Source organism: Globicephala melas, chromosome 12 (assembly GCF_963455315.2).
Source record: "Globicephala melas chromosome 12, mGloMel1.2, whole genome shotgun sequence".
Taxonomy (NCBI): Eukaryota; Metazoa; Chordata; class Mammalia; order Artiodactyla; family Delphinidae; genus Globicephala; species Globicephala melas.
In genome coordinates, this window is record NC_083325.1 from 50,471,081 (window position 1) to 50,592,976 (window position 121,896).

Below are 121,896 nucleotides of genomic sequence, written 5' to 3' on the forward strand. Positions count from 1 at the left end.
AAGTTTTGTGGGCCTCTTAACTACTGAATTTCCATATCAAACACATATTCTATTTAAATCATTTATTTATAATACTTTTGTGTAAATCCAAACCAAGAGAAAATACTCTGAGGCAGAGATTTTAGCAGATGAATAAAATTTTTAACATTTATAACTTTCATACACTGGGTTTTATAACTCAGGGAAACAACCAGGGTAATTAATATTATCTGTGGACTCAGAATGAAGGAAAAAGAAAAGCCTTTATTCAAGCAGCCAGTGAAGGAACATTTCCTCAAACACATGATTTGTCCTTTTCCCAGAACAGAGCCTAAAAGACATGAATGGGATCTTTAAATCAGAGGAATCTCTGTGAAATGGTTGCAGAGACACTTATCTTTGGTTTCAGCTCTAAGAAGCCATGGACATTTCAATGATTAGCTGCAGATACTGAGGGAAAGCTTAATAACACATATGCCTGTGGGCTCTAAAATTATACAGTCCTGGAGTCGAATATCAACTTTGTCTGGTGTTATATGAAATGGACCCATTTAATGATAGCTGGATGGTCTGTGTGACTATTAGAAGGTTTCACAGCCTATCTGAGCTTCATCTGTACAAGGAAGACAAAAATACCAACCCCACAGTACTGAGGTGAGGATTAGACGAGATCATATGGAATCCCTGGTACAGTCTCTGGCTGTCTGGCATACAGTAGGAGCTCAATAAATGTTGGTTTTTCCTTCTTAGAGATGCATACCCTCCTCCCATCCTATGGGCCCCAACTGCTCAGAATTTAGGGACTCTATTCATGTACACCCTAAAATAGCATTTATTAAAAGCATCCTTGAACATGGCTCTTCACATCAGTTTCTCCATCTATAAAATGGAAATGTTACCTAACCTAAGCGTGCTGTGGCATCTTTGAAAAATACATAGGACCGAAAAGAATGTTAGTGAGAAAAGGGAAAGCTCTGGGCTGACCTTCAGAAGACTGGATTCCAGTCATGTGACCTTGGGCAAGCCTCTCAACACCAAGGTCCTCACTTTTCTTACGCTTAACATATAAATAACGATACATGCATTACTTGTCATAAGGTTGTAGTAAACCCTTTTTCTCCGTCATGTATCTTGATCTTCGCACCTGTGAAGCCAGAAAACATCTGGCTGATGGTCACCCAGCCTTACACCATGCCTGGAGTCCCAAAGTCTTGCCTTCCCCGATAACCAGGACATTGACAATGAGAAATAACATTATTTCAGAGGGTAAGTTCTTTGAAGGCAGCGACTATGCCTTTCTTCTTAAGAGCTGCACTCCTACCTCAGCAAGGATCTATACTGCACCTTATACAATTAAATGCCAATGTGTTTATCAAATTGATTTGAATGCATCCTCATTACATGTAAAAAATTTCATGTAGAATTATGAATGAATAGTTGTACAATTAAGTACACTGACACAATGCAGTGTACTGGTAAAAGCATGGACTTTAAAACCAGAGCAGCTAAATTCAAACCATAGTTCTGCGCCTTGTTATCTGTATGACTCTAGGCAAGAGACCACATCTCTCCAAGCGTTGATTTCTTCATCTATCACGTGGAAAAAACTAGACCTGCCTCATAAGGTAATACAGAAATTAGGTGAGATATCAAATGCAGGTAAAAAAGAAGACATTTTGTACTTTCAGATTCTGTGCAAGGAGGGGGCAGAAGTAGAGAGCACAGCATGGGAGGTAAGAATGAAGTAGAAGTTTGGGCAACCAGAGAACTCCAAGAAAGTCCAGAGTAACCCGGGGAAGGGCAGAGAGAGCTTAAAGGGCACTGGGGAGTGGAATGAAGTTGAACGTCACAGTTTTGCCTGTGTTCCACCTGCTCTCATGGTTTCTGGTTTAAAGAGATGAGCTGAAGGGCCAGGTTAAGAAAAAGAAGGAAATATTCCATCGAGGCAGAATATTACTCCAAAACTTGCAGGTCCCTCCTCCTCCCTGTTTTTCTCCCCATGTTTCTAATTCCTCACACTCACTACTCCAGGCCTACTTATAGTTCCTCGGCTAACACGCTTATTCTCATTATAACATACACACACAGAATCTCATACATTGCCTGACACATACACAAAGAGACACAAACATGCACACATGTACATATACCCTTTACACTTGACCCCTAATCCCTCCAAACAGTTCAAGGGACCCACAACTGAGTAGTAGGAATTGATAGTGTTAGTAAAATACAACTGATAGGGCTTCCGGTTAAACTTGACAGATTGAACATGTGCATTTTTCTCCACTTCTCCTCAAATCCCATGAAAATGGAGGGCAATGCTTAAATTGTGGATGCTAGAAAGTAGATGGACAGTGGTAAGTGACTTAACAGACCAGAAAGGCTGAAACCTAAACTAAAAGGCAAGTGGTTTGTGCTGCAGACCCCAGAGGAACTGACTTGGAGTCACTAGGAACCTCTGGAGACAGGGTAGAAGAAAGGAAGGGACTGCCCAACAGAGGAGGAGGTGAGTCACTGCACAAAATGCAAGGGGTTATGTCCATTATACTTCAGTAAATCTGTTAAATTTACTGAAAAATTTAACAAAAGAGAAAAGCAAACGACAACACACAACACACACACAACCCTACCAAAAAAGGGGAGATTAAGTAGAAACTAGCATCCTAAATGGTAAGACGCCACCCCACTCCCAATTCCTGGAACTCTGGCAGCCAAGCTTATACCTCCAGGCAGAAAATACAGAGAATTGCTCTACAGAAACTGACAGGCCCAAGAACAAAGAACTACAGATGGTGGTACTTAGGGGTCCTCCAATAAAATAGCTGAGTCCCTATGTGATTAGCCATCACTTAGTACAATCCCTGTTCCCTCATGTGCATCTTTCAATCATCTTTTTAGCACTTCCCTCTGAAATAAAATGGAAAGTCATTTGAGAGAATCTTTGAACATAAAGGAGAGCGATCAAAACAAAAGAAAAAGAACTCAAGAAAAGAGACAAAACAGGGAACAAAAGAAAAATTCAAACACTCAGAAAGCATTATTTTGAAGATACTGAGACAAGTGTTCCGGTAGTGCCAAGACAAAGCCTGGGACAGCAGTGGAAAAGGAGAATCAAAAGAGAGACTTATCCTTTATTTGCTTCATGTTTGTGTGTGTGCTAATGAATGCAAGTGCTAAGATTATGTGTTTTACATTGTCTTTATATGTGATGTTTTTTATCCTGTACTTAACTGTTAACTAATAAGGAAGATAATTAAAGCTAAAATAAGGATCCAAATAAGGTATCTGTGAATAAAGAACAAAATGCCATATAACGTAAAGACAGAATTTTAAAAATTCAATTGATTAGGAAACAAAGTTGGGAAAACATCTTACAGTGAAACAAAAAGACAAAGAGATGAAAAAAAAAAGAGAAATGAGAAAACAGAGAACCAGTCAAGAAGATACAACATCAGACTTATGTAAGTTCCAGAAATTGAGCACAGGAAGTTCAGTAGAGAGAAATGATCAAAGATATAATACACAGAATTTCCTGGAACTAAAAATACCCAGATTTCAAATTTTTCCAGATTAAAAGAATCTAGCAAGTATTCCATGCGATAAACAAAACAAAAAACACAAACCATCCTCATGAAATTTCAGAACAGTGGGAATTAGGGAAGATCCTAAAAGCACCCAGGAAGGAAAACAAAAAGCAAAACAAGGGCTTCCCTGGTGGCACAGTGGTTAAGAATCCGCCTGCCAATGCAGGGGACAGGGGTTCAAGCCCTACTCTGGGAAGATCCCACATGCCGCGGAGCAAATAAGCCCGTGAGCCACAACTACTGAGCCTGCGCTCTGGAGTCCGCGAGCCACAACTACTGAGCCCAAGTGCCACAGCTACTGAAGCCCATGCACCTAGAGCCCATGCTCCACAACAAGAGAAGCCACCCAATGAGAAGCCCGCGCACCGCAAGGAAGAGTAGCCCCCGCTTGCCACAACTAGAGAAAAGCCCACGTGCAGCAACAAAGACCCAAGGCAGCCAAAAATAAAAATAAATAAATAAATTTATTTTAAAAAAGCAAACAAAACAAAAAACAGGTAAGAAGAATCGTATCCGATTTCTCAAAAACAGAAGAAATTAGAAGACGATAAAGCAATGACTACAAAATTCTGAGGAAAAATCATCTCTAGCCAAGAATTCTAGGCCAGCCAAACTATGAATCAAGTGAGGAGGTCAAAAAGATATTTCCAGACATGGAGGATGTTAAAAAAAAGAAACCCAAAAATGTATTCTTTCTTAGAAAGCTTCAGGAAGATGTGTTGCAGCCAGACAACAGGGGATCCAGGAACAGAGACTCCAGCACAGGAAGGAGGCCAAAAGGATCCCAGGATAGCATCAGAGACAGCAAAGTGTGAAGCAATCAGAGATAACAACCAGTCCACATGGGGGAGTTGTATGGAAGGCTCCAGGAGAGATGGCTTCTAGAGGAAAAAGGAATTATTGGATTACTTCATGTGTTTAAATGGAACAAAAAGAGTTTTACAGCGCCAGTGGAATGTATGGGAATGAATTACTGATAGACACATAGAAAACTAAGCAAATGAAAAAGCAACTCAATTAACAATGACAAGAAAAGAAGTTGCAAAAGAAATGAAATTATAGAGCACTATATGACAGCTGTGAGTGATACTGACAAAGTCGTGATGAACAAAAATAGTGAGATAGCTAAATTGAGATGGAAGAAGAGACATTAGGGAAGTGTGTAAAAGGAGTGATTTAAGAAAGCAGAAACCTCATCTTTTTATTTTAGGTATTTAGTTGAATGGCAAAGGAAAAGAGCTAAGAGGTGAAAGTGGTTCCCTGTAAGAGGCAGAATAAGGATGAGCAGGCAGGAGGCAAAGAACTATTGCTTTTGCTTAAGCTAAATTAATGAAGATACTTTTGGCTACCAGTAGCAGGAAACTAAACTAACAGTGGCTTATCACATAAGGACATTTGTTGTTTACTTTAAAATATATATGTAGAAGTAGATGGCCCCAGGGTTGATTTGGAAGCTCAGTGACATCACTGAGGGCTCATTTCTTTCCACCCTTCTGTTGCACAATCCTCATCTTTGTCCACTCAGAATCACAAAATGGCTGCCACAGCTCCAAACATCATGTTTTCACAGATAGGACATGGAGAAGTGAGCAGCCAATGACCGAGGGAGAGTTGTCCTCATGTAACAGTTAGGATTAACTTGGTAATGAGAACAGAGATTCAAAGAAAGAGTGACTAGAATAGACAGAACACTGACACATGTAAGAGTTTAGAGGTAGGTAGTCCAGGGCTGCTATGGAGGGTCTCCTCGGAGAACAAGGCTCCTTCCCTCTTGCTGCTCCACTAGACACGGCTTCCATTCCCAAGGCCACGTCATGGTTCCAGATGTTACTCTCAGCCATCATGTCGACATTTCAGCCAGCAGGAAGGAGGAATAAAAGGGCAGCACAGGAGAGCTTGCTTTTAGGGAAATTTCCTGAAAGCTGCTACAAAACACTTCTGCTTTAGCCCGTTGGCCAGAATGTAGTCCCAAAGTCACAAGTAGATACCAGGGAGGCTGGAGAATGTAGTATTTATTCTTGGTAGCCACAGGCACAGAAAAAAACAATTAGAGGTTCTAAAAAGGGAAGAACAAAAGAGCAAATGCCTTGCAGTTTCTACCACAATTAAAAAGGGAAAATCTTTCCTGAAAGAGCCCTGGCAGAGTCCCTCTTACATCTCATTGGCCAGAACTGGGTCACATGGCCACCCTCAGCTGAGAGAGGCTAGTAAAGGGAAGGTCTGGGTTTTCATGTTCTGTGATGGGAAGTGAGCAAAGGAGAAAGGAGTATAACCAACTAACAGAGCCTCCTAAATCTTGTAGTACAATTTGACCTTAAAAAGCTGCAAACACATATTACGCTTTTTTTTCTTTCTTTTTTTTTTTCTTTGCGTTACGCGGGCCTCTCACTGTTGTGGCCTCTCCCATTGCGGAGCACAGTCTCTGGACGCGCAGGCTCAGCGGCCACGGCTCACGGGCCCAGCCGCTCCGCGGCATGTGGGATCTTCCCGGACCGGGGCACAAAACCGTGTCCCCTACATCAGCAGGCGGACTCTCAACCACTGCGCCACCAGGGAAGCCCTATTACTCTTATTTTTAATGTATATCAATAATATATAAATACATTTAAGTTTCTATGAGAAGATTATGGGAAAAGTTATTAAGAACAGCTGCCACCTCCCTCCACCTTCTTAGTCAATAAACACAAAGAGGGAAAAAGTTACAAGGTCAAAATACATACACATAAATGGCAGCAAAGGCTGCTCAAATAGTCTATTTTGTTCTTTTCCAGGTTGACTTTTGTCATTCATTCAACATTTATTGACGATACCTGCTGTGTACAAAAGGACTGTGGACATGACTGAGTCTTGGCCTTCAAAAGGTCACAGCTTATAGAAGGAAAGAGAGAGATGGAAACCATCTTCTGCAATACGAACTGATAAGCCCTATGATGGAAGAATGCACTGGGTGATACCTCAGCAACCTAAAGCAGGGCCGTCTTAGCCCAGGGACACTCTCCTATAGAGGTGATTTTTGAGATGTGGTTTGAAAGATAGGCAGAAATTTGCCAGGAGAAGAAAGAGGCATGGAAAGTAATCTAGCCCACAGATGAGTGAGGACCAAGGCATGGATCGTATTACAGCTTGGAAAAATAAGCCACATTCTTATCTTGACTATCACAGATATGAAAGGCTGCACACATAGTTGGCACTCAATAAACACCTGGTGGATTGAATCATGATGAGGAGGAACTCTCTTAATTTATGCCAATTTACCAATATTCTAGACAAGGGGTTGGCAAACTATGGCCCTCAGGCCAAATCCCACCCCCTGCCTGTTTTGTAGATAAAGTTTTATTAAAACATTACTACACCATTTCATTTACACATTGTCTATGGCTGCTTTTATGCTACAAGGGCAGAGCTGGGTTCACAGAGATAGAAACTATGTGATCTGCAAAGCCAAAAGCATTTACCACGTGGCCCTTTATAGAAAATATACAACACTCTGAGCTCAAAGCTAGTAAGTAATAGGTAATACGCTATTTCCTCCCACCAGTTGAGTTTTATACTTTCCAAGAGTAAATTGTTCCCAAATGTGTTTCGGCATTTGTTAATGTAAGTTTTGAACGTGTAACTTTTAAATGTAACGTTTATGTGTTAATTGTAAGTATCTAATTTAATGAAATATTGTATATATGGATAAAATATGAATCTCAAAAGGAAGAGTTGTTTCTATAAAGACTAAAGTGGGATGCTTAAAAAAATCTCAATCATCACATGCTAATAAAAACTGTTACTGAGCTAGATGGCAGTGAGACAACTACAAAAGATTGGGGGTGGGTAGGTATCGTAAAATTTTAAGATTCCACTTTGTAAGTGAATATAACTTTTCACTCCATTTTTTAAAAAAACCTAAAATTAGAAATCAGAGCTGATGCACTGGGGCGACTGGTTTATACAAGAAAGGCAACACAGAATTCTAATCAGCGACATGTCCTCTAAGAGGAGTCTTGGCCCTACATCCACAGACTGGTACTCACCTAAAAGTTGTGGTTAAAATAAGAACAACTATTTTAAGTAAGTGAGTGAGTAAGTAAATAAGTAGATAGATAAGTAAATATTAGTGTATATTTTCATCTTTTTTTATATATAATTCTCTAATTTAACTAACTTTTGACTGTGAGGCGAGAAAAGAATGAAGTAACTATAAGGTTTGTTTGGGCAAACAAAGACACAAGATTACAACGTCTTAAGTTTGATGAGGCCAACCTAGCTCTGCTAAACTCACCCCTCACTCAATCACTACCTTGGTGCTCCAGCCTATGGGCACCCATTTCAAAGCCCAGGGCTGGTCCCAGGAAGGTTAGACAACCAGGACTCAGACCTCACTCTCCTGGCTCTGGATCAGGAAGAAAGGACAAGACAAGCCCACACCATCCCAAGTAAGAGCAAAGATTAATTTAAAAGTTAGCCTGAAAATGCCACCTCATTAAATCCCCAAACTGTGACATCTAAGGTCTGATAAGCCAGCCTAGGAATAAAATGAATGAAATAAGACAGTCCCTCTCCCCCGCCAGTGGCACCAATTCAAAGTTCAGAAAGCCTTTAATTTGGTCTCTCTGCCCATCACCTCGGAGAACCCTAGATCTAACCCAGTTTGAATCTGAAGCTTCAAACTCCTGCTTCCTCGGGACCCTAAAAATAATTGTTCCTTGAGGTGCCTGAACTCTTTACAACAGATAGCCAGTTACATTTAATTAGTTTAAAACAGCTGGTTATTTCCTTGAGATCCTTGATTAAACATCATTTTTCCAAAGAAGAATCTATTTGTTTTGTAACTAGACAATTAGCCTGTTTGCCCCCAGAGATGATCCCTTCCAGGAAAAGGGCTTCCTTGTTCAAAAGTGGTTAAGGAAGGGCTGAATGGGTGCTCCAGACATCCTGGGCCCTGCAGGAGCCCCCTGAAGGAGGCCTGTGTTCTTCAAGGTCACTCCTGGCTCTTGGCTTCTCCACGGCCACCCATTACAGAGCTATGCAGGCAGGAGACACCCCCCCCCCAAAAAAAACACACTGAAGATGAGGAGCAGGACAATGATGAAAAAACCAGGGCCCAAACTCCACAGACACCCGCCCTTCAACCAAGCAAGATTCCAAATGCAGCACTGCCCTTCCCCTCTCAGAGCCTCCACCGGCGTTGTTTGCCCACCTCCACTCCGACAATTTCAGGTGCAGCAAGGTCTCTCCTCTTCTTCAGTGTCTTTCCCCAATACTAGGTAGGTCCTTCCAACATTGTGCTCTGCCCACTCCTGTGTCTACCAAGAGGTATAAAGAGCATTTGTGGGCTTCCCTGGTGGCGCAGTGGTTGAGAGTCCACCTGCCGATGCAGGGGACACGGGTTCATGCCCCGGTCCGGGAAGATCCCACATGCCGAGGAGCGGCTAGGCCCGTGAGCCATGGCCGCTGAGCCTGCGCGTCCGGAGCCTGTGCTCCGCAACAGGAGAGGCCACAACAGTGAAAGGTCCGTGTACCACAAAAAAAAAACCAAAACAACAACAAAAAAAACAAGTTAAATCTAATGTGGGTCTGCTCCTCCTCCTTCCCCTGCCAGACTGGCAGGAAATTATCTTGTTCAGTCCTATAAATCTCTACCCACATCTACTCCTCTAGGGTCTTATCAAAGTCCCAGGGCATTTAGGACAGAATATTTGGGAAAAGGCCTCTGGTTGTTGGTGTGTACTGGTCACCACTAATAGACTCATTGCCCAACTACACTTGGCCCTTGGAGTTAGTGGTCAGGGAGTTCCACACTTCCTCTGCTAAGCCTCAGCTTGGCCCTCACCGGGACTTTTGCTGAGGCTGGAGCCCAACATCCAGCACCCTGGGCCCAGCTTCCCTTCTGCAGTCTGATAAGCTCCCAGTCGGGCCCTCACACACCTTCATCACTTCCCAGGCTTCTGGGATTCTCCCTTCTCTTGCCACTTCCACTCTCCTCTTCACAGCCCTCCACGCCCAAACAGACACACACACATACTCTTAGCATAATTTCAGAGTTTCAGGTTTTAAAAAAAAACCCGGAAAATAGATTGTCTTCGAGAAACTACTACGAAAAGGAAACACAATGGCCTTCTCCAAATTCAGAAAAACATAAATAGTTCTCGTTCCTTCTAATGCTTCAATTGCCTCAAAAACAAAATATAAATTAATGCTTCAATAAATAATTCCACTACGATTTTCCCCCAAATATTTAAGAAAACATTCATACCCCAAGATGGATTGCCATGCTTACCCTAGGGATCTGAATACCTTATAGTAAACTGTAGCAAACCATCACCTACTGCTCCCTCCCTGCGACCCACACACAGCCCGCTATAAAGCAGCTCAGTGATGGGGCAACATGATGTTTTCTGGTCGGAACTGACTTTTTCCTAACTCTCTCCTCACCCTGTTACAGAACAGCCCAAGCAACCAGCCATGAGACAGGCATCATGCAGGCATAACTGAAATAAGCTTGTTGCTTCTGTGCATGATTTCAGTGGAGCCAAGGAGCTCTTTATTGACCCAAAATATCTTCTGAGGGTTCTGCAGCAGTGACTGAATTGGGTTGAAAGCGTTGTTACTCCAAAGTTGAATTACCCATTGACCTGTTTTTAGCCAGGAGCACCTTCTGACAGTTTAGCTTATCAGTTCTTTTCTAACAGGCAGCTTATTGAAAAAAGTGTTTGGGTTCATATGTGAGTGAAAGAATAAGAAGAAAGAGATTTTGAACAGCAGCAGTGAAGGCATCTTGAATGTAAAGCCCAAGGCGGCCAGTGAGAGAGAAAGGAATAGAAAAACGCCTCCCTTTACTGCAAATGTGACATGACTACTGGGGTTATGACAATATGTACTATTATGGTTACTCTATGAAGACCAGAAAAGATGAAGGCCACTCCTAGAACCCGATAGGGTCTCATGAAGGGTTAGTGTCCAATTCTAGGAGTACAGGCTAGTCCTTGAAGAAGAAAAACCAAGAGCTGAAAGGCCTAGACATCAAGGTCCAGATGCCTGGACCGGCATCACTAGGTAATGTGTATAAAGATGGTTTCCTCCCTGTGAGGGGAGACCAGGGGCTGGAAAGAAAAGATATCAGGCTGGGTCTCCAAGAATGGGATAGCAACAGCCTGAACTCAAGAGAAATATATTGTCTAGATTGACAGTGCTCTCTCTATGGTAGAAAGACTCTCAGCTTGACGCTCAGCTTGTGGTTGAGATCAAGTCAGTTGGGCAACTGCCTGGAGTGCCCCTCTAGAAGGGGCTACATCGCCACTGGAAATGCAGCAAAGAGGAGATTGTGTTTACTAAAGCTCTTCTCGAGGAAAAAGCATACTGATTAACAAATCACTTGGGAGGGAGGATGGGGAGAGATCCCTGAGGTCAGGTCTTCCATGCATGATGAAACCAGTCAATTGTTAAGCTTCTGGTTTGCTAGATGGGATATGAAAATTTGACTTAGTGGTTAAATTATTCAGGGATCATCAGTGTGAGGCTAAGCTCTACTACTGGAAGTCTTTCTGCTTCCCAAACACAAAAGGATATCAGATTAAAGGAGCACAGTGCTACTATCCTTCTTGTGAGGTTAGGTCTACTCTAGCTCTACTCATGAGAAGACCTACTTGAATGTCTACTCTTGGCTTGACCACTGAGAAACAAGGGAAAGGATACTTGTAACTCACTTGGGACAGAGGGCTAAGGGGCAGCATTCTCCTGGGGCCAGTTGTGTCGGTCTCATTTAAGAAACCTCAAAAGGGAGATGAATCTATGTACAGGCCAACACTCTCGTCGCTTCCTCCCTCCCCCAGGAGATTCTCCTCTACTTACGGCCAATCTCCAAAGAACTGGAGTTTGTCTGTTCGCTAGTAATTGAAAGGTATTATTTCCTTGTGGGGAGCACTGGCCATCCCTGATGAGAGGAGTCACAAGAGGGGAGAGAGACCTTTGAAAATAAAGATCATCTTGTTCCCAGATTTTCAGAGGACCTGCCTGGACATGGACTTACTGGTTAGAAAGTGCTGTCATAACAAGAATTCTTAAAAATAATAAAAGTCTAATATTCTGGGCTTCCCTGGTGGCGCAGTGGTTGGGAGTTCGCCTGCCAGTGCATGGGACACAGGTTCGAGCCCTGGTCCGGGAAGATCCCACATGCCGCAGAGTGGCTAAGCCCAGGCGCCACAACTACTGAGCCTGTGCTCTAGAGCCCACGAGCCACAACTACTGAAGCCCGCGTGCCTAGAGCCGGTGCTCCACAACAAGAGAAGCCACTGCAATGAGAAGCCCGCGCACTGCAACAAAGGGTGGCCCCCACTCGCTGCAACTAGAGAAAGCCCGTGCAGCAACAAAGACCCAACGCAGCCAAAAATAAAAAATTAAAAAAAGAATGTTATTGCCCTTTAAAAAAAAGTCTAATATTCTATGTATTGTACATATGTATACAATATATGTATAACTGAATCACTTTGCTGTACACCTGAAACTAACACATTATAAATCAACTATACTTCAATAAAAAAAATTTTAAAAAGAATTCTTAACAATAATAAAAGTCTAATATTCCAGCTAGTCTTCTCTCCTCTTAACAGGTGAGTTTACCTCTGTAGCAGCAATACAAGCAGGAAGAAAATTAAAGACTGGCTCACGGTGTCTGCTTTTCCTCACCAAATACATTGCACTTCCACTTTCTGCTTCCTCCGCTGGCCCTACCATCAAAAGGCACCAGATCTGAGACTCCCAGAGAGCTCTTCTCCTTTTGTCCCCAACATAGACAGTCCCCAGATAAGATTCCCAGGACACAACAGTGTACTTGAGCTTCCAAAGTAGCCTGAGCTCATACAAATTTTTCATTCTTTGGTGGCCACCTCTCCTAATCCTAACCTTATCCCTAGGCTAGAAATTGTACCACCATTAGAGCTTAAAGGATCTTTAAAGAACATCTAACTCACCTTCATCTTTTTTTTTTTTTTTTTTTTTTTTGCGGTACACAGGCCTCTCACTGTTGTGGCCTCTCCCGTTGCGGAGCACAGGCTCCGGACGCGCAGGCTCAGCGGCCATGGCTCACGGGCCCAGCCGCTCCGCGGCATGTGGGATCTTCCCGGACCGGGGCACGAACCCGTGTCCCCTGCATCGGCAGGCGGACTCTCAACCACTGCGCCACCAGGGAAGCCCCATCTTTTTATACATAAAAAAGTCAAGTCTACAAAGGAGCAGTGATTTGTCCAAGATTCCACAGCTGTTTGCAGCAAAACACAGACAAGTTCTGTGTAGTCAACTTACAAGAGTAACTGCTGCCTAAAGCCTAGTTTCCATCTGTCCTTAGGCTGATTTCACTCAGTGTCAATTTAGTTAGCTGTGTCCTCCAGCTACCTTGTCTGAAGAACTTTCTCAAGGTCACACTCTACAGGACCACCTCAAAATTCTGCTGAAGAGGGCCAGGGTGATTCGTGAATCACTTACTAACTTCCTTAATTCAAGGTTGCTAAGGGGCTCTCAAGTAACATCCTCTTACACAACTAGCAAAATTAGTTCTCCTTTTAAAGGTTAGCTCAAAGGGGAATAACTGCTCCTTCTCCCACATGAGGTCATCGCTGAAAGGCAGCATCTGGATGAGTGTCGTGGAAGTCTGCCTGGGGAGGAGACATCCACAGAGCTAGTTCTCAGGTCTCTGAATCTACAGCTTGACCTCAAATGAGGTATGAAATCCCACCCTTCATGTTTGATCTGGAGGTTTAAGACTTTTGTCCCTGTGAAAATGCAAATATCCCTGTCAACTGTGCTATCAAGATGTCAACAAATGGAGAATCAGAGTGTATGGGTGGTGGGGAGGGAAGGGAGAGCAAAGAGCTAAGAGGCCTGTTTTGGGGAAGGTAAGGATGAGAAGAATAAAAGGGGTGGAGGAGTTTCTCCAAAAGCTGACAGGGCAGAAGACAAAGCAGGGAACCCCAGGAAAGAAGCTTGCCCCACTCATCCCTCAGCGCCCCCCGTATCTCTTTTAATGAGCAGTTTGCCCTCTCTCCTTGGTCGTTCACAGTTACCTTGAAGAGGCTGACCCTGTGGTGCCCATGGCAGCTCCGTTTGCAGAAAAGAGAAGCCCAATTAGCTCCAAGGAGGACTTATTTCACAATCACCCCCACCTTCACCCACTCAGGATGCCCACATCTCTGACCCTAAATACCTAAAGGGTGTGGGCTACTTCCCTCTCCTAGAAAAACAAGGGCACTCTTTCAAAACTTCTAAGCTTTAAGATGCAACAGAGGAAACACAGAAGAAAAATACCTTCCTGTCTTCCCCCAACTTTGTTTTAGGAGAAATAGGATTTATAAAAAAAACTTTTTTTTCCGTCACTTGCACTTCATTGTTTGACATAAATATTTTTGCCTTCCTCTTTCTTCTTCCGGTTATCCCTTCATTTTTCTGTTTCTCGACAGACTACCACAATGAGTGAGACACACTGCACGGTCTGAGGATACATTCCTTGTAAGACTGCTCTCATTTCAGACATCAGTCACAAGTTTGGAGCCCCAAGGCCACTCTCACTTCACACCAGCTGACTAAGAGTTCAAGGATTTCCACAACCACTCTCAGGTTTGATAACCTGCTCCAATGACTCACAGAACTCAGGAAGGTGCTATACTTAGGATTATGGTTTTATTATATCAAATGGATGTAAATTAGAACCAGCTAAAGGAAGAGAATTGTGAGGTCTGGGAAGGTTCCAAACACAAAGCTTCTCTCATCCTCGGATGGGTTACCCTCCTTCCCAGCATTGATATGTGGCAATTCGCACAGAGTAATGCCAACCAGAGCAGCTCACCCAAGCTTCAGTATCCAGAGTTTTTAACTAAGGTTTCATTACGTAGACACAATTGATTGAATCATTGCCCTCCTGATTGAACTCAATTTCCAGCCCCCCTCCCCTCCCTGGAGGTCAAGCTGAAACTACCTGCCTCAAACCCCAACCCTCTAATCACATGCTTGGTCTTTTGGTGTGGCCAAAAGACTACCCTGAGTCATCCTGTTAGCACAAACTACCTGGTGGCCCACCATGAGTCACCTCATTCGCGTAAACTATGGTCAGGTGTGCTCTGAGGGGCCCCCTTGAATAGCAAAGACTCCCCTATCATTCTGGAGGTTCCAAGGGTTTAGAGGTTTTACCTCCCAGGAGCAGGGACAAACACCAGACTTCTCTTTGGGTAAGTTTAATTCTTCACTATATAATTACAAAAAAAAAAAAAAAAAAGTATCTGGAATGTGTTAAAAATGTACAAGTCACTGACAGCAGATGGGAAGTTCAACACAGTTGAACACATAGCACAGTTTAGGATTTTGAAAAATGTCAAACATCCATTGAAAAGTGGATGGTTGGATTGCTTAAGTAGTGCTTTGGGAGGGGAAGTGATCTGCTTTAGCTGACTGTACACTGGCCTATCTTTTTTTAAAGACAGCCAAACCTAATCCTTCAGCATTGACCTCCTAGATTAGTTGGGAGGGATGACGGTGGTAGAAGTATGTGCTATTACCTTGAAACCACATAGCTGGTCTCAGTTAAAAACTGATAAATCTCTCCTAAAATATTCAAGGATTTTCTCCTTTCTTCTGGCAAAAAAAAAAAAAAAAAAATAGTAGTGAAATATAAAAAAATCAAATCATGTGCCCTTGAGTTGATACTAAGGAGAGATTCAAAACGTGCTCTGCCAGGTCTTGGAAACTGCAAGTTCCCAGCCTTGCCCTGTGCCGGGGGGCCATCCATCACAACCTCTCCTCCACTGTCCTTTCCCTGTCTGATGATCTCACAGAAGGATATGAAAATTCTTGTCATGACAGATGCTCAAATTAGACTTAGAATGCTTTTGTGAGCAACTACAGCAGCACTTAGGAGCACTGCTCCAGCAATTTCAAAGAGCATATTCTTTCTTATTTGTGTGTTTTTAAAGAAGAGTAATGATCCCCAGCCCTGCCTTCCTAGACACAATTCCCTTCCTTGGATTTTGCAAAATTTCAATTCAACTAGAGGTATATGATGTCCCTAGCACTCTGCAAAGGTGAATAGGGAAACCCACAGGAAGAGAAAATATGGTCCCCACCCTCAAGGAGTTTCTAATCCAGTTCAAAGAAATAATACTAACATATATAAATCCTGTATCAAAAAAGTAGATGACATAATGAATATCTTAGGAATCCAAGATGCAGAAATGTTAGTGCTCAATTCAATCTAGAGAAAGGCTTCTGAAAGGATGTGAAATTTAAGTTAGGCTTTGAAAAATGATAGGAATCTTAGCCCATCAGGGTGTGTTGTGGGGAGACAGTCTAGAAAGACAGCTAGGACAAGGAAGGGTGTAGACATAGGAAAGAGGAAATTGTTTGATTATTTGGGAAGGTTTTTTGGGGTGTTAGAGAAGTATAAAGCATTGTCCCTGCCCTTGGAGACATTAAAGTCTTTTTTTTTTAATATTCAGATTAGAGATAGAGAAAAAGGATTTCTAACTAGTTGTCTTATTACTTAAATGGACCTGCAAGCGCTTATGTGGCAGAAAAAGAATGAGCAAATATTTGATAGGTATTTGAATAGGACTATATCCTGTCATTCTATCATGAAGGAAAATTACTTCTTAGAGAAACTATATTCCTTAATTATGTGTTAGCTCAGAAGATACTTTTCTGACCCCCAGTTCCTGCTGTGAAATACAATACTGGGTGAAATTCCAACACATAAACAGGTATTCACAAGACAAATGGCATCACAGGAAAAACCACTTACAAGGAGAATTCTAATTTAACAAATGTCCTTCAAAGTTCCAGTCACACTGGGTACAGGCCAACAACTCAAACGAACATTGTTTTGATGCCACAAGTCTGAGATGGCCAGAGAATACACAGGTGGCAGGACTGGAATCCATAGTAAAATATAAAATTATATGATGGCCTCAACATAACCATATATATTTCACTAGGAATAAACCCAAATTTCAAGTATAAGATGTAGAAGATATGGCTTAATAACTAAAGGTAAAAACTAGGAGTCACAAATACAATGCAGCTACCCCCAAAGAGAGCAAAAGCAAGCTCAGGCTATGTTAACAGCAAGTCAGTGTCTAGAGGCGGGGAGGGGAGTGTCCGATCCAGTCTACACAGGTAGCATTTCCCAGCATCACCACACACTTTAAATAGGGGTATAGAGATCCAGGGGTGAGTATAAGAACAGTCCATGAAACTCAGTCTGAAAAGTATCAGCCCAGGGAAAAGAGGGAGGTCATTGTTGACTTCAGAGATCTGAAGGGTTGCACCAAGCAAAGGCATTAGATTGTGCAGTTCCCAAACTTTCCAAACCGAAAACCAGGACACATTCCATGACGAAGAGTCTCTGTGTCACTTTCAAGTGTGAGAAACAACCTAGGGCATGTGGTTTGAATTCCGAAAGCTGAAAATTTCCAGGACCTTGAGATGTTTTATAAAGGCAGTAAATATTTGAAATCAGATATTGTGTTCTAGAAAATCTGGGGCTTGTGATTACATAATATAATTACAGTGAATGAGTCCAAATCGTAGGATGATAAATTCTAGCTCAGTACAAGGGAAAAGATGTTGCGGAAAAACCCGAACGAACTTTTTGGCCAACCCCTATATTTTAACAGAAAGAGTTATCCAAAGATCAAATATTCTAAATACCTCAGGAAGAAGAGACTTTTGTATTAAAAATTTATTGTGAGCCTGTTGTATAAAAGCCATTACCCTACCCTTAAGTCATTCAAGATCTAGAGTGGAAGCCAAGCAAGGGAATAGGCAACTATAACACCCAGAGTGAAAAGTTGTATGAGAGAGATAAGAAAAATGTAGGATGAAAGCCTGAGGAGTGGAGAGTCGGGGCAGCAACATTTGAGTTTAATCTCATGGTTTGGTTGAGGAATGGAAAATCTTAGATTGTGATCACCCAGAAATCAGAGATACAAGTGGAGAGGGCATTGCCACAGTGCAGGAAAGATATGGCAACAGCCAGAGCTAGGGCAGAAGTGATGGGGAAAAAGAGTAGTGGATAAATTTAATATTCACCAAAGAAGTAGAATAAATAGGACTTGGACTGGTGGATGAGGAAAAAGAGTGTCAATGAGAGCTGGATTTCCTTGAAATTTGGTAGCAGCATTCCCCAAGACAGAGAATAGATAGCAAGTAGTTTTGCTGAAGATGAATTCAGTCCTGAACTGGCTGAATTTGAGAGTAGATATAAAAAACCACATGCAGACATCAAGCACGCAGCTAGATATGTGGGTCTAGAGTTCAAATCAAGAAAAGAGCTGGAAAAGAAAGTTGAGAATATCTTGTCTTAGTCAGTTTGGGCTGTTCTAACAGACTAAGTGGTTTAAACAACAAATATTTATTTCTCACAGTTCTGGATTTCCAAGATCAAGGTTCCAGCAGATTGTGTCTGATGAGGGCCCACTTATTGGTTTACAGATGGCTGTCTTCTTGTTATGTCCTGACATGGCCTTTCCTTGGTGCACCCACGTAAAGAGAGAGAGTTCTCGTGTCTCTTCCTCCTTTTAAAAGGGCATTAATCCCAGCACGAGGGCCCACTTTCTGACCTAATTTAACCCTAATTACCTCCCCAAATCCCCACGTCTAAATGCCATCATATTGGGGGGTAGGATTTAAACATATGAATTTAGGAGAAAATATTCAGCCCATAGTATAATTCATAGAAAGTAAATCAAAAAGACAAATAAATGAAAACTAAGAGATCTAAGAAGTCCAACATCCCAAACAAGGAGTTCCAAATAGAGTAAACAGAGAAAATACAAGGGAGGAAATAGTCAAAGAAATAAATACAAAAATATATAATATGCGTTATATAAGGAAATGAGTTTCCAGATTGAAAAGCACAAAGGCCCAATATAATGCTGAAAAAGGTTCATGTCAAGGACATAACTGTGAAACTTCAGAATCCAAAGGATAAAGAAAAGATTCTAAGAAGAAAAGAACAAATGACATGAAGAATTGGGAATGGCATCAGACTTCTCAACAGCAACGTTGTAAATTAGAAGACAGTGAGGTTTGTCTTCAACATAATCATTAAAAATAATGTTGAGGGCTTCTCTGGTGGCGCAGTGGTTGAGAGTCCGCCTGCCAACGCAGGGGACACGGGTTCGTGCGCTGGTCTGGGAAGAATCCCACATGGGGTCCGTGCGCCATGGCCACTGAGCCTGCGCGTCCGGAGCCTGTGTTCCGCAACGGGAGAGGCCACAACAGGGAGAAGCCCGCATACCGCAAAAAAAAAAATAATAATAATAATAATAATGTTGAACTTAGAGCTCTATACCCAGCCAACCTAGGAATTGAAAATAAAGATAGGAGATATTCCCTTATATGCAAGGTCTTAAACATATACCTCCTAAGCTTGCTTTCTCAAAAAACTTCTAGAGGATAAGTTCCTGAAAACCAAAAAAGTTACTACAAAACAAGAAAGAGGAAGATGTGGGAGTCATGTAACTGGGGTCTCAGGGTAAGAGAGGCAAACAGAATCCCCAGTATGATAGGAAAGTCCCATGACAGCAGCTGAGCAGCCATTTTAGAGGCAACTAGTCCAGATTAAAGCAGAAGGGTAAAAGCTGCTGAGAGGGAGGTTTCCAGAAGAAAATAAAACGGACAGATCTCCTGACAGGTTTATGGTGGGGAAAACTGGATTGAGAGTCACTTTAAAAAACTATTGGAGGATGGGCTTCCCTGGTGGCGCAGTGGTTGAGAGTCCGCCTGCCGATGCAGGGGACGCGGGTTCGTGCCCCGGTCCGGGAAGATCCCACATGCCGCGGAGCGGCTGGGCCCGTGAGCCGTGGCCGCTGAGCCTGCGTGTCCGGAGCCTGTGCTCCGCAACGGGAGAGGCCACAACAGTGAGAGGCCCGCGTAACACACACACACACACACAAAAACTGCAATTTTATTTGCTTATGAGTTTGTAGATTAGCAATTTGGACCAGGCCCAAAGGTCAGTTCCTCACTCATATGACTGCTGTTATCTGGAGACTCAACTAAGACAGTGTCTAGGATGGCCTCACAATCATGTCTGGGGACTGGTACAGGCTCTCTTCTGATGGTAGGTCTAGGGGCCTCAGCTAGGACATCTGTCTGTGTTTCTTGTGGTCTATCACCCTCCAGTAGTCAGATCAGACTCATGTACTTAAGAGCCTCAGGGCAGTGTTCTCAGAGGGTGAGAGCAAAGGTGCCTCCTCTTGAGGCCTAGGTCTAAAAGTCCCACAGCATTACTGCCAGTACAACTATTGGTCAAAACAATTCACATGGCCATCCCAGATTTAAAGGGTTGGGAAACAGATCCTACCTCTTGATAGGAAGAGCTTCAAAGGCACATTGCAGGTATGCATACAAGATGAGAGAATTTGTTGCAGCAGTGTTTTCAAACACTTTTCTACAATGGCATATAAGAATTAAGTCTTTATCTTCTGTAGTGGGAAAACAATATAATGTCTACTGTGGAAAAATCAGCAAATCAGCATGTAATTTAGAAATATGGTAAACAGAACAAACAGCTGAAGAATTTAAAGGGGTTCGTTTTGAAGAAGGGATCAGGGATAGAGAAAGGCAGGACAGGCAACTGCTCTTCTTATTATAAGCTATAGCGTTTGACCTTTAAAACTGTGTATATGTGACTACTTAAAAAGCAAACAAAAGTAAAAAGTTTGGCTATACCAGCAATTCCACGTCTAGATATATACCAAAAGAATTGAGAACAGGGTCTCAAACAGATACGGCAATGTTCAGAGCAGCATTATTCACAATATCCGAAGGTGGAAACAACTCAAATGTCCATCAACAGATGAGTGGATAAAGAAAATATGATACATGCATCCAATGGAATATTACTCAACCTTAAAAAGGAATGAAATTCTGACACATGCTACAACATGCGTTAACTTTGAAGACATTATGCTAAGTAAAATAGCTAGATATAAAAGGAAAAATATTACTTGAGTCTACTTAGGAGGTACCTAGAGACAAAAAGTAGAATAACTGTTACCAGGAGCTGGGGTAGGGGTGAGAATAGTGAGTTACTGTCTAATAAGTACAGAGTTTCAGTTTGGGAAGACAAAAAAGTTCTAGAGGTAAATCATGGTGATAGTTGCACAACAATGGAAATGTACTGAATGCCACTAACTGTGCACTTAAAAATGGCTAAAATGGTAAATTTTATGTTAAGTATATTTTACCACAAATAAATACTGTTGGAAAAAGTTTGGCTAGGGAGGGAAGGAAAGATATTGAATGGTTGATAAAGGAAGACGATGTCTGGTTGATTTCCTTACTTCTTTCTTTTTTTCTTTCCTTTTTTTAAGACTAGGGAAGATTTGAGCACACTTATAAGCTGAATGAAAAGAATCTGTGTAGATTTGGGGTTTGACAAAGCTGAGAGGAGGATAACTGGCAGAGAGCCGAGTCTGCTAAAGGGGGAGGTATCTGAGGATGTGTTTAAGACAGTTGGGTAAGCCCTTGTGGAGATGACACAGACTAGAATGGGTGACTCCTTTCCTTACAAAATCATACCTGCCTCAAAAATTCCTACCGGGTAATGTATGTCAACTGACAAGAGCGTTCACCAGTCGCTTTGCCTTCATGCATTTATCAATTAGTGAATGAGTTGGAGGAAAGAGTATTTTTAAGTAGACTATATAGTCAAAATATTGGGAATCTGTTTTAATTGCAAACTTGACTGCATTTGTTGTTGCTGTTTTTCTAAAGGCTGGAATATAAATACCTCCTTCATCTTCTAAGAGCAAATTTTGAAGTATTTGAAGATTTGAAGAGCAAATTCTCTTGACATCACAGAAAAACAACCAGTTTTGAATGATTTGGACTCTGGGCTTCCAGGGTCATCAGAGTCTATTGTGAATGAATGGCAGGAGAACTGGTTTGCAGGTTTTGGAGGTAGAACAAGAAGAGGAAAGAGAAGTGTCTCTCAGAAAGATCGAAAGAAAGATGATTTTCCTCAAACTAATAGCGATCACAATTTAGTGAATTTTGTTCACTCTTCACCATTTAATTAGCCCATTACTTCTGCCCCCAACTAGAATGGTACACAACCTCCAAGAAAGGTGTGACCCTAATCACTGTACAGGACAGTGGACAGGAAGCCCCCATATTTGTGTTTACATTGAGGAGAGAGGAAAACTGAGCATTCTGGAAACTGGTCTGAGACAGGGATGATACCCCTGTTACCTAAGTTAAAATAGGGGATCAAAATGTAACAATCTCAAACAATTTGATATGCCTTGTAAAATGTGATGTTACTGATTTGGGGAAACAAAGGCAACTTTGACATCTAGAAAACCAAACTTTTTTATTCTACTGAAATAGCAACTCTTTGTGTCAGGTTTGATATGAGAGAATAGGCAAAAATTTCTTCAAACTGTCCTCAGAGACATGAACCATATCCTTTTATAAATAAGGAATCATCAGAAAAATACTGCAATTGTTCTTTATTTTTTCAGCCTCTTACACTCACAGCTACATTCACCTATATTGTTAACAGCAGATGTGATTACGGATAGTGTGAAACAGAAGAAATAACTATTTAGATGCCTTTCTCTGTGGACACTGACCTACACCTCAAATGACCTTGTGTCTCTTGGTTTTCCTTATCCAGAAATCTCAAGGACAGCCTTGGCCTCTGACCCAAGCAGGGTCTGACCCCAGATCACTCTGCCAGGACTCAAGGTCTTGGAGTCTGTGTGTTTCCATGACAAACGGCCAACATTACAGAGTCTGCCTCTTTGGAAGGCATTTTACAACTACTTTCTGGAGGAAAAGAAAAGAGGGCAAGGAGAGAAGAAGGGAGAAGGAGAAAGAGAAGCAGGTGGGGAAAGTAAGGGGGAGGGGAAGCAAGGAGAGGGCATGTAGCGCTGGGGAGGAGGTGAAAACCCATTAAATACAGAACCAACACACCAAACAGCTTTAAAAGTATATGAACATTATTCACAATCAGAAAGACTTTGGGGAACATTTCTATTATAATTTTTTTCTTTCTCTATTTCTCTCCTTTTTTACCCTGAATTTCCTAGCACCCTGGCTTTTCTCAACATATTTTATCTACAGGAAGGCTCTTGGAATTTCAATCAAGGAGCACCCTCAAGTTTTCTCTCTTTCCTTTTTAACATTTAATATATAAAAATGAGCAGGGGGGTCAAGTATAACTGGATGAAATCACTAATCATTACAGTACTCAAATCACAGCCCCCTGTGGTATGGAAAATTGCTTTTTACTGTGACTGAATGTGTGAGGGTACATCCACAGCCTTAGTATGAAAGGGAACACAGATATTGGTCATCCCACAAGCTCACCAGCAAGTTTAGAAAACTTATGCGACTGGAATGGATCTTCAAGATGCTGCAGAAACACACACACACACACACACACACACACACACACACACACACACACACACACGAGTTTGTTCTCTGAGCAGTTCCCCCTGTCACGTAACACCACCTACTCTCCCTCCTTTTTGATTGATTGAAAGTGACACCGTGTTGCTCCAAAGTTCTTTAGTTCTGCATTTCCACTTACAAGCAATTACTTCAAAAACTGTTAAAAAATTGCAATAAAATACTGCTCAATTCTTGAGAATCTGTTATATCTCTACTGAGGGAAGGTCGGAGAACAGGAGGATGGAAAGCCATACCAACCTCTTCAGAAAAATCTGCCTCTTTAGCATGAGGTGAGAAAGAGGCACCGCACGTTTCGTAACAGTTACTATTCTTTTCAATTGTGTCCCTTTAAATTTCCAAAGAAACGGTGAGGTATTGTTCAGCCTACTTTTGTTTGGTTTTTACGAAGAAATCCGAGGACATCTGATCTGGTGATAAAAGCAAACAATTTTGGACCAAATCAACTGGTTATGTTATACTCTAGCCCCCTGGACCCCGCAGTCACACAAAAGTGCTGAAAGAAATGTAAATGAGGAAGACAGAGAAGAGTGTCTGGTGAATCCACCTCCGCCCCTAGCCTGCACACAGCAGACGGGGAAGATTGCTGAATCCTCCAGGGAGAGTATGCAGTAGGAGATGAGGGTGAAGAAGAAGAGAAAGGCAAGTACACTGACAGAGTCTGAGGAGGGTGGGAAATATAAAAACAGGGAGAGAAGGTGCAGAAGAGCTGGTAAGGGCAGAGGTGGGTGGAGAAAGAAGAAAATGAACAGGGATGCTGGAGGGAAAGCAGGAGCAACAAAGGACAGAAGAGCAAGAAGCAGATGATAGGAATACAGAGACAGAAAGAAATGGTCCAAAGAGAAATGGTAGTATCCCGCAGGTGACATTAGATGTCTGACACAACCATGCCTGCCAGTAGGACACTGCTCCCATCTAAAGTGGTGGGCAAAGGAGCCTCCCTGCTCCGGGGTCCTTTGGATACTTGAGCCAGCGCCCCTGAGGATGATCCGATTAGTGACTTGTGGCAAGACCTCATTGCCTCTTAATGATTTCGGAATTTTCCTTTCACTTCCTGCGTGTGGTTATGGATCTTTTATCTGTTTTATCTGCGGAGCCTAATGAATTCCTGTTAAGTCTTTATAGCAGTTGTCCCTTCCACTTAAATCTCCCCCGATCCTATTTACCAGAGTTTACAGTTCAGGGTGTTGTGTGCTAAACTGTGTTTTTACAACCATCACTAAAGGCTGACTCTGGGAAGTGATTCAGTTGCCAGGAGAATCCACGGAAAAGGAATAAATGGAGCCGGATGGTTATGTAGTGCTTCCTTTCTTCTTCCACCTGCTCTGTGGTCCCGGGAGTAGAGATTCAGCATGCCCTGAGGAGGCTTCCTAGAACCTCTGCTTCCCTACATTTTGAAGGGCAGGGAGGTCAAGGAAATGGACTGTCAGTGTGGAGGCCTAAATTTGTCCCAACTGTGCCATGACTAAGCAGGTGAGCTCAGGCAAGTCATTTAAGCTTTCTGAGCTCCTGTTTTCTCACCTGTAAGATGGGATCAGTACACCGCTCTCCCCTACACCAGAGTTGGGAGGGGAACCTGGTATAACTGGGGAATGATTTTTTTAAAAAGTGGTGTGATGGCTGCAGAAGATGATACTAAGGTATTGAAGATAAAAAGGAATAGGTAAGCTGGAGCCAGGTAAGAGATGCCTTGAATCTCTCTGTGCTTCTCAGTTCCTCGCCTGTAAAGTGGGTAGAAATTATGCCAGTTCTTCTCTTCACAGGCAAGTTGAGAGGCTGCTTTAGCTCTCTGGATTAAAAAGTACTAAGAGGGCTTCCCTGGTGGCGCAGTGGTTGAGAGTCCGCCTGCCGATGCAGGGGACACGAGTTCGTGCCCCAGTCCAGGAAGATCCCACGTGCCGCGGAGCGGCTGGCCCCATGAGCCATGGCCGCTGAGCCTGCGCGTCCGGAGCTTGTGCTCCACAACGGGAGAGGCCACAGCAGTGAGAGGCCCGCGTACCGCAAAAAAAAAAAAAAAAAAAAAAGTACTAAGAAATACAGAAGGACTGTGTCCCTGCTCTAATCATCCATACCCTTCATACAGCCCCAGCCCTTCAATGTCTTGTCTCCCAAATTCCCCTAGTTCTGCATACGGTCCTATCTCTGTTATGGCTAAAGTGCCCCAAGGAAATCTCTGACTCATCGCAGCGCCTCTCACTACAGGATATTCTACATCATTTTATCATGAGGTCTAGGATCCTTAGAGAATGATGCCAAAGGCACCTCTGTCAGACAGGTCTGCTACAAAAACACAGGCTTCTTAAGACAAAACAGCAACATTTGGGAAGATTGGTGTTTGGTGTGCTGCCTTTCCTGTGTCTCTCTCTTTCTGCACTTGCCTTCAGAGGTGATAAAGTGCTCTCAACTCTGGTGACCATTTCTAGGCGTCCCACTGATAGTGACATTTTCAGAGAGGAAAGAGACCCTGATGATGTGAGCTTTAACATACTACTAAGATGACTCAAGTATCTTACCAGGTCTGTGTGTTTAGGTTCAAACCAACTAGGTAAAATTTCAAGAACAGACCCCTAATATTTTATTGCTTATTTTTTAACTGCTAACGTTAACATAGTTTCTGGAATATATACAGCACCCCCCCAAAAAAATATCCATTGATATGGAATAAAGGAGTAAATGATTGAGCTAATTATCTAGAATAAAGTGCAAATACCACAAAGAATGGTAACTCCTTAAAAACAGTCTTATTAGTCTTTAGTGCCTTGTTTTGAAAGCAAGTTTTTGAAGGGAGAAAAATAGGAAGGAAATAACAATTATTGAGTGTGTACTATATGTTTGGTGCTATGCTAGACATGTTATACATACATTTATGTAGGACTAATATATTTAATCCTCACAATTATCCAGGAGAACATTAATATAATGTTCATTATACAGTTGAGATGAGGCTGAGAATGTTTACATGACTTGCCTAGAGTCACAAAGTTGGTAGAAATGAGAAAAGAAAGAGGGTATTAGATGCTTGGAGTAAAGTATAGCAAGGAAACACTGAGAAGGATAATGGCCTGGAACCCTACTTACAGCACTCACAAAAATTAACTCCAAATAAATTAAAAACTTAAATCTAAGAGCGGAAACCATAAAACTCCTAGAAGATAACATAGGGAAAAGGCTCCTTGATATTGGTCTTGGCAATATTTGGATATGACACCGAAAGCACAAGCAACAAAAGCAAAAATAAACAAGTGGGACAACATCAAAGCACAAAGTTTCTGCACAGCAAAAGGAACAGTCAACAAAATGCAAAGGCAACCTACTGAATGGGAGAAAACCTTTGCAAATCATATATCTGATATGGGGTTAATATCCAAAATATACAAGGAACTCACATAACTTACAGCAAAAAAACCAAATAATCCAAATAAAATATGGGCAGAGGAACTGAGTAGACATTTTTCCCAAGAAGACATACAAAAGGCCAACAGGCACATGAAAAGGTGCTCAACATCACTAATCACCAGGGAAATGCAAATCAAACCAAAATGAGATATCATTTCATACCTGTTAAAATGGCTATGATCAAAAAGACAAGCGATAACAAATGCTGGCAAGGATGTGAAAAAAAGGGAACTCTTGTGCACTACTGGTGGGAATGTAAATTGATACAGCCATTAGGGAAAACAGCATGGAGGTTCCTCAAAAAATTAAAAAGAGAACTACGTTTGATCCAGCAATCCCACTTCTGAATATATCCAAAGGAAATGAAATCACTATCTCAAAGAGACATCTGCATCCCCACGTTCACTGCAGCATCATTTACAATAGGCAAGACATGGAAACAAGACATGGAAACATATATCTATGCATATATATATGGAATATTTTTCAGCCATAAAAAGAAGGAAATTCTGCCATTGTGACAATATGGTTGGACCTTGAGGGCTTTCTGCTAAATGAAATAAGTCAGACAGAGAAAGAGAAATACTATATGATAGCACTTATACATATATGGAATTTAAGAAAAACTGAACTCATAGAAACAGAGAGTTGATTGGTGGTTGCCAGGGGCTGAGAGGAAGGATTTGGGGATACTGGAGTCATCTGAGCACCTTCCCAGGCAGAAAAGAAGTAGGAGAAAGGGAACGACTGAAGGCATAAGAAGCAGAGGACACCTGACAGCTCTTTCTAAAAGATGCACCAAATAATTTAAGGGGAGAGCTACCCTGTAACACTTAAAATAGAATTTAACTTGCAAACATTTCATTTTCTGGAAAACACATCTTTCCTAAAGCAACATATGCCAGCACTAAATGGTTCAATGTCTTAGCAGGTGACTGAAGGGCAGCATGACCAAATATTAGGCAATATTCTCGTGTCAAGAGCCCCAGTATCCTGCCAGGATCTGCCATCTAATGTGTAAGTTGGTGCTGAGTGTTTAACCTCATGTAAATGTGTAAGTCGATAAAGAATGACTGATGGTGAGCTGATTCAAAAAAGTCTCCACTGAGGCACTTTCTATCAGGCCTTGTCAGAATTTGTAAAAGTCCATGTGACTGTCAGAGAAGGAACAGAAGTTGTTGAATGAAACTATTAATATCTGAATGAGAAAAATGAAAAGGTTTAATTAAAGCATCAGACCTGGAAATATCTACTCCTCATTTTTATTTAGAGAGGCAAAGAAAAAATACACATGTGTTCCTGTGCAAATATTGCCAATAACTTAGTCGCTTTAATCTTACTGTGGTACCACAGATTATGGTCTTAAATACTTGGGGCTCCAACTTTCATTAATTTAAATCCAGTGTGTTCACTTGGATATTCACTTTTAATCAGCCTCTACAAATGAGCCTGATTACCTTGAGTATTAATAATAATAATCAACTTGCTAATGACTTCTTCTCTCTCTTCAATTACAGGATTAAGCACAGCCATTTAATGATACTCATTATCATTTTTTCCACTGGAGAAACTAAATCAAATGCAAATGCAGGAGCTCATTTTTCCATGCATGTCCACACAAACTTGTCAAAAAATTTTTCTATTCTATTTTTGTTTTTCTACTTTTATCTCCAGGTTCAAAAGCCACTAACTATACCCTCCAAAATGCACTAGATGCTATGTCAGATAATCATTAGGGGGGAGTGAAGAAGCCAGAGCATTTGTGCCATCATAATTATCATTAATTATAGCAGCATTTGCTGTTGAACACTCATGTTTACAAACTACGGATACATCTCAGATAAAACTTAAGAAGTAGGTACTCACAGTATTGCAATTTGGCAGATGAGGAAACTGAGACTTAGAGAGATTAAGTAAGTAGCAGATGGCAGAGCTCTTGTCTCTCTGACTCCAAAGACAGTGCTCTTAATCACTGGACTGCCTTACTCTCTCATGAAACATTCACATTAGGTCACAAGATCCCTGGCATAAGACCTTCAGAAAGGAAACGTCCCAGACCAAGAGCTACCTTGGACGAAATTAATACAATAAAGTGGATGCCACCCTAAATCTATCCACAGTCATGCTGAGCACCAGGTAGCAGGACCAGCTCCTGGGACCCAGAGGGCTTTGACCATCAACAACCTGAGGCCTTAGAAAAAGTAGCCTCTACCTGCGCAGTCCTCGACTGAGCCACAAACCAGGCCAGAGGCCAGAAGAAAGCAGCAGGGAGTGTTCAGGGACTGAGAAAGCCGCAGTGGCTGGGAGCATGGTATTGAGAGAAGTCCAGGATCACTCTAGATGAGAGGCTGGGACCACAGTATGCTGAAGGCCTAGAGAGAGGATCGGTCCCAGGTGAGATGGTATGGAAGCTGTAAAACAACACTGCCTCAGATTCTATCTTTTCTTACCTCATCAACTGTCCCCCACTCCAGTCTTCCTGTTCTCCTTTCCACTCTGGTCCCTGCCCAAGACGCATGTCTGTGCCCCTGCCTGTGAATCCCACTCATGTCCAACCATGAGCCTCAGGCCAGTTATGACTTCCCAGTTCTAACACCTTTGACCATGCCCTGGATCTGGCCCTGTCAGCCCCATTTCTTACCCTTTGGATAAGACAACTCTCCATCTCATTGCCCCCTGTCTTAGTCCCTTTGGGCTGCTGTAACAAAAAATACTATAGACTGGATGGCTTAAACAACAAACATTTATTTCTCACAGTTCTGAAAGCTGGGAAGTTCAAGATCAAGACACTGCAGATTCAGCGTTTGGTGAGGGCCCACTTCCTGGTTTACACATGGCCATCTTCTGTTTCTGTCCTCAAATGATGAAAAAAAGGCAAGAGAGCTCTCTGGAGTTTCTTTTATAAGAGCACTAATTCCAATAATGAGAGCTCCACCCTCAAGACATGGTCACCTCCCCAATACCATCACATTGGGGTTAGGATTTCAACATATGGATGGGGGGGGAGACGCAAACATTCATTCCGTAACACCCCCAAAGGATACATAGCTAACAGATCCCAGTTTCTCCTGGGAATGAATCCCAGGGCTAGGCTTAGCAAGATAATTATACATAGTCACCTTTAGGCTGAGCCTAGTTCAAAGCAAGATCTCCCACAGCAACAGAAGGCAGCAGCCAGGCTTTTCCAACTTTTTCATGGTCTTAGTTAAAAGCAAAAGGGAGTTGCAGGGTTGGTTTAACCTCCTTATTAATATAATAAAGTATTAAAAACCACATGATCATTTCAACAGATGCAGAAAAGTATTTGACAAAATCCAATGCCTTTTTATGATAAAATAATTACAAAACTCATTACAAAGTAATCAAGACAGGGTGGTACTGGCATAAGGACAGATATATAGATCAGTGGAACAGAACTGAGAATCCAAAAATAAACTATCACATTTATGGTGAAATGATTTTAGACAAGCACGCCAAGACAATTCAATGGAGAAAGAATAGTCCTTCAAGAAATAGTGCTAGGACGACTGGATATCCAACTTGGATCACTACTTCACACCATCAACAAAAAATGGACTCAAAATGGATCATAAACCTATATGTAGGAGCTAAAAATGCAGAACTCCCAGGAGAAAATATAGGAATAAATCTTCATGACCTTGGGTTATACTTAAATACCTTAAATAAGGCACCAAAAACAAAAGCAACGAAAAATATACAAATAAGTTGGACTTCATCAAAATTAAAAACGTTTGTGCATCAAATGATACAATCAAGAAAGTGAAAAGATATTCCAGAAAATGGGAGAAAATATTTGCAAGAAATATATCTGACAATATATATATATATGATATATCCAGAACGCTTACAACTCACCAATAAAAAGACAATCCAAATTGCAAATGGGCAAAGAATTTGAACAGATACTTCTCCAAAAAAGATATCAATAATCACATAAAAAGGAACTCAACTTCATCAATCGTTAGTGAAACGTAAACTAAAACCACAATGAGATGCCACTTCACATGCAATAGGATAGCTATGATCAAAAAGAGAGATAATAACATGTGTTGGTGACGATATGGAGAAACTGGAGCCCTTATACAGTATTGGTAAAACTGGGACTGTAAAATGGTGCAACCATGATGGAAAAAAGGTTGGCAATTCTTCAAAAGGTTAAAGCATATAATTACCGTATAACCCAGCAAATCCACTACAAGATACATACACAAGAGAAATACTGACATCCACACAAAAACTTGTATGCAAATGTTCACAATAGCATTATTCATAGTAGTCAAAAAGTGGAAACAAGCCAAATGTCCATCAAATTATAAACAGATAAACAACATGTGGTATGCCCATACAACATAATATGATTTGGCAATTAAAGATAATAAAGTGCCGATAGATGCTATGACCCAGAGGAAACTTGAAAACATTATGCTAAATGAAAGAAGCCAGACACACTGAAACCACATATTATATGATTCCATTTACCTGCAATGTCCAGAATAAGCAAATCCACAGAAACAGAAAGTAGATCAGTGCCTGGAAATGGGTCAGAACAGTGTGGCGAGGGAGCAAGGATAAAGAGCGACTATTAATGCGTACGGAGTGTCTTCTGGGGGCTTGTCGAAAATGTTCTAAAATTAGATTGTGATGATGGTTTTAATTTAAGAAAAATGCAAAACTGAGGATGGAAACCTAAGAAAAGTGATTGAGGATAGCATGCTAAAGGTTAGGTTTCTCCACCAGATTGAAGACTAGGAACTAGATAAAATACGCAAAAAGAAGTCCACCATTTTACATTTAAGCCCCATATAAATTTATATGGATACATCCTACATAATCATAGGCTTTTCAAAACCGACAGGATAGCAAACCAACTTGGCTCCATCAGAAATCTGGAATTTAAATCTCACCTCTATCAGTAGTTTGCTATGGAATTTGTTCACATCAAACCTGTGTATCACTTCCTCACTAATACTTCATCCCTGTCCTGCGTGCCTGCACAAGTATCAAACAAGTGGATATGGGGAAAAATGTGGAAACCTTTCATGTGTTCTGAATACCCTAGGAGAAACCCATCTAAATGTGTCTGAAGAGCTGGTGAAAGAGCCACCAGGGTGTACTTGCCCAAAAGACCTGAGTGCAATGGTGTGCTGCAGCAGGCTCACTGCACCTCTCGAGCGCCAATCCTGGGGACTTCCCTGGCGGTTCAGTGATTAAGACTCCATGCTCCCAATGCAGGGGGCATGGGTTTGATCCCTTGTTCGGGAACCAAGATCCCGCATGCCACCTTGTGCGGCTGCAAAAAAAAAAAACAAAACAAAAAAACCCAGCCAATTCTTTTCCTCCCTTCCCTACTCTATGTTCAATGACATCAGATTGGTAGTTTGAAATCAACCATAGTGGAGGTTAAAATGACACCCATTTTCCTGTCTTACTTAGTCCAAGATGCCTCTTTGCTTGGGCCATTTCCTTTCTGAAGACCTTACAGCTGGGGATCTTTTGAGTTCCTGTGAGGGTTTTAGGAGTGAGCGGGGCAGTGCAGTGATTAAAAGCACCTGCTTTGGAATCCAAGTGACAGAGGCTCTAGTCCTGGCTCTGCCATTTGCTACTTAACCTCTTTTCTGGAGAGCTGTGTTGTTTTATTTTTTTAATTTTTATTTTACGTTGAAGCATAATTGATTAACAATGTTGTGTTAGTTTCAGGTGTACAGCAAAGTGATTCAGTTATACATATACATGTATCTATTCTTTTTTCAAATTCTTTTCCAGTTTAGGTTATTACAGAATATTGAGCCAAGTTCCCTGTGCTATATGGTAAGTCCTTGTGTATTATCTATCTTAAATACAGTAGTGTGTATATGTCAATCCCAAACTCTCAATCTATCCCACCGCATGGCTTGGAGGATCTCAGTTCCCCGACCAGGGATTGAACCTGGGTCCCGGCAGAGAAAGCCCAGAACCCTAACCACTAGACAACCAGGGAACACCTGGGAGAGCTGGTTTATGGGCACAGTCCTAGTAGCTTCCAGGAAAGCCTCTCATTCTAATGGTATAATGGCTCACAATTTGATTTAAGAACCATGGGTCAAAGGGGCCATCTTGAAAACAAAACAGTTTCTATCACTTAAAATTGTCCTCCAACAGAAACTGAGTCCTAGAGAAAGAGGGGCTATAATAAGAGCAGGTGAAACCTGAAGGAGATGCTTTACAAAGATCTCTGAGCCACATGGGGCAAGAGCCCAGGGGAGCCCTGGGGCTCCTTCACTTGGGAGCAGCTAGCAGGAGCTGGGGGGACTTGTGCACTCCGCACAGGTGAACCCCACCTAAGCTGCATCTGTACCAGCCCACATTTGGAATAAATGGGAAGAAAAAGGAGACGGCCATTTGCAGACTTGTGAATTGGTTTGCACACACACAATTAATTACTAACATGAACAACCTGCTTTAAGGGTCTATTGCTAATTCTTATTCTCTGCATCGTCTCCTCCAGAGCCCAGGAGACCCTTAAACCTTTAGGTCAGGTGGTTGACTCTTCTGTTTTTTAATAACAGCTCTATTGAGACATAATTCACATACCATACAATTCAGCCTTTTAAAGTATATAATTTGATTTGCTTTAGTATACTCACAAATACAACCATCACCAATATTTAATTTTAGAACACTTTCGTCACTTCGAAAAGAAACCTCGCATACACTGGCAATCACTCCCCACTCCTCCCTCCCCCAGGCCCTGGCAACTAGTAACCAATTTTCTGTCTCTATCGATTTGCCTGTTCTGAACATTTTATATAAACAGAATTATTCAACATGTGACCTTTTGTGACTGGGTTCTCTCACTTAGCACAATGTGTTCAAGGTTCACACTGTAGCATGTTCTGGTACTTCATTCCTTTTTACTGCCAAATGATATTCCATTATATAGATATACCACATGCTGTTCATCTACTCATCAGTTGATAGATATTTGGGTTGTTTCCAATTTTTAGCTATTATGAATAATGCTGCTATGAACATTCATGTTTAAGTTGGTGCCCAACTCTTCAGGCATTTGAATTTCTCTCCTGGCTGTGCTCCTGGCCAGATGAATGGACCTGGAATAACAGGTCTCCCAGGCTCCCCCAGCACTGCTTTCTCCACTCTGTACTTTTTCAAAGAGACAGGCTCACATTCACTCCTAGCTGGTCTCTCTGCCTCCAAGTTCTTTCCAACTCCAGTTCTCCACAGATTTTGACACCAGGTTTACTTTTCTTGGCATTGATCTTCATGGTTTCCATTCCATGCTCAAGAGCCTTGGCTAAGGCCTTGCCACTCAGGTGTGGCATCCTCATTATACCCTACCAGCTTCACTTCTTCTATACTTTGTCCTGGCAACTGGACTGAAAGCCCCTGTCTCTTCATACCACTCACTCCTACCTTCATCCAATATCTGTCTAGCAGGAGTTGCCTTACACATCCCTCTGCCATCTTATGCTCACTTCTTCATTCATCCAGCAAACATTATTAAATTCCTATTAAGTGCCTAGGCATAGTGCTAGGCACTGGAGACATCAGGATGAACTGGAAAAGATCCCTGGCCTTAAGGAATTCATATTCCAGATATGAGTACAGCAGTGAGAGGTTGGATTGGAGAGGGTATATAGACATGTTGACAGAGAATGAAGAAGCAATGTAGCTGTGCAGAAATGGCCTATTTGTCTAGTTGCATTAGTGACTCGCCCAGGGTTTGCAGTCTTTTTCTCACTCCAGATGAAGTTTTTGATAGAAGTTTTTTGTCCAGGGTTTTTAATACCTGAAATTTTGAGAACTCTTTTTTTTTTTCTTTTTTTTTCCCACATATATGACCCCAAAAGGGGTAAGCAAGCCCTATTTGTCCCAAGAAGTGACTGAGGCTGGAGAGTGGGAGGCACTCTTAGATTGCCCTGGACAGCCAGGATTATCAAAATTGCCATGACAATGACCCAAGGGCTCTTCCTTGGATAAACCCTGTAAACACTCAGCTGATTTCAGCCAGACCCAACTGCACACCCTTGAAATTTGCATGCTATTAAAAAAAAAAAGGTAGTGGGGAGGGGAAGGGAGGGATAGGAAGAAGAGAAAGCCTGAAGCAAGGAAGAAGGCTGCTCAACCATGGAATAATACTCAGCTCAAGTATGAAGAGAACTCACCTGACATGCTGAATTCATCTTCCTTTAAAAACGTTGAGGTACCTGCTCGCAGCTCCAGATCAAACTCCAAGTGTCTCAAGGTCTCAGAACTTTCCCTCACTATTGGCCAAACCTGTAAAGGAGGGAATGTATGGAGTTTAATTCCCCAAGGGTTCTTATTCATACCATATATCTAGAGCTTGGCCTCTGCTAGACGTAATGTTAGTACATTTAGACTTCAGAGTCCTGGCCTCTTCCCTCTCAACCCTCCCACTCTCACCCTAGGCCCTGATTCACACTGAAGATCAACTCCCCTAATCATAACGATGAACACAGTGAGGCCTAAAAATACAGAGACTAGATACTCATTAGGCAGGATTATTGTAGACGAAAAGCCTTTGTCAAAAGAAGGTTGGACTACAGAAGTAGATCTTCGGAGCTCCGGGAAGATGGCGGAAGAGTAAGACACGGAGATCACCTTCCTCCCCACAGATACACCACAAATACATCTACACATGGAACAACTCCTACAGAACACCTACTGAACGCTGGCAGAAGACGTCAGACCTCCCAAAAGGCAAGAAACTCCCCCACGTACGTGGGTAGGGCAAAAGAAAAAAGAATAAACAGAGACAAAAGGACAGGGACGGGACCTGCTCCAGTGGGAGGGAGCTGTGATGGAGGAAAAATTTCCACACACTAGGAAGCCCCTTCGCGGGCGGAGACTGCGGGTGGCGGAGCGGGGAAGCTTCGGAGCCGCGGAGGAGAACGCAGCCACCGGGGTGCGGAGGGCAAAGCGGAGAGATTCCAGCACAGAGGATCGGTGCAGACCGGCACTCACCAGCTCGAGAGGCTTGTCTGCTCACCCGCCGCTGCGGGCGGGGCTGGGAGCTGAGGCTCGGGCTTCGGTCGGAGCGCAGGGAAAGGACTGGAGTTGGTGGCCTAAACACAACCTGAAGGGGGTTAGTGCGCCACGGCTGGCCGGGAGGGAGTCCGGGGAAAAGTCTGGACCTCCCGAAGAGGCAAGAGACTTTTTCTTCCCTCTTTGTTTCCCGGTGCGCGAGGAGAGGGGATTAAGAGCGCTGCTTAAAGGAGCTGCAGAGACGGGCGCGAGCCGCGGCTAAAAGCGCGGACCCCAGAGACAGGCATGAGACGCTAAGGCTGCTGCTGCCGCCACCAAGAAGCCTGTGTGCGAGCACAGGTCACTATCCACAACCTTCTTCCGGGGAGCCTGTACAGCCCGCCACTGCCAGGGTCCCGGGATCCAGGGACAACTTACCCGGGAGAACGCACGGTGCGCCTCAGGCTGGTGCAACGTCACGCCGGCTTCTGCCGCCGCAGGCCCGCCCCTCACTCTGTGCCCCTCCCTCCCCGCGGCCTGAGTGAGCCAGAGCCGAAGCAGCTGCTCCTTTAACCCCGTCCTGTCTGAGCAGAAAAACAGACGCCCTCCGCGACCTACACGCAGAGGCGGGGCCAAATCCAAAGCTGAGACCCGGGAGCTGTGAGAACAAAGAAGAGAAAGGGAGATCTCTCCCAACAGCCTCAGAAGTAGCGGATTAAAGCTCCACAATCAACTTGATGGACCCTGCATCTGTGGAATACATGAATAGACAACGAATCATCCCAAATTGAGGAGGTGGACTTTGAGAGAGCAAGATTTATTCTTTTTTCCCCTTTTCCTCTTTTTGTGAGTGTGTATGTGTATGCTTCTGTGTGAGATTTTGTCTGTATAGCTTTGCTTCCACCATTTGTCCTAGGGTTCTATCCGTCCATTTTTTTTGTTTTTGTTTGTTTTAATTTTTTTAATAATTATTTTTTATTTGAATTATTTTATTTATCTTACTTTATTTTATTTTACTTTATCTTCTTTCTTTCCTTTTTTCCTTCCTTCCCTCCTTCCTTCCTTCCTTCCTCCCTCCCTCACTCCCTCCCTCCCTCCTTTCTTTCCTTCTTTCTTTCTACTTCTACTAATTCTTTCTACTTTTTCTCTCTTTTATTCTGAGCCGTGTGGATGAAAGGCTCTTGGTGCTGCAGCCAGGAGTCAGTGCTATTCCTCTGAGGTGGGAGAGCCAACTTCAGGACACTGGTCCACAAGAGACCTCCCAAATGCACATAATATCAAATGGCAAAAATCTCCCAGAGATCTCCATCTCAACACCAGCAGCCAGCTTTACTCAACGACCAGCAAGCTACAGTGCTGGACATCCTATGCCAAACAACTAGCAAGACAGGAACACAACCCCATCTATTAGCAGAGAGACTGCCTAAAATCATAATAAGTCCACAGACACCCCAAAACACACCAACAGACGTGGACTTGCCCACCAGAAAGACAAGATCCAGCCTCATCCACCAGAACACAGGCACTAGTCCCCTCCACCAGGAAGCCTACACAACACACTGAACCAACCTTAGCCACTGTGGACAGACACCAAAAACAACGGGAACTACGAACCTGCAGCCTGCAAAAAGGAGACCCCAAACACAGTAAGATAAGCAAAATGAGAAGACAGAAAAACACACAGCGGATGAAGGAGCAAGATAAAAACCCACCAGACCTAACAAATGAAGAGGAAATAGGCAGTCTACCTGAAAAAGAATTCAGAATAATGATAGTAAAGATGATCCAATATCTTGGAAATAGAATGGAGAAAATGCAAGAAACATTTAACAAGGACCTAGAAGAACTAAAGATGAAACAAGCAATGATGAACAACACAATAAATGAAATTAAAAACACTCTAGATGGGATCAATAGCAGAATAACTGAGGCAGAACAATGGATAAGTGACCTGGAAGATAACATAGTGGAAATAACTACTGCAGAGCAGAATAAAGAAAAAAGAATGAAAAGAACTAAGGACAGTCTCAGAGACCTCTGGGACAACATTAAATGCACCAACATTCGAATTATAGGGGTTCCAGAAGAATAAGAGAAAAAGAAAGGGACTGAGAAAATACTTGAAGAGATTATAGTTGAAAAGTCCCCTAATATGGGAAAGGAAATAGTTAATCAAGTCCAGGAAGCACGGAGAGTCCCATACAGGATAAATCCAAGGAGAAATATGCCAAGACACATATTAATCAAACGGTCAAAAATTAAATACAAAGAAAACATATTAAAAGCAGCAAGGGAAAAACAACAAATAACACACAAGGGAATCCCCATAAGGTTAACAGCTGATCTTTCAGCAGAAACTGCAAACCAGAAGGGAATGGCAGGACATATTTAAAGTGATGAAGGAGAAAAACCTGCAACCAAGATTACTATACCCAGCAGGAATCTCATTCAGATTTGATGGAGAAATTAAAACCTTTAGAGACAAGCAAAAGCTGAGAGAGTTCAGCACCACCAAACCAGCTCTACAACAACTGCTAAAGGAACTTCTCTAGGCAAGAAACGCAAGAGAAGGAAAAGACCTACAATAACGAACCCAAAACAATTAAGAAAATGGGAATAGGAACATACATATCAATAATTACCTTAAATGTAAATGGACTAAATGCTCCCACCAAAAGACACAGATTGGCTGAATGGATACAAAACAAGACCTATATATATGCTGTATACAAGAGACCCACTTCAGACCTAGAGACACATACAGACTGAAAGTAAGGGAATGGAAAAAGATATTCCATGCAAATGGAAACCAAAAGAAAGCTGGAGTAGCAATTCTCATATCAGACAAAATAGACTTTAAAATAAAGACTATTAGAAGAGACAAAGAAGGACACTACCTCATGATCAAGGGATCAATCCAAGAAGAAGATATAACAATTGTAAATATTTATGCACCCAGCATAGGAGCACCTCAATACATAAGGCAAATACTAACAGCCATAAAAGGGGAAATCGACAGTAACACATTCATAGTAGGGGAATTTAACACCCCACTTTCACCAATGGACAGATCATCCAAAATGAAAATAAATAAGGAGACACAAGCTTTAAATGATACATTAAACAAGATGGATTTCATTGATATTTATAGGACATTACATCCAAAAACAACAGAATACACATTTTTCTCAAGTGCTCATGGAACATTATCCAGGATAGATCATATCTTGGGTCACAAATCAAGCCTTGGTAAATTTAAGAAAATTGAAATTGTATCAAGTATCTTTTCTGACCACAACACTATGAGACTAGATATCAATTACAGGAAAAGATCTGTAAAAAATACAAACACATGGAGGCTAAACAATACACTAATTAATAACGAAGTGATCACTGAAGAAATCAAAGAGGAAATTAAAAAATACCTAGAAACAAATGACAATGGAGACACGACGACCCAAAACCTATGGGATGCAGCAAAAGCAGTTCTAAGAGGGAAGTTTATAGCAATACAATCCTACCTTAAGAAACAGGAAACATCTCGAATAAACAACCTAACCTTGCACCTAAAGCAATTAGAGAAAGAAGAACAAAAAGAAAAACCCCAAAGTTAGCAGAAATCATAAAACTCAGATCAGAAATAAATGAAAAAGAAATGAAGGAAACAATAGCAAAGATCAATAAAACTACAAGCTGGTTCTTTGAGAAGATAAACAAAATAGATAAACAATTAGCCAGACTCATCAAGAAAAGAAGGGAGAAGACTCAAATCAATAGAATTAGAAATGAAAAAGGAGAAGTAACAACTGACACTGCAGAAATACAAAGGATCATGAGAGATTACTACAAGCAACTCTATGCCAATAAAATGGACAATCTGGAAGAAATGGACAAATCCTTAGACATGCACAACGTGCCACGACTGAATCAGGAAGAAATAGAAAATATGAACAGACCAATCACAAGCACTGAAATTGAAACTGTGATTAAAAATCTTCGAACAAACAATGGCCCAGGACCAGATGGCTTCACAGGCGGATTCTATCAAACATTTAGAGAAGAGCTAGCACCTATCCTTCTCAAACTCTTCCAAAATATAGCAGAGGGAGGACCACTCCCACACTCATTCCACGAGGCCACCATCACCTTGATACCAAAACCAGACAAGGATGTAACAAAGAAAGAAAACTACAGGCCAATATCACTGATGAACATAGATGCAAAAATCCTCAACAAAATACTAGCAAACAGAATGCAACAGCACATTAAAAGGATCATACACCATGATCAAGTGGGGTTTATTCCAGGAATGCAAGGATTCTTCAATATACGCAAATCAATCAACATGATACACCATATTAATAAATTGAAGGAGAAAAACCATATGATCATCTCAATAGATGCAGAGAAAGCTTTCGACAAAATTCAACATCCATTTATGATAAAAACCCTGCAGAAAGTAGGCATAAAGGGAATTTTCCTCAACATAATAAAGGCCATATATGACAAACCCACAGCCAACATCGTTCTCAATGGTGAAAAACTGAAAGCATTTCCACGAAGATCAGGAACAAGACAAGGTTGCCCACTCTCACCACTCTTATTCAACATAGTTTTGGAAGTTTTAGCCACAGCAATCAGAGAAGAAAAGGAAATAAAATGAATCCAAATCAGAAAAGAAGAAGTAAAGCTGTCACTGTTTGCAGATGACATGATAGTATACATAGAGAATCCTAAAGATGCTACCAGAAAACTACTAGAGCTAATCAATGAATTTGGTAAAGTAGCAGGATACAAAATTAATGCACAGAAATCTCCGGCATTCCTATACACTAATGATAAAAAATGTGAAAGTGAAATCAAGAAAACACTCCCATTTACCATTGCAACAAAAAGAATAAAATATCTAGGAATAAACCTACCTAAGGAGACAAAAGACCTGTATACAGGAAATTATAGGACACTGATGAAAGAAATTAAAGATGATACAAATAGATGGAGAGATATACCATGTTCGTGGATTGGAAGAATCAACATTGTGAAAATGACTCTACTACCCAAAGCCATCTACAGATTCAATGCAATTCCTATCAAACTACCACCGGCATTTTTCACAGAACTAGGGGAAAACATTTCACAATTTGTATGGAAACATAAAAGACCCTGAATAGACAAAGCAATCTTGAGAACGAAAAACGGAGCTGGAGGAATCAGGCTCCCTGACTTCAGACTATACTACAAAGCTACAGTAATCAAGACAGTATGGTGCTGGCACAAAAACAGAAAGATAGATCAATGGAACAGGATAGAAAGCCCAGAGATAAACCCATGCACATATGGTCACCTTATCTTTGATAAAGGAGGCAGGAATGTACAGTGGAGAAAGGACAGCCTCTTCAATAAGTGGTGCTGGGAAAACTGGACAGGTACAGGTAAAAGTATGAGATTAGATCACTCCCTAATACCATACACAAAAATAAGCTCAAAATGGATTAGAGACCTAAATGTAAGTCCAGAAACTATCAAACTTTTAGAGGAAAACAGAGGCAGAACACTCTATGACATAAATCACAGCAAGATCCTTTTTGACCCACTTCCTAGAGAAATGGAAATAAAAACAAAAATAAACAAATGGGACCTAATGAAACTTCAAAGCTTTTGCACAGCCAAGGAAACCATAAAGAAGACCAAAAGACAACCCTCAGAATGGGAGAAAATATTTGCAAATGAAGCAACTGACAAAGGATTAATCTCCAAAATTTATAAGCAGCTCATGCAGCTCAATAACAAAAAAACAAACAACCCAATCCAAAAATGGGCAGAAGACCTAAATAGACATTTCTCCAAAGAAGATATACAGACTGCCAGCAAACACATGAAAGAATGCTCAACATCATTAATCATTAGAGAAATGCAACTCAAAACTACAATGAGATATCATCTCACACCAGTCAGAATGGCCATCATCAAAAAGTCTAGAAACAATAAATGCTGGAGAGGGTGTGGAGAAAAGGGAACCCTCTTGCACTGCTGGTGGGAATGTGAATTGGTACAGCCACTATGGAGAACAGTATGGAGGTTCCTTTAAAAACTACAAATAGAGCTACCATATGACCCAGCAATCCCACTACTGGGTAAATACCCTGAGAAAACCATAATTCAAAAAGAGTCATGTACCAAAATGTTCATTGCAGCTCTATTTACAATAGCCAGGAGATGGAAACAACCTAAGTGTCCATCATCGGATGAATGGATAAAGAAGATGTGGCACATATATACAATGGAATATTACTCAGCCATACAAAGAAACAAAATTGAGCTATTTGTAATGAGGTGGATAAACCTAGAGTCTGTCATACAGAGTGAAGTAAGTCAGAAAGAGAAAGACAAATACCGTATGCTAACACATACATATGGAATTTAAGAAAAAACATATGTCATGAAGAACCTAGGGGTAAGACAGGAATAAAGACACAGACCTACTAGAGAACGGACTTGAGGATATGGGCAGCGGGAAGGGTAAGCTGTGACAAAGCGAGAGAGAGGCATGGACATATATACACTACCAAAGGTAAGGTAGATAGCTAGTGGGAAGCAGCCGCATAGCACAGGGATATCAGCTCGGTGCTTAGGGAGGGATAGGGAGGGGTGGGATAGGGAGGGTGGGAGGGAGGGAGATGCAAGAGGGAAGAGATATGGGAACATATGTATATGTATAACTGATTCACTTTGTTATGAAGCAGAAACTAACACACCATTGTAAAGCAATTATACTCCAATAAAGATGTAAAAAAAAAAAAAAAAAAAAAAGAAGAAGGTTGGACTAAATGACCCCTAATTCCATTCCAACACAAAGGCTCTACAATTCTAAGACTTGTCAAAAGGAACCCAGCTATTTAGAGGCAAAGCCTGGACCAGAACCCATGTCTGTCCACTGCCAATCCAGAAATTACTGGAGAATGAATCCCAGTTTCTCTTTGCTGATGAGTCCACCATCAATTTGGAATTTTCAGCTCAAATCTTAAACATCTGTTAAGTATATAAACATCTTCATAATTTTCATGGGGAGAGGAGAATACAGGTGGAGGGCTGAAGAAGGAATAAAGTAAGAAGACACTTGGAACTCCCTTTATGCAACTGATATTTTCATTAGAAGCTAAAGAGTGTTGGGGAACCCAAACACTTCCACCCACCACCTTGCCAGGCCCTAAACTCCATGAGAACAGAAGCTCCTTTGTTCGGGACCTCACCTTACATATCTCTTCATCTGACTGTTGATTCATATCCTTCAATACCCTTTGTAATAAACTGGTAATCTAGTGATTATAGAGGTTTCCTGAGTTCTGTGAGCCACTCTAGCAAATTAAACCCACAGAAGGGGTTGTGGGAATCTCTGATTTATAGCCAGTGGGTCAGAAGCATGAGTAACAACCTAGGCCTGAAATTGTCATCTGAAGTGGAGGGGAGTCTTGTGGGACTGTGCCCTTAACCTTTGGAATCTGATACCACCTCTGGGGTAGATAGCGTCAGAATTGAGTTGAATGATAGGACACTCAGCTGGTGTCAGAGAATAGATTGATGTGGGAGAAAACAACACGCACACTGGAATTGGTGACGAGCATCCCTAACCATCCCACCAATAACGATAACCAAAAATGACTCCAGACATTGCCAAATGTCTCCTCATGGGAAGGGGGGAAGGGAAGAGAATCACCCGCAATTGAGAACCACATGTCTATAGGGATTTAGCAGGTTACAAAGGAAGTAAAGGAAGAGACTGACCTGAGTCTGTGTGGACCGGGGAATCTATTCAGACCTAACAATCAGTGCTGCAGATTGAACAGAGCTGCGAGCCAGTGGCAGGAGCGGGAGGGTGGCTGGAGGGCTGTGAGCCTCCTGACAGAAATGCCATGAAATGCCAAAGCCGGTGCTATAGGAACAGAGAAGCCTTAAACTGTGGCAAAGTAAGACTCAAGGGGAAAGTGAGAAGTATTTAAATAATACCCTGAATTTGTTCATGTTTCCCAGAGTACTTTCATTCATCTTACTGGGTCCTTACAAGGTCCATGCAAGGAGGAAAAGGGCGAATATTGCTCTCCTTGTTTTTCAGAGGCAGAAACTAAGACCTAGAAAGTGTATCCATCAGCCCCTGAGTTCCTAGGTCTCCGAGCACAGCCTCAGTAAAGGAGGGTTAGATAACCCCTCACCTAATTAGGGCTTCCAGGTAAGAATTCTGAAGGGCTATGATTAAGGGTTCTTAATCTCTGATGGCAGTCCAACAAGAAACAGGCTGTAAAGTTGCAGGTGAGGAGCTCAGTTTAGGAAGTTTAGCTTAAGGAAGCATTTCTGGGGTAAGTCTTGCCAGACAAAGAATGTATGATTGACGGATGTTGAAGAACATCCTATTCTGGTGTTTAAAAATAGAGAAACTGGACTTCCCTGGTGGCGCAGTGGTTGAGAATCTGCCTGCCAATGCAGGGGACACGGTTTCGAGCCCTCGTCTGGGAAGATCCCACATGCCGCGGAGCAACTAGGCCCGTGAACCACAACTACTGAGCCTGCGCGTCTGGAGCCTGTGCTCCGCAACAAGAGAGGCCGCGACAGTGAGAGGCTCCGCGCACCGCGATGAAGAGTGGCCCCCGCTCACCGCAACTAGAGAAAGCCCTCGCACAGAAACGAAGACCCAACACAGCCAAAAAATTAATTAATTGATTAATTTTTAAAAAAATAGAGAAACTTACTTCACTGGAATGATTTCAAGTTGCTGATACAGGGCAGGAGGATAAATTAGAGGGCTATGCCCAGCTGCTTCCAGCCCTGTGGTTCTCTGAAGCAGTTAGAGGAAGGGAGAGAACTTAGGCATGAGAGACCAAAAGTCATTTGAACTGGGATCTAGATTCATCCTCAGCACATTTAGGAATGGGCTAGATTTCAGAGAACCCAGTCTCTCCTTTCACATACTTCTCCCTTCACAGATATTGAAACGCTTCCTTTAGAAAAGCATAATCATTTACATGTACTGTAAAGGTCTCAATGCCTCTACTGCAACAAAGGAAAACACTTACACACACACACACACACACACACACACACACACACACACACACACACTGCCACCCAGAAAAAGAACTGCAGACCTGTATGGGAGGTAGAGAAATATTTGGGGAAGAGGCCTTCAGACATCACACAGATGACACCACCTTGTTCACCCTCTCCCAGCGCCAAGAAACCTCACTGCAGGCTGACCATTGCAAGAAGATCCACAGAGACTCAATCACACCAACATTCCAACTGGAACCTAGCTAGTTACCAGAATTCAATGACCATCCTTGCATGTGCATTTATGATGTGATAATAATTTGATGACCATGTTTATATTTTTGGAGTGCCTTTCTTCTAGGGGATCTCAAGGAATGTTCCATATGGGCTCTTTAACTTTTTAATTATAAATCAACAACTTAATAGTGAAATATAAACAGAATCATCAAAAAAGAAAAATCCACACAGCAAAAGAAACAATCAACAAAGGGAAAAGACAACTTACAGAATGGGGAAAAAAAAATTTGTAAACCATATATCTGATATGGGGTTAATGTTCAAAATATATGAAGAATTCATACAGCTCAAGCAAAAAACAAATAACACAATTTAAAATGGGCAAACAACTTAAACATATTTTTCCAAAGAAGATATACAAATGGCCACTGGTATATAAAAAGATACTTAACATCACATAATTAAGGAAATGCAAATCAAAACCATAATGAGGTATCACCGCATGCCTGTTGGAATTGGCGTCATCAAAAAGACAAGAGATAACTAATGCTGGCAAACATGTAGAGAAAAGAGAAATCTTGTGCACTCTTGGTGGGACTGTAAACTGGTACAGCCACTGTGGAAAAGAGTACGGAGGAGTCTCAAAAAATTAAAAATAGAACTACCATATGACCGAGCAATTCCACTTTTGGGAGTATAGCCAAATGAAATGAAAACACTAACCTAAAAAGATATCTGCACCCCCATGTTCACAGTGGCATTATTTACAATAGCCAAGACATGGAAGTAACCTAAGTGTCCATTGATGGATGAATGGATAAAGAAAATGTCATATATAATCACATTTATATATTTATATTTATTATATGTATGTATAAAATAGAAAATTATTCAGCCATAGGAAAACAAGGAAATCCTGCCATTTCCATAACATGGATGAAACTTGAGGGCATTGTACTAAGTGAAATAAGTCAGACAGAGAAAGACAAATACTGTATGATCTCATTTGTATGTGAAATCTTAAAAAAAAAAAAAACCAAACTCAGAAAAAGAGATCAGATTTATGGTTACCAGAGGGGCAGCAGGGGTGGTGGAGGGCAGATTGGAGGAAGGTGGTCAAAAGGTACAAACTTCCAGTTATGAGATAAATAAGTACTAAGGATGTAATGTACAACCTGATGACTACAGCTAACACTGCTGCATGACATACAGGAAAGTGGGTAAGAGAGCAAATCCTAAGAGCTCTCATCATAATAAAAAAATTCTTTTCTCTTTTGTTTTTGCTTTTTCTTTTTATTATATCCATATGAGAAGATGGATGCTAACCAAACTTACTGTGATAATCATTTCATTATGCATGTAAGTGAAACCATTTAGCTGTTCACCTTAACTTTATACAATGATGTCTGTCAACAAAACTGGGGGGGAAAAAAAGAAAATTTCCAGCCTTCTTTACCATAAAACCTAAACTAGTGTCAAGATATAATGGTCTCTCCTTGCTTTAATACTGTACAGATACAATTTCTCGTAATTGCTATCAATGTACCCATATTAAGGTTTTATTTTCAATACTTAACATCACAGAATCTAGATTTTTTTCATGTCCCTACCTCATTTACATATTTTTTAAAGTAATGTGATATTCAGTTTGTTAACATATCAGATTATCTAAACAAATCACAGTTTGATCATTCACACTGTTTTCACTGAAAGAGAAAAGCGTTTTTTTCTTAGGGATCTGTATAAGTAATATTTATTCCTTGGAAAATGTTTTCCATGACTCAATTAATGGGTTCAACAGTAAATGAGAAAAGACCCAATGGGAATATTATAGTTATCTCCCAATATTTTGCTCATTCATTCATTCATTCACAGAGTAAGATGGAGCGGAAAGATGGAAGGATCCTGAGTCCTTGGCAGCATCTTATTGCTGCCATACTTGCTCTGAACTGCCTATCACATAAATCCCTACTTACATAACCACAGTAGTCAAGTTTCTGCTTCTTGCAACTAAAAGCAATCCTAACTGATAAAACACTGAAACATTTCTTTACGTCTGCACCTCCCTCCCTCCTTTGCTCCTATCTCTCTGGGAGAAGCATCTCTCCTGTTTTCTGAACTAGCCATCCACATGCGTTCTTGATCCCATCCCCTCCCCTGCCTCCTCTTAGACCCTGTTCATAATGTCCTTTCTTATTTGCATCCTCTCTCTCTCCCCCGCATTCTGGCTCTTTATATCTACTAATGAACCTGTTAGGATCTCCCTTTCCTCTACCCAGCTCACCCCTAGGTTAACTCTTCTTCTCCTTCCCTTCACCACCAGACTTCTTGACAGACTTGTCTACACCTACTCACTCCTCAGTCTCTTTCAAGCTGACTTTCACCAGCCCCCAGCTGTGGAACCAGCAGTAAGTTCACCCACGAGCAACTTCCTAGTTAGCACACATCACACAGCCTTTTCTCTGTCTCCATCCTCCTCCAGCTTTCTGCCTATGACACTTCTGACCACGTTTTCCTCCTTCTTTTAAACTTTTTTTTAAAGTACAAATATATTAAATAAGTTTTAGAGAAAATTAGTTCAACCGATTGATAAAATGAACATAGAACTATACCATCTATTTTCTTTCCTTCCTTAGATGCCACTAAAATATAGTAAGGATTTTTTTTCAAACACAGCCACGCTACTCCCCCCAAAAAGGAATCATCCAAAGGATAAAGGGAATGAGAGAAGAAATAATTTGTGGCAGCCATGAGACTCCTCAGGCCTCCATCTACTGGAGTGTAATTGACGAAGGGCCCCCTGCTGCTGTGCTCTGAAACTCACCTATAATCCACGGCTGAGTTTGGGCCCAAGACATGCTTCCCTGAGATTGCTCCCTACCAGTGACTGAGCATGGCAAGGAACTAAGGCAAGCCCATTCCCGGGAGACTCAAGACTCTTCCAACAGCCAGCTTTGGCTCAAGGACTCCTACCAGCCTTGCTGAACGGCCTTACACTGCACTGTGGTCCGGGACGCTCCGCCCAGCCTTCCTCCCTCCTCTCCTTCATTCTCATCTCAGTCTCATGCTCTCTCAGCCTTTTCTGGCTCCTTCCCCATATTCTCTCACAAAGGCAGTTCTCTAATAAAATCTTTGCACATTTAATATTATCTTGAAATCTGCCTCTTGGAGGACCCAGACTAATGCATAACTGCAGGTGAAAGATTTCAACAAATATTTGGAAGATAACAAGCAGACAGAGGAGCAGTAGCTACTGTAAGCAGTGTGACCCAAAACTCAGTGGAACGGAAAGCTGCCAGGCATTGAGCCAATTCCACCAGCAGATCCAGAAAGGCTCAGGACTTGGAGTTGCAGCTTATTGCAGAAGGTGAAGGGGGTAAAATGTGGGGCTAAAAACAGCTCTATCCAGGGGCTTCCCTGGTGCCGCAGTGGTTGAGAATCTGCTTGCTAATGCAGGGGACACGGGTTCGAGCCCTGGTCTGGGAGGATCCCACGTGCCGCGGAGCTACTGGGCCCGTGAGCCACAACTACTGAGCCTGCGCGTCCGGAGCCTGTGCTCCGCGACAAGAGAAGCCGCGACAGTGAGAGGCCCGCGCACCGCGATGAAGAGTGGCCCCCGCTTGCCACAACTAGAGAAAGCCCCTGCACAGAAACGAAGACCCAACAGAGCCAAAATAAATAATAAATTTCAAAAAACAACAAAAAACCCCCAGCTCTATCCATTGAAAGTCTGTATCCAGAGAAATTAGGCCAGCATCTCCTCTCCCAGATCCTGCCCACTCTCTACTAACTGAGCCGTGCCCAAACTCCTGGCCCACAGCAACTGTGCAATAACAAATATGTGTCGTTTTGCGCTGCTTAGTTTGTGGTAATTTGTTACACGATAGACGATTAAATCACACAGCAAAAATAAAGAGAATAAAATACACAGCAGTTAATTAGAAAGGAAGCAAATGCCAGGGCTGTGGATGGGGGAGGAATATGAGAAAGTATTATATGTTTCCATCTTAGCTGTTTAAAGCCATTGGGATAGTTTTAGCAAGAACATTACTTTGATGTGATTTTTGTAAAGTAAAAACTTAAACACATTAAAGGACTGTTGAAATGGGTGTTAGTACCTGAGGTGGTCTGACACTGGGACAGCCAGTCACAGCAGGGTCTGAGGGGAAGATGAAAGTCAGGAGTGGAAGAAGCCACATGCTAATATAAAGTGAGGAGGGTCAGACGTGGCATCCTAAGCTTGTATAAAGAGGCAAGAGTGGGAAGGAAGAGTTGGAAACCAAACCAATAATGAAGCTAGCGAGAGGGGAGGGGCAGGATGTTTGCAGAGCTATCTTGGCCGTGTGAGAAACATCTAACACCAACTGGTATCTGTGTTTTGGTTTATGGATTACCGGGTATACAGTACATGATGTCCTGAGCTGACTTGGAGGTGTAGGATTAGGACAGAAAATGACTCTCCGTTGTTTTTCTCCTCAAAGGAATATGTTTACCTTATTGGATTTACAGTGTAAATATTACTTTGTATTCTGACTTTTTTAACACATTCAACTTTCCTATGTCTCTCAAATTATTTCGTTACTGCATACTACATTGATTAAATGAATCATAATTTCTTTAAATCACTGTAATACTGCTGAATATTCAGTTTATTTCAAATGTGTCATGTGGAATGGACCATAATGAGCATCTCCATTCTCATGGCATTTTTAGTCTGTTCAATTATTTTCTTTGGAAAATCCTCAGTTCTAGGGTCACTGGATTGAGGAGCATACACATATGCCTAGATCTGGATGGGAATTACCACATTGCTTTCCAAAAGGCTTAAACCATTTTCAACACCTGAGTGTATTTGTTTTACAGTTATTTCTCTACCATTTGGTGTTTCCTGTAACTGACGTTTCTCTTGGCTAGTTAGTAGAAGTAAAGTCATACACAGGATTTTCTTTAATTTTTGTAGCTTTAAATTCAAGGAAGAAAAAAATTTACTTTGTCTATCATTTGTCTCGTTTCCTGCATGGATAGTCTATTCTCTGCTGCACAGCCGGCTCTGACAGCTCCTTTTTTTTTTTTTTTTTTTTTTTTTTTGCGGTACGGGGGCCTCTCACTGTTGTGGCCTCTCCCGTTGCGGAGCACAAGCTCCGGACATGCAGGCTCAGCGGCCATGGCTCACGGGCGCAGCCGCTCCGTGGCATGTGGGATCTTTCCGGACCGGGGCACGAACCCGTGTCCCCTGCATTGGCAGGCGGACTCTCAACCTCTGCGCCACCAGGGAAGCCCCTGATAGCTCCTTTGATTCCTCCTCCTTCCTGGTAGGTATCCTGCCTGCCATGCCGTCCTGAGCCCACGGCTTTTCTCTTCTAGCAATCTCTCCCAGGGTTTCATTAATCACTCTGGAGCAGTGTATCTCAGAGGGTAGAATGGGGTCCCTTCTCCAAAAAAAGTCACTTGAGATACTTTTAAAACGCACATTTCCTATCCTGATGCCAATGTACAGAAGCAGAATCTCCCTGCATCTGCCTCTTAAGCAACTTCCCAGAAGTGATTCTAAGAACTTGACAACCACTGATGTAGAAAACCCAAGTCTGTCTCTCCCATTTCACTGTTTCCCTTGCTCCGCACCAGTGAGGTTCAGCCACCTCCTGGGTCTCTCCAGCCTGATGTCACCTCAAACTCCACACATCCTAATAGCACTCCTCATCTTCCAGCATGGCCCCTCTCTCACAGGCCCCCTCAGCACTGTTGCAAGTCAGCCCCTGCTACATTCCCTTGTGATGAAAACAGGACCACCATTCTTCCAGTCCATGGGCCCCACGTGCACCGTTCAGTACTCACGGCTATTTCCAAACTAATCTTTGAAGGAGATTCGCCTTTTGATAAAGGCCTTGCAGACCCTAGGGTAATGACTGGCCTTTCTGTTTGTCTGCATGCCACATCATGTCCGGAAAGCATAACTCAATGTGACAGATATGATCAGCAGTAGGCAGACAGATGGTACGGCTCTCCGTCCATCTCTAATAGAGCCGCACCCAGCAAGGGGCTCTCTCAGCAGGCCTGACAGCCCGTCACCATGCCCGCCCAGGACAGGATGAGAGCAGTAGGGTGAGGGGAGAGGGCCGCTGCCTCCACACAAAGCAGCCGGGAGGAAAACAGAGGTTTTCTTCACTCTCCAGGCCCTGATCTCTGTGTTTTAAATGCATCTGAAGGCAGATCACAGACCGGGGTCCTGACACAGCTCTCACGGGAGGAAGCTTTCTGCGAGCTCTTCCCTCTGTGCTGGCAAAGGGCGTCTACCTCCTAAACTCGACATACACATGGACTTCAAAAAGTATTCTAAAAATTAATAATTCAGGTGAAGATACAATCGAATCAATATGCTCTCACCCTGTGCTGTATTTTCATTTTTAAAGGGGACCTGGGAAAGCAATGCTTAGCCTCAAATAACGTATTGATAACATTGGGATTTCTAGATCTTGAGTATCTAAAAATACTCAGAGGATGGAATACTCAGAGAGGGATCCAGGCAACCTTGCCTTTCACCACCAAAGCCACACATTAGTGGGCTATATCCATGCTAAGGTCAGCTCTGGCTTCTAGTTCAGTGAAAGAGTTCTTTGCCCTAAAAGTCAAGTGCCTGAACATTTGTGAATAACTCAGTTTTCTCAACCTGTTTTCCCAAATCCGTATTCTCAAAACATGTCCCAAAGTCACAGGGCCATATGCTATGGCCCTCTTGGAGATTCAGAGTGCATGTTAAAAGTTCTGAGAAATTGTCTAGTAAAGAACCTTATTTAACTTTTTTAACCCAATTTTTCCCAAATTTCTTGAACTTTGACACATTTTCCCTAAATATTGTCAATGAGCATGGCAGGCAACCAGTATCCTGTGGTACACACTTTGATTAATGCTATATCTGCTTTTAAAAATCAAATCCTGCAAGAGGGAGGAGATATGGGGATATATGTATATGTATAGCTGATTCACTTTGTTATAAAGCAGAAACTAACACACCATTGTAAAGCAATTATACTCCAATAAAGATGTTTAAAAAAAAATCAAATCCTGTTTCCTTGTGGATTTATTTCACCATTTCAGAAAGTTTTCTCTCTTTCCTTGTATTGGCTCTAGCTAATATTTTAGCTTGAGATTTTATTTCTAAACCAAGGTCTCCGTTTGCTAGGAGGCATTGCCTCAAATGCAAAGAATGTTTTGTGAATTCTTTAGCAAAATGCAGCTTCTCTAGAAAGAATAATATGGTTCTATGTCACTACCTCTTTGTTCACTCATTTATCATTCATTCATTTGTTCATTCACTGACTCCACTCCTTTATTCCCAGAAGCACTGTGATAAATGCTGCCAGTGCAAAGGGGAAAAATTCACTGTGTTTGTGATGAGTCCTATGACAGATATAAGAATAGAAAAGTCCTATTTCTTTCCCAGCTGAGAAGGGGTGAAGGAGGTAGACAGAATAAAGGTCACAGCAAGGCTGATAGTGGAGATTAGGAATTCTGGTTGCAAATGAGTGAGATTCAATTTCAATTTGCTTTTAAGCAAGAGGTGATGTATTGGCTCATTACATTGGCAAGTCCAAGGGAGGTGCTGGCCTCTGGTCTGTCTCCCAATGTGTCTCTCATCTCTGTTTTTCTCTCAGTAGCTTTAGTCACTGCCAGAACAGACAGGCTTTTTCCAGGAGACAAGGAGGACAGCAGCCCCCAATTCATTCACAGCCTTCCGGCAACATAACCAAAAAGGCAAGCCCCCTTCTCTAGCTCTCTCTCTCTCTCTGTCAGCGTTGCAGAAGGAATCTCATGCCCCAGACCAGCCTTCGCCCTCCATTTCCAGACCCACTCCTAGGACCAGGGCCCAGGTGTCCATCAGCCTGTAGCGTTGAGTTCCTCTCAAGGCCCACAGGAACCCCAGGGCCACGTTGGAGGTGGCACACAGCTGACCACATCTCTGCTTCCACACCATGGATGAAATTTTCAAGCAGGCAACAGAGAAGTTGCATGAAATATCAGAATGTAACTTTCAGGGATCATCTTTTTTTATTTTCTTTGTTTTGTTTTTTGTTCCAAGTGGCAAAAGTAGACAACTGACAGGCATAACTCTATTTTTTCTTTCTTTCCTTACACATTTTTTCTTCCTCTGCAGTTACATTCACATTTCTTCTGAGGAAAAGGTAAAACCACTGCTTTTAAGAGGAAGATGTATCAGTTATGGTACTCATAGGGCATGTGTTCAGAAGCACAGAATCTTGCCTTGTACTTGAGGGTTTTTTTTTTATTACTTTGCTGACTTCTTCCAACTCCAATGTCTTAGTGTGACATCAAGTGCTGTTGAGTTTTGATCTAGTAAGACATGAAGAAAAACAGGATCCATGATCTTGTAAAATTGCTCACTCCCACCAGAAAAGAAAAAACTTAAAGTAAGTAAACTGATTGCTACTTAAAAGGAAAAGCTTCAGCATTACAACCAATTGAGCACTTTTGTAAACACACACACACACACACACACACACACACACACACACAATGCTATTTTATGCATGTGCTTGTATACACCAGGTTTCTTTGACAGTGCATCCCAATTCTTAGGCTTCACTCAGAGTCCTTCAAAAAGATTCTTGAACTTTGTCTTCCCAAAGCAAAAGTAATTCTAGAATTTCCATTTTAGTGTTTCGCCAGTTGTGCTCTGGCAATCCCGTGCATCAAAATTCCATGGGGTGCTTGTTAAAATGCAGACTCCTGGACCCCACCCCATACCAATTAATTCAGAATCTCTTTAGAGAGGGTGTCCCAGGAATCTTTGTTTTTAAAGCTTCCCAAATGATACTTCTGTACCCTACAATATGAGAAGCTCTGTTCTAGAATTCTGGAGAGCTCTATTAGGATTTCTGAGTTGTGGTGTCAGATATTTTTATATCTCTAAGGTAGAATAAACTTCTTATGAATTCCATGAACTTTAGTTTGTCAGCAAAATATAATTAGCAATCCTTGTGGGTCATGCTCTTTTGCAGTTCTGTGACAAAAGCAACTATAAGCATAGTTATATGACTCAGAAGTCCTTCAGGTTTAAAAATATTCACTCTAAATAGGTCACATATTAATGAGTAGGATAGGTAAGTTCCATTGTAACAAACTTTTGTGATTATAGCAAACAATTCCATATGATTTTGTTATAATAGGTACATTGCAAGAACTGACGTGATGATTAAGATCCAACTGAAATTACTCATAGATAGAAAAATTTTATGAAAATTCATTACAGTCGTGAGTTTTCTTCCAAATAAACAACTTCACCTCTTCATAAACAGGATTTGATTTCCAATCCAAGACAAGCAATAAGAAATCAATGTAAACAATTCAACTCCTTCTACTTCCGATACAATAAGTGCATTAATAATACACAAAGTCCTTGCATTTTAGAGCTAGAAAAGCCTTAGGGATCGTGGACTCCAACCCCTCCTCCTACAGATAAGGAAACTGAAGACCAAAGTCACACTATTGATGATGGTCAAGATATCCTGACTGCCCAAAACTTCTCCTACTGGAGTATAAGTAGCCCCCAAGGATATCCAAGCACAGAATCAAATGGTTCTTCAGGGATGAGTGAGAACAATGGTTCATTTTATATAACAGAAATGCTATGAAGTAAAAAGAAAAAGCCACATAAAACGTAAGACTTGGAATAAATGCCACTCGGCCACCTTGAGTTATTCATTCCTTCCCTCCTGCACTTCATGCTACATGGTGGAAACGTTTGAAAAGCCAGTGCTATCCCAACTCCCTTACCAAAATCTGACAAATTAAAAGGGGAAAGAAAACGTGACCTCAAAGTAGTCATGAGTAATTACTTGATACTTATCCAGATAGATCCATAGTGGTTGAGAATTAATCAAGCAAGTCTGTTAAGCTCATCTCAGATGATTTACCAAGCATCTATATATAGATCTGTGCTTGGGTTTCATTTATTCATCTTGTTATTCAACAGATATATACTGAGCACCTATTAGGAGCTAGAAACATGTCCTAGCAATACTAAGATGAATAGTAAGGGGGGAGCAAAACTAAAGCGATAATTACAGAGTGTTATATTACAGGCCATAAAATCAAGTGCTATGGGCACAATTACTCAGCTAGGTTGGGTCCAGGAAGGCAGTACAGTGGAAATGACTTTGGGCTGAGTTTTGAAGGACAACCAGGAGTTTACCTAATGGAATATGGGAAAGGAAGAGAAAATCATTCCAGGTGAGTGAATAGCATATACAGTGGTATGAAAGGGTGAGATCAGGTAAACAGTAGAAGAGAGGGATCCAGAGAAGAAAGACAATATTATAGACAAAAGCTTTGTTGTTTTTTTTTTAATGTCATCTAGCACAATGTGGCCAAAGCCATATGATTTTTTTTTAATTAAAAAAAAAAAATCTGGGCTTCCCTGGCGGCGCAGTGGTTGAGAGTTCCGCCTGCCGATGCAGTGGACACGGGTTCGTGCCCCGGTCCGGGAAGATTCCCACATGCCGCAGAGTGGCTGAGCCCGTGAGCCATGGCCGCTGGGCCTGTGCATCCGGAGCCTGTGCTCCGCAACGGGAGAGGCCACAACAGTGAGAGGCCCGCGTACCGCAAAAAAAAAAAAAAAAAAAAACTACCTTCCTCAGGCAAGAGACTCACAAGACACTACAGACTGGTGACTTAGCTGGTCTGACCTTGAGAGTTAGCTTCAAAACAAAAAGAAGGAACTCTGTTCTTTTACTTCCTGTCTGTACAGTCTTAGACACCTTCCCAGCTCTCAAAGTCCACCTCTTTCCAGAATCCAAACAGAGTCCTTGGAAGGAGGAAAGGAAAAGTGTTTTAATGATGAAATTAAATAGGGGAAATTTTGCATCCCCGTGGTTAACCATAAAATTTGTCTCCTTTTCGAGTCCTTGGTATGTAAATCATATATTAATTTTTTTCATAGGTAAGACAAAGTGAGTGAGAGACATGAGTTCAAACAGGTTTCCACTAGTGATTTAAGAGCTCTGTGATTTCGCAGAAGTCACGTAACCTCTCAGGACATCATTTTTCTCGTTGCAAACACCCTTCTAGTTTATGGTGAAACTTAGACGTGATGTGAGGAAGAGAACCTGTCACAGGGTCTAGCCTATCCTGGGCCTCCCATTGCAGCGGCCGCTGTACATTATTATAACAGTTTCATTCATTCAACACATCTTTATTGAGGACTTACCATGTAGAAGCCAGAAATATAAAAATAAATCTGAACTGGACTTTGCTTTCTAGGACCTCACAGTCTATAGTGAAGGTAGAGAACATGCTCAAATCACTACTGTTAGGAGGAAAGTGGTTACTACCAAGAGAAAAATTACCGGGGTTGTTGGGAGGACAGAGATTACCCATAGCCTGAAGGAGTTGCTGGGAGAGAGTGGGAAAGGATTTGGGGGCTGAGAATGAAAGAGTGGAGGAGGAGCGTCTTTCACCCCTTCTGAAGCAGCCAGGGTTGGTATCGAGTATCATCAGTCCGTCCCTCTCACATATGTAATAAGAGAGATTCGGGAAAGGAACACAACTCGCTCAACTTCACACTCATAGTTACAGCAGAGCCAGGACGAGAATTCAGAACTCCCCACCTCTTCCCGTATCCAAAGCATTCACCACTTCCACACGCTACCTCCTGTAACTAGGACCATTTGGAGATGCAGAGGCCAGGCTGGGGAACGCAGCAGAGAGGAGGTGATGGGGTCCCTCAGGCCACTGTCCTGGGTCGAGGCAGAGAGGAGACTCAGCAGCGGGGGCGCCGTCGGGGATGGGGGGAGCAGGGGCGGGCCGGCGCGGGAGGAGCCGGAGGGCAGGCCAGTGGGCGGGGAGAGGGGCGCGGGCCGCGCTCCCGGGCTGTCCCGGGCACTGGCCCAGCCGCAGGAGCCCGCGCTCAGGCTCCCGGCCATGGGGCGGTGGTCCCCCGCGCTGCGGCCGCTGCTGCTGCTCCTGCTGCTGCCGCCGCCGCCGCCGCTGCCCCGGGCGCTGCGCGGGGAGCCCTGCCCCGAGCCTTGCAGCTGCCCGCCCGACGGCGCCCTGCGCTGCCCCGGCCCGCGGGCCGGCCTCAGCCGACTGTGAGTACGCGGCGCCCCCGCCCCGGCACCCTCGCTCGCTCCGGCCGCCTTGCCTCCCTGCTCTTTGGTCCCCTGGATGCTAGGAGAAAGACGCTGCACCACCTCTCAGGGTGATAAGCCCAAGTTTGGCGTCTTTGCCACGCCCCGCCACACCTGGGGTTGGGGTCCCGAGCACCCTCCAGCCCCAGATGGCCCCAGGCCCTCTCTTTCACCCTGGTTGGGGCCACGGCCAGGGGCGTGGAACTGCCCAGAGGCCACACGGGATGGCTTCGCTCCCTGCAGCTGCTGGAAGCGGACGGGGTGTCATGCTCCTCAGTCAGCAGCTATCTCTGCCCGGAGAAGTCTTGCGTGTTCTTTGAGCCTTGGGCCAGCCAGGATGGCGAAGGTTACCGTGTGCTCTGTTTACCCTATGTTCCTCTAGGAATGGGGCGCTCGGGCCCAGTGTCCAGGCGTGACCTGGTCACTCAATGGGGACTGCTGGCTGGCGCATCCCCCAACCAGTGCTCCCCTACACTTTAGTGAGCATACAAGTCATCGCTCCACCCCAGCCCCAGATGTACTTGCATTTCAGCCTGGTTGTCTGATCAGATGTACTTGCATTTCAATCTGGTTGCCGACTCGATGTGAGGCCTTGGGTTCCAGCTCTGGCACACCACCACCCCTTAGGGAGCTGTATACACCGGCAGGCAGGTGGAGGAAGCTGGCTGCTGTAGTGATGGGGTATAGAGGAGAGGGCGGTCTTCGATACTAGCGTATCTGAGTGTCACCAGACACTTTTTCGGGAAAAGGTACCACATATGATATGGTTCTATTTCTATTTCTATGTCCAGATAGACAGAAAGGAGATGAGTAGCCATCAGGTTGGAGTGAAGGCCCAGTGACTGCTAATGCCTGTTGCTTTTTGTGGTGATGAAAATTATCTAAAATTAGATGGTGGTTATGGTTGCACAACTCCATGAACATACTAAAAACCATCGCAAGGTACAATTAAAATGGGTGAATTTTAGAGTATATAAATTACATCTTGATAACGTTGTTAAAAGAGAAAAGGAAAGAAAAAAAAAAGAAGACGACTATAAAAGTGTCCAAAAGGCACCAGGCTGGTAGAGGTGTTGGTTATGTTCTAACCGTTAGATGTGATGGAATTCCATGCTGGGGGAGGAAAGAGATCCCCCCGCCCCATGTCCTTGGGCTCCCAGCAGTCTGTCAGGAGCTTGCTTGATGGAGGGAATTCCTCCACCCTCCTGAAGGGCTGAAATTCTCCTCTGGGACAGTTAGTGGCCTTTGGGGAATATTTGTGGTTGAGAGATACAGTTTAAAGGTTGAGGGGCTTATATTAATTGGTTTGCGTTAATTATCTTGTCAGCTCAATTCCCTGAGGGTGAGGACCACGCTAATAGAATTTGTTTCAATCAATCAATAAACGCATAGAAGCTGCCTTCCGAGTCCCAGCCCTTGTCCTTCCCTGACAAGCCTCCCATCTTGCTCTTAAGGATGATTGTGCCACTAACACTGGGCCTTTCTCACTCACCTGGTACTTATCATACAGGTTATAAGAACCTGAGATCCAAAGAGTTGGAAAAATCAACCCAAGGTCCCACAGCTATTGAGTCGCAAAGACAGGACTTCACCTGCTATCTTTTTATATTTGCTAGTTTTTGTAAGAAAATTACCCCTTCCTTAAAAAACAGAAGAAAAAAAAATTCTCAGCTTCTCCAAATTGGCACTGAGTTAGAAAACCTCCTGGTTTCTACCAGGAGACAGGCATGGGTGAGGCAAGTCCCAGTCCCTTTCAGATTCAGCTTTTCACTGAGGTCTCTCAACAATTCCTGCTGCCACACCCACACTGGCCTCAGGAGAGTAGTACCTCTTCCCTGGAGTAGGCTGAAGTGAAAAGACTAAAACAGAAACAAATTCTCTCACTGCCCCACGGCACAGTTTAAAGAAGCCTTGAACACCTCAGAAAGATTTTACAGGGTTAACTAGGTTTGGGGATGGAAGTGGGAAACAGGTACAAAATAAGTACTGCTGCCATGCTGAGGCTGGTTAGTCCCACTCCCCAAAAGAAGCCAGCTGTCCAGGCTCTGAACATTCCTGTGGGATTCTAGAGAATCCCTGACTCCCTCCCTTCACATGCATTATCTTGGCATGCACACCAGCAGCATCTCCTCCTAGACATTTAAACCCCTTAGGTCAGCACGCGCTCTGGCCCGCACAAAGTCAGGCTTCCCAAGGAGCAGATAATTGAGAGATGACCTCATCCTTCAAGGGAGAAGCCTATGGAGGTGGAGCCTATAAAAGCCAAAAGGGGATAAGTTTTTCAGCACGATAAGGTGACTTCAATGTCCGTATGACAAGAGGATGCATAGAACGAATAGGAAGGTAGTTTCTTTAAGGCCATGTTCTTCATACCAGCAGCATAAGTACCACCTGGAAAATGTTAGAAATGCATACTCTCAGGCCCCAGTTTCTGCATCAGAAACTCTGAAGGTGTAGTCCAGCAATCTGTATTTTAACAAGCTCCCCAGGTGATTCTGATGCATGTTAAAGTTTGAGAATCAAGGTATTCCTCCATGGAGGATATAATCTTCTGGAAAGCAGGGAGCATGTTTTAAACTTCTTTGTGCCAGACACTTCTCTTCTCCATCCCCTCCAACACCCCTGACACACACACACACCCAGTACCTATTTATTGCAAAAGGCAGCTGTGATCAGATTAAAACTTCAAAGTCTGAGATATGGAAAAATAAACAAGATTAAGAAAGAATTTTTTGTTTTGTTTGTTTTGTTTTGTCTTCAAAAAAAGGAGTAGAGGAAGGAATCCATGGAGAAGGACAGATTGAAGACACAAGGGATGATGGTATAAGATGCCCATGGGAGTGGGAGGAAGACATCAGTGTCAGATCAGAGGGGAAGGGTTCATCTTAAAAGAGAGGGATACTTCTGAGCTCTGGCAGAAGAAGACAGATGGATGAAGGTATAACTTAACATTGAGGCAAAGGAAAGAAAAAGTGAATGGGTTCTGTTTAAATCCTCTTTTCTTGACGATGAATGAATGAAGTGGTAAACAGTAATTCCAAGATAGAAAATGCCATGAATAACAAGTTATTAGGAGTTCATAAAAAGAAGAGAGCTGAAATTATGAGATAAGGGATAAGAGGGATGTGGTCTTGCACTGTTATCCACAGGGTCTGATTCTGCAGAGAGAAGGGTAGATTTCTCAATTCTGGGGCTCAGAGGAGGTGAGTACCACAGAGCACCTTAAAATTCATCACTGGCCCCTCAGTAGATGTTGGTTCACGTTTTAATCATTTCAGGCCTTGGTAGTCCTGCCTTATAAGACTTCCATCTAAAGTCCACTATTTGGTTAAAAAAAAAAAAGGAAAATGGATAATAATTGCTTATGATTGATAAGCCCACTGCTTGCAAATTTTGAAAATGGCATTGTTCAATTGTTCAGATCTTTCCAGCCCAATAATATTTTATTAAAACCTTAGGTATTTAAAATCTAAAATATGATACAAAAAAGAAAAAAAAAGCCTCCCATGTATTCACTCATTTTAACTGGAGAAAAAAAAAAGTAAAAGAAAATAATTAATTTAAAAAATGTCCTTTTCCTTTTGTTATTAGTTCCAGACAAGTCGAAGGAGGGAGAGGGAAAAAAAAATCTCACCTTGCCCATGGTTATATAAAGATCTTTGTCTCTATGACAACAGAAAGGTTGATCTGCTTGGTATGGAAACAGCTTCTGAAAAATCTGTTAGTAAGAAAATGCTAATAATAATAATAGCAATTTATTTTTTGCATGCTGTGCCTACTAAACAGAGATTAAACTTTTAGACTTTATTATAAGACACAATCCAGAGACTTTGGAAGGATAAAATGTGCTGTATCCGTCAGTCCAGTGTCACAGGAAGATGTTAATTTTCTGACATCTTTCCTGAATGTCTTTCTCCTTCTCCTACCTTGAGAATAAATCAGGATCCAGAATGGTGTTCTATGCTGTAGAAGGATGTACCAATGGAGGGCATGGTCCCTGCCCTTGAGAAGCCCACAATCTAGGTGGAAACACACCCACACCCAAGAGACGTGTAGGTAGGAAGAGAGAGGCAACGAGGCTGTAAGAAATTCAGGAAATAGATCGGTCACTGTGGACTGAAATCTCCAAGCGAAGGTGTCATGGACCAGGGTTATGAGGCTAAACCTTGAAGGAGAGAAGGGAAGGAGAGTCCAGGTGGAAGAAAAACACAGGTGAGAGTAGGCTAGACATTTCCCTACTGAGAAGCAAAGAATACGGTTGAATGGATCCTTCCCTTTTTATACCTCTCCCTCGTTCTTTGGAGAAATTTTTTGGTAAGGGAAGATATAAAGTCATCAGAAATATTTGATTAAATTACCCAGAGAGTTGTTCAAAAAGAAAAAAAAATTCCTAATATGTAGGAACTAATAAACTAATCTTAACTAATAAACTAATCTCAACTAATAAACTTTCAAAGTCATTCTTGGACAGTTGATTACAAAGGCATTAAGTAAAAATCATGATTTGGAGTCACTTCCAACAAGCTTTCCCCAATGTCCCCTCTCTCCCACACACACATACTTGCTTTGATACCTTGTACTTACATCTACTTTTGCATACACCCCACATAACGTAACTATTTATTCCATGTGTACCTCCTCTGCAACAGCAGGGTTTCTCAGCCTCAACACAATTGTCATTTGGGGCCAGATAATCATTTGCTGTTGGGGGCTGTTCCATATACTGTACGGTGTTTAGCAGCATCCCTGGCCTCCACCCACTATATGCCAGTAGCACTGCCCTCCCAAATGATGCCAACCGAAAATGTCTTTAGACATTTGCCAAACGCCCCTGGCATGTGTGTGTGTTGGGGCAAGGGGTGGGGGAGTCCCCACCTCACCCCACCATGGTTTTGAATCATTGTGCCAAAGTGAGAAGCACCTGAAGAGGTCTTAGTCAACTCAGGATTCCCAAAATTTCACAGGTAGTATGATTAAAGTGTCTATCGAACTACATGATGATCAAACTGAGTGGAGAGCTGAATAGGAACAATTAACCAATGCAAAAAGGAAGTATGTATGTTAGTTAGCATGTACCACACCTAAATGTCACTTAAAAATCTCCATCCTAGAAAATGGGGAGGTGATGAGGTGCTATGAGTAGCAGAGGGAGTCAACATCCAGGTCCCAGATTTGCAGACCTCCCAGTCTCTCCTTTGAAAGGGCCATCCAGAGAAGCAAGACTAGAAGCTTACCTACATTAGTACAGCCCAACAATTCCATAGATTGTTCTACTGTTTGTTGTTAATTTGTTTTAACTTACTTATTAGAGAAAAATCAATGCTCAGCCCAGGGTCCATTAAAACAAAACAAAACAACCACCAAAGCAGCCTGAATTGAGATCTATTGGTTCCCGTCCAGGACACCAGGTAAGAGTCCACAGGATAGAGGGAAGCCTACCAAACTCTTACAAGTAGGACAGCTTGGCCCTACCTACAGCTTCCCTGAAGCTGAACCAGACAAAACAAAAACAAAAACAAAACCTTGGAATTCTGAAAGCTCATGTCCCACCTTCCTACCCTACTCCCACAAAAACAAACCAAAAATAACCAACAACAGCAAAAAAAAACAAAGACCCAAGGTAGAGGTTGATCTTGAACCTCAGTTCTGACTCAGCTCTCCCAGCTATTACCTTCAAGACAATTCTTCAACCTGGCTGTGCCTATAAACAGACTCCCTGGGGGAAGCTTTGCAAGGGCCAGATTTTATTAGTTTAAAAATCATCCTTTTGGGGAAAGTGAATGGTGACCCCTAGCAGGACACTAAAAAGCAAGCAACAGAGTTCCCAAAATCTCAATGGAAGTGTAGAGCCAAAAATCTTCACACACGGATCCCTTTGTCGTTGGACCCAGCTCCCCTCTGGAGAGCAATAATTCCTTGGATTTTTTTCTACATTATTCTTTTTTTTTTAATTTCAAAAGCAGTATGTCAGGGACTTCCCTGGTGGTGCAGTGGTTAAGAGTCCACCTGCCAGTGCAGGGGACACAGGTTCGAGCCCTGGTCCGCGAAGATCCCACATGCTGCGGAGCAGCTAAGCCCATGCACCACAACTACTGAGCCTGTGCTCTACAGGCCATGAGCCACAACTTCTGGGCCCATGCGCCACAACTGCTGAAGCCCACACGTCTACAGCCTGTGCTCCGCAATGAGAGGCCACCACAATGAGAAGCACGTGCACCGCAATGATGAGTAGCCCCTGCTCGCCGCAACTAGAGAAAGTCCACGCACAGCAATGAAGACCCAATACAGCAAAAAACAAAGGCAGTATGTCAGATTAATTCAGGGCTCCGGTTCTGTGCCTTTACCCACCTCTATCTTCTTCCCAAGCTCCTCAATTTGGCTTCTTTTCATGTCTTGAAATGAGGCACAAAAGCTTTCTTTCCAAAATACAATCTCCCAGGTTGGCTGCACCAGACGGTGTCTTGGCCTTGTGTAATTTTGATCTTACACATGGGATTTTAAAGCCAGTTGAGTCATGGTGGTGGAGAGAGGCCCTGCTGCTCACTTCCAGACCCAAGAGGGCTGGCTCCACGGGAGCATATGTGTTCTGTGCTGGCAGCTCCCCTTGGTGTGTGAAAAATCACATTTAATGCAGATTTTAGCAAATTTTGCACCAGCTCTTTTTTTTAAGAAGGCAATTAAAATAATCCCACCCACCAGTCAGGTGGGCTTCCTAACTCCGTGGGCAGCTTCTAGCAGCTTCTCCACATGGTCCTCATTTACTCTCAGCTTTTGCCTCCCAGGGAGATGCCACCCCGTCCCAGCCAGCAAACCACTCACAGCTGCTCTCTGTGTGGCCCTGAACCACACAGCTTTTTAATGCCACCTGGGCCAAATTCAGAAAAGTCCAATTTACAAGTAAAACTCAACTTTCAGAATGAAGGCTTTATCCTTTGCTGCTGTTAAATTTGTCCTTGACGCTGATAAAATGAGGTGACTCCTAGGTTCATAATTCTACCTCACGAGCATCAGCGGACAGCATTTCTGAGGCCGCAGGGGTGGAGATGCCCTGGTACGACAGGCCAGGGTCCAACACAGTCCCCAGATTATCTGAATTGCTCAACAGGACAAAGACCTGCAGACGCGAGTTCTAGCACCAGGTCCCTCTTTCCCTAATGTGCACTGTGGGCTCAGGACAGCGTTAAAACCTCTGTGCTGTCTGTAAAAGGGGCGTGATGATTCTCGCCCGAGTGGGGCTGACTGTGGTGAAGATAAACAAGACAGCAGGGCCCAAAATACTCGGAAATAAAGGTTTCCTATAACTACAAAGTATTATTGTAACAATCTGATGATGCAGAGAAGTCCTGAAGAACCCGCAGCCCATATATGAGGTTGAACAGTAAATATCTATCATCCAAGGGGCCTGATGGAATAGTCTTGTTCCTGTGGGGTGTTAATTAGAGAAAATGACCCACTAGGTCTTCTCAACCTGGAAGGTGAATAAGTTAGAATCCCAAAATAGCAGAGCTCATTACTGCCTGGAGTCTGATATGCTAGTTTTTTCAGCCCAGGCTGAGCTGCCCCTCAAACATGCCACTTAACACCTGATTATACCCTGTTTTCTATCATTCAATTGGGTCAGTCCTATCTGTCCAGCTAGAGCGTACGAGCCTATTCTGGGTCCTTTCCCCACTCCGCATCCCTAAACTTCCGTCTGGACACATAGAAAACCTTCAGGTCAGACACGCTGACCGCTCAGGAGCTACATACTGAAATGTACAGGACAATGTGCAGGATCCGTAGACACAGCCCTGCCCTCCAAGAGCTTACAGTCTTCCAGCCATAGGAGAGAGAGGACTAGTTCTCAGATGACGGCAGCGAAATGCAGAAGGTGAGAAAAGCCAGATGATGGTTATAAACAAAGGCTGCTGAGAGTTTAGAGAAGGGAGCTATCCCTTCTAGCCAGAGTAACAAAGATACCTTGGTGGAGGTATTATTTGAGCTGTAGTTCTTTAAGCCTCACTCTCTACAGGGGCAACTGGGCTAACACGCTTATCCCATAAGCTCCCTCCCGGCCTTTGACACCAGCTTAGAGAGGCCACCAGGGAAGCACTATTCAAAGCCTTCTGCTCTCTCACTGACCACCAGGCACGTGCCCTGTCTGTGTTACGGATCATCAATGGAAGAGTGGATGACTTCCCCCTGGAAACCTTGGGTGGGTCTCTGATTAAGGCTTTTCTCATTTGCAAGCACCAGAAATCATCTCTGACAAATTTAATCATAAGAGATTAATTTAACAGAAGAATAAAGAGGTAGAAGGATGTGAGCAAGATCCAGAGAGAATATGGCGTTTTAGCGGCAAGAGGTCAGGGCACTTTTCTGTAGATTCCACCTTTACAATGAATCAGCTCCAAAGATTCCTCCCATCTATTACAAGTTTAAATTCCTGAGAGAGAGAATCTGATGGCTCCACACCCTACTCCTGAGACAGAAGCACAGTCAATGAGATGCTTCCACCCTATTGCAACCAGCAGTGAGATGCTTCCAGAGAAGGGGCATTTTTGAACCAGGCACCCACACAAATCAGTGTCTACCAGAGCTGAGGAGTTAGTGAAAAGTGAAGGTGCACATGCCAGTAATTTCAGGCAATTCAGACCCATTCCATCAAGTTAATTAAAAGTATGTAGGGCTTCCCTGGTGGTGCAGTGGTTGAGAGTCCACCTGCCGATGCAGGGGACACGGATTCGTGCCCCGGTCCGGGAAGATCCCATGTGCCGCGGAGCGGCTGGGCCCGTGAGCCATGGCCGCTGAGCCTGCGCATCCGGAGCCTGTGCTCTGCAACGGGAGAGGCCACAACAGTGAGAGGCCCGCGTACCACAAAAAAAAAAAAAAGAAAGCAAAAAGTATGTAGTATATCAGTTGCAACCAGCTTTTACAGGCTCACCAAAAAAAATGTGTCTGCAAACAGAAGCTTGTAATGAAAGAGTTTCCTGGAGCATATCTGCAATGTCACTGCCCTGACAACATAATATTCTCTGCTTCTAAAAAATATTTTTGAGAAATCATTACACAAAACGCAGACCTTCCCAGGGGAGAATTCAACATGTAGTTTTGTTTACCAGAGTTATTCTTGTCATGTTATATTATTGCTAGAAGAATTCTAGTTCGGGGGTAAAGATTGGGTTACTTTGCTTTGTGTCTTTAGAAAACTTTAAATGGGTTTTGAGTAAGTGCTAAGATGTGTTTACCATTCTCCTCTGAGGCTTTATATTTTTAATTTAGTTGTTGCACAAATGACTTGGAAAATCCATCATCCAGGGAGTCTTATTGAAAAATCTTGGTTTACATTATATCAATAATTCGTAAACTCCCCAAGCTTCTTGGGTGCTCTGGAAAGGCTGTCTTGGAGAAGTCATGCAAATTGAACTTTCCAATGGGAGAGTTCCAACTGACTGAACTTTTTTTTTTTTTTTTTTTTTTTGCGGTACGCGGGCCTCTCACTGTTGTGGCCTCTCCCGTTGCGGAGCACAGGCTCCGGATGCGCAGGCTCAGCGGCCATGGCTCACGGGCCCAGCCGCTCCGCGGCATGTGGGATCTTCCCGGACCGGGGCACGAACCCGTGTCCACTGCATCGTCAGGCAGACTCTCAACCACTGCGCCATCAGGGAAGCCCTGACTGATCTTTTTTAAATCAATGAGCAAATAAGAATTCTGCAGAGTGGCTCCCTAGAGTTGAAATATTTAATGGAAGGTTGTTCTTTATCACTTCCTTATCATTTCTTTAAAAGGCTATCAGACAAGGTCTATAAGAGATACTTGAGCCCAACAGAAAGGTACCAAGGCGGAATGTCTACCCTGTCTCTCAGTTGTCCTGTGTATAATCAGCAGACAATAAAGAGCTTGAGACAAGCCACAGGCATTTTGTAGACGTAAGGGTGTGACAAATAGAAGAGTCCAAAGTGCTGAACCCACCCCATCCCCAGCAAGGAAGGAGAGCTGTCATCAGGCATAGCTGGGGCAGCTTGACTCCTTCATAGTAAGCAGCTGTGAATTTAAAGTACTTACTGAGCTCTAACCTTGTACTACATGCTGTATGAATATTACATAAACATTTTCTTATTTAATCTAAAAAATTTCTGCAGTAGTTAGTATCATCATCACTTCATACATGTGAAATGAACCCAGGCAACCTGGCTCCAGAGTTTCTACTCTTCACTATCCCACTATGCTGCTTCCAGAGAGAAAGCACATACAATTGGTGATGAAGACACATTCCATAAAGTATATAGCACCTGAGACAGACCTTTAACCAAGGGTAGAATAGAATCTGACCGGCAGAGAAGGGTAGATGTGCCAGATGGTAGAAACAGTGTGAATGAAGGCAGGAAAACGTGACGTAAATTCAGGAGACACAGTAGTCTGATGTGTCTAGGGAGGCACTGTCCAGTAGAAATATAATGTTAGTCACTAGTGTAATTTTAATTTTTAATAGCCACATTTTAAAAGGTTTTAAAAGGTGAAATTAAGTTTAATATTTTATGTAATCCAACTGTACAAAATATTATCATTTTGTCGGAAGGCAGAAATATTGAATAACGTCCTCCAAACTTGAGACCGAAAAACAGAACAGGCAACTCCATGAAGCGCAATTATGAGGCTTATTGAGGGTAACTTACATACAGGTGGGATCAGGCTGACGCGACATTCCACATTCGAAGCTGTACTCCATACCACAGGGTATGGAAAAGGGGATGGGGGCTTTAAAGGGGCCAGAGCTAAAAATAAAACCTGACTGCTAGAGAGAAGCACACCCACACTGGATGGAAAACAGGGGTTTTTCCTTCCTCCGGGGGTCTCATGACCATTAACCATCTGCATCAGCAAAAGGCATTCTTCCAGTTTTCATTTCAGATGAAGACAAGGGTAAAAGTTGACAGGGAACTCATCTGGTTTGGGTGCATTCCTCACGAGTAGGCTAAAGCTCAGTCTTGCAGAAAGGGGAGGGAGGACTGTGGGCCTAAGAGAGAGCTGAAAAAATAGTGTGGTTTAGCCACACCCATCTCAACATGTAATCAATATAATAATTGTTAATGAGATCATTTACATTATTTTTTCTCGCTAAGTCTTTGACTCTGGAATGTATTTTAAACTTACAGTGCGTTTCAATTTGGACTGGACATACTTCAAGTGCTCAATGGTCATATGTGGCTAGTGGCTGCCTTTTTTGGACAGTGCAAGTTTAGTGTATTGGTTATATGAGGGGAAGAGTGGGTGACAGGACTGTCAAATAAAGTTCAAGCCTTTATTTCGGGGGCCTTGAATGCAAAGCTGAGACATTTGTAGATAAGTAGACTGGCCAAGGGGTGGCACAGAAGAATCTGAGTGTAAGAGTGACATGGTGGGAGTTATCAGGGAGACTAATCTAGACTGGGCAGAGGAAACCCGGGATGGAGTACAGGGAAACCAGTTTGGGGACTACAGAGCAGTCGAGGTGAAGAAAAGAATGACCAAGGAGAGTGGCAGTGGAAAAGGAATAAAAGGGCTGGAAGCAAGAGACAGTCAGAAGGCAGAATCTACCAGAGACTGGGAGTTCAATGGTAGAACAGAGGAAACATTCATACAAGGCACCTGATAAATTCTCAAAAAATAGGGCAGGAAAAAGAAAAAAAAAACTGGGTAGTCATTAGTGCTGAGGAGGACAGGAGAGGAAGAAAAACACTCTGGTAGGCTCTGAAGCTTCATGGAAGAACAGGAATTTGAGCTGCACCTTTGAAGTTAAAGACCGTGAGCACATGCCCTCAGGAAGCTGGTGGCTCTATCAGAAGGTGAGGTTTTCGCAGAAGAACCAGAGGATTGCATAGTGGGGTGTATCAGCAAACCCCCAGAGGAACAGTACTGATGTGATGTGACTAATGTAGGACACAGCACTGGACCAGGAATGAAGTGACCTATGTTCAAATCCAGATCTGCTGCTGAATTGCCATGTGGTTTCAGGGAAGTCATTTTACTTTTCCTCACTTAAGATTCTTCATCGAAAGTGAGGGGTTGGACCAAACCAATTGCAAGCAGCCCTTTTAGTCTGATTCCCTGAGTCTAATACAGTAAATACTTAAAGGAGTGTTCTCAAATTTTCTGATGTAAAACTTAACGTCTTGGAGGTCCATCTATACTGACGTCATATTTCAGTTAACGCTGACGTCTGAGCTCCCTCTAGGTAAATGCTGAAGACAAGAGGCCAATGAATGAAGACATACCCAATAATGAAGTTACCCAATAGATCGATGCATTTGAAAGCGCAAAGATTTAAAATCGTTTGTAAAGGAGAAAGCCATTTTTATTTCACTCCAAGATGAAAGCAAGTTTATTATAACTACTGAGTGACTTTGATAAGAACACAGGAATTCTTAAGCCTCTGTTCAATGTAGAACAAGGTCTCGTGTAATAAATATAAAAACATTAACATTCTTTTGAATTTAAATATGGTAATGTTTCCCTCCCCCCATTTCTATGAGTTCATTAGGCAAAAAATCTTTGACCATCCCTGGTTTCTGTCTTTTTGTCTCCCCCTGATTTTGTAGTGTTTTAAAATTCAGGGTGTGTAGCTCTAGCAATAAACTAATCATCTGTGAAAGATGGATGGATGTTTGTAGCTTTCTTAAATCGATAATATAGATGGCTTTTCTAAACCATTAGAGGGAAGTGAAAAAAATAATTCATTTCTGTCATTCTGGGCAGAAGAGGTAAAGGCTCCTGCAAGGCGAGCAAAGACCCCACCCAGGCTTTGAGGACTCCTGATGAGTGCTCGGATTTCTTCCCTGGCTGTTGTCTTCCTCTGCCCCTGCTCAGCCTGTGGGCTTCAGAAGGTGGTCCTGCCCTGGAATTCCAAGCTCTTAAAAACCAAAGTGAGGTAGGGGAACCTACAGTTGTAATTGGCTTTAGGCAACACCTGTGTTTAAAAGTGTTAATTGAGCCATATTTTCCATTTACCTAAGGAGTTTGCTATTTAAGGAAACTTTCATCAATCTTCCTGTAGAGCGAAGAACTCTTTGGTAATGCAAATATCTCCCAGTAGATAGGTTTTCATAAGCAAGGATTTCTAAATCTTGGGTTCCCTTGAAGGGGAACAAAGAAACTCCTGACCCTGAAACTCTCCAGCTAACATTATTTTGAGGGTTCATTAACAAGCCAGTGAACAGGACAAACTGGCTTTGTCCAAGGTCATCTGTGTTATTAAACTTAGAAGAAAAAAAATAAGAGAGGCCCAAGCCCCACCCTTGAGTACTCAAGGGGTGTTAGGAACAGTTAAGGAGGACCTGATAATGCAGCATCTTCTTCTTCAAGGAGATTAGGTTTATCTGAACGCTATTTGTTTATCTGTTGCTAGGCTCTGACAGAAGGTGAGCTGGTGCCTTGACAACTGGGCCTGGCTAGGAAGGGGACTGAGTCAGGGCCCAGGAGAAAGAGTTGATGGAAAAGAGCTCTGCAAGTGGGATGGGCCTCCTGAGCAGTCTCACCATGAGGCAGAACGAAAGGGCTGGGCGTTTATTCCATGCATTGACCAGTCACTGGATGCAGGCTGCAGAGGAGAGCGGACCTGATATTAGGTGAGGTGGCAACCTTAGGCTGAACGTAATTCCAGGAGAGCAACTCCGCTGAGAGCTTCAGTTGCCCACTCTCCCAACAGCTGGGGGAATGAGTACCTCAGTCCTAAATGGTGATTTTGACAGCCCACCAGCAGCCACTGGAGGAACTGACCCAGCTGCACTGGGTAGCCCCAGCACAGGGTCCCCATCTGTTCCAGGGGGCCCAGTTTGAAAGTCAAAACCAAGTCGTGAGAGAGATTACATTGATCCTAACCAGATAGCAACTAGGAACTGTTCTGGGTCAGCAGTGTCTTCTAAGAGGGAAAAATACAGGGACCAGGATCTGGTGATTGACAAGAAGAGAAGGCAAAGGCTCCACTCCTGGATGGACTCTGGGGAGACCGAGCAGGCTACAGGATGAGCAACCAAGGCCAAAACAAGTACCAATATGGGGCGGGGGCCGTGTGATTCAAGGTACTGCAGGCACACTCCTGCCCTCCAAATAGTGTCGGGTCTAGTGTAGACAATGCAGAAAGACACAGGACTTCACCAGGGTCATGACCGATCACAAGATCCCAGAACTAGGGTGAGTCCTTACTTCCAGTCCTAAGGAGAGAGACTGCTGCTACATCAACTTTAACACATAACTGGAAGGTTTGGGGGACTTGTATGTGGGATTCATGAGTCGATGGAGTTTCCAGAACTGATGAAACTAAGGCAGCCTTTGTCATCCAGTCTAAGTATTTGCTTCAACATCTCTGGTAAAGGCTCTTGACCAAGGTAGAATTTGGCCATAATTCAGGTATCGCCTGTGTTATATCATCAATTAATTTAAAAATCAAAGCTTAAAACTATAAAAAGGACTATGAACTGTAATAAATATAAGTAACTGCATGATTCCACACCACATACTTCCACAGCCATCTCACTGACTATTCAAGAGGCAGAGAGAACGCTCCACTCTGCAAGTTCAACTTCACATTTGCCCAGTAACCTTGGTTCTCTACCACCCATCTGAGATGCATAGTTTGGGAGTGTCAATCTCTTATGTTTCTTTGCTCCATGCATAGCTTTCATTCCCTTTGTTGACACTGGACAACAGAGCTGCGGGACTGTCCTTGCTTTCGGCCCCTTTTTCCTCAGTTCTCCTTGGCTTCTGCTCTGTATCAAATGATATTAACTAGACCTTTCCAGAAGAGTTCCTGAAGTTCACAAAATTCTTAGAATTCATGTAGACCTAACTTTCAAAAAAAAAAAAGAAAGAAAGAAGGAAAGAGGAAGGGAAGAGAAGGAGGGGGGGAACTCAGTACATCAAAACGAAAATTTTATCTTCTCCATTGGTCTCTCAGGTACAGAGGGTTAAGCTGACCATACTTTTGCCTTCAAATAACATAATCAGTGGGTCATTCAAAGTCCCCTCATTTTAGTTATTCATTTTATTCCCTCCTCCCACTTTCTCTCAACTCACCATAGGCAACCATGCTGATGTATGTTTATATGTTTTCTAATGGCTCATGTTTGGTGTGTCTGTATTTTAATTCTGCAAGTAGTGTCGTGTATACATATCATTAATTTCTTAGTCGTTTCTCTTAACACCATGATTCTAAGACCCACACATGCTGCTCTGTGCCCCTTTACACTCTCGCTCCTAACTGGCGACCCATTCGCAGGTGTACACTTGAGCCCCCCTCCCTCACAGCAGTGGACACTCAGGTTGCCTTCAATACCCCTTGATGCCACAAGGCTGTGAAGAAAATCCTTGTGCAAGTTTCCTTGAGTATCAGTGTGCAGATTTCTCTGGGACATATACAGGAGTAGAACTGCAGGGTTATTGAGACAATTGTTCACATTGCGAAGAGCTTCTGGCTTCATGGAAAGAATCACAGAAGCATCCGTCAGAGGAGGGATCACCTTCAAAGGGAGTACATTCAAATGGTTATTAACAAATCATGGACCACGTGAACATTTAAATACAGGAGACAGTGGCTTGAATGCTCAGTAACTGCGCCCACTGCGATGAATCAGAAAGGAATACACAATCCCTCTAAAATAAAAATATAAGTCAGTGGGGAAAACAGTTTGGGATTCACAGAAGCACGTTCTCCACATCACTTCATGAGAATACTTCTGTTGTGAAAAGCTTGGTGCACCTGTCTCACCCCACCTCTCTCCCCATTCCCTGACCCCCAGGCCTCTTTCTTGTCCCAGCCACACCCATAAAGCTACCTCCTGTTTGCTCAGTGCCTCTTTTATGGTAGGAACTCTATTTTCCCTCTCATCACTGCTGCCTTTCCTGCTCTGAAGCGTCAACATCAACTCTACAAAATTTCATCTTGCACCAGGGCTGTTCTGCAGTCACCAGGGACAGCCAGTGCGTGATCTACAGCTTCTCTCCCTTCTGTCCAACCTTTGCTCCTTATCCCTCATCCCTACATCGATCAAAAACTCAGGCACCCTCCCTGAGCCACACTGTTCTCCGGGGAGCCACACTGTGTTCCTTTTTTGGAGGAGGAGGGTGCCTGCTGAGAGGCTCCAGCTTCTGGGCTCCACTTACATGAATAAACAGCTCTGAAAGGTTCAGTTGAAGCTTTTATGTAAACACTCTCCAAAATATGTTCTGCACTGCATTATCCCCAGCAATAAAGATTCTGGAATCAGAATTTGGCTGTCAGTTTTATTGATGTTGCATGGGGTACAGCAGAATACAGCTTTCTCTTCTGGAAATTTATTGACTTGGCAGTGCAGACAGCAATAAAACTGTGTTTTTAATCAGTAAGCCAAGCAGACATGATTGCTGAAGAAATATAGGAAGGAAACATGCCATCATAGGAAGATTTCTCCCCCTACAGTCCCTGTTCTTCTCGGATGCCCTGTTAAATAAGTTTGGGTACTGAAGGATGTACTTGGTGGGACTGTCTTCAGGAATAAAATCAGAGGAGCAAGTTTGGATTACTTGTTCTAGGTTGTAGCATCTCTAAGAGACAGTTGAGTGAAAGCATTTTTCTGCAATGAAATTTGTTTGCATTAGCCCTAGAGAGGAACTGCTGGTAAGCTGCTTTGCAGGAGGAATAGCAAGGGTGTGACATGGCTCTTCTCAAGAGAAACAAGGTTCCAATTCATGGCCCTTCACCTTGCTCACTGAGAGAGTGAGTGACCTGGTATACATCCAAAGGAAACGAAAGCACTATCTCTAAGAGACATCTCCATCCCATGTTCATTGCAGCATTACTCATAATAGCCAAGAATAAGGAAACAGCCTAAAGTCACTTGACAGATGAATGGATGGAGAAAATTTGGTATATATATATATATACACACACACACGACAGAATATTTTTCAGACATAAAAAGAAGAAAATTTGCCATTTGCAACAACCTGGATGGAAGTGGAGGGCATTATGCTAAGTGAAATAAGCCAGAGAAAGACAAATACTATATGGTATCATTTCTCTGTGGAACCTCGAAAAAAAGCCAATTTCACGGAAATAGAGAATAGAATGGTGGTTGCCAGTGGCTGGGGTAAGGGAAAATGGGGAGATACAGGTCAAAGGGTACAAACCTTCACTTATAAGAAGAATAGGTTCTGAGGATCTAATGTACAGCATGGTGGCTATAGTTAAGAATATGGCATTGTATATTTGAAAGTTGCTGAGTAGATCTTAAGCATCCTTACCACACACAAAAAAAGTTAACTACTTGCGGTGACAGATGTGTCAATTATCTTGATATTGATAATCATCCCACAATGTAGGTATACATCTAATCATCATGTTGTACACTTTAAATATATACAATTATATTTGTCAATTATCCCTCAAAAAAGTTGGGGAAAAAATTTAAAAAGAGAGAGAGTGGGTTAGGAATCATACACTTCAGGCCAGTATTGCACAGTAAAGAACATTTGGAGACTCTCTGCTTGGTCATGTTACCTTGTCCAGGTTACTTAATCTCTTGTGATCAAGTTTCTTCTGCTATCGAAGGGAAATACCCACCTCACACCATTGTTGAGTGGATAAAATAAGGTTACAGGTGGGTGTGCATAGTTCCCACAGCACGTTACAAGTCCCTTCTGGGACTGTAAGACAGCTCACTGATTTGAATATGCTCCTCATGGTGGAGGTGCTCTCCCCCAGCAGCTAAGCCAGTCTCTGCTGCATAGACACACGAAAAACAAGGCAGCATCTCCCACTTCTATTCTCCATATTCCTGATATTCACGTCCCTCCTGAAATGTCCTGGTCCACTCCCCTCTTCTCTTCCAGTCCTTGAGCCAAATCCTTGAATCACTGTACATGCTTGATAAATACTGGTTGAACATTCATCTACGCCTTGCAGTTGCTTTCTCCTGAGTTATCTTAACCCCAGTTTCCTTTATCATCCTATTCTGGTTTTGCTCTTGCTGAGTAGTCACTCTTTGCTCAACTTTTATGTAACGCGTAACTTTTATCTCAGTTCAAGAACACTCAGATTGTTCTTCTGGATATAAGTAAGTGCCTGAAGGAATCTCTATAGATACTCCCCGCAAATGGCATGAGAGGCCCGCTTGATTGAACCACAGGAGCAAAGTGGTCTGGTTGGGATAATATTAAAATAGGCTGCCTGGGGAAGGTGGTAAAGATCAAAATAGGAACATGTTCTTAGTGAATCTTCCCTTCTCTTGCCTGCCTGGTTTTCAATTGTAATTTCACCATCCATTTCTCCACTCTACCCAAGATAGCTTCTTTTCCATCCTCCCAACAAGCCCGTAAGTCCACTCTAAAACTGTGTGTTAACTATTTACTTGGTGCCAAGCCCTATCCTTTATACAGGTTATCTTGATTAACCATCATAACAACCCTGTGAAATAGAAATTATTATTTCAATTTTATAGATGAAGAAATTGAAACAGAGGACGTAAATAATATGCTCAGGGTCCTATAGCCAGGTAGTAGGAGAGTGGGGATTTGAACCTGGTTGGGTCTGATCCCAAAGTTCACTATCTTCGAAACAAAATTACACACTCTTTGATAAAGACCAAGAATGAGTCATGGCGCCTCTCTTTATTGATATAAGTTAGAACTTTCAACCTGAATCTAGCTATTTGGAACTCTGTAGTCACACACACACATTTTATTCATGAATTTAAAAGGCACCCAATCTTAAATCTTAAGCTCTTGGCTCTCCTTTTTTCTTTTCTAGATCACTCACCTATCTCCCTATCAAAGTAATCCCATCTCAAGCTTTCAGAGGACTTAATGAGGTCATAAAAATGTAAGTAAGATACTGCATATCAAAAGACATTTATAATTGGAATAAATTTTTCCCTCAGAGAACACATAGTTGAAAGGGGATAATTTTTCTAGGAGAGGAATTGTGTTTAGGAAACCCTAGTATTTTTATCTTTAAAGTACAAATAATACCCAGGGACCTTTGAAGAAAAGGTATGATTTTCAAGAGTTATTAAAATCCAGATAACTAACGTTGCTTCAGTGAACTGAATGTCTTTTGATAAGTGATGATAAATTACTCAAGTAGAAAAGAAGATAGATTTCAGTCATAAAAACTCTCCCTCTGCTAGAGCAGCTATTCCCTCCTGTCACATTTTTAGATCACACCTACATAGAAGAAAATGTGTTGAAAGTTCATTGTGCATCAGAAGATTATCTTTGTATCTAAAATATAAGTGTATCACAAAAACACAGTATCTATAGCCATACTGATAAAAGGCATTTATCAAAATTGTAAAGCAGCCTGATAATGCAATGTGATCTCATATTTGTGTCACATGTTAACTTCAATCCTACATCCCTGTGTCAGCTTCTAGGACACAAGATCCCATATGTGGAAAGAGAACTTTCAAAGGAGTCCAGTATTCCAGCATCCTCCTTAATGTTAGTCTGAGTCAAAGGACCTCAGAGGCCATTTAGTTCCCAGAGAGCATCTTAACAATCCTCTGGGCTTTGGAAGCAGATTTGCATCTCTAAAGGAGACGCTGCATCATCAGTCCTAGTTCCTTGGGGAACCTCTGATTGCTCTTTAGGGTATAAGCAAGCAAGGAGGATATTAAAAATAATTCATTAAGAATTAGTGCATATTATAGGAAATACACTGCAGGTTATGTAAATGTCAGTTTGCTTGAGGCTAACCCTTACTCTTCTGCTCTCAAGTTTAAATGTTGAGTTTTGATAGCTTTTAATATATTAAGACCTCCTAGTGAGGAAAGCAGCCACAGTTAAATAAGTGAACCATTAGGGAGGAATAACGAATCAGCCTAGGAACTATCCATCACTGCGTTGTTCATAAAAGTCCTTAACTGCCTTAGGCTCAGCCTTCCTGTGGGCTAAAGCTCTCATCAAGCCTGAAGCCTTCAGGGAATGTAAACATTAGATTTTGCGACTTCTTTCTCAGCTGGCAGCAAATGGTAGCTTCTGCTGGGATTTTAGGGTAACACTGACATTACCTACATGCTTGGTGGTGGTAAATATATGGCAAAGTTGGTTCCTTTACTTTTGTGTCTTTTTTTTTTTTTAAATCAGTTCATTCACTTATCTATTCATTCATTTATACCCTATGTGCCAGGCTACATGAAGCCACCAGGAATTTAGAAGTGAATAGGACAATACACCTTGTCCTCAATTTGCTAATGAAGTGAAGGAAATGGTCAAATAAACAGACAGTTACAACACAAGAAGGACACTTCGTGTAGGAGTTGACCACTTTGCAATTGCATCAGAACAGGATTTGGGGAAAGGGGTAAAGCGTTAAGAAACAATGCATCCTAACCCAAATTAAAACCTCACTAGAGTGATGGCGTTGAGAACCCAGACATTCTGATCCTGGCCCTGAATCTTCCCATGAGCATTATTTGCCTCTCCTCTCAGAGCTTTAATTCCCAAAACTGTAAAACAAGGGAATCTGACTGGATTTTCCCAAAGGACGTGCCCACTTCTAACAATCTGTGACTCTGAGTCATAGATAAATAAGGAAAAGAACCTGTCGCATCAACAGGGAATACTGAAACTTGCATTTCAACTGCATCTGGGTTGCAGGTGCCCATTGGTGTTCCTAAAGGAGGGGGGCGGGGGGGATGGGCGTGTTAGCACTTTATGATGTGAGGACAACTTAAGGCTTCCCTGTTCTTTTTTAAAAGGACACACTGGAGCCCCCAGTTGTTGGGTTGTACACACAGCTTATTATTATGCAGACACAGTCATTTCTTTCATGTTTCTTCTTCTTCTTTTTTTTTTTTCTCTCTCCCCTAGTGAAATCTCTCAGAGTGATTCCCTGGAAAAGATAGAAGCTAATGCCTTTGACAGCCTCCTCAATTTGTCTGAAATGTAAGCATCAGCTAACAGATAGTTTATTGCTGTACACTATTACCCTCGCTTGCTGGAGCCCACTCAGTATTTGTATTCAAGCATCCACTGCTAGGAATCCAAGAGGAAAAGACCACAGCAATTACTAGGTCTGGGCAGGCACTAATTTCTCTCACTGCAGTGGCCTGAAGGTTGCCATGGTGACAACTGCTTCTCCCTGGGAGCTGTATAAACTCTGAAACATCACAACACAAAGTTGGAAATTAAAATTGACATTGTGGAGTCCTGTCAAGGAGCTCTTACCTTATGGAAGGGAGTGTATGGAGTTCTTGGGGTGGTGGGAAAATTTGGAAAGGAGCTTAGAGATCCTGAATTAGTTCACTGGGGACTGTTTGGGCATATTCGTTGGTTTAGTAAATGGTTCTTGGAAACCTACCATGTAAAAGTGTTTGGCATGTGTATGCTGGATTTGTTGTTATTATTGTGATGTCTTTGAACTGAGTCTTAAAAATAATCCTTTCCAAATTATCATTTTCCTCCAATTTACAAAAAAGAGGGGATGGGAGGAGACTGGCTCTATTCAGTTTTCAGATGATACACCTGTGGCCCAAAGAGGTTAACTGACCTGTCACACAGCAAGTTAGTGCCAGAGCTGGGGCTAGAAAGCAGGTCATGTGACTCCTAAACCAGACTTCTTACTGCTGTCTTATCTGGCCCAAACCTGACCTTCTACAAACCACATCTGCAGAAGAGTTTCAAAAGTTACGGAAGCGAGAAAGATGTTAGCAACAAACATATTTTGAGCACTTGTGCTTGGCTTTTATTTATTCTAGGTTGTGTCATTTAATTCTCACAGCTGCCCTGCAAAGTGGTGTAATTATCTCTTTTGTTCATGGGAAGGAATGGGGGCTCAGAACGGTCAGTAACTTGACCGATGTGGCACCTGAGACAATGGCAGGGCTGGAATTCAACCCCAGCCTATCTTCAAAGCTTGTGTATTCTCCACGATACCACAAGGCCTCCCTATGAATGGTCCAAATAGCAATTATCTAAAGAGAATAATTAATTAATAAGTATGTGGGTACACATGTCCAACCAAAGGCCAAATGCTACTGGAATACAGAGGAGGGAAAATATAAATCTCCCCCAGGAAATGATGGTGTAACCAGAGAGGTAAGACTAACTCACCAAACAGTTATGGGGAAATCCAAAATAATGGGTGTTTCAGTGCAAATGGTATAGTCTGGACTTCGCTGTGAAGTAGAATTTCAAGAGGGGAGTGGGGAGCGGGGGAAGGTCATTTCCATTACAGGTGACAGTCCTATCCCAGACCTGGAAATCTGAAATTCTTCAGTTTTAACAGACTTCCCAAGCAATGTTGAAGCAGAGCAGCTTGAGATAAATAAAGCTGTTCGTGATGCAGAGCAACATTTATTAATAGATAAAGTATCAATTTATCAATACAGAAAGAAAAATAAAGTGCTCTAAGGAAAGTTTATGGACTTTTCCCAAAGAAGGCCCTGAGACTAGAATGTTAGCTCCCCGCAAGCCCTCTTTGTCTTGTTCACAGCTATATGTCCAGCACCTAGAACAATGCCTGGCACATGTAGGTGCTCAATAAATGTTTGTTGACTGAATGAATGTATGGATGAGTGGTCAGACCCCAAAAGAGTCTTAAGAAATAAAAGTTCTTTCCATCCTACCCACATAATGTCTTATGTGGCCCATGATTGCTTGACTCAGTTGTTGTAAAAATAATTACAACAAAACGTCACTCACCTCTTAAGAATCAAAGGGACGGAAAGGACGGAAATAGGCACCGAGAGTGGGTAACTTTAGAAGGTAGAATGCACGCTAGACTCAGAGTCAGAAAAACCGAGTTCACCTCCAAGTGCTGCTACTTCTCAGCTCTGTGGCTAGAGACAAGTCATTCAACTTCCTGATTTCATCAACTGGAATAGTCATTGTTAACACTGGTGGAGGCCTTACTGCGATCGCGACACACACATTTACCGCTCAGAAACCACACTACGAGGAAACCAAGCTTTAAGTGACGTATCCAAGGTCATACAATTAGTAAAACCAGCATGTAAAACCAAGCTGACTCCAGAGTCCGTCCACCTAACCAATACACTAGATTTTCTCTACAGAACAAGAGTAATTATCATTTCCTTAGGTGGTTGCTGCATGGGTTAAAAAAGCCAAATGCATGTACTACCTTTTACTGAATCCAAAGTAGACAGAACCCAGTAAATGTGGCTGCTTCCCAAAGTCACCGGGGAACTAGGGAGACGAGCAATAACGCCACTGTGGTATTATGGCTGTACTTTCGTATTTTGCAAAGCCCTGCCTTGTACATTATCTCTACCTATTATGTTACTCACTACCTGCCAACCTGCGAGGTAGGAAGAGTACTATTATTATTCTAATTTTACAGAAGGGAGCATTAGCTCCGGGAAGTTAGGAGGCTTGGCATCATCACACAACCAATTATCTATAGAATGGACAAAAAATCCCCCCAATCCAAGCCCCCGGCCTCTGCCCTGGGCTTTTACAAAGACTGAGTGCCCGTCTGGATAATTGGTCAGTGTGACTGCCAGCACACTACAAAGAAAACCAGTTTGCCTACAAGGACAAGTAGCCAATTTGTTCATTTCTCCTGAGAATGGAATCTCCCATCACCCCCAGTGTGCTGGCTCCGTGGTGGGGCACGACCTAGCTGGCCAGGAGCCCTGGATGTTGGTGCTTCCTCAGGGGGTGCAAGGGAGAATGCAACAGACTGCCAGCTATGATGCTTACACCTATCTCAGCAAGAGGTTGAAAGCAGAACTTCCTGGCAATAGCCAACCCGCTCTCACCATTCCGTTTCTATCCCCAGGGTCCCTGGAGCTCCCCTCAAGCACAGGAAAGTCACTTGATTTTGTTGATGCCACTTTCAGCCAGCATCCTCTGGTGACCATGACCTTGTGCATTGCGAACGAAACACATCAATTAAACTGCTGCCTGTTTCTCCATTTCTCTTTACAGACTGATCCAGAACACTAAAAATCTGGTGTACATCGAGCCCGGAGCATTTACAAATCTCCCCCGCTTAAAATACCTGTGAGGAATTTTCCTTTTTTAAGCGATTGGGGGGGGGGACGTGGGCATCTGATGAAAACCTAAACAATTAAAAGGTTGGAGAGAATTTTTAAACCACATATTTAGCATTATCTGCATGTCTGGCCTCAGCCCTCCGATTAAAATTTAATCAGCATTTCTTATCAGCTACCGCGCTGGGTGCTTTCAAATACACGTAAGTGGTTCCCAACATTTTCTCCGTCCCAAACATCCAAGAAGAATATCACCCCTTTGCAATGATCTTCAAAGTGATGGTGGGCATGGAACAGGGAGGTCAGGACACTTTCAAAAGGGTAAATCGGCATCTCTAAGGTGAGGTGTTGAGGTAGAGAGAGCATAGGTGAAAGTGGAAGAGGCAATTCTGAATTGATCCCCATCCCTGGTTGAAAATTACTGATCTCCTTTCTCTCATGTGTTCATTCATTCGTTCAGTGAAAACTTTTAAAGCATTACTTTGAGGTAGGCACTGTGCCATATAAGCGAAATCATTATTTTCTATTTCCCATTAAAACTTATTAAGTCCACTAGTTAGAACTATAAGTACCACTGTAGCCCAGCAGATTCATTGCCTTGCCAGCAAAACCAGAATTCCTGAAACTTGATACAAATCTATAAATTAATCACCATGGATCTTCTCATATATCAAGTAATCACTCATTTACACAGAAAAAAATGAACATTTAACCCTCTAACACAGATGTCCATTCTCTCTTCTTTCTGATGAATTAAATTTCATAAAATCTCTAGAGGATGCAAAGTCCACAACCCCTACCAGCTGGAAAAAAAAAAAAAAAAGAGGAGGAGGGGCAGACACCTCTCTAGTGCTCCACAACATGCAAGCAGTCCTGCCCTGGGGGATGGGCACGAGTGTAGCTCCTTCGGCAGCTCTAACACTGGATGATGATTCCTAACCCAAGTGTTCTGCTTTTCCAGACCTCCAAGGGGTCTATGGGACACATAAGTATCTGCAGCATCAACTACTTTGCAAAAACATAAGAAAATCCGAGAACCAAACTTGACCACTGCAGCCCCTTGTTGTCGAAGAATCATTGTCTTTATTAAATAGCATTTCACCCCTAAAAAGCAATATTCCCCCAACCCCGGTACACACTGCAGTCCAAGCCCACACTGCCTTCACCAGCCACAGACAGGGCAAGGATTGTGTGATGTGGGGTAACAGGTAAGGAAGAGAACCAGAGTGAGCCCAAAGAGAAAGATGACTTCCTTTCATCGTCACCAGAGTGCCGGGCAGTTCATTTCAGTTGTCCAGTGTCCATGACTGGTGAATTTAAAACGCGATTGGGGGGAGATCCAGATGCCTGGACTCCATTCCCATTCTTGTGTAATAAAATATCCTTCAGTTTAACCTATCACTGAAGCCTCTCTCCTCTTTGAAGGCTAAATAAAAGGTGGGAGGAAAAGAAGAGGAGTCCTGAGTAGCTCCAATAACCCAAAGAATGTTTAATGATCTCAGTGAGATACAAGGAAGAACTCCCTGAATCGCAAGGTAGCTAAATAAAGGGAGATTGTTAATAATGAGGAAATGGATTTCTCACATGGAGATCAATCCTCCTGAAGTGTTTGAGTTAAAACCTGTTCTAAAGTAGTGAGATGCTTTCTGGAACCATCAAGAGCACGGAATAAACTAGTTAGCAAAAGGAAATGGAATAGTTAGCAAAAGGAAATGGAACGCAATACAATATGAAAATGCAATTGACGCAATAGTAAAAAGACAGGCTGGAAATATTTACAGATGTAAATGAAAAGACTTAAAAGTTTAGTCGCATCTCCTAGATCTCTAAGTAGGAGCCATTAGAGTAACTACCCCCACAGTGTTAGGGGCTTTTAAATTCTGATGACCTTCAGCAGCTAGAAGTGTTACTGATAAAGCCAGACTCCATGTTTTTAAATTTAGTGTGAAAATAGTATTACAAAGTGCCTTTCTACCGCTTTTATCTTTATTCCTTAATAACGATCACTTTTACTCACTCTGCCCACATTCCCACCCTGCCCCAAACCACAGGAGCATCTGTAACACAGGCATCCGAAAGCTTCCAGATGTTACGAAGATCTTCTCCTCTGAATTTAATTTCATTCTGTAAGTACCAGGCTGATTGCTATGCATAACATTTCCTATTTGCATCTGAAATTTGGAAAGTAAATATTTCTCATTTCATTCCTCAAGGGAAATTTGTGATAACTTACACATCACCACGGTACCAGGAAATGCTTTTCAAGGGATGAATAACGAATCCATAACACTGTGAGTAAACTGGCAGATTCACGTTCTGCCATACAGTTCCTGCCATTCCCACTTCTAGCTTGAGGTGGGCTCTTTCTCATCTTTTACCATGTTCCTAACTCTCTGGTGACGTTCTTTTTGACCTAAAATGCCAAGGGTGAGAGGAGTTGTGTGGGATGGCAGCTAGGTCACATGTTCACATGACAATCAACAAACCCATTAAGTTCAAAATTAATCAAATGGGCCCTGAGGATTTACAGTGACCAAATTTCCAACTGATGAAATTATTCACTACATCAGTGGACTGCTTTGAAGCTAAGAAGAGACAGCCTGGGGGGGAGTCGCTGCCCTGGTTAAAAGAGAGCATAGAAATTTCAAGTTTCAACTGAGAAGAGTTTGAAAGGATATTCTCCAAGTAGGTAGAGTAGTTGATCAATGGACCCTGCTCTCTCTCTCTCTCTCTCTCTCTGATTTTTCACCCTCCCCTTAGAACCTGCTCACTTTGCTTCTGAAGGGACACCATCGATGCCCATTCCCTACATCCTTTAATACCTGAAAATAATGTCTTTTTATCTGGCAGTCACTTCTCAGGTTATCAGGCTCACAGGCCTATCCCTTTCACGCTCTTTCCTAAGGCCTTGCTACTAAAAGTATGGTCCATGGACAAGCATCTAGAGCATCTTCTGAGAGCTGGTTAGAAATGCAGACTCTCAGGCCCATCCCAGACCTACTGACTCAGAATCTGCATTTTCATAAGATTCCAAGTGATTCACATGCACGTTAAAGTTCAAGGGGCATCAAACTGAGATAACCCAACTCATTCTCTTCACTGTACACCTGCCTGGCTTCCTTCCCCTGGGATCCCTGCCGTCTTTACATGGGGCACCTTCCTTTGCCCCACCATTCAGAGGCAGCATCCTGGGTACCATGTCTCATTTATGTCCAAAGCCCAGTGACAAGTGTTCAACCCTGCTCCCCACGTCCACATCCTCTCACTCATTCTGCTTTGGTTACAGCCCATGGCAGGATCTGTGATGAAGCCATAAATGAGCTTAAATGTCCTTAAAGAAAGACAGAGCGTGCATTGGGTGACCCTGAGATGAGGAGGTAGTTGTGAAACAAGAGGAGTGACCATCTCAGAGGGCTCTCTTCTCTACAGTGGATTCTAGAAATTGGTATCAACGGTACACTGCATTTGAATAGCACTTTTACTTTGTGTAGGTGTAGTTCAACACATGCAAGTGTCATGTTACAAAGCCGTGGCCAATACAGCATTGACTCAGAGTGTTGCAATCAAAAGGAAACAGAGCAGCAACCAAAAATAGTTTCAAAATAACTCAAATTCTTAACTTAAAACTCTTGAACGCCAGAAACGAGACTAGACCCTAGACAAACTTCTCCACAGTCTTTCTACTCCTCCATTTCCCTCATGTACTGTAGCTCTTCCAGCTGTTTACAAAGTGTTTCTGACTCACTATTGTATATGGATCTGGAACTACTCATTCATCATGTCCCCTGTCAGAAACAGGGCATTTACAGAGCAAACACTGAGTCGGGAGGTACCTCACGCTTTAGGATTTGGGGTCTTTCCACGTGTTTATTGAGGACACAAAAGACATATAAGATCCATGGCTTTGAGAAGCTCATAATCTCAATGGGGGAAAACATGAAAGAAGGAAAGAATATTACAAGCCACTAGACATTCACTGTGAGCGTGTGGTACACAGAAATGAGAAGTATTGGAGAAGTCCTCTTGGGCTGGAGAATCGGAGAGGCTGCAGACTTGAGTTAGACCTTGTAGAATCAGTAACGTTTGTATGAGTAAAAGTGATAAAAGCAGCTAATATTCATATAGCACTGACACTGTTTTAAAGTACTTTTTTAAACTCATTTTAGTCTCGCAGCAACCCTATGAGGTAGGAACTATCAGCCCCACTTTTAGTTGAGGAAACCAAGGCACTGAGAATTTAAGTAATTTGGCCAAGGTCAAGCTTTAGACTCAGACAGTCTTGGCTCCAGAGTCATGGCCTTACCCATTTTGTGATACCATATACCGAGAAAAGGGGAATGAATATTCCAAGTGGACATGAGCGAAAGCATGACTGTGGGAAGGAGGAAAATGGGATGAGGCATACTTATTGGGAGTAAACATCCTGCTTAAGAAATGGAAAATACATTTAGATAAATGGCGGGGGTGGAGCAGACACTAGATTGCAGAGGGTTTTAAATGCAGGGATAAGGGGCTAAAGGCTTAGAAATAACCCTGAGAAAAGTATTAAGAAGAAACCACTCAGTAGAGTAGACTTTAATTCAAAGATCACAAATATCCAATACTCCCTTTGATTTTCCCCTAAATCTAAAAATAAGTAGGAACCAATAGGTACTCCTCCCAGATACATGCACAGCAACGGGGGTGGAGTGGAATAAGAATGAAAGAGCGGAAGATGTGGAAGAGGACCAATAAGAAAATGAATGTTGAGATAACCCATAGGGGCCTATGAGCTCACAAGACGGGGCCACCCCACCGACGCCAAGGGACAACTAGAGATTTCTTCTCACACATCACATTTCAGCATGGTACACGAGAGCTGCACAGTGGTTTTATTAGGGGCCATTAACTTATTTTCGTTATGGTTTTAAGAAGAACAGTGCCTACCGGCAGGGCATCGCTGCCCCACCTCTGAAGTTAATGAGGACTGCAGCTCCATCCCTCCCAGAGAGCGTGCATTGGGAGCGTGCATTGGCATCGTGCCTCCAGCGCCTCCTCACGCTCGGCCCTTCGTCTGGAAGGAAGTGATTAGTCATTCGCTTGGCACCTGTTCTCAGCTGAATGGGCCCTTCTGTAAGTGAAGGACCACGTGGAGCACCCCGTTGGAAAAGGGTATTACATTCGAAGAGGAAAGCCTTATTTCCTGAGCTATAAAGTTCAACTCTCTAATTAGAAAATAATGAAAGCAAGCCTTCTCTTTTCATTATTAGTAGTATTTGAGATTTTGGTTTTCATGGAAACTTTCCTGTCCTCCCTCCACCCAGATCTTTACCAACTGTGAGCTCATTTAATGAAAACAAAACACTGCCCTTGATGCTCGAGAAGCTCAGTGGGGCTAATGCTAAAGCTATGCATTATGCTGTTATGTCCCTTCATAGCCAGTTTGGCTTTTCATTAAATCCCCTCAGGAGGCTACCTTGAAATGTTCCCCCCTGAATGCGCAGGGTCTGGCTGCACCACCTTTCAAATATTCTAGATGACTTATCACACCAGTCTCAAAAAGGAGTCAACCTTGATTCACGTCTGAACTCCACACAGAGAAGGAAAGATCACAGCAATTAATTCTCTAAGACCCTTCGGAGAAGGGTGACCTGGCAAAGGAAGACAAGACTCCAAGCTACACCTGTGACAAGCGCAGTGGAGAGGCTCTTGGGCGCTGAAGTAGAAAGCCTGGCTTCCAGTCCTGGCTCTGAGTCTAACCAGCCTTAGTCGAGTCACACCACGGCAACAGGCCTCTGCCTCTGTCTCTCCAGTGGGATTATTAATACCTCCTTGTGCAAATTCAATTACATTGTGTCAGCTACACTGTGCCACCACTTAAAAGCTCATATTCAGGAAGCTAGTTATTTCAGACCATCATGAAAACATCGTGTGTCATCGTCTCTTTATAAACATTTTTTATTTTGAAAATTTTAACTGACAAATGGAATCCATTTGTCTTTCCACTGACAAGTGGAAAGAACTGCTCGATGAGTAGCCCTGTACACCTTACTGAGTTTCACCTACTATTAACAGCTTACCACACCCACTCCAGCTCTAGATAGCTAAGTACATACAACACGTTTCCCTCTTGCCAAACCATCCAAAAGAAGTCTATAGGCATCATGACACTTCCTACCTAAAATTCAAAGTTTATACATTGCATTTTTACTGTTATGCGCCTTTGTCCTCCCAACCTTACCTCCCATCCCCCCTCCTGAGAACTGCCCCCCTGCCTTCCTCTGTTCTGTATGACACTAATTCCTTTGAGGGCCCAGGCCAGTTGTCTGGACTCATCTGACTGCATTGTCCTGATTAGATTCAGGTCAACATTTCTGCAAGAATACTGCAAAGGGGAGGTTATACGTCTCCCACTGCATCAAACCAGGAGGCCCGTTGTGTCATGTTGTGCCACTCCTTGGCCATCTGGTTAAGGTGGTGATTGCCAGACGTCTTCATTGTAAGGGCACATTTTTCCCTTTGTCATAAATAAGTAAACTATTGTGGGATACTCTGAGCTCATGTGACTATCGAGTTGGCCAACAACCTTTCACCCAATGGTCTCAGCATCTGTTCATTATTGAGTTATTATATAGAGAGCTACAAAATGATAGTTTTAGACTTATCACTCCTCTACATTTACCAGCCAGCCCTCTTCTGTATAAAAGAGGTTTGCTTCTTTTTCCTTTTCCTCTCTTTCTCTCTCTTTTTTTCTAAAATCTTTATTGGAGTATAATTGTTTTACAACGGTGTGTTAGTTTCTGCTTTATAACAAAGTGGATCAGCTATACATATACATATATCCCCATATCCCCTCCCTCTTGTGTCTCCCTCCCACCCTCCCTATCCCACCCCTCTAGGTGATCACAAAGCACTGAGCTGATCTCCCTGTGCTATGCGGCTGCTTCCCACTAGCTATCTATTTAATATTTGGTAGTATATATAAGTCCATGCCACTCTCTCACTTCGTCCCAGCTTACCATTCCCCCTCCCCGGGTCCTCAAATCCATTCTCTACGTCTGTGTCTTTATTCCTGTCCTGCCCCTAGGTTCTTCATAACCTTTTTTTTTTTTAAGCCTCCATATATATGTGTTAGCATATGGTATTTGTTTTTCTCTTTCTGACTTACTTCACTCTGTATGACAGACTCTAGGTCCATCCACCTCACTGCAAATAACTCAATTTCTTTTCTTTTTATGGTGAGTAATATTCCATTGTATATATGTGCAACATCTTCTTTATCCATTCATCTGTCTATGGACACTTAGGTTGCTTCCATGTCCTGGCTATTGTAAATAGTGCGGCAATGAACATTGTGGTACATGATTCTTTTTGAATTATGGTTTTCTCAGGGTATATGCCCAGTAGTGGGATTGCTGGGTTGTATGGTAGTTCTATTTTTAGTTTTTTAAGGAACCTCCATACTGTTCTCCATAGTGTCTTGCTCTCCTTTTAAGCATCACTATGAAACATGGATTTTTCTAAAACTTTATTCAATATATTATACTGCATTGCTGTCATCATGATTTTAGATACCTGTCACCTTTTTATTGTTGCATGTGGTAAGTTGACATGAACTTGGCTGTGGTGGAGGGAAACAGAAAAAAACTCAGTACTGCTGAAAAGCAAGATGCATGCTCATATCAGAGAGAGGAATCCCTTGCTATAGAGACTGTGAGCACCACAGAAATGGGCGAATTCTGATGAACATCCAAAAGTAGGGTCATGGCAGCATATAGTAGTGACCAGAGACAGTTACCCATACAATGCCTGCCAGGGTATCCACTAGAGAAGTGTCTTCATACATGAGGAATCATTCAGATATAAAAGGACTTCAGCAAAGTACTGCATGAAGAAAGCGGTGATGGATAGGATAGGATCCCTCTGCTTTAGGATGGTGTTTATATAGTCATTTGATAAAAATTTGCTTATAGATACACTCCCACGAGGCATATTTTCTAAACTAGTATGCTTTCCCCTTCAGTAACAAATATTCCTAATTCTGCAAGGTCTGACTCAAGCCTCAGCTCCACCATGCAGCCTCTCTGACTTCTCCAACCCAGGAGGACTTCTCCAAGACTTCTCATTTCTGTGTACCACACGTGCTCACAAGGAATGTCTACTGGCTTGTATTATTCTTTCATTACTTCATGTTTTCACCTATTGAGATTATGAGCCTCTCAAGGACATGGATCTTATATGTCTTCTGTGTCCTCAGCAAAGACATGGGAAGACCCCAGATCCTAAGGCGTGAGGTACCTCCCCATTCAATGGGGTCACTTTGTGAGACCCCAAGGATCTGTAAACCTAAATTAGGCTTTCTTCTTTGAAATCATCCAAAAACTAGGTGGCTACATGATCAAGTGGGAGCTATGGCAGAATGTCTAAGACTGCTAATATAACCCCAGAAACGCTTTTAAAGCCCCAGGAATATTTGGAGTTTGCTACAAGGCAGTATTCAGAATTAGAGTGTCATCTGTGATTGAGTTCTAAAGCCCGAATCTTATTTTGAATAAAAAGGTGCTATTCTCTCTGTTTGAGTCAGAATTTCTGACACTTGAATAGAGAATGTAGACACTGTTTTAAAGTAAGGTGCAGCTATTATAATGGAGGAGAGAGAAAAATTCATTTCTATGCCTGTGACAGCATCCTCAAAGCAAAGGAAGCCCTCCTCATTTAATTCTGACACCACGATGTTTTAGAAAAAAGCTATGTGAAGTGACTCTCCAGATGTTTTAAAGGGCATTTAAAGCATTGTGCAGCCCTGACAGCATGAGGTTTCCCACTCACATCTGTAATTTCTCCAAAGTAAGGAAGCCACTCTTTTAATCAAAACAAGGCAGCACATTCTATTGTCTGCAAATGTTAAGAACAGAGCCAAAGAGCAGCGGCTGAAAAGGAAATGGTGAGCCATTTTCTTTGGAAAGTTGAAAGAAGCAGAACCCAGGCTATAAAAAAAAAAATTTTTTTAAGACATAAAAAATGTCCAAATACAGAAATGTCAATGGTGCCAGCACAGACCAAAGGTGGTTGAGGGCCCCCGGAGAATGCGCACATTCGGGGCAGCCCAGGCCACTGAATTGACCTGCTCTACCCGGGAGAAGAAAGGCCCCTACCTCAAGAGAGGAGAATGACAGTTCAATTAGACAGGTCACTGTATTTCATGACACGCTGTCCAGAGCATGGAAAGGGAGATCTTTCTCTCTGTTCTGGCCAGACAGCTGGAAGCCACTGTTAAGTATAAGAAGAAGAATCATAGGAGCAACACATGAAGCATTTACTTTGTTCCAGAACCTATTTCTAAGTACTCAGTGTATGTTTACTGTTTTAATCCTCACAACAGCCTTTTGAGGTCAAGACTATTATTATCATCTCTGTTTTCAGATTACCAAATTGAGACACAGATAGGTTAAGTAAACTGCCCAGAGTAACTCAGTTCATAGGTAGTAGAGCTGGGATCCAAGCCCAGGCAGTTGGGTTCAGGGCTTGCAGACTTAACTGCGAGGCTGCACTTAGAGCAATGGCATTGTAAGCCCCACCAAAAAAGCCAAGCCTAAAATCCTAATATGTATCAAAAGTAGGATCAGGGTATCACACACCAGTGATGAGGAACTGGCATCCAGACAAGTGCTGGCAGCTTTGCTTTGCTAAAAGCACGGTAGGGGCTAGTTTTTCTACACATGTAGTTCCACCACTAAGAAGGTAGAGAAAGCAGTAAGGGGACCAGAGTCTGGACTCAATTCTGTCCAGCAGACCATCTGATTTGCGCTATGGAAATAATGAGAGCTGCACCATCCTAGGATATACCCTAGGGCAAGGTCCCAAAGTGGCACGCCCAAAGCTCACTGGGAGAGCTTGTTATAAAAGTGCACTTTCCTGGATACCACGGCCAGGTTCTGATTCCGTAGGTCTGCAGTGCACCTGGTCAGTAGGTCTGCATCTGCATTGGTGGCCAGCAGTTCCAGATGATTCCTATTCAGTGGATGGAGGAGAATGATTTGACAGACACTGGCCTAGACTCTAAGAAATCCAGTTTCAAAGGAGTCCAGAGAAAAGACAGGTATGATTTCTTCATCTAAAAGAGATTACTGCAAAGGAATTCAATCCCCAAAATGACAAGAGACTGCCAAAGGACAATATTCTAAGTGTAAAATAAAAAGAGAATTCTAGTGGGATTGTGTGAAAGTTGTGTGTAATGCCACAAGACAACAGAGATAAACCAAATACCAATCTCCTCGGATTCTACAATACAGACGGGGACAGAAAACTATTGAAAACTGGCATCCAATAATCCATTACACAATATAGTGAGGAGCTCGTGTGTGAAGCTGTAAACTCAGAAGAATTCCAGAAGGAAGCCCACGGGAGCAGGGAAAGCCAGACAAGGCTCTTCCTCCCGTGGAAGGGCAAGGCCACCGCTCCCCCCAGCCTGTTGACTGAACTCGTGTTAGGTAGCAAGCATTATGAGAGATCTGGGGGGTTAACAAAACGAATTAACTATGCTCCCCTGCTCTCTTTGAACTCAATTATTTTGTAGTCTCTATATTCTCTGAATTTCAGTGTTCAAGTGTCAAGCTTCAACACTGAGTCCCAACTATACTTATTTATATGCTGGTTTGTCTCAGGTGTGTTGATGGAAAGAGACGCCCCCCCCAAACACACACACACACACACACACACACACACACTATATACATACATATTACACACCTCCACACTACACACATACACATACAATGAAATTAAATCCCACGCTTGTTTTATTTAACCAAGGCTAGAGAAACCCTGTGGACAGCAGCCACCTGGAGGAGTAGGTGGAGACTGTGTCTAAACTGTTTCTCATGTCACCCCCAACCTGTCCCTGACATGGGCGTGCAGCTGCCCTGTAAAGGGAAGCTAGCACCTGGCCAGATGCGGCGGCTCAATTTCATATCACACCACAGCCCTTTCTCACGTGAGTCTCACAGCATTGTTCATAAAGAACTTACACAAATATTTCTATTTGAGACTGTGGCTTTCAAACTTGCTTGGCCATGGTTTACAGTGAGAAATTCATCTTATATATAACCATTTGTTCATCCAATTCATTTAACATATATTTACTGTAATCCTCCCAGGCGCCAGGCACTGTCCTACATGCAGGGGATTCTGCAATGAACAGAACAGTTTGAATCCTTGCTCTCATAAAGGTTACATTCTGCCGGGGAGGCAGACAGTAATATAATCATGGGTCAGATGCTAATAAAGCAAATCAGAGAAGGGAGACAGAGAATGCTGGAATGCTGGGGGGCAGTTTAAATAGGGTGGCCAGGAAAGCCCACGCCGAGAACATGACATCAAACGTAGCTCTACAGGAGGAGGAAGAGGGGCCGTGTGGCTGTCTCAGGGAAGACGAGTCAAATCACCCAGCAAAACTGATGTGCTGGAAGTAGCCCCAGTCACAGTGTGTTCTGGTCTCATTTCCACCTATTGTGAACTTTAGACAAGTCACTTTCTTCTCTGAGCCTCTTTCCTTCTCTGTCAAATGAAGGGCTGCCGCTTGCTCCTCTCCAAGCTCTTTTCTGCTTCTAACGTTTCCCAGCATCTGTGTTCTAAGGAGTCTCCTATGTCTTGTTCTGGGCAGACTTATACGTATATATGTATACATATACTTACATGTACATAACATTCAAAAATGGTGGAACAAAACTTCCGAAAGAGTACTACCCCGATTACATGCAACATACTCTAACATTTTCCATTTTGTTCCAGTCTGTTCTATTTCATTTTTCTTAAGGCTGATTGTACCCAACTAAATTGATTTCACTATCCACTAATGGGTCTTCAAGAACTGTTTACAGACATTGAAATCTTGGTTGTGGAACAAAATGTGGCATCAGCAAAACCACAGGCTCATCCAAAAAAAAGAAACGCTCGCTCAGTACTGGAGCCTTCTTCTGCCCTCAGCTTTCGGCGGCCCGGAAAGCCCATATGCCCAGATTGGCCTGTAGAACCAGACACAAGACTTGAGTGTTAGACAGCTCTAGCCTCACATTCCAGTTCTGCCGCTGTTTTTCTCTGACCGTAAGCAAGCTACACAACAACATGAAGGCTTAGGTTTCTGACCAGAGCAATGGAAGTGACCATGAGGATGAAATCATAAATATGTAGAATGGTTGATCGATATCTGGCACTTAATAAACACTTAACAAGTTAGTGGTGGTGCTGGTGGTCGAGGTGGAAGCCAGCTAGAGCAAGAACACAGTCTCATCTCAGCAGGCCCCGAGGATCTAAGATGTTAGAGAGACAGAGCTACATATTGTAAATGCCAGTAATTATCCTAGTAATAAATGTCACAGAAGGAAGAATGTGTGATTCCAAACTGTGTTTCTTTCGCTCCTAAAACCTCTCTCCTCCCTCCTTAGAAAACTATATGGAAATGGATTTGAAGAAATACAAAGTCATGCATTCAATGGGACAACGCTGATTTCCCTGTAAGTATGTGCTTATTTCCCCAGCTCATGAATAAAAATGAAATATTACTCTGGCTACCACATCACATTCAATCTTCAGCAACTAACTCAGGACAAAAATAAACTTTCAAGTGGCTGGTCCTCAGTGTGGTACGCATGTTACTAGGCAACTGGCTGGCTGGAAACCGCAGAGCACCCTGATATCGAAGATAGATGCAGCCTGCATACATTGAAGTTGACAGTTTGCTGAAATATTCAACACCCTACTCTAGGCTCCCCCACCTCACAGCCTCCCTCTCTAGTCCCCTCGCTCGGGTCGATGGTGTGTTAGAGGCAGCGTGATTTCAGTGAAGAAATTCTTCCTCCCGGCCCCACTGCAGAGAAATCGGATAATGCCATTTACCAGCCGATTCAGCCACAACAGGCCCACACAGAAGCCCATCTCCTTACTGCTGCGGGTGGGGTGGGGGGGGACACGGGGGAGTAAGGAGTTCACATTCCACAAGGTGAGGGAGCCCTGCATTTTCACCACATCCGACCCCAGTCCCCAGTGTTAACAGCCTTCAACTTTAGAGAAGCATCCCTACTGCTCCCTTCACTGTTCTCAACCTTTCTTTCTATGGCTCCTTTCCTAAAAAAGGGGCTCATTCACAAAGCTCGCAGGGCCAGGGTGGAGGCTGCTTGAACCGTGACAGGTACCGGGTAAGGTGACAATCAGCATACACCTGTGTACAGTAAAACCTAACGGCACACGAAAGGCTCAACTAAAGCCAAAGTTAAGGAAAACAAACAAATGAAAAGGCTTTTAATAATAAATAAGCCATAGGTATAAACCATGGTCTACACCAGTGCTTCTCAAATAACACACATAAGAACCACATGGAGACTGCTAAAACACAGGTTCCTGAGCCCCACTCCCAGACATTTTAATTCAGTGGCTCTAGGGTAGGGCCCGAGAATTTGAAATTTTAACAAACTCCCAGGAGATGCTGATGCCGCCGGTCTGAAGCTAAGTAGCCTGTCTATACAATATACTATTTATTTTTACTACAAATAGTAACCAAAGACCCTATTATATGGATACCATGTTATATAGCTTGGTGGAGAAGAGAATGGATCTAACAGTCACTAACTGGGACTCAAACTCCAATCCCATTATTTATTTATCACCTTGACCCTGAGCAAGTTACTCAACCAATCTAAACCACAGTGTCTTCATCCATAAAATGGAGCTGCTGATAGGCTTGTTTTGAGGATACCGCCACCAAAATGCAAAGGTCTGTTTTGCATCCTCAGTACTTAGCACGGTGCCTGGCATAGAGTACGTGCTCATTTATTATTTGTTACATTATACAGTTAATTGTGAATGAATGATAACTAAATAAGATTGTATTTTTATGCAGTTAGCACAGGTCTGGCACATACTAAGTGCTCAAGGAATGGTAGCTTTTTAAACAGTTGTCCTTCCTACCATGGAGTGGATTTTCCCTCATTTTCTTGTTGATTTGAATTCAACGCAGGGTTCACTCTGGCCAATCGAATCTGTTTCTGCCAAATTAAAATCAGAGGCTTATCCTCTCCTGGCACAGTCCTCTCAGATGCCTCATTCTGTTACTCACTCAAAGTGTTTGCCAAGCATCAGCTGTGTCTGAAGGAACGTGCTATATTTTGAGGGGAAATGAAGATGCAGAAGCCCTGGTGTTTGCCCTGCAGGAGCTTACAGCCTAGGAAGAAACATCTCCAAATGGTATATAAACTGTACACTACGTAGTTACTAAAACAGAAGGCAAAATATGGTGCCTGGCCTGAGAGAGGTGAAGTCCTCTGAGATTTCAAAGGCAGAAGAGAAGGAAATTAGAGAAAGCCTCATGAGAGATGTAGATTTTGAGCTGAGCCTAACTTGGACAGGCAAAGATGGAAGGAAAATGCACTCCAGTCAGAGGACAAGAAGAACAGCCCAGAGGAGGATGCATGGGATGTGCTCAAAGACCAGAAAACAGTACCTTTTAGAAAGTCCTAGATGTGGGTTAGAGACAAAGCAGGAAGGGCCTCAGATGCTAGAGTAAACAATTTGGACTCTCTTCTGTAGAGAATAAGCCGTTTAAAGTCCTGGGATAGGAAGTGTGAGAGGGGTGCTTAAAGAAGGTTGGCTCACGGGTTAGCAGGGAGGACAGAGGGCTGGAAGCGGCAGGCCAGGGCTAGGGACACAGAAGTCAGAATTACCTGAGGAGAGGGGATGGGTGAAGTTCTTTGTGGCTGAGGTCACCTGCACAAGGAGGAAAAGTAAGAGGACTGAATATAAAATTGGGGGGAAACAAGAGACAAGGAAAAGAAGCCAGAGCAAAAGCAGAGGTGAGAGGCTACTCAGCAGAGTACATCTTTGGGAGGTCAGGGAAAGCAGAGCGTAAGGTGGGAGGTCCTTGGTCAGCAGTGTCTCAACGGCTTTAGAGGCGCCAGAATAGGTGTGGACTTAGAAAAGTCCCAAAGTCCCATTAGTATGTATTCCCCATACCTCACTGTCGCCAGAAAGAGGAAGCCGAGAACACAAATCAGTTTGCCAAGAACACAAGTTAATTCCATTCATTTATTCATTCAACACACCCTTATTAAGCATCACCAATACATTAGTCACTACGTTAAGTGCTGTGTCTACAATGGTACAGTGGAAACAGTCCCTGCCCTAATGAAGTTTCTGTACTAGCAGAAGAGACAGGGAAAAGGCAAGTAAATAAATGAAATTATTGCAGGTAGTGATACATACTGTGAAGGAAATATCCTTCCCTGAGATCTGAGAGAGTACCAGGGGCAGACTGACTCTAGGTTAGGTGCTCAGGGACAGCCTCACCAAGGGTATGATATTTAGGCTGAGCCTAAAGGATGACAAGGAGTCTGCACTGGCAATCATCAGACAAAGCGCATTACAGAAAGAGGGAGCAGCATGTGCAAAGGTCCTGAGGTGGGCAAGAAAAGAAGTTGATAAACTCCAAGAATTGAGAGGAGGCCAATGCGGCTTAAGGGTCATCGGCAAAGGGAACACTGGATGAGATTAAGCTGGAGATGCAGCAGGAGCAAGTCATCAGGACTGAGGGGCGGTGAGAAGGAGTCTGAATCCTCTTCCAAGAGCGAGCAGACCCATTGAAGGGTTGAGCAGGGCAGACGGAGTAGTTTTCAAAACCATCAGGCAAAAGTTTCAAACTATGGGCATGTCCAGCCCCATTTCTGACACCTTCCTCATATAAAGGCCTGTCCAAAGTTGTTCAGAACAATGACACCACAGCCCTACAAAGTTCTCAAATATGTTACTTACTAAGACAGGATGGAGAGGAGCAGCTTCAGAAGGTTACCCTCAGACACCTCCAGGGGTCCGAGAGCCCAGCCCTACCATTCCCGGAGCACCCCCATCAGGGAAGCCTTGGCTGGAGTTTGGGAGTTCTCCCACTGTACTTCAAAAGGTCATCCTTCCTATCCTTCTCACACCTAGAAGGCCATGCCACTCGGGAGAGTTCCCAAAAGCGACCCCCAGGAAACTGTGGTAGATAACTTTTGGATTTATTTTTGACCAAGTTACATAATACAGAGTTATCATTATACAAAAAGATCTGAGTTTTAATAAAACATGAGAAATGCTGTCCTGAAATTTGAACAATTAATTTGACCTGGCTGACATGAGGATTATTTGCTCACAGAGCCCGGTTTCAATGATTTATGACCATAACTGAACATAATTAAAACAAATCAAATCAGGAAGAAGAGCCATGGAGGTTTGGGAAGGAATTTTTCTCTTGATTTAGATTTTAAACAGCAATTGACTCTGACAACCTCATCTCCTTGAAAATGGAAATACACCCAGGGGATGGGACGATGTGAGACTGACGGGTGCATTGTGATGAAAGGGCCGAGGCTTTCCGAGGAAAACGCTTAGTAGAAGCTTGTGGAAGGCAGCCACCGAGGGAGTGAGATGCAGGGCTTTTACAGTTTTTAAATGGCAGGCATGATGTGGAGACTTGCAGAAAGACGATGAAGAAGATGTAAAGCTATGAGATGAACCAGGTAATTACTGAGGATCCTGCAAGGGAGGGGGCAGCGGGTGTTGGTGTATTTGTTTTGCCACTGTAACAGTGGTGCAGAAGAATCATGTCCTATGCTCAAAATCATCACGCCAGCAATGGATGTACACTGTGCCCACTGTCCAGCGTTTTCCAGAATGCTCTTTGAGATGCCACCTTCTCTTGTAGGAAGAAAGCAATCAAAAGTAAGCTGACAAGTCTGGGCCCAGGGACTCCTCTCCCGGCTTCCTTGTCCACCCAGAGAGGGGCCTGTCCTTGGAGACACCAGCGTCGGGGCCCAGACGGGAGCTGCTCAGCGGGGCTAGGCTCAGCTGGTCCTGAGCAGTTCACCCTGAGCTGTCCTGAGCTTAGGGAACAGAAGCCCTCAGGTCGTTACTCCCATTGCAGATTTTGGCTTCCTGAACAGCAGTGGCCTTCAACCCTTTTGTTTCTACAATACACACACCTGGCAATGATCAGGCACAGGGCACAGACCCGTGGGGCACCCGGGGTAGGGGGAATTTTCTATACAGGCTGTCCTTCCTCCCCTTTCTAACCCCCTGAGAAATGCACAGCTGAAAGAAAGAGTCCAATTAACATGATGAAAGGGGCTAGCTTTGAATGGACCCTACTTTTCTTTTAAGTAAAGAATTTGCAAACTTCAGTCTGTTACTATGAACAAACATTGAGCCCTCCAAGGTCATGACGGCCTGATGCAGAGTGGGCTGCACTTCCACCCTTCAGCCTTGAACACGGAGCAGCATTTTCTTCCCTGCCCAGCTGCCTGGTAGTAAACGTGCACAACTCCAGGACGGAAGTAGGGAGAACTTTAAGTTGTAGGACAAAGGGTTCCACTGAGTGAGGGGAAAATCGCAGAGGAAAGGCGGAGCCAAGCACACCAGCGATTTCACAATTTCTCCCAGGACAAGAACGTCTTTTTCTCATTTTACCTACAGCCCCGCCTTGTCCCCTCAACCCCCGAGCACCATGCCCACAGGCTGCTCTCACCGTGCATGCGCACAGCTATGACTGTTTACACATGAGCTGCAAACTCCACTGAGGACACTGTCCTTCCCCACAGGGAGCTAAAGGAAAACGCGCACCTGGAGAAGATACACGATGGCGCCTTCCGGGGGGCCACCGGGCCTAGCATCTTGTGAGTACAGTACTGCTGCCCCCCCTCCCCACCCGCTGCAGCCCAGCAGGCCCGCTCAGGGAGTCCAGCCACATGGTTCCCAGCCTGCTTTGCGGGGAACCAGTCTCTGCACGTGCAAGGGTTACCGTAACAAAGCACCACCAACTCAGGGGTTGAAACAATAGGAATGTCTTGTCTTGCAGTTCTAGAGGCTAGAAGTCTGAAATGAGGGTATGGGCAGGGCTGGCTCCTCCTGAGGGCTGCAAGGGCAGGACCTGTTCCAGGCCTGTAGTTCCTCCTGGTGGTGGCAGCATAAGTCCCGTCTTCACAGGGTGCTCTGTGTGTCTGTGTGTCTGTCTGTCTCCAAATTTCCCTCTTTTTGTAAGGATACCAGTCATACTGGATTAGGGTCTATCCTAACGATCTCATTTTAACTTGATCACCTCTGTAAAGACCCTATTTCCAATTCAGGTCACATTCTGCAGTACTGGGGGTTAGGACTTCAACATGTGAATTTGGTGGAGACACGGTTCAACCAACATCAAACACGGAGGGCCTCCTAATGTGCTGGCAGGGGGGCGTGGTGTCCCCTGGCATCCCCTCGTGGGAATTAAGGCTGTGTGAGCTGCTATGCGTCAGGCTCCCTCAGGATGCAAGGAGCAGAGGCAAGTGCCCTCAGTTAATGGGAGCTGAGCATAAGGACACAGGGGAAAATGAAGAGGAGCAGGAAACTGAACCATTAGTCTCCTGACAAGGCCTTAGGAAGCCGGAAACATCCTGTAGGAAACAACTGCAGCTGCGGTCAGGCTTCAGGGAGCGATGCAACAGGGCTCCAGAAACTCTGCAGCAGTAACGGCAGTGGCCTCGTCACCTTCGCCACAGAGATGCCGGCCCGTTAGTCCCTACCCCTGGCACGCTATCACTCGTGCCTTCAACAAGCGTGGGTGGAACACGTCCTGTTTACCAGGCACCAAGCTGCAGGGACAGCGGCCAGCTCCGGGACCTGCTCATAAAGAGATTAGAGCCATGGAGGGGAAAGAACAATAAACAGGCAAAGTGATAAACAGGCACGTGACTTTAAAATGGGAACAGGACTAGAAAGATAGTGAGCAGTGTAACCCGGTTCATTTGTTTGTTTATCCATTCATTCACTGATTTATCCAGTAACTGTAAGTCCACACCATGTGCCGGGCACTGGATTAGACATCAGGGAAACAGCAGAGAAGAAGAAAAGACAAACGTCTCTGCCTTCATAGAGTGGGGAAGACAGACAAGGATCGAATGAGTAAAGAAAACATGTAGTATTCCAGGTGGCCGTGGAGGAGAAAACTTCAGGTGGCTGGGCAAAAGGAGTTCTAGGGAGGGAGCTAGCATTTTAAGGAGGATGGTCAGGTAAGACTGTCCTGAGCAAGTGTTATTTAAGCAAATACCTGAAAGAAGTGAGGGAGCAAGTTGTGTGGGTATCGGTAGGAAGAGCATTGCAGGTGCAGGGAACTAAGCAGGAGGCCAGTGTGGCAGAGTGAGCCAGGAGGAGGGGCCTAGAACAGGAGGACGAGAGGTGGCGAAAGCCAGGTTATGAGGCTTGTGGCTTTTATAAGCACTTTGCCTGTTCTCTGAGTGAGGTGAGGGGGCTTTAGGGTTTTGATCAGGGGGAGGAATGAACTGACCCAGGTATTCTTTATACCCTAGCTCCTGCCTGTATCCAGTCATGATTCTGTCTACTTTCTACAGCCCACCGAACTCTACTTCTTAGCTCCTGCCACTGTCATCTCCTGAGCATCTACTTCCTACCTCCTCTCTATCAACTCCCGACTCTGTCTACCGCCTACTTCTGCCACTATCAACTCCTGACTTCATCTAGCTCCTAGCTCTTGCCACTGTCAACTCCTGTCACTACCCATTCTGACTCTGTCTACTTATTTCCTGCAGCCGTCAACCCCTGATTCTCTCTACATCCTAATTCCCACCAGTAAAACTCCTGACCTTCTCCACTTCCTAACTTCTGCCATCATCCATCCTAACTCCTCTCTCTTCTCCACGCGACGTCATGATTTCTACTTACTCATGGCTTCCACCTCCTCGTGCTTCCTGCCTACTGTTTTTTCTGCTGTCTCTCAGCTTCTGCCATCCTACCCTAGGGGTCCCTGTCTGTTATGTCTCATATTCAAAGTACACCAGACTCAGAATCTTACACATTGCTTGAATACGCTCCAGTCTAGCACACCCTATAGGCAGAGTTCTTATAGCAAACTGGTCACCTACTTGGGCACTGAATAGCTAAGGAGAGTTGCCTTTGGTCAGGAAGAAGAACGAGTGAGTATGATCATAAGACGCCCTGCACGACAGTTTTTGCTTGAAAACCTGCTTGGTCTGCCTGCTTAGAAATGACTGTGAGCCCGGTAGGCATCTACACTGACTTTTCCAGAACAGTGGGACCAGACCTAGGTCTCTTACTCTCCAAATAACTATTCTCATTATGCCCTTAGGGTTTAAGTGATATCTAGAAGTGGTCCTTCCTTCCACACCCCCAAAATATTTCCCCCATGAGTCTCTCACTGAAACTGAAAATCAATCATCAGAGATTCACTCCTTTGTAATGAGACCTTGCCATTTCTAGAATCTTAATTTAAAATATTTTACCCCCACCAAAAAAAAAAAAAAAATCACCAGGCCTGCAAAGAATCATGTGGTCAATCCCTAATACATCTAAGATAATAACTCTGTAAAGCAGAATGAGAACACTGGTTACGTAAATCAATAAGGACACAAAAGCAATGAGTCTGCAGCCCCCGAGGCAAATTCTGCCACCTTGATTATTCCACCAAGGGCCTACCCTAGTCATCATGCCACGTTGTCACGTTCATCTGTCCATCAATCCCCTACTGAGCCCCTCCCATGAGATGGGCACTAAGTATTGGGTCAGTTTGCTGCAGGGGGCTGTGCTCCTGGAAACCTTTCATGGCAGCAGCCACTTAGAAGATACGCAGAATTTTTAAATTCCCACTGACTCTTCCTCCTCACATTTACTTTGTTTGGAGTTTTCTTGGGCATTGCCTCGAGTCTAGAAAAGCTGAGGCATTCAGGACCTTGTGTGAAAAACCCGAGCTTTCCACACGGTTTTGCTTGCACGGCCGAGCGTTTGATTGCTTTGGACTGATGAACCCAGCTTGCCTTTAGAGAAGGTAGAGGGTGGCTAAGGCCACACAGTGGCTCTGAATAGCGGAACTAGCCTGTGCTTCACGAAAACCTACCCTGCAGAACTTGATCGATCAAAGACCGAGGCATCTGAAGCCCTAAATATTTCCCCCTGGAGTAGAGCACAAAAGCTGATGTCACTGCATGTGCCTGCTCTCTCTTAAAGCAAGTAGTTCTTTCACTTCTGCTAAGTGGAGAGAGGTAGAGGGAGGGAGAGAGGGGGAGAAAGGAAGCAGCAGAGGGGAGAGAGAGAATGCTAATGAATGTATGACAGGTACGAGGAGTCATACTCAGCCTTGAAAAGAATAATGGGGTGCCTATCAGAAAAGAGACCACGTAGCTGTTTTGAGTTCAGATCTTAATGAGACTAACTGAAATGGAGAATGAGGGAGAAAGCGAGATGGAGAAAAGATTCCTCAGAACCTAGAAGGATACTATTGTTGAGAGGAAGTTTCATTCTATGAATCATACATGTTAAGTAAATCAATCAATAAACCTTTCTCCCTTTTACTTTTCAGGGATATTTCTTCCACTAAACTGCAGGCCCTGCCCAGCTATGGGCTGGAGTCCATTCAGACGCTAATTGCCACATCATCCTATTCTCTGAAAAGACTGCCCTCAAGAGAAACACTTACCAACCTCCTGGACGCCACGCTGACCTACCCCAGCCACTGCTGTGCTTTTAGAAACGTGCCAACAAAAGAGTGAGTAAAAAACAAACGGTAAAGCCTGCCAAGCTGTGGCAGAAACTCAGATTCGAAAATAGTCAGCGGGTCGATGGCCCCCTGCCCCTTCACTCCCTGCCTTCTAGACCAGCTCCATAGTCATGGGGTCACTTTCAGATAGACCAGAAGAAAATGAACTGTCCTATTTCCTCCTGAAAACTGACTCCAAACAGTCGATTCAGCCTGCAGCTAGAAGACCCTCATAGCTTATTCTTAGCTAATTCAAAACTCTAGCCTTAAATCAGACTATAACTGCAGTTGCAAAATGGAGTACAAAACTGGTATCTCAAAGATCAACTAGCCCTAATCCTTATCAGAGAGCATCATTTCTGAAGAAGTGGAGGAAGTAGGCTCAGTAGGGTGATTTTTACCTAATGTCTTAATCCTTAGTTAAAAAAAAAAGAAAACACTATAGAAGGTTTCCAGTGTTTGGTTTTTTTCTTGTTTTTTCAAGCTATTTCTCTCCCAACAGAAGACTATCTTCCATTACAGAACAGATTCCTAGCCCCGTAAGGACTAGCTTAGTGTGGGGACAGAAAAGGCACAAGCTCCTGGCTGGTTTGCGATCAGTGAGGGACATCTTACTGATTCAAGTAATTCACTTCAATCCAGAATGGAATGGCAGGGTGTGAAGGATTTCATTCTTTCCTTAAAGCACTGTTCTCCGGACTTTTTTTCTTTCTCACTGAAATGCATACTAAGAAATACTTTTTTTACATTGCAACCCAGTAAACACGACACATGTAACTGAAATAAAACAAAGCACTACTTAACTGTTTTACATGTGATACACTGATATTCTCTTGTCTATTTTATTTCATGTTTTTTGCTTTTAACGCTAGTCTTGATTTACTTATTGTTTTCATGACCCACTAATGGGTCACAACTCACAGTTGGAAAAACGTCACCCTAAAAGGATATTATACAGCCTAAGCAGGTATTCTCAATCAATTAATTAGATGAGGCACTAAGAGAGGGACACTAGAATGCCACTGTCTTAGAATCAGCCTATTTATAATTAATCAACCAGCACGTGTTATCATCATACACCTACTTTGTGCCTTGCGTAGGTAGGTGCAGTTCTACCTGAAGCTTTTGAGGTAACCAAGAAGACAGACCACTCACTGTACTCAGAGAGCTGTGCACTATTAACTGAGCTTCAAAGAATATTAACTGAGTACTCGCGGTGTTCCAAACACTACGCAAAAGTCTGAAGATACAAAGATGAGTAAGAGCTCATCCCAACCATCAGAGTCACAGGCAGCTGTTTGGGGACAACACACATGACAGCCAATATTTAGGTCCAATAAAGCAAATGTTATGATAGAGCTGAGAACAGAACAGAGTACTCTGGGAGAACAGAGGGAGAATTTCTAAATGGCAGCAGGGCTTATGGAAGGCTTCCTGAGGAAGTGACTTCTGCTGAGCCCTGAAGAACAGACAGGAGTTAGTCAGACACGTGTGGGGAAAAGCATACCAAGAAGATGGAATAGCTTGTGTGAAGGCACAAAGGCAAGAGACAGTGGGATGAAAGTCATTCAGAAAAACTAAAACAAGAAGACTTATGGTTACGTGGAGGAGGATGAGTGAGGAGAGGAGACCAGGGAGAAGCAGGCTATGACGGGCTCTGAGTACCAGGCCAAGTTGTTTAGAGGACGGGGAACCACTGAAGAATTCAAAACAGAATTACTCAGATTTGCTTTTGTAAAGTATCACTCTGGCAGCAAGGTGGAGGATGGGCTGGAAGTGAGCAAAGCTGGTGAGAGAACAACTGAAACAGAGGATACAGATGCCGGTTTATGATAAAGCTGATTCTGGTCACCTCCACTTTTGTGGCAAAGAGGTCACATCACTTCTGAAGTCACTGACATGTTAAAACTTTAGTTCAGGGGTTTTCTATTTCAGTAGATGAAAGAGACTACAACCTCCGGGTTTAAAAAAAAAAAAACAGCATTATGCAATCGTGGGCCAGTATCAAAGTGAGATGGGAATGCAGTCACACAGAGGTTGTCTTGATTGGAATTACAAGCTTCAACTGACTCCCTCTCTATCTCTAAAGCTAGAAACCTTGGATGTTAGCGAGGATGGAGAGCCTGAAGCTGGGTCAGTGGACTGTTTGTGCAAACTCTGGGTCACCCCTCTGCCCTGCAGCTGCTGTGTGGATAACGCACACAGCTGCCTAGGCAGATGGCCCCCAAACTCTCCTTGGTATCTATGATTAAAATTTCAAAAAAGATACAGTAGACAGAACCCAGTGCTATTATCTGAAGGCCAAGAACAACCACATTTCCTGTTAACTGTAGATTGGTTCACACAGAGTGTCTCTAAGTGTCAGCTACAGAGCCAGCATCAAACACACACACAATCTCTCCCTCTCGCTCCCTCTCTCTATCTCTCATGCAAAATAACAAGCTGACTGATTTTTGAAAGTGAGTCCAGAAGCTCAGATAGTTCTTATATATTCTCCACCTTCCTGCTTTTACACAAAGTCATTCCTACAAGGAACTGTCTTGTTAATACTGGAGAAGAATAATACGTAGAAATACGCATTCTGGATTGCCTCATTTCTCCTTCCTCCTCAGGAAAGGTTGAGGTTCGCACAGCCCGCTCTCCTTCCCGCTATTGCTTCACCCAGTTTTCCTTTGTGCCTCCTTTTGGTTTCATCTTAGGAATAATATAAGTACAGCCTTCCTTTAATTTCTTGACATTTGCCCCTTTCCATAGGCTAAACTTCTTAGAGGGAAACATGAATGAATAGGGAGCAACCACATGATATTTCTGCACATAATCCAAAAAAGCAGAAAATTCACATCATAATGTCAGGTCCAGAATCTTCAAATCTTTACAAAAGAGATTCCTAGTTATAATTCAAAGCCATGAATTCTGAATGGTTATTTGTTCATCGAGGCCGGTGTGGTGAGGAGAGCAGTGAGGAGCAAACCTTAATACACCACCAAGATAGCTTTAAATGAGCATTGAAAAATCCATGATTCAATGTGATACATTTAAGTTTTTTTCATCTCTAGAGCCCACACAAAAAACTTAGCATTCAAAAGCATCTTATCTAAGCTGGAAGCATGCTAATGATAATTCAGAAGCCTTTACTCTCTCCCAGGAAGCGTTTCAGATAGGACAATGGTGCAGAACACGAGGCTGATGTAATAGGTAGAGAATTTGGATGAACAAAGCATAAATAGACATGATCAGGTTTAGTTTAAAAACCAAAAGCTCAACTGTGGTTGTTTGTTTTTACCTCTTTCAGGCAGAATTTTTCACTTTCCATTTTTAAAAACTTTTCCAAACAATGTGAAAGCACAGCAAGGAGACCAAATAATGAAACACTGTAAGTATTTGCATGCAAAGAAACTCGGGAAGCCATGTCTCATTCTGCGTGCATCTTATTATTATCAGTGCCAAAGATTTCTTTTTTATATATAACATTTTATTGGGGTATAATTGCTTTACAATTGTGTGTTAGTTTCTGCTGTATAACAAAGTGAATCAGCTATATGTATACATATATCTCCATATCCTCTCCCTCTTACATCTCCCTCCCACCCTCCCTATCCCACCCTTCTAGGTGGTCACAAAACACCGAGCTGATCTCTCTGTGCTACGTGACTGCTTCCCACTAGCTATCTATTTTACATTTGGTAGTGTATATATGTCCATGCCACTCTCTCACTTCGACCCAGCTTACCCTTCCCCCTCCCCGTGTCCTCAAGTCCATTCTCTACCTCTGTGTCTCTATTCCTGTCCTGCCCCTATGCTCTTCAGAACCTTTTTTTTTTAGATTCCATATATATGGAATGCGTGCTAACACGCATACGGTATTCATTTTTCTCTTTCCAACTTACTTCACTCTGTATGACAGTCTCTAGGTCCATCCACCTCACTACAAATAACTCAGTTTCGTTTCCCTTTCTGGCGGAGTAATATTCCAATGTACATAAGTGCCACATCTTCTTTATCCATTCATCTGTCGATGGACACTTAGGGTGCTTCCATGTCCTGGCTATTGTAAATAGAGCTACAATGAACATTGTGGTACATGACTCTTTTTGAATTATGGTTTTCTCAGGGTATATTCCCAGTAGTGGGATGGCGGGGTCATATGGTAGTCCTATTTTTAGTTTTTAAAGGAACCTCTATACTGTTCTGCATGGTGGCTGTATCAATTTACATTCCCACCAACAGTGCAAGAGGGTTCGCTTTTCTCCACACCCTCTTCAGCATTTATTATTTGTAGATTTTTTGATGATGGCCATGCTGACTGGTATGAGGTGATACCTCATTGTAGTTTTGATTTTCATTTCTCTAATGATTAGTGATGTTGAGCATCCTTTCATGTGTTTGTTGGCAATCTGTATATCTTTGTTGGAGAAATGTCGATTTAGGTCTCCGGCTCATTTTTGGATTGGGTAGTTTGTTTTTTTGATATTGAGCTGCATGAGCTGCTTGTATATTTTGGAGATTAATCCTTTGTCAGTTGCTTTGTTTGCAAATATTTTCTCCCATTCTGAGGGTTGCCTTTTCGTCTTGTTTATGGTTTGCCTTGCTGTACAAAAGCTTTTAAGTTTCATTAGGTCCCGTTTGTTTATTTTTGTTTTTATTTCCATTTCTCTAGGAGGTGGGTCAAAAAGGATCTTGCTGTGATTTATGACATAGAGTGCTGTGCCTATGTTTTCCTCTAAGAGTTTTATAGTGTCTGGCCGTACATTTAGGTCTTTAATCCACTTTGAGTTTATTTTTGTGTATGGTGTAGGAAGTGTTCTAATTTCATTCTTTTACGTGTACCTGTCCAGTTTTCCCAGCACCACTTATCGAAGAGGCTGTCTTTTCTCCATTGTATATTCTTGCCTCCTTTATCAAAGATAAGGTGACCATATGTGTGTGATTTTATCTCTGGGCTTTCTATCCTGTTCCATATCCTGTTCTATATTTCTGTTTTTGTGCCAGTACCATATGGTCTTGGTTACTATAGCTTTGTAGTATAATCTGAAGTCAGGGAGCCTGATTCCTCCAGCTCCATTTCTCTTTCTCAAGATTGCTTTGGCTATTCGTGGTCTTTTGTGTTTCCATACAAATTGTAAAATTTTTTGTTCTACTTCTGTGAAAAATGTCATTCGTAGTTTGATAGGTTTATTGCTAGGTATTTTATTCTTTTTGTTGCAGTGGTAATTGGCAGTGGAATGCAAGAGATTTCTGTACATTAATTTTGTATCATGATACGTTACCAAATTCATTGATTAGCTCTAGTAGTTTTCTGGTAGCATCTTCAGGATTCTCTATGTATAGTATCATGTCATCTGCAATGACAGTTTTACTTCTTTTCCTATTTGGAAAAGTTTTATTTCTTCTTTTCCTATTTGGACAGTTTTACTTCTTCTTTTCCTATTTGGATTCCTTTTATTTCTTTTTCCTCTCTGATTGCTGTGGCTAAAACTTCCAAAACTATGTTGAATACTAGTGGTGAGAGTGGGCAACCTTATCTTGTTCCTGATCTTAGTGGAAATGGTTTCAGTTTTTCACCATTGAGAACGATGTTGGCTGTGGGTTTGTCATATATGGGCTTTATTACGTTGAGGTAAGTTCCCTCTATGCCTACTTTCTGGAGAGTTTTTATCATAAATGGGTGTTGAATTTTGTAAAAAGGTTTTTCTGTATCTATTGAGATGATCATATGGTTTTGCTCCTTCAATTTGATCATATGGTTTTTCTCCTTCAATATGTTAATATGGTGTATCACGTTGATTGATTTGTGTATATTGAAGAATCCCTACATTCCTGGGATAAACCCCACTGGATCATAGTGTATGATGCTTTTAATGTGCTGTTGGATTCTGTGTGCTAGTATTTTGTTGAGGATTTTTGCATCTATGTTCATCAGTGATATTGGCCTGTAGTTTTCTTTTTTTGTGACATCTTTGTCTGGTTTTGGTATCAGGGTGATGGTGGCCTAGTAGAATGAGTTTAGGAGTGTTCCTCCCTCTGCTGTATTTTGGAAGAGTTTGAGAAGGATAGGTGTTAGCTCTTCTCTAAATGTTTGATAGAATTTGCCTGTGAAGCCATCTGGTCCTGGGCTTTTGTTTGTTTGAAAATTATTAATCACAGTATCAATTCCACTGCTTGTGATTGGTCTGTTTATATTTTCTATTTCTTCTTGGTTCAGTCTCGGAAGGTTGTGCTTTCCTAAGAATTTGTCCATTTCTTCCAGGCTGTCCATTTTATTGGCATATAGTTGCTTGTAGTAATCTCTCATGATCCTTTGTATTTCTGCAGTGTCAGTTGCTACTTCTCCTTTTTCACTTCTAATTCTATTGATTTGAGTCTTCTCCCTTTTTTTCTTCATGAGTCTGGCTAATGGTTTATCAATTTTGTTTATCTTCTCAAGGAACCAGGTTTTACTTTTATTGATCTTTGCTATCGTTTCCTTCATTTCTTTTTCATTTATTTCTGATCTGATCTTTATGATTTCTTTCCTTCTGGTACCTTTGGGGGTGTTTTTGTTCTTCTTTCTCTAATTGCTTTAGGTGCAAGGTTAGGTTTATTTGAGCTGTTTCTTGTTTCTTGAGGTAGGATTTTATTGCTGTAAACTTCCCTCTTAGAACTGCTTTTGCTGCATCCCATAGGTTTTGGGTCATCGTGTTTTCATTGTCATTTGTTTCTAGGTATTTTTTGATTTCCTCTTTGACTTCTTCAGTGATCTCTTGGTTATTTAGTAGCATATTGTTTAGCCTCCATGTGTTTGTATTTTTTACAGATTTTTTTCCTGTAATTGATATCTAGTCTCCTAGCGTTGTGGTCGGAAAAGATACTTGATACGACTTCAATATTCTTAAATTTACCAAGGCTTGATTTGTGACCCAAGATATGATCTATTCTGGAGAATGTTCCATGATCACTTAAGAAGGGACTCTATTCTGTTGGTTTTGTATGGAATGTCCTATAAATATCAATGAAATCCATCTTGTTTAATGTATCATTTAAAGCTTGTGTTTCCTTATTTATTTTCATTTTGGATGATCTGTCCATTGGTGAAAGTGGGGTGTTAAAGTCCCCTACTATGATGGTGTTACTGTCAATTTCCCCTTTTATGACTGTTAGCATTTGCCTTATGTATTGAGGTGCTCCTATGTTGGGTTCATAAATTTTTACAATTGTTATATCTTCTTCTTGGATTGATCCCTTGATCATGATGTAGTGTCCTTCTTTGTCTCTTCTAATAGTCTTTGTTTTAAAGTCTACTTTGTCTGATATGAGAATTGCTCCTCCAGCTTTCTTTTGATTTCCACTTGCATGATTATCTTTTTCCATCCCCTCACTTTCAGTCTGTATGTGTCCCTAGGTCTGAAGTGGGTCTCTTGTAGACAGCATAAATACAGGTCTTGTTTTTGTATCCATTCAGCCAGTCTATGTCGTTTGTTTGGAACAGTTAATCCATTTACATTTAAGGTAGTTATCAATACGTATGTTCCTATGACCATTTTCTTAATTGTTTTGGGTTTGTTATTGTAGGTTTTTTTCCTTCTCTTGTGTTTCCTGCCTAGAGAAGTTCCTTTAGCATTTGCTGTAAAGCTGGCTTGGTGGTGCTGAATTCTCTTAGCTTTTGCTTGTCTGTAAGGGTTTTAATTTCTCTGTCAAATCTGAATGAGATCCTTGCTGGGTAGAGTAATCTTGGATGTAGGTTTTTCCCTTTCATCACTTTAAGTATGTCCTGCCACACCCTTCTGGCTTGCAGTGTTTCTGCTGAAAGATCAGCTGTTAACCTTACGGGGACTCCCTTGTATATTACTTGTTGTTTTTCCCTTGCTGTTTTTAATATTGTTTCTTTGTATTTAACTTTTGATAGTTTGATTAATATGTGTCTTGGTGTGTTTCTCCTTGGATTTATCCTGCCTGTGACTCTCTTGCTTCCTGGACTTGATTGACTGTTTCCTTTCCCATATTAGGGAAGTTTTCAATTATAATTTCTTCAAATATTTTTTCTGTCTCTTTCTTTTTCTCTTCTTCTTCTGGGACCCCTATAATACGAATGTTGGTGTATTTAATGTTGTCCCAGAGGTCTCTGAGACTGTCCTCAATTCTTTTCTTTCTTTTTTCTTTATTCTGCTCTGTGGTAGTTATTTCCACTATTTTATCTTCCAGGTCACTTATCCGTTTTTCTGCCTCAGTTATTCTGCAATTGACTCCTTCTAAAGAATTTTTAATTTCATTTATTGTATTGTTCATCATTGTTTGTTTGCTCTTTAGTTCTTCTAGGTCCTTGTTAAACATTTCTTGCATTTTCTCTATTCTATTTCCAAGATTTTTCCATCATCTTTACTATCATTACTCTGAATTCTTTTTCAGGTGGACTGCCTATTTCCTCTTCGTTTGGTCTGGTGGGTTTTTACCTTGCTTCTTCATCTGCTGTATGTTTCTCTGTCTTCCTATTTTGCTTAACTTACTGTGTTTGGGGTCTCCTTTACACAGGCTGCAGGTTTGCAGTTCCCGTTGTTTTTGGTGTCTGCCCCCAGTGGGTTAGTTTGGTTCTGTAGGTTGTGTAGGCTTTCTGGTGGAGGATACTGGTGCCTGTGTTCTGGTGGATGAGGCTGGATCTTGTCTTTCTGGTGGGCAAGACAGTGTCCGGTGGTGTGTTTTGGGGTGTCTGTGAATTTAGTATGATTGTAGGCAGCCTCTCTGCTAATGGGTGGGGTTGTGTCCCTGTCTTGCTAGTTGTTTGGCATAGGATGTCCAGCACTGGAGCTTGCTGGTCATTAAGCGGGGCTGGGTCTTAGCATTGAGACAGAGATCTCTGGGAGTGCTCTCACGGATTGATATTACGTGGGGCTGGGAGGTCTCTGGTGGACCAATGTCCTGAACTCGGCTCTCCCACCTCAGAGGCTCAGGCCTGACACCCAGCTGGAGCCCCAAGATCCTGTCAGCCACACGGCTCAGATAAAAGGGAGAAAAAAAAAAGAAAGAAAAAGAAAAAATAAAGTTATTAAAATAAAAAAAATTATTAAAATAAAAAATAAAAAAAAGAAAAGAAAGAAGAGAGCAACCTAACCAGTAAACAAATCCACCAATGATAACAAGCACTAAAAACTATACTTAAAAAAAAGGACAGATGGGGCTTCCCTGGTGGCACAGTGGTTGCGAGTCCGCCTGCCGATGCAGGCGACACGGGTTTGTGCCCTGGTCCAGGAGGATCCCACATGCCGTGGAGTGGCTAGGCCCATGAGCCATGGCTGCTGAGCCTGCGCGTCCAGAGCCTGTGCTCCGCAACGGGAGAGGCCACAACAGTGACAGACCCGCATACCACAAAAAAAAAAAAAAAAAAAGATGGAACACTAGGACAAATGGTAAAAGCAAACCTATACAGACAAAATCACACAAAGAAGCATACATATAAACACTCACAAAAAGAGAAAAAGGAGGGAAATATATATATATATATATACACATATAAAAAGTAAAGGAAGGGAGCAACCAAATCCATAAACAAATCTTCAATGATAATAAGCTCTAAATACCAGATTGAGATAAACATAAAACCAGAAACAAGTTAGATGCAGAAAGCAAACCCCAAGTCTTCAGTTGCTCCCAAAGTCCACCGGCTCAACTTTGGGATGATTCATTGTCTATTCATGTACTCCACATATGCAGGGTACATCAAGTTGATTGTGGAGATTTAATCCACTGCTCCTGAGGCTGCCCAGAGAAATTTCCCTTTCTCTTCTTTGTTCGCACAGCTCCTCGGGTTCAGCTTTGGATTTTGCCCCACCTCTGCATGTAGGTCACCCTCTGGTGTCTGTTCTTCGCCCAGACAGGAGGGGGTTAAAGGAACACTGACTAGGAGGCTCTGGCTCACTCAGGCCAGGGGGAGGGAGGGGTATGGAATGCGGGGTGAGCCTGTGGTGGCAGAGGCCGACGTGATGTTGCAACAGCCTGAGGTGCGCTGTGTGTTCTCCCGGGGAAGTCGTTGCTGGATCACGGGACCCTGGCAGTGGTGGGCTGCACAGGCTCCTGGAAGCGGTGGTGTGGATAGTGACCTGTGTTTGCACACAGGCTTCTTGGTGGCTGCAGAAACAGCCTTAGCGTCTCATGCCCGTCTCTGATGTCCGCGCTGATAGCCGCGGCTCGCGCCCGTCTCTGGAGCTCCTTTAGGCGGTACTCTGAATCCGCTCTTCTTGTGCACCCCAAAACAATGGTCTCTTGCCTCTTAGGCAGTTCCAGGCTTTTTCCTGGACTCCCTCCCGGCTAGCTGTGGCATGCTAGTCCCCTTCAGGCTGTGTGCACACAGCCAACCCCAGTCCTCTCCCTGGGATCTGACCTCGGAAGCCCGAGCCTCAGCTCCCAGCCCACACCCACCCCAGCGGGTGAACAGACAAGTCTCTCAGGCTGGTGAGTGCCGGTTGGCACCGATCCTCTGTGTGGGAATCTCTCTGCTTTGCCCTCTGCACCCCTGTTGCTATGCATTCCTCCGTGGCTCTGAAGCTTCCCCCCTCCACCATCCCCCCATCTCCGCCTGCGAAGGGGCTTCCTAGTGTGTGGAAATTTTTCCTCCTTCACAGCTCCCTCCCAGAGGTGCAGGTCCCATCCCTATTCTTTGTCTCTGTTTTTTCTTTTTTCTTTTGCCCTACCCAGGTACGTGGGGGAGTTTCTTGCCTTTTGGGAAGCCTGAGGTCTTCTGCCAGCATTCAATAGGTGTTCTGTAGGAGTTTTTCCACATGTAGATGTATTTCTGACGTATTTGTGGGGAGGAAGGTGATCTCCATGTCTTACCCCTCTGCCATCTTGAAGGTCTCCCCCCAAGGATTTTCTTTTGATAAAAGTCTTGGTTGGGGGCATGTTTGCAAAGCATTTTTTATAGTTTTAAAATGGGGATTCTTTTGTGTGTTTTTTTGCAAGTGGCATCCAGTTGATCAATTATCTCTTTCAACTGGTTAAAAATAAATACTTTTAAAAAACATACCTAAGGCTTCCCTGGTGGCGCAGTGGTTGAGAGTCTGCCTGCCAGTGCAGGGGACGCAGGTTCGTGCCCCGGTCCGGGAGGATCCCACATGCCGCGAAGCGGCTGGGCCCGTGAGCCATGGCCGCTGAGCCTGCGCGTCTGGAGCCTGTGCTCCGCAACAGGAGAGGCCACAACAGTGAGAGGCCCGCGTACCGCAAAAAAAATACATATATATATATATATATATATATATATATATATATATATATATATATATATTCATTCTACAGTTACATTAAATTCTCTTCAGGAATTAAAATTTTATTTGCAGGTATTTTGATGTCACTAAGAGCTTGTTTAATGATAGCCTCATTTGTAAGGATTTTCACTAGTCATGTGGTCAGCATTCCACAAAGATTAACTGATTGCAGGCACAGCTTCTACAAGTAGCCACTTCTCTTCAAGGAGACTTAGGCCACCTTGATCATTATGCTCTGGAGCTTAAAATTATTCAGACTTAACGCTATCACTGACACACGCTAGACAGGAGTTCCACTTCTATTCTACTGATTTTTTTTTTTAACATTTTTCAGCTGCTTTGGCACTTCACATACGTTAAAATGTAAAAGAGCATATGCCTCAAAAGTTAATCCCAGTGTCCCTATGCCACATTTACTGTGATTTAGAAGTTTTATTATTTCCCTTCCACTCCCATCCCCTCCCCCATGTCCTTCAGGCTACAAAACCAGATGCCCTTCTAAGATACCTTGCCAATCTCCATTCCCTCCTCTACATCTTTTTCTTTTCTTTTCTTTTCTCTTTTTTCCTATCAATCTGCAAGATATATAGAGTCAGCAGGGTAATATGGAGCTCCTCAGAGTTGGATATGAATTCTTTTTTTTTTAAGATTTTTTTTTTTTTGATGTGGACCATTTTTAAAGTCTTTATTGAACTTGTTACAATATTGCTTCTGTTTTATGTTTTGGTTTTTGGCCACGAGGCATGTGGGATCTTAGCTCCTCGACCAGGGATCAACCCCATACCCCCTGCATTGGAAGGCAAAGTCTTAACCATTGGACCACCAGGGAAGTCCCATGGATATGAATTTTGGCATTAATGTTCCTATAACACTAGGTATCCCTGGGCAGTACTTATTTTTTTTGAGACTTTTTTCCTTAACTGTAAGGGACAGCAGAAATATCATTTGGCTTTCAGAACCATGAGAGTGAAGGGAGTTTTTAAAGACTGTGACAGCATCCAGGGTACCTTATATTATAGCCTGTATTCTTCTTTTCTTTTTTCCTTCATTTAGGTCTGACACCAACTATCCTCCAGCGTTCCTTTTCCTCACCATTCCCACTCTTCTCTCTCAATACTCTCTCCATCATCACCTTCCACATAACTCTTTTGCAACCATATGGCTTTTTTTTTTCTCATTAATAGGAAACCATTTCTGGGTAGAGTCAATGGTACCATCAAGGGGTGTTATGGGGGAAGGGGAGACTTACCTCAGTCTCAGTAACCATCAGCCCCTACCACTCCACGCCTTTCAAACTGAGCATCCAATCTTGAGTTTACTATGCTAACGCTGTTTTAAAACAAGTCCTCTAATCTTCAGCATCCCCAAAACTACCTGAAATTAACACATAATCTAAGTAAAAAGAGTGTGTTCCCTGTGAAAGCATCTTGTGTGATAAGTCCCCTTCCTTCCCTTCCCACCAGATTGCTATTCCCGAGTCCCTGGAGTTTAGAAATTCTAGTGCCAGCCACTAAGTCTTATCTGCTCTCCCCAAGATATTACGGTGCCCTTACTGCTATGGTTGGCCCCACTGTCCTCCTAAAATCCCTGTCTTTTCTCCTGCCTGTTGATTGTAACTGGAGCAATGGTGCTACTTCTTCTCCTTCCTCTGACTCAATATTGCTAAGCCCATCCAAGTCCATTCACACTCCCTGCACAGCCTTCAGTACTAAAGACAGCTCCATGCTGGGTTTTGTCAACAGTCATGTTGTTGCCCTCAGGAGCCATCCCAGGACACATGTTAAGTAGCAGCAGGTAGGTTTTTGGTCTGAAGACAAATCACCAAGGAGAAGAATTGCTAGACATGTGCCCCGTAGGGCAAAAAAAGAAAGAGCAAGGGACCAGGGGAATGGGAAAGGGAACTTTTTTTTAAAATTTATTTATCTATTTTTGGCTGTGTTGGGTCTTCATTGCCGCGCACAGGCTTTCTCTAGTTGCAGCGAGCGGGGGCTACTCTTCATTGCGGTGCGAGGGCTTCTCATTGTGGTGGCTTCTCTTGTCACAGAGCGTGGGCTCTAGGCGCACAGGTGTCAGTAGTTGTGGCATGCGGGCTCAGTAGTTGTGGCTCACAGGCTCTAGAGTGCAGGCTCGGTAGTTGTGGCCCACAGGCTTAGTTGCTCTGCAGCATGTGAGATCTTCCCGGACCGGGGCTCAAACCCGTGTCCCCTGCATTCGCAGGTGGATTCTTAACCACTGCGCCACCAGAGAATTCCAAAGGAACATGTTTGACCTCTCAGTGATACAAGTTTATTCAGAAATCACGGCAGAATTTTTAGTGGCTTTGAATTAGTGCTTCTAATAGCAGCTGAAGTAGTTGTAATAACGGGGAAGTAGTAAGGGAAACTAAAGCGGCAATAGTTGGAAAGTTTTCATCTGATTAAATATAAAGGCTATTATTTTGTAGGAATCATCCAGGGAACTTGCTTAAAATGCAGATTCCTGGGCTCTGTCCCTAGAGAGTTAGATTCAGGGTCTGAAGTAAAGCCAGGAATCTTCATTGTAACAAAGACTCTGGTAATTCTGATGCAGGTGGTCCAAGGACCACACCTTGAAAAATACTGACTGAGAGAGAGTGGAGTAGAAGAAAGGCCCCTGGACTATGCATAGGAAGACCTAGCATTGCCACCAGTGCCTAGTGCTGAGGGACCTGAGGCAAGTCACTTACCTCCTTTAATCTTGGCCTCCTTACCAATAAAATGAAGGGTTCAATGAGCTGGTCTTTAAGGACCTTGCCAATGGTAAGAAAAAACCTATTTTCTCTCATCATTCTTATAACCACCATATCTCTTTAAAGATTTAAAAATTAGGTAATTATACTGATGTGCATGAGGACAAACAAATGTGCTACTTACATTTAATAATGAAACAAGTGAGGTTCCTATGCAGTCTCCTGTGTCTGGCAGCAGTATTTCTCCAGTTCCAGTGTGGTTTCTATGATATGCTAGCACGTTTTTGGAGTCCCCAGTCATAGATTTCTTTTCCATTTTTTTTTTAAAATGTGTTTCTTCCCTTAGGTAATTGTATTGCTCAAATATATCATTTTATCCACTCACTGTATTAGGTACACACTTCCTTCTACAGAAAATGAGAAGCTAAGTTTTAAGACTAGAGAAAAATGCTCTTTTAATGTGTGAGGAACTCTAAGGTGAAATACATATTTGTAATGGCCCTGACAGAAAAATTATGCCCCTTTCTCCACCTCCCAAGATTGTATTAGCCAACTGTGGGCAAAGAGAAAATTTGTTAAGCCTACTTGTATCATACTGTATCATTCATTGTCTCTGTATCCTCTCAATTCCTTTCCAAGCCAGCATCACCCTGGTTTACTCATTCCACAAACATTTATTGAATGGATAGTCTGAGCTAAAACTATGTGAGGCACTGAGATTTTAGACATAAATAAGACCTAATCCCCTGACTTCAAGGCTATTAAAGAATAGCCTCACAGACTATGAAAGAAGACATGCATCATCACATAATGGCAATCTAGTTTGAGAATTACAATAGTACTTAAGTGCAGTCATGGCTGAGAGAAGGGGTGATAAACTCCTTAGAGGTGTAGAGGAAAGGCTTCATAGAGACGCTTATCTTTAAAGATCAGGAGGAATTCTCCAGAGAAATGAGGAAAGAAAGGGAAGAAGAAACAGCACATTCAAATACGAAGGGATGAAACAGTAGAACTTATTCTGAGAGCCACATGTCATTTCATGTGACCAAAGGGTTGGTTGCACAGGGGATTTGCAAGAGATAATTATGAGAATCTCTAACAGTCACTGAGCACTTAATAGATGTCAGGCATTATCCTGAACAATCTACATGTGTTAATACATTAATCCTTAGCACAACCCTAATGAGGGAGGTATGATTATTATCCCTACTAGGCAAATGAAGAATCTGAGGTACAGAGATGTTAAAATAACTCTCCCAGGTTTACACAGCCAGTAAAAGCTGGAACCCAGGCAGTCTTGCTTTAGAGCCCATGTCCTGCACTGTGCAGCACAACAGCTTCTTAGAGATGGACTGGAGAAGGAGACAGGACGAAGATCAAGGAGCGACTTAGAGGTCATCACAAGGAGTCTGGAGTTTATCCCCTAGCCAATGAGAATCTAGGAAATGTTTGAATTAATATATCTGTGCGTAAGAAAGGCCATACAGAAGGAATATACAGATGCACTACAAGAGGGCTAAAACTACAGGAAGGATGCCAGGAAGAAAACTAAAGTAATTGTCCCTTAAGAGAAAATGAAAATCTGAACTCAAGCAGTAGCCAGTGTGGTTGGGAGTAAGGGAGTGGCGGAGGTGGGACTATTCCTTCTCTAGGGACAGCGCTCCTCTTCAATCCACTCTCTGAATTTGACTCATACTGTAAGAAATATCTATTTAAAACTATTTCTTCCTATTGTTCATGACTCTATTCTTCCTCTGCTCCTAAATTTCTATCGAGCAACCTACCCTTGGTTTCTATTTCTCACCTGGCCTATCTGACTAGCCAGGGACTTAAGTGCAAGCATGTCCTTCAGTAGCTGGCGATCTTTAACGATGTGAGCCTTCCAATCCCATTTGTGTTCTACTACAGACAGACAGCTTGGTAACAGTTTGGTTGACAACTAAAGGAGATAAATAGTTAAGAAAATGTCAAGAAAGGGTTCTTTTACATTGAGCAAGCAAGATTATGTCTCTAAATTTGTTTCCCAAAGAAAATCATCCTCTGTAAACAGCTTCATTAAGTCTTTGCATCATTGTGTAAAATCTACATATTAAAAAAAAAGTCTAAGTGGCTTTTCATTCCCTTCTTAAGGAAATCCTACATCAATTCAGAGTTCTCAGATAAATAAATGTAAGACTAAGGCTGTTGTGACTTTGTTTGCTTTTTGTTTATTTTCCTTAAAAAAACACTACGGATGATTGCTGAATATTTTCAATACCCAGAATCGTAAAAATTCTAAGTTTACATTGAGCCAAACTATTCTTCTTACAGTTATTCTGCCATCTTTGCTGAGAGTGAACTGAGTGGCTGGGATTATGACTATGGTTTCTGCTTACCCAAGACACTCCAATGTGCTCCTGAACCAGATGCTTTTAATCCCTGTGAAGATATTATGGGCTATGACTTCCTTAGAGTACTGATTTGGCTGATTAATATTTTAGCCATCACGGGAAATGTGACTGTCCTCTTTGTTCTCCTGACCAGTCGTTATAAACTGACAGTGCCCCGCTTTCTCATGTGCAACCTCTCCTTTGCAGACTTCTGCATGGGGCTCTACCTGCTACTCATTGCCTCAGTTGATGCCCAAACCAAAGGCCAGTATTATAACCATGCCATAGATTGGCAGACAGGGAGTGGATGTAGCGCTGCTGGCTTCTTCACTGTATTTGCGAGTGAACTTTCTGTCTACACCCTCACAGTCATCACACTAGAAAGATGGCACACCATCACCTATGCTATTCAGCTGGACCAAAAGCTGCGATTAAAACATGCCATTCCGATTATGCTTGGAGGATGGCTCTTTTCTACTCTAATCGCCATGTTGCCTCTCGTGGGTGTCAGCAATTACATGAAGGTCAGCATTTGCCTCCCCATGGATGTGGAAACCACTCGCTCACAGGTCTACATATTAACCATCCTGATGCTCAATGTGGTGGCCTTCATCATCATCTGTGCTTGCTACATTAAAATTTATTTTGCAGTTCAAAATCCGGAGCTGATGGCTACTAACAAAGATACAAAGATTGCTAAGAAAATGGCAGTCCTCATCTTCACCGATTTCACCTGCATGGCACCAATCTCTTTCTTTGCCATCTCAGCTGCCTTCAAAGTGCCCCTTATTACAGTAACCAACTCTAAGGTTTTACTGGTTCTTTTTTATCCTGTCAATTCGTGTGCCAATCCGTTTCTGTACGCAATTTTCACAAAGGCATTCCGAAGGGATTTCTTTCTGTTGCTGAGCAAATTTGGCTGCTGTAAATATCGAGCTGAACTTTATAGGAGGAAGGATTTTTCAGCTTATACCTCCAACTGCAAAAATGGCTTCACTGGATCAAATAAGCCTTCCCAGTCTACCTTGTAAGTGACCACATTACAATGTCAATATTCAGCTGTCCTGGACAAGACTTGCTGTAAGGAGTGTTAACTGTTATATCAGTAACCACATTACTGAATTATACTTAAATATGTAAAAAAATTATCTGTACCAGTAATTTTAACAAAGAGCTGATTTCAGGAAATTATGTTAGGCACATTAGGCAAAAAAAGACCTCTTCCTGGCTCAAAGTGTGGTCTATGACCATTGCCAGTCTAAAAACTATGCGTCACTGGCACATGACCATACAGAAGTTGAGAGTGTTTAGAAACTTTTACAGCAATTTTGGCAGAGTAATTTTATGTCTGTTGAATCTAATATTTTAAAAATGAGGTGATATTTTGCATGTCTTTAATTTTTTCTTTTTGTCCTTGCAATAATTTTTATTGCATTTTATAAAAATGTTAGTCCGTAACATTTGAAGTTTAAAATAACTTGTCCTTTTCATCAGATAGCTTGAGAAATACACTCTAGAGATGCACTGTTCAATCTGGTACCCACCAGACACATGTAGCTAAATTAAAATGAAATTAAAAATGTAGTTTCTCAGTTGCACTAGCCCCATTTCAAATGCTCAGTAGCCACACATGATCAGTGGTTACCCTATTAGACAGCACATACACAGAACAGTTTCATCATCACAGAAAGTTCTATTGGATAGTGCTGTCCTAAAGACGTTTATCTATCCCATCTAGGTTCTACTATTTAAAGTAAAGTAAGCATCTGAAGGCACATTTCAGCCTGTTGGTTTGGTGTTTAGTCTCTAAAGAGCAATGAAGCATTAAACAGTATACTGTAAACTCCTTGTGGGTAGGAACCCTGTCTCAATTTTGTTTCCGTCTCCTAGCTCAGGATCTCGGCAATAGTATCCAACAAATGTGCTGAATTACACTGAAGTTATGAAATCAATAAGGGGAAAAAAATTTTTTTTTTCTTTCTAGGGCCCTATCTTTTATGGAAGTAAAAGAAAATATTTAAATATTTTAAAATGCTTAACTTTCATCATTTCTATCTTTGAGGGTATAGAAAAATACATCCAATATTTGCTAGAGATATTTTTATTTATCAGAATTGACTCTTATAGGACAATGAAATTACGGTTTTAATTGCAGTGGTTTTTGTAAGTTCTTCTGACACTTTAAAGTAACTTACTGAAAGTTTATTATATGCCAAACATGTTGTTAAGTATTTTATATAATTTAACCCACTTAATCTTCATAAAACTCTATGATGAAGATATTATTCACATTTTATAATAGAGGAAAACCTATTACAATTTTCCCAAGTTCTCAAAACTAATAAAAGATTCAACTAATGGGATTCAAACTCAAAGTTCTGATTCAGGACCCCAGCCTCTTAACCACTGTGTTCTACTGCCTCCCATACTGGTAAATCATAGTCATTCAAAGGTTTAATATGTGTTCAAAGTTCTTTCAATATCCCCCAACATTTTCCAACATAAGAAAAGTTGAAATAATTGTGTGTGCACACCTGTACACTTAGATTCAACATTTTACTATATTGGTTTCATAACACACCTATATAACTATCTAGCAGTATTTATCCATCCATTTCTGATGCATTTTAAGTTGCAGACCTCAGTAATTGTCAGCCCTTAAACGCTTCAGCATGCTGATCATTAACCAAAGTTTAGTATTTGTCTACATTTTTAAGGTAAAATTTACATATGGTGAAATGGACAAATCCTAAGCATACCATTTAATGCATTTTGAGAAATGCAGACACCCAAAACCTCCATGAAGATATAGAACACTCACCCCAGAAAGTTTCCTCATGCCCTTTCTTAATTAACCCCTCACCCCTACCCTACAGGGGTAATAATGGTTATGATTTTTTTCCCCATAGATTAATTCTCGTCTGCTCTAGAACTTCATATAAATAGAATCATACAGTTTATACTCTTTTGTGTAAGGCTCTTTGACTCAATACAATGTTTTTGCTATTCATCACTGCTGCTGCTTGAATTAGTAGTTCATTCCTTTTTCATTGATGAATAGTATCCCACTGTATGAATGTAACACTGTTTTCCATTTTCTTATCAATGGATATCTGGCCTATTTCCAGTTTTTAGCTCTGCTTTGGCATTTATTAAATAAATGTGTAGGCATAACTAGACTCTCCAAACATTTAGTCTGCTTTCAATCATTATGCCATTTTGTAAAATTATTCAAAATAGATAAAAAGTATAAACTTTATAAAA

The 121,896-nt window shown here is 42.6% G+C and overlaps 1 protein-coding gene across 1 annotated transcript; it reads left to right on the plus strand.

Moving 5' to 3' along the window:
- Positions 1-56,633: 56,633 nt before the first annotated feature.
- LHCGR (luteinizing hormone/choriogonadotropin receptor) lies at positions 56,634-119,879 on the plus strand. Its single transcript, XM_030857719.2, has 11 exons — positions 56,634-56,800; positions 75,579-75,650; positions 77,642-77,716; positions 80,723-80,797; positions 82,839-82,913; positions 83,001-83,078; positions 93,210-93,278; positions 98,385-98,459; positions 102,152-102,337; positions 105,621-105,701; positions 118,574-119,879. Exons 1-11 carry the CDS (start codon positions 56,634-56,636, stop codon positions 119,661-119,663), a joined length of 2,043 nt encoding a protein of 680 aa, XP_030713579.1. The 3' UTR covers positions 119,664-119,879.
- The last annotated feature ends 2,017 nt before the right edge of the window (positions 119,880-121,896 follow it).

Coding starts and splice junctions, on each gene's coding strand:
- LHCGR (XM_030857719.2), top strand. CDS start 56,634: ATGGGGCGGTGGTCCCCCGCGCTGCGGCCGCTGCTGCTGCTCCTGCTG. Junction 80,798..82,838: donor CTCCCCCGCTTAAAATACCT/GTGAGGAATTTT, acceptor CCCAAACCACAG/GAGCATCTGTAACACAGGCA. Junction 102,338..105,620: donor AGAAACGTGCCAACAAAAGA/GTGAGTAAAAAA, acceptor TACCTCTTTCAG/GCAGAATTTTTCACTTTCCA.